Here is a 144,179-nt window from a genome sequence, read left to right on the forward strand (position 1 = left end):
AGCAGAAAAAAGTGTAGTGTATATAAAGACTCAGCGGGACAAAAGTCAAGGTGGACCATGTCATCAACATTTTGCCCACCATTTAAGGATGAGGTAGACACAGATGTCCTGTACAATATGAAAACCCATTTTTCTCTGTTTTAGTCAATTGGCAACAGGACATTTTACTCTGTAGAGGCTGTTGGAACAGAATGGAACAGAGGTGTGTGCCTCAAATGATGTGTTATGCGAATATTATGCAAGTCTTTTTTACTTTTATTTAACAATAAAAAAATGTTACTTGAATAGATTAAGAGGTCTTACATCAACATGATATAAAAAGCAGTTCCATGGTGTTAACATACTGTAGATTTTTTTCTGCAATTTTTGATGAGAAAAAACAAGATTAGAAACTGCAAGCGGCAAACCATGCCATTATATATGCTGCCATTTTCCTTAACACTCAGAGGCAACTCACTTCATCTCTTGAGCTACAAATCTCTGGAATTTCCCCTGCCAGAGATGTGGCAGGACTGCATATCAGAGTGCCAGCGATGTGGTGTCAGAGTGTGGAGAAGGGCCCAGTGGCTCCCACGCAGACCTGCTGACGTGCTATCAAATCACTCCTAAAGACGGCTCAGCAGCAGTCCATCAGAAACCTCAAGCCTGACCCATGTATCTCTACCAAGCCCCCTCCACTTCTGCAGAGTGCTCCACACCCGTCAGGGCAATCTGTCATCTTAATGTTGGTGTAGCCTTCTGCCAGAGCCCAAGAAGCATCAAGCCAAAGGTTCTGAGCCATCGATTTTCCAGCTCAATTTTTATTCTTTTCCAATGTCAGCTAATAAGGGGTTACGTCTCTTGGCTTTGGAAGGTGGACGTGAAGGTCGAGTAGAAGGAAGAGTCTTGCCGGAGGTTTAGGAATGTCCTAGACACAGCGACTTGTTCCTGGCTTTTTTAAGAAGGTGGAAGACCTTGCTGGAAGACTGGAAAAATAGCTCCTTGCTGGAGCTATTCTTAACTGGCAGAGGGAGTATATTAAGGAGTAATTCAGGCAGCATTTGCAAGCCTTCAAACTAAGATGTGGCCAGGAAAAAGGAAAACTGCAAAGCGCCTTAATGAATTACTGGGCCACCTTTTACAGCTTCTCATTTTCCTTTCATGAGCATGAGGCTCTGGTAAGACCCAGGACAGCTTAATTGGACGTTCCAGCTACAATCATATTTAATCAGCCTCAACCCCACTCACCAGTGTCCCCACACATTAACATTTGTGCCAAAAGAACAAAAGTGTCATTCCCAAGATATTTTCAATGCTCAAAAATAATCCCTAGTAGAGTTTGACTGCGTGTGGCACAGAAACAGGGAATATCAACAAATGACCGAGGGCCAACTCATTGTGAAATGGTCACATTTAATGAACAACCTCTTGTTTTATATACATCTATAAAAAGAACCCAGATACAGGTTACAAGAATCTAAAGCTAATACATACATTATTAAATAATAAAGTTTTTTTTTTTCATGTTAAAGATACATATTGTAGTTTACAAAATATGATCATGGAGAATTAAGCAATTGTGAATGTTTGAGAAAAAGAAACTAAAATGCTATATGTATAATTTGTTTAATAAACAAATAAAAACATAAATCACAATATGTAAATCACAAGGAACAATATTCCTTGAATAAAGTAACATTAAATTGTGACATTGGCTATTAAAGGTGTTGAAAGGCAAATGATTTTGAAATGTGATAAAAGTGGTTCTATGCAGAACTTAAGCATAATGAACAGTTTAATACACCTTTTGTTTTTCCCAACTTGGTTTTCCATTTAAAAATGCAGTCCAGTACACTACCATGGAGTTAAACCGTCTGTTTATGTGTGTCTCTGTGTGTGTATTTTAGTCTCTTGATATCAAGGGTCAAATACAAGAGAAAATAAAATAAAATAAAAAGTAAATGGTGAAAAAAGCATAATCAAATGATGACCTTCATTGTAAGTTAGTCCTCAGTCTTTGAAGTTCCTGTTTGCTGGATGGACATTTTTGCACTGCAGCTTTCGGTCCCTTGCACAGACACGCTCAGGGAGGCAAGGGATCATGGGAAGGAAAACTCTCAGAGTCTTTGGCATGATGAGTTAGCTGTATGTTGCTGAAATGAATGACCCACAAGGTGAGCGCATCCAACCATCTCCAGTGTGTGGGAACGATAAAAAAGCTTGGATTCATTCATAAAAAACAAAACAAACCCCTCCCTCAAATAAACAAACAAACAAAAAAACTACTTCAAAGGGGTGGAGGACAGTCAGTTCGCCGATGTGCTGCGGCGAGATAGATGCCTTCTGAGTCGTGTGTCCCCATATGTTTTGCTTCCCTGGGGTTCACTGTCCCGTGTCTGTGCTCCAGGTGCACTGCCATAGCTGCATTTCATTTCTTTCTTCCCTTCCTTTTGTAAATGTCATCATCATTAATCTTCTTGTTTTTTCTTTGTTTTTGTGAAAAAAACTTGAATTAAATTATCAATGCACGATATCCATTAACATGTGCAAAATAGAACTAGAAGACTTTCCACAGGAATGAATCATAAACATCTGCAAAAGGAAAAAATGAATAGGTGCTTCAGTATCAGGGACATGAATAGAGATACATTATTTATAAAACAGCAGTGTTCCAGTGTTCCAGGCTTTGTTCACTGTGTCATACTCACAACTCTTTCAGAGGCAGTGTATGTGTCTGACAAAATTCAGAAGATATACAAAAAAAAAACCTTTAAAAATACCTAGTGCTTGATCTTACAAATTGTCTGGCTCTATCTGGTACTTGTTCTTGGGAAGCGCATGGTGTCAAATTTAAGTTGACTGGATTCAGGCATTTGGGATCACCTGGTTGCTTCCACTAATAAACTCTATTGGCTTGAGCTAAGTGGCAAGCTTTTGAGCTTTAATTGTACCTGTCTGCACGATGTGCCCAACAGTCCAACTGTCACACTGCTTTTCTTCAGTGAAGGTATGGCACACGTCAAGGCTGAGACTAGTAGAGGCAGACTTTTAGAACACGAACCCCAGCCCACCCCCACAGCTTCCAAACAGAAATACATCTGCCTAAACTTAAGATAATGCAAGTGCTGCCCTGCTTCACTGGACAATAAAGCACGTTGTGGAGATTCTAAAACACTGCAGAAACTCTCCCTTAAGTTTCCATATGGCACATGTCAGAGGACTCTTTTATAAACTTCAAAGACAGGATTTGACCTTACAAGCCTTAATGACCTAAACATCACCAACTCAACAACTCCCCAATGACAGCAGTGCTGTGATCCACAGCACTGGTATCCTTGGCGCTCTAGGAGCCAACTTGAGCCAACTGCAGTTAAGGAGGAGGAATGGGTCAGCTGTGATGTCTGTGATGCCCATGTGGGCTTCCCCCAGACCAGTGCTGACCAGCCAGTTAAACTGTCCTCTAGTAGCTCAGTCATTGAGTGAGGGATGCAGGCGACCTCCCTGGAGGCAAACAAACTGTCTGGCCCCGAGCTCTGGCTGTTCACTGGTGGTCAGTCACTACCACATGCTTCCATGAGCTAATAGATGCCCCATTCAATCATGCTGGCCCGTGGCTGTAAGCTGGCCTGCTGAACCCCTGCTGGGGCAGGAGTGTCATGGTTACGTTTGCACACCATGCTGTCTCAGTTCTCCAACTTGCTTTAATTAGAGCTTGCTTCATTATGACACATGCAAGGTTCTGACAGGATGACAGTGCTGTGTGCACAAATAACGCATCTTCTGCTAGGTACCCGGCTTGCCACATTAGCCCTGCTGCTCGATCAGAATTAGTGGCCTTAAAATCTCTGGAGTGAGTCTTCTTCCCGAGGTTCTTTGTAAAAGTTGTAAAAGTTGCAATGAGGCCTCGTAAAAAGTCTGTAAAGACCAGTCTTATTGTCTGAATTCTAATTCTTATGATCTCAGCAGGGTTTTTAGATGAGAGAGTGGAATGTGGGAGATAGTTCTGCCTTATGACCAGGCATCTTAATATGACACAGCTATATATTTGCTTAGTGTGTTGTTGTACATGATGCCTCAAGGTCAATGGGTAATGTAGTTCAGACATAGGACTCATCACATACCACATGATGGACAGCAGGATGCATGCCAGGAGGACATGGGATGAGCAGAGTAGGGCGGAGCAACCACCCATGGCACCACCCACCCTTGGCTTGGCTGAGGGTGGGGCAGAAGAGGGTGTGGTCTCTGCAGAAAGGAAGATCATTTTTAGAGCAGGCACGGTTTGGAACCCCTGGATCTACAGCTAATTAATTGTGTATGGAAGAAATTAAAGTATGTGAAAAAATAGACTACACACAGATCATTTTAATTCAATTCTCTGGTTGGTCTTGAAGAAAAAAAAATGCTGTGTAACCTCATGACAGCTGTCCAGCTGTGAAATAATACAGAGCAATAATTAGAAAAATGACAATAAAAATAAAATAAAAATATTCACAGCCGTTGTTTCAAAAGTGTTTTCCTGTATGTGACCGGGATACCAAACTGCTCTTTCAGGAAAATCTAATATAGGATGGAAGTGCCATGTGATGACTGTAATCCTCCTAGTATGGGCAATGATGAAGAAACATTCTAAAAGTTTTCTCTGTAATGGACTCAAGAAAGGGCCCAGTGAAGTGAAAAACAAAATAAAACAAAGCAATGCAATGGCAAAACTAAACTAAACTACCCTAAACAACAACAACAACAACAAAAAAACACCTCTCAAACTAATCTGAACACTCTGTCACATTATTAACAATGGCACGATGGCTGCTCCACTCATGTGGTAAGCTTGTTTATGTTGTTTGGCTGTAAAACTGATTAATCTTGCAGGTGCAAGCAGGAATTAGTTCTTATTTCAATTATTATTGCTTGTTTATTGTGTTATTCGCCTGGTGTGATGATGTGTGAAATGACTCAGGGGATAATGTTTTCTCAGATCAAATAGAAGGTCTTCCCTCACAGTGGAGCAAAGTCAATCTCCTTATTAAACAAATTAAAATGTGTGCAAACCACATGAAGCATTAATCCAGATTAATTCTGAACTGCATGTTCCTTTCAGCAAGTGGGAGAGGGCAGCTGCGGTGCTTGCAGGGGAATGCCTCTGACCGAGGATCTAGCATGCTAGCGTGGTAACAGCAATCGCAAACACAAGGTTCTGCTGACTTTCTGGTTCTCTCTGACTGTCTAAAGATAGCTCGATTTTCAGTGATATTCAATACTGTCTGCTAGATCAAAACGATCTGAGTAGTAGCCACCAGATATTATCATCAACAGATTGTCATCAGCTTGTCGATTCTATTTATAAAATGTGCAGAGTAGAGCCATTGAGTCTCCCAGAATTCCCTCACGTACAAGAGGACAAGGCCACTGATACTGTGTGAACCTTGGAACAAGCTAACATCTAAAAAAAGAGTGTCCTAAATTCCTTGTTACAGTTGATTTCTGAAAGTCCCTATTTTGAGAAGCTTCACACATTTCTAACATGTAAGTATCAATTCTACATCCATTTAACAATTCTACACATTGCATTCTTGGTAACAGACATGAAAATAAATTATAATATTTTCTGTGAGAATTGAGTTTGACACCATCTGGCTCTAGTATAGAGTGCGGGTTGAGCCACACATATAGCACACATGTTCAGACACTGACTGTTTTTTAATCAAAAACCACTGATCTTTTAAATAGCTCCTTACATTTAACCATGAAAGCTAAGTTGATGATTCCCTTGCTAACTTTAACATTCCGATTTCCTTCTGATCTTCCTTTTATTACTAGGACACCAGAGACTGGCATGTTCCGAAAATTTGTTCATAAAAATCCTAAGTGCTACAAAGGGAAGCGCAACAAAGGAGAAATGGAAGGGCATAGGGAGCGTCTGTTCCTGGGAGCGCCATGTTCGTGCTCCGCATCCGCCTACTATTGTCTCATTCCTTCAGCAAAGTCCCAGCTGCGCAGCACCAGCACATCTGAGGTGCACCAGCCCCAGTGTCCAGGAGGAGGCAGTCTGACTTTGCAATGCAGACTCTCCAGTTCTTAATGTGGTTCGAAAAAGGTGGCAGGAGGGAGTTTAGGAGGGTGAACAACAGGGCTCACCTACGAGGACGTTCACCTCCGTGGTGGTCATAGGTTTGGGCTCCTCTGTCCAGGGTGTGGCATGCACAGCAACGCTCCAGTCGCTCCATGTGCCGATCTCCATGTCCTTGGCGGCCAGCTGGATGATGTACTCCTTCCCTACGTAGGCATCTGTGATGGTGTGAGAGGTGCTGTCTGAGAGCTCCACCTGCCATTCAAGAGAGTGAAGCCAGTCAGGGCCTTTGGGACAGGGGAAAGCTGTTAGGGATTAGATGATGTGTTATGATGTGATCGAGTGTCCATAAGTGAACTTGTGCTGAGGTGGATGACTGACCACCTGAATCACAAATGCATGAGTGAATGAAAGGGTGAGTAATTGAGTAAATGAGTGAGCGAATAAGCACATGAATGAATAAAAACACATTCAGAACAAAATGAATGAATGAATGAATGAATGAATGAAAACTCAGTCAGAAAATATGACACTCGAAACCGCTTCTGAAGCAGGTGAGAACCTGGCCAGCAGGAGCCATCTCTGCTTTTCAAGACTGTTTTGAGCAGATGACTTGGATCACGTTCAAGGAGGCTGCTACTGACTGTGGCACTGTTAACCTGGAAGCGTATACAGCATCAGTGACTGGCTACATCAGCAAGTGCCTTGGTGATGTTACTGTCTCCAAGACCATCACCACACGCCCCAACCAGAAGCCATGGATGACTGCTGAGGTGCGCATGCTACTGAGGACCCGTGACTCAGCCTTCAGAACAGGTGACAGAGAGGCTCTCAGGAAAACAAGAGTCAAACTGTCATGTGCGATCAGGGAAGCAAAGCGTGCACACACACAGAGGATCCATGGACACTTCAAAGACACTGGTGACACACGGCGCATGTGGGAGGGCATTCAGGCCATTACTAACTACAGGAAAACATCACCTTCCTGTGACAGTGATGCCATCCTCCCAGATGCACTGAATGACTTCTATGTACGGTTTGAAGCGCAGAACAACGTTGCAGCAGAAAAGTCTATCCCTCCGCAAAATGACCAGGTGCTGTGCCTGACGGCGGCTGATGTGAGGCGTACTCTGCCTGGAGTTAACCCACGGAAAGCTGCTGGACCAGACAACATCAACACCATTGTTCCTCAGCATCTGATTGGAAAGTTGAGCTTACTGGGCTTGAACACCTTCCTCTGCAACTGGATCCTGGATTTCTTGACTGGTAGACCTCAGTCAGTCCGGATTGGGAGCAGCACTTCCAACACCACCACACTGAGTACTGGTGCCCCCCAGGGCAGCGTACTCAGCCCCCTGCTGTTCACACTGCTGACTCATGACTGTGCAGCGATGCACAGTTCGAATCACATCATCAAGTTCGCTGATGACACGACCGAGGTGGGTCTCATCAACAAAGACAACGAGTCAGCATACAGAGAGGAGGTGTGAGAACTGGTGAGCTGGTGTAAGGTCAACAACCTGTATCCGAATGTTGACAAGACAAAAGAAATGGTTGTTGACTTCTGTAGAGCAAGGCGAGATCACTCCCCGCTTGCCATCAATGGCTCCTCAGTGGAGATCGTCAAGAACATCAAGTTCCTTGGTGTTCACATAGCGGAGAACCTCACCTGGACCCTGAACACCAGTTCCATCACTAAGAGAGCCCAGCAACGTCTTTACTTCCTTCGGAAGCTGAGGGAAGCCCAGCTCCCATCACCCATCCTCACTACCTTCTACAGAGGTACTGTAGAGAGCATCCTGAGCAGCTGCATCATTACCTGGTTTGGGAACTGCACCACCTTTGTCCGCAACACCCTCCAGAGACTAGTGAGAACAGCTGAGAAGATCATTGGGGTCTCTCTTCCCTCCATCATGAACATCTACATAACACGCTGCATCCGGAAAGCCACCAACATTGTGAAAGACCCCACACACCCCTCACATGAACTGTTCACCCTTTTGCCATCTGGAAGAAGGTACCGCAGCATCCAGTCCCGCACCTCCAGACTGTGCAACAGCTTCTTCCCAGAAGCCATTATACTCCTGAACTCTGGCTAACTCCAATTCCAATTCAGATTCTAAAATGGGCACTTTTATACATGCTTACACACAGTCACACACACACACACACACACACACACATACATACGCATGTATATATGTACCTACATACGTACGTACATACATACATATACACACACTCACACATTGTTTTGCATCGGACTAGTGCTGAAGTCAAACCACACACAAATAAACTATGCACTCCTGTTGCAGACTTGCACATTATCCTACTTGCTGCTAGAGTACTGTACTAAACCAGCACTGTACTTTGAACTGTTCTGGCTGCTACCGGTGACTGCTATGTTCAGGGTAGGATGTCACTGATTCCTATGCACAACTCGCTTTACATATGCCCAGTACTGTGTACTGGACTAAATAATTGCACTGTCTACTCATTTTGTATTTGTCCTGTCCTGTATTTATTATTGTTTATTTAATGAAATTTTTGCACTATATTGGACTGTTTGCATTTATGTAGCATGTTGTCTGTTGCACTGTTGTTTTGTGTTGCACCATGGTCCTGGAGGAACATTGTCTCATTTTTGTTGTGTACTTGTATATAGCTGAAATGACAATAAAGCCTCTTTGAACTTTGAACTTTGAACTATTTGCATACAGTAACAACACAAACTTTATAACTTCTTTTACATATAAATACAGGGAAAATATGTGTGAAACCTAAAAGAGCAATTTTCCACTATTTCCCCCTACTCTGCTCCTCTAGGAGGTCGTATAACTGTAATGTTTGGGTGCCCTTACACCTGACAGCCACGAATGAGCTTACTAGTGCTTGCTGCTGATGAGGTTGTGGGTTCACCTCCTAGCATCAGGCCAAGATGTTCACCCACCCCTGCTCACAGGAGCCAGGAAGGCCCATGAATGTTTGAAGGCCTCTGGTCCAGCACGAGGGGTATTTGGCTAATGCCCTGTAGCTGAGACATGAGGAAAGTACGATGGCGGAGATATAACCCAGAATCTGTGAGTCATCCCAGCTATTCATCACCTCTATGTTCCATGTCAAACCTCAAATCTCCCTCCCTCCCTTCCTGTCCTCTCTCAGTGCCACCACAGCTAAGCAGTCAACAAGAATATGTCTGCTTAGTACCAGGGAGTCAGGTGCTGGAGCACAAATATTTGCCCCCCCCAAACACACACACGCGCGCGATCTGAGACAATATACATCTGTGACACCCAAGTGCTCCTTAACATTAAAAAGTCAAAACAGCCCTTGTTGTTGATGTGAGTTTCTGAAGCCACTGTCTGAATGGCCCTCCATCACAGACATGCAGGAAAACAGCCACAGAAACAACTCCATCACTCCCCCCAGCACCAATATCATTTAGTCCCCACATTTACATTTTAATTGAACATTTTCCTTTATAATTGGAGGAGAGTGGTCTGCATTTCCCCTGTGCTTCCTCAAAAACCCACTGAACAATGGCTAAATCCTTTCATTTAGATTAAGCCATGTTCAGTGCTGTTTAGGCCTGGCCTCCCTTCACTCCTGTTCCCTTGTTACTGCAGTGCGTGCCCTTGTTCGACTGTAATGGCATTTCGCGACGTACTCCAAACCCATAAGGTCAACCAATTCAAAGCGTATGGTCTCGTCAGCCTCTTGCTATTTCAGCCCTTTCATTCAAGGGGTCACTCCAGAACTAAGCAGATGGTTGAACTTTGCCAGCTGTGAGCTGGCAATCTGTGCAAGCTGCTGTTGACTGGCACCCGGAACCACAAAGTGCTGCTCCACTTTCATATCTGGGGCTGGAACACAGGGTTCTCTTCGATGGTTTGTTCCACTCCCTTAGCCACAAGCCTTCTCCCAATTACTGGGGCCCTCAGAGGCACCTCAGTGCCAATGCTGCAAACAGGAGCGAAGGTTAAATTAAAGTGGACTATGGCAACCCTGAAATCCTGAGATATACATCCACAGAAGCTTCAACCTGCACTCACACAGTCACGTGCACTCACTCATACACTCACTCACTCACGCTCTTGCTCTCTCTCTCTCTCTCTCTCTCTCTCTCTCTCTCTCTCTCTCTCTCTCTCTCTCTCTCTCTCTCTCTCTCTCTCAAACACATACACACATTCCACAATCACATCAAGCGTACTAAGGTCAGCAGACAGTGGCGAACCTCAGTGGGGAACAAGGTCAAACCTGAACATCTAAGGGATTAGAGTGTGGCCAGCCTTTGAGGATGTGGAAATGGCAGTGAGAGCTGCACAACATAGGCAAAATCAATGCACAAGCAGGAAACTACTATGTATGATTATGTACATAATGACAGCTTGCCTCTGCCTGGCTCTTATGTTATTTTGATATGAGTCATAAGTTACAGAATGCATTTATGTATTCAGTAACCTGGATGGCTCCTGAGCTCCTGGCTCAGATGCAGACAAAATCTGATCCAGAGAGACACAGACAGTTGAGGGAGTGAGAGAGTGCAAGAGAATATGTGAATGAGGCAGTGAGAGGACATCCATGTCCTGCCTGAGATGGTTGGAGACAGCTATTTATGCAGCCATATCATTATGGCCCACACATGACTTGACCTGCACAACACCACCACACCCTTCCTACCCCAATCAGCTGTCTGCTACCTCACCCTTCTCTGAGTAAAGCCGAAATCCCACAATAAAGAAATGAATGAAGTATAAATGAACTGGATCTCCATGCCTTTAAAGAATATTTTGTCTGTGAAGCCTTCGGTAACATAATAATGAAATTACAGCAGTGAGAAAATCTTCTGTTAATAGATCCATGATGTGTGCAGTAGGGAACACTTTAAACACAAACGCACGCCAAACACAGTCCTGCTCACAGCCATGCGGGAGACTGGGGGACTGCAGCATGATGCCTGCCTCACTGACCCAAAGCTTGCGTCTCTGTGAAGCTCCCAGCGGAAAAGGAGACTCACGCACTCGCTCAGTTCTGGCCAAGTCAGCGTCAGTCCTGTGAATAATGTATAAGACACGCTACATTAGCCGCTGCTGTACGCACATGCTCCCATGTAGCAGCTCCTCTTCACTCAGGGGGTCCTTTTTTGCCTTTTCTTTAACTGGCTGTGCTGTGAGTTTTTTCATCTTTATGAAAAGGTCTTGTTTTCATGTTTTTTTTGTTTTTTTTTTGGTGAAATGGCTGATGTTCTGCTTTGAGCCCCAGTGAAGTTCTTACTAACTGCACCCTCATACCACACCACACTTCAAGGAAAGTAGGAGAGCCACTCCCCCTTGTCAAGAGAAAACATTTCTTTGTCCCCTGTTATGTTCAGAAATAGTAAGGCTCCCTGCCCGGTGAAACAAGGCTTCATCTGGATGCTCAAGCATCTCATCTGCAGGTCAAATTTCTGTGGCGGCATGCAGTAATGACCCCCTCTGTTCCAACATCCACTGTCCGGGAGTTGGTGCACCAGTACCAGCTGGTTACTCTAACTGTTTATATCCAGCACCACAGGCCACTGGCAGCTAATTCCAGCAGGCCACTTACAGCAACTGTACACATCTCCTGCCTTGTTCCCCATGTCAGCAAGTGAGCAAACAAACAACCACAAACAGACTCCGAGTCTGTGGCTGACCAAGCTTGTGCGTTAACTTGGAGAGTCTGGATCTCTTGTCGGGGGATATGTGATCATTGGCAAAAGCACAAGCAGATGCATCTTGCGCTCAACAAGGACAGATGGGTGAGAGACAATCCAAATAATTCCCTTAATACTGTAAAATACCACTGTTCCGAAAAGGGTTTTGTGCGGCTGGTCACACTCTGTTGACGAGGAAAAGCAAAAGAAAGGGAAACAAGCTCTCTGCTGGCCTACCGACAAAATGTAAAGAAGCGGGGACAGGCCGTGGTGAGACAAAGACCAGTGTCAGTGGCCAGTGCTGATGGGGATGGGGAGCACCACAATGGCACAGCTAATGTGTACAGGGTGTTGAGACCTATTCTGCCTAATCCCTAAGCAAACAGGCGTTCATCCCCCCAAGAGCCAGGTCCATGGTGTGAATACGTGGAAGCCAGGCGGAGGGGTGAGGCCATTCTCTCGTTGAGAGCCGAATCTCTATGCCTCTCCACTCCTATTCAACTGGACTGAGGGTGCTTATAAAATATGCACACGGTATGTGAATAGCGTCTCGATAAATAAATAATTCATATTCTCCAGTGAACAGGGAGACGGAGAAATAGGCAGTCTAAATAGAAGCTTGGTTTCATTCAGTGGCTCCTAATACCTGTTTACTTTGTGTTGGGTGTTTGATGATTTTGTGCAGGAAGACCTTCATTAAGATTTCAGTTCAGTGTCATTTGATCTGGAACAGGATAAGTGCAAAGGGGAGATCATGACTGTCAGAGCTGGACTGCAATTACGTTCCACTTCCCACATTCATAGCTGACTTTCCAGTGATTTTCTAGAACATTCTAAAACCCGCACACTTGGGATGAAGGGAAGAAATGCTGACAGTCTGTAGTCAGCTGTGTCTGGAAATATATTCTGTGCACCAGCTTTATGGAATGTGTCTACAATTTGACTAGTCTTGATTCCTTTTTATTCCTTGGAGCATAAAATCTGTTCTATTAATTGCGAGTGATGCCTCCATCTTTTGGGAGAGGCCCTTGTTATTGAAAACTACACAAGAGCCCCTTCATCCATTCGGCAGTATCAATGGGGCCATTATAAATTCATGCCACTTCTCTAAGGTGTGAGAGAGGGCTCGGAGCGCACAGTTCTGTGATCAGCCGCTCATTGTGTATTATCCACGGGCTGTACTTTAATCTGTATATCTGAGGCGGCTGTTGAGAACAGCTTACCCATACAGTCTGGGGGGTGGGAGGATGAGAAAGGGGAGATTTGTACATTCTTGGCAGATTACAAAAGAGAAGGGCAGTGACCCTTGTCCCCCATCACTATCCTGTCCAATTTAACTCTAACACCCTGTCCTGACTTTGGGCTTTTGGTATGGAAATCGAGGCTTTGAGGGATGTGAATTCTTTTATCTGGGACCGAAATTCTTGAGCTTCTCGCTTGCTGTCGTGTATCCAAGGCCGATTGAGTTTCGGGCCTCCAGCGAGCACGCTAGTACGTTCGCTACGACACATTCCACTTATTGTTTCCTTGGACAGGCGGGCGCATTACGCCCAGCGAATCCTTAGACAGCCGGACACAGATGGAGGAGCTCGAGGGCTTTAGCAGATCTCGGTAAACCCAACCATTGGAGTTAACCTCAGCTTGCCCCCTTCATTTCCTGGGAAATAATTTTTGACACGCTGGCCATGCATGACAGTGTTTAATTGGCTCGATTCCCCAAATGTGAACCAAAAAAACCCCAGCATTGTAACGCCTCATTTGAGAGTGTGGAGCCTCACTTTCTGTAGCCCCCTATGCCACCCCCCACCCCCCACCCCCACCCTCCCGTCAAAGAATGTAAATACGATTGGCGGCCAAGCCAGGAGAGGGTGTCTGTTGTCATGGAAATAAAAAGCAATTATGTGCCACTTCCAACATTCACATCTGACTTTCCAGCGATGGGATAAAAGTGGTCGGGCAAAACAGGGCCTGTCACTCAAGCTAATGAGAGCAATTCCCTCATCCCCCATCCACTGCCTTACTGCAGCACACCAACAGGTTTAATGGATAATTGTCCATCCTGCTAGCCTCCCTTTGATGCCAAGCTGGCGACGGTGCAATTAATATCAAAGAAAGTGGAAACACCTTTCCAATTATCACAGAGAAATGTATCTCCTGGAACTCCTTGATCAACGACAGTTTGAGTTCATTAAACATTTTCGGCTATGTGAAGGCATATCATGCAAAATAAGTATTTGCTAATGAGATGTATCTTGCTGTTCTGCTGAAGTAAACAAAGGAAGTGAGCTAGACTTAGCCAGAATACTCACATACATTCGTATGCACCCCCCCCCCCCACACACACACACACATACACTTTCTTCTATCTTTTAGATGCATACACACTTTCTTCTCTTTTAGACAAACACACACACAAGGTACAAGTACAGTATACCCCATGATAGATATTGGACAGCTGGAGTGTGCTGTGAGCTGAGACACAGAGTGAAGCTTGGGAAGACACAAACCTTTATGTGCTCACATTTCACACAAGAAAGACAGTGGATGCCAGGTCACATTTGTCACCTGTCCTATCAGGCCATCCGAATCATGTCACCACAGAAAAATGACCCCAACACTCCTTGGACAACCTGCTTAATCATTCTGCAGGTGGTCGCTGAATTAAATATTAATGTCCAGCATCAAGGCATGTACTGGCCCAGGACCATGAAGACTAGTAGAGCTCTAGAGGCATACAGCTGCCACTTCTCCTGAATGCTCATGATGTTTTGAGCTGTGACTATGACACATAGTTTTCCAATGACAGTTTCCAGCACAGGCAAAGTCAAGGGATGCTTAGATTTTAAAACCGTATTGTACACCAGTATTATTAAAATTCTGCTGTAAAGCACATGTGTGAATTCATTGCATGTTGTTTTTTCAGCAGGCAGCAATACCACACAGTGTGCAGGTCTGAGTCTTTTTTGCTCTGCATGCTGGAGCCCACTGGGGTGGAAAGAGGTGTGGAGGTAGGTGGTGCAGGTGGAGGGGTGTGAAAGGCTGAACAAATGTGCAACAGAAAGAGACAGGGAGAAACTGTTTACATTTCTGTAGCCACCAGGCTTCAATTGGAGGTTTGCTCATGGCAGAATAAGGCTTTCTGCGCAAAGGATGCTATGCTAGTAGTCTAAGAGAGGTCAGAATGTCACTGCAAGAGTGAGAGAGGGAGGCAGAGAGGGAGGGGGGGAGGGAAGGAGCGATAGAGAGAGGGACAGAGAGAGTGAGAGGAAAAGAGAGTGAGAGGCTAGCAGCATGCATTCTCCTGTAGCCATCTGCAGGACTGGCTGATCAGTCTGATGAAGGATAATGACAAATAATATCCACACGCTTCAGCCTATATTTTAAGTGTGGCCCTAGTGATGGCAGCAGCATGGTGCAATTATATCTTTTAGGCAGAGTCATTGTTTAACAAAGCCTTGTGTGGGGGGCTGTATTTGTAAGTGTGTGAGTGCATGTGTGTGCCTGTGTATGTGTGTCTGTGTGTTGTTTTAAGATAAAGAAGCAGACAGAAGAAAAAAGTGATGGCAACCTACACACTAAGAAAGGCAGATAACTGCACTAATGTGCATCTGTGTATTTGCCTGTATCAAATAAGAGGTGGACGGGGCCAGGCGGAGTCGACTTTCATTAGCTGGATGTCAGAGCAGGCCGGCCCTCTTTCTGCCTCTAATTTCCTTTGCCATGCTAATGGTGCTGCAATGCTGGGGACTATTGATTAATGTAAGTGCTGGTTGGAGGATGAGAGTGACTTTTGGCAGAAGCACAAAAGCCCATTAAAAGGAGAGCAGAAGCAGAGGAGATGGTCATTGGAGGAGGAAGGAAAACTCAGCTCAGGAAGTAAAGGAAGGGGATTGTGGGGAGAAAATAAAGGAGAGTGAAATGCAGGGAGAAGGAGACAGAGGTGCGTGTAAACACGGTGAGCCCCAGCTCGGCTCCCAGGAGCACTTTAACAGGAGACAGAGCCTCCATGCGGGATCGGTGGTGGCTACTGCAGGACATGGTCCCTGATTAACTCCACACGTATGTGTGGTGGTGGTGGTGGTGGGGTCATTTACAAGCATGTACTTGCACTAAAGAGAAGACAGATTACAAGGTGGCAGTTCGGAATGTGTACATGCGTGTGTGTGTGTGTGTGTGTGTGTGTGTGTGTGTGTGTGTGTGTGTGTGTGTGTGTGTGTGTGTGTGTGTGTGTGTGTGTGTGTGAATGGAACGGCATAAGGAACACACCCTGGAGCCACAGATGCTGCATTCTGATGAGATCAATAAATAAGGAGGGGAACATAGGCTGTGGCCCAAGGGCCAGCAGTGTAGGACTGGGCCTGATACCATCCCAACTGTTGTTTCCTCAACAAACAGCCAGCAGCTGGGGGGCTGGGCAACTGCGTGACAGAGCATGGGCCTAAGAGACTTATACCTCTCAGTCTCTCCCCCACTAAAGGTACACACACACATACCCATATGTCTTATTATTCTTGCAAACCCACATAAGCTAGCAGACACACACACACACACCGTGTGATAGAAAGAGAAAGAGGGGGAGAGAGGAAGCAAGAGAGGGAGGGACAGAGATAGAGAGGTTAACAGAGAGAGAGAGAGAGAGAGAGAACAGGAGCACAATTCCCAATGCTCACAGCATGACTCATTGACAGAATCAGTGCCAAAGATGGATGGTGACTGAAAAGTGATATCACAGCTGTGACTGGCTGACATCACAGTCTAATGGCTAATGCTGGCCATGAAACATAGTCAGATAGTCAATACGTTTCTGTGAGTGTGTTGATATTTGACTCTGTGCACCTACATGTTCCTTCTTACTAAAAAAAGTCATTCTTAGCACAGTGCTATAAAAGAAAAACATATTTTGCTTTTATAAAAGAAAAAATAAATGTTGAAGATACCTATAGTAATCATCAATGGAAGTGAAGCTACAATTCGGGCATTTTAGATGTTTAATAAATTTAATAAATAAACGCTAATGTTTTTATAGTTTTATGTTATTAATGTCAATATTTTTAGCAAAGTTTTATTGGAAATGAAACACTAATATCATAAACAGCTTGTGCATATAAGACATATAAGACATCGTGGTCCAAAAGTAAAAATATATGTGAAAAACCTTTATATACATAGCAGTCTGAACAGCCTAAAAATCTATTTCTAATATGCACTGGCTGTAGCTTTAGCCAGAGGCCCACTATAACCCTGAGAGAATTTTTTTTTTTTTTTTTTTGTACAACCATGAAATATTCAAAATCCATGTGAATTCTCCAACTCTCCTTGAGCTGAATTTTGCCTTTTTCTCTGGTACCAGACTAAAAACTTAGCCTAAATAAATAAATAAATAAATACATACATACATACATACATACACGCCTATATACCTACCTAGCTACATACATGTATACCAGGCAGCTAAATACTTAACTGTCAATCAGCCCTGCTCCCCTTAAATGAAACAAACATTTGGGAAGATGACCAAGAAGCTCAAGCCTTATTATAGGACTCATTTGCCTTGCTGTCTACAGACAATCCCAGAAGCCTCTGCTAGCCAAGTTCTTCCTGTCCAGGGCAGGCGGCAGCACTGCATTGACTTATATCCAGATTGTAATTGCATCATTTATGGAAATGAAAGGAACTGAAAGACAAATGGCATGCTGTGTGTTTGTGGTGACCCTCCCCTCACCTGTCCAATCACTATGTCCCTCCTCCAACCTACTGCTTTTATTTGGCAAAAGATCAAAACCATGAAACATATGCAAGTAAGTCCCTGCTGTCTATCTTACACCTCCTACCCCAACACTCTTCATCCCTTACTCGCTCACTCATCTTCTCCCTTTCTGACCCAGAAGAAAAGAAAATGCTTTCAGTTCACACATTTCAACTAAACGATGCATGGATTTTCATGTGCCAATAACTCACATCCTTTCAACAGTAATAAAACCTGCAATACTATAAACCTAATAATCCAGTCATCAGTAGCTACATTTATTTGGATTGAAGTGTAAGCCATGTGCCGAGGTCAGTCAGTGAACAGAAAGGGTGGTCTGTCCTTTCTTAAACGGCCCAGCTATCTTTAGAGCCTTGACTAACATTCCACTGCTTCTCAAGCATCTTCAGCTGGAGATTTCTCCCTATTCTTGCCTCCAGACAATCAATGGCAATTGAGCCAGAACACGGACCTATTGAGTTTCTCCCCAGCAGCCGATCATCTGAACGGTGGTAGCAAACAAAAAAAAAAGACATGTCCACTCAAAGATTATATGAATGCCAATGCACCAGTCAGCATGAAGCAGCCATTCAGGGCCATATTCCATCTTGCTGGTGTTTTTTGAGAACTGAGCTTGGAGATCTGGAGCCAAAAACCCCAAAACACTTGCACAAGATAACAAGCAGGTCCATTCCTGATAGCGGTTGTGAGGTGTGGCTGCCAGCACCTTTTCAGGCCCAGCGCAGCCCAATCTGATCAAAATATCAACATACCCGAAACAGTGTACCCGGCAGAGCACGGCGCAGGCTTGCTGACCATATCCAAGCTGCTGGTCATACGCAGCAAATGGCTGCAAGTTTTCCTACTTTTGGAACAGCACTGGACAGTCCATCCATCAGCAGCGCCTCTGTCATCGTCGAGCCAGCCACCCCATGTCTCTGCAGAATGGATGGTTTCCTACACTCCACACTGGCCCTTTCATCTCTCCAAAGCCCTCATAGAATGATACAGTGAACGTTTGCACATGTGAGGCACAGCTGAGGCCTGCGTGCCAACAAAAAACAGTCCAGACGTCCAGTTTAAATGCAGGGGCTGCATATCAGCTGTCTATGAGCTGATAAGCTGCCCTGCTCAGGATCACAGCTGTATACATCAGCATCAGCTTGAAATATGAACTTGTAGAATTGAAATATGAACTTGTAGAATTGTTGAATAAAGAAAGCCAGTGGAATCGTACATCATATTTTCTGTGGCAACTGTTAATGTTTGCAGGTCAACTTTTTTGTTTCACTGCTACCGAATTTTTGCTTTCAGCAAGATTCTATATTGAATCTGGTTGGTTGAGAAATCATGCGTTGTATGGAATGCCTTAAGGAAAAAATCATAAAATAAACACATCTCAAAAGAAAAATTATTTAAAAAGCTGATGTTTGATGTTGTTAGTTTAGGATTTGGAAGGAAAGCAATTACCAGTCACAAGGAAGAAACTTGAAAGATTATAGTGAAAGCAGGTGCACAATCCAGATTGTATAACCTCACATCACCCATGGGGGGCAGTGCATTTCAAAATCTCTGATGTAATCCTACCAATTTCAGTTTTGTTTACTGTTGAATCCTGTACACCACTGGTGTGATCCTCCAGGCAGAATACAGAGTATGCTGGAAAACTGGAGTCTGCAGAAAAGCACTTTCTTACAAATAAACTTATCATACAAATCCTCTGAACCCATCAGATCTCTTCTATTCACTGTACTTTCATTCCAGTCAGGAGGCAGAAAGCACCAGCTGAGACAGCTACTGTAAAGCCCACAGGCTCTGATTGGTTGATGCTCTTTGACTAATTTCTAGATAGGCCAATCAATTATTAAGTTTCTGAAGCAGAGATTATATTGATCATGTGACCACAAGACATAGCCATAATTCCTTGACCACTCGGTGAACTCAGGACCAGTGCAAAAGCACCAACGAAAGCAAATATAAACAAAATTATTGCATGTGAAAAATGCATATTCAGCAATTCAATGGAATAAGAGACTCAACCACCACCACCACCAACACCAACAAAAATGTATGTTAAACACAGAAGAAAAGTGCCATTACATGTTGCCACTGGTCTCTGATTAGCGGCCGGTAGCGCAAGAAGTACTTCAGGGGGAAGGACTCAATATCAGGCCACGTGGACGGGCTGCTCCAGGTCACCTCCAGGCGGCGTACGTGGTTGGGAATCGGCCTCGCTACCACCTTCTCAGGGGGGTCCGGTTTCACTGAGGATCAGAAGGAGGCAGGGTTGAGATCAGAGCTCGCATGGTGAAAGCACCTTAACGCTGGGCACTTGATCAACAGGGGATTACTGCAAACAAATAGCAATAAAAAGGCACTTTATTAGAAAAAGGGGAAATGTCACAGAGACAATGGGGTCCAGGCATCCCTTTCTCCACAGAGGAGAAAATCTGTTCAACATAACACACACACAATTTTGTGGGAAACCGCACTGCAACACGTTTTGAGAAGTCTTTAGTGCAAAAACATCTCGTGAATATGAGGGGAGTCTTTCTGGGTCGCTCCACTGAGCTGAGGTTTATGGGAAATGGGCAGAGTGCAACAGAGTGGTCTTTCTCCTTCTCTCTCCCTGTGATGGCTGAGGATCAGTGTGTTTGCTCTGCGGTTTAGCTTCGCACACACAGGCGCGCACACACACACACACACACACACACACACACACACACACACACACACACACACACTGGGACAAAGAGAAGCCCTGAGCACTGGGGGTAAGTTCCATCAAGCCCTCCTCCCTCTCCTGCATCTTAACTATTCATAGTAGACACAGTTGGCTTAGATTTATATGTGGAGGCCTGACCTGGCATGGGTGAAACACTCTTTACGACTCTCAAACACTGCGTGGATGTTGTTTAAAACCTACTTCGGCACAAATACATGACTAGTCTTCTCTCAGCCACCCTAAAGCTTTAATGTGTTGAGGGAGGCACCGCTGGCCCCTGTACACAAAAGAACAGTAAACGCATGACTGACCGAGAGAGCACGCAAACTGAAGGGCCAAACACAGACAGGGCATGGCTGTGCTCGAGGCAGCCAGTCAGACGTGGCCTGATGAGCATTGGCCCAGGCGCTGGTTCCAGTGGCCCCAGCAGCCAGCAGCCATGCTGGTTGGTTTTATTCTCCCTTTGCCGTGCTTGTAATTCAGAGCAATGCTTTTACCCCCCAGTCTCAGTGCATGCCATTTCATTAATGCGTTGCCTAATTGTCTCTGAAATGTACGCTAATCATAACTCACTTTTCCAGTCAAATCAAATTTCACTCCCAAGCCCACTTAAAAAAGGAGCTTCCTCTCCCGCACCATAAATCATCCTTATCACTCGGAGGCAAATATTTCTGCAGTTAATCCAGTAATCCAGATGGCATTAGCATTTTTATTACCATCAAGCATACATGTAGCCATGCATGTAAACACTTCATTAAGTTGCCGGGAGTCTCACCATTCTTCTTCCTCATTGGATTTCACTTTTTTTCCTGCCCACAAAAGAGCAGATTTTCCCTTCATTCCCAGCATCAAGCGGTTGGGTGGTGGCTCCTGGCTGGATGGTTTCTCTTGGCTCAGCAAGAGGAACTTTACAGCGGTTCCCAGATGTCTGGGGGCCTGACAATAGTAGCCAGATGTTTTGGGCACTTACACTCTCTTGCCACACCCCCTACCCCCCGGCAAGTGATTACTGGACTATTCTCAGACTGAGCATGAAATGCAGCCCAGGATGCCAAACATGATTCGAGTGATTCACATTGCTGGCTGCAGATAGTGATGCTCTTTCACCAGCAGCCAGTTAAGTATGTTTAAACAGGAGTTTTTTATGTTGATGTCTACAGGGGAACACATGGTCAAGCCCAAACATCCAACATCATCTTGGTTTTACACTGTATTTTTCAAGATATAGCGATTTATAAATCCCTCACAAAGCACCTTTTTTGTGTCACATTTGAATGTGCTTAATGGGAATGCTCAAAGGAGTTCTATTTTTGAGTCCTTATGCATGTGATGCAGGTGAACCTGAACCAAATGATCTGTGGAGCTGCAGAACTGAAATAAAAAAGAAAAGTCAAATGAAATCTGTGAGGAGGAACTGCTGTATAGAAGCACTGCAATAACCTAACATGACAGACATGGGGAGTAAAACTGCATGGGGAAAGGAAAGGAGGAGAGAGGATGAACAGGTATAATACCCATGGATGACTCCTCGTAGCTGGTGGCTGTGGATGCTCTTCCCAGTGCGTTGATCGCTGTGACATTGACCCGGTAAGAAAAACTCGAGAACAGTTCTGGAAACTTCACATGGCACCGGTTCTTATGGATCTCATCCCTCTTCACCTCCAGGGACTTCTGGTTGTGTCTGGATTAGGAATGGATGAAAATAAAGAACAACAACCACAAAAAAAGAGGTTTTTCAACTCCCCTTTTCTGAACAATATTTTTAAAATAAAGCCAGATAATATCACTAATAGTTCAGAATAGTTGTAACTGACTTTAAGCAAGCTTTACTGCAAGAACATGGATTTTCTATTACCAACACCTTCATTTAAACACATATATATTTACCAGAGCTCTTTAACAAGATCTGATTGTAGAAAGGGCACAATGGTGTTTTGTCAGTTGCTGTTCAGAATTTTAAACATATTTCCTATTAAAACATCCTTAGCATTCTTCCACACTGGGCCACTTAATTAAACCTCAGTTCATTTCACACCAAAGGAACACTTTGCTCACAGCGGAAAGGACAGGAATAGATTTGCTGAGTTAGAGTCTGCTGGGAGCTAACCCCCAGGGTGCCAGAAGTCTGGGTGCCCAGGGTGTTTTTTACAGTTCTTTGGATATCAGTTCTGAGCCCTAGAGCTAAAGGACTAGCTAAATGTTCAGTCCCCAAGAGCAAATGACAGGCCGAGTCTTCATCACCTTACTGCAACAGTCCTGTATGCATTATGAACCTTCAATTTGTTCTAACCGTTATTTAAAGTGAGCTCCATTGCATGGATAGTTATCTATGTATGGATAGTGATACAGATCTAGAATAAGGCAACCTATGCTCTGTACAATTTCTAATGGCTTAAAATACTTTTTTGTTTGTTGATGGCAAGGGTTAATAAAAAATTATTTTACATAATTAAGGCACGTTTTTAAGTTTAAAGTCATACCAGGATGTTCAGTGAGGGAATGCAAGTACTGGAACGATATTTCAAATGTGACATATTGGTCATGAAATGAATGAGGAACCTCCTGTTGTGAAATTATATGTTGACATTTCTGATCTGGCTGATCTTTTAAAGAGCAACCCAAAAAAAAACAGCTCTCAGCACAATGGCAGTCTGTGACATCCAGGATGCCTCTTACACTGAATTATATTGGTTGTAGTAATTAAGAGAACGTTTGTCCTCTTTCTTCACTTTATATTTTCTTCCAGCTGCTGAGAAATGTACAAAAGGAGGGAGAGAGAGGGAATGAGAAAGAGCAGAAGAAAGAGAGAGAGAATCCTCTAGTTTGTTGTGGAGCATTCCATGGGGGCTTTAGGTGGAGGGTCCACCCCTGCTGCCCTGAGTTCCCACATTCCCAGTCAGACAGGCGTAATCAGCTCTCACCAGAGAGAGCCTGACTGCATAGATCACTGACTCAGGCAGGCCCATGGCATCTCAGGCATTTGTCTTACAGGAGGGTGTGTAACACATGACAGAGGGAAGGAGACATAGAAACCGAGAGTTTGTGAGAGGGAGAAGGGAGAAAAAAAGGGAATATGGAAACAGAATGGGAAAAACAAGGAAAAAGGATGTACAAAATAGAGGCAAAGAGGGTGAGGGAGAGGCAAAGAGAAAAGGACAGACAGAAAAGGAGAGAAAGAGAAACAGAAACAGACACAGGAAAGTATGTATAGAAAAAAGTGACAAAATGCCTTACTGGACGTCAACGTCGAATTCCGTGGGGATGTAAGTGGGATACTGGAGGTGCCAGCTGCAATAGAAGCCCTTGGGGTAGGTGTTTGAGCGGCATGTCACCTGGGGTTCCTTTGGAGGCACTGTCAAAAGGGAAGGTTGGAGGTTGGGTGGTAAACAGAAAGTGAGAAGAAAATAAGCCCTTTGTAAACCCCACCATCACCACCCCCCTCCCCCAAACTGCTTGCATGTAACTTGCTTGTTTGTCCCACCTCACTTGGAGAAGGATGAAGCAGGAGAGGAGAAGAGGAGAAGAGAAGAGGAGTGGAGGATGAGGTGGGGTATATAATAACCACCCCAACCCTCCTTCCAGATTAGGGCTCTTTCTTGCACCACCACTGGACCGTGCCCTCGCCACCGAAATCAAAACCGATGACTTGGGCTAGTTGCCAGGGTGACACATAGCATTAGCCCTCCCTTTTTCCACCCCAGACATAGGGTGAGATGCAGCAGGGGTGGGGTGGAGCTAAGACACAGTGCCTGCTGAAGCACTTTCCTTTCCCAAAGCCGTACCCCCACCCCTGGCAAAGTGGCGGCCATGAGAGACCTCCTTTACAGATCACCTTTTAGCTCACTCCCTTTGAGCTTTGATTAAACTAAATGCAACAAAGTGGCCAGCCTCCGCGACCCTGCCCACACAGTCACGCTTTTAAACACCGTGCCAACAGGGAAAGACATAAAACTTGACGGTGCTGTGATGCTGCCCAGCATTTGAAGTTAATCAGCGCTTATGATGTCACACTGACTCAAGAGGTCAGACTCATGTTTGAATAGTCTAGGAAGATATTTGTTAGTCTTTTGTGTTTGACAGTTGTTTGCTACATAATAGCACTCAAAACACATTGGTTTAGTGCTATATGGATACCAGGTAAACAACCATTAAGCATGTCAACCCCCAAATTACATGAAGTATCATGTATGGCTATTGTTTGATAACTGACTGTAGTATAGTCCACCGTCATATTGGAAAACTGAGCTTTGATGGTCTGAACACTCTCCGGCAACTATAGTTTTTTAAGTGGAGAAAGGAGACACAAACCTTATGTGGAGGAATAAAGGGGGTGAAAGGGAGTGTATAAGGGCAGTGAACATTGAGGGGGGCTGGGGTCGTCAGAGAGTACGACGGCCCTGACCCCAGCGTTCCTGCCGTGAGCTTGTCGTTCTGTGGCTTTGGAGTCTCCACAGGATGCACATTCCGGCCCAGTCTCCCCACCACAGGGGGCCTTCCTCACCCCGGGACCAAACAGGCACTCTGATGGCTCACGGACCCTCGTGCACAGTCACTACACACACCGGAACACCCCCACCACCACCAAACACACATACACATACACAGACACGGTCCACCTCAAAAGAAAGCAGACAGACATCCACACAGAGGAGCATCTCAAAGACGCATTCTCCAAAGAGGCGAAAGCCGCAAAACAAAACAAGATTGCTTTTCGAGAAGCGTTCGCAGCCTAGCAACGTTGCCATTGTTCCCTTTATGTTTCTTTTACCCCCTTTTTGGAGGGCAGAGCGTTCTTGAAGTGACAACAAAGAAATATATCAGCATTCTTCCCTTTTGGGATTTACTGTGATTTTATCTAAAGCTCTTTTTGCCACAGCAACAACATTAGGTAAATGCTAACAAAATCATTACTGATGTGTTTATGCTTGTCATGTTGGAAACAGTGGAGAAATTTTAAATGCGAAAAAATATATATATTATTAGACACATAGGCATGCTTTTAGCTTCATTGGCTTTGTAGTAAGACACTGCAACTCACACCACTTATTCAACTACTGATCACACCTTCAAATGCATGAAATGTTCAAAGACAAGAACGAGCCTGGAAAACAGTTCAAAGAGAAAAATTCCTTAGTCTCCATAGTGAAACACAAAAAATGATTCTGGTACCATTGTTCAGAAGTGAATGTGGATGGATTGGCTGATCTGAATGGGAAGGCTGATCGTGTGCATGTCTGCATGGACTTTTGTCCAGCATTTCTCAGGCCTCTCCTTTGTACTCTTTTCAATGCAGGAATGTGGATGAAGAAATCAGGCAGGGCTTCTGGAGGCCTTTCCCATCCCCAGTGACCACAGAAAACCAGAGCCACTTGTGCCTGTGCTTTAATAAGCCTCCAACGCAGTGTCACATCATATGCAGAGCAGGTAAGTGATACCCTCCGAACACGTTGGAATCCGTCTGTAGAAGCACAAAAGGAGTTAAGGACTATTTGTAATAAAAAACCGATAATTGTGTGAATCAACAGAGAGCACCGATTTTGCTGTCAGAGAAAAGGTAATCATGCTGGTGAGAAGGTCCTGTTTTAGCCTCCAGAGTCTTTTGCGAATATTGACTCAATTTAAATTAAACATATGAAAACATTTGGCTTTGACCCTTGCTGCACACTCCATAACCCCACTTCACCTTCAAACACAAGCTGTATCTCAAAGTGCTGACAACATCATTTGAGATTCTTCCCAAGCCCATATCCTATGGCACATTGAATAAGCACCTCTGGATGCTATTTGTTATTGATTCCACCTGGACACTGAAATACACCAGGGAAAAATTCTTGCCAAAATGAAGGACCAAACTGAGCCCTCCCTCTGCATTGCTTCCTGAATCTGAGGTCATTGCAACGAAAGACACAGTTACAGGGGTCAGCTGACAGATGTCAAGCTGCCAGCCAACATGAAAGGTGGGCAAGGGGCTCCCAGACGACTCACCCATCATCGCCAAACGCTGATCTGTCAGAGCCAGCATTGACCTCCCACTATTTCTGACAGGTTTGGAATGCCAGCTATGCACCCAACGATAGGAAGCAGAGGCCAGTGGTGCTGGTGAGAAGAGAGGGCTTGAAAAAGGTGCGGTTGAGTGTTGCAGTGAGTTGGTGCTTGTGGCAGGGTTGGGGAAGGGGGTGTTTGGGTCAAGGGGCAGGGGACCATTTAGTCAACCCAGTTCCGAAAGCCACAGAAGCCAATATCTGCTCTAACATGGACAAAGTCTCCACAACCTAATCTCTAAGATTTGTGGGAGGTTTAGCCCAACTCTCCCCATTACTTCAGACTGGAAAATAGGCTGATTTTACAAATTCAAGATTTTGCAACAAATTCTTCATGATGAACACTAAGATTCAGTACATCATACAAAGCACTGGTTCACAGTTTTATGTACTTTACACACTCAGTTCCTACAGCATCTGCATTGACTACATGCTGTCAATACATTTGAATCTAATCGGCTCCCTCTTGGGCATATCTATGTAAACATCCACATCAGGGGACAGAGGGCCGGAGGAATTAAAATGGTAAAACCCATCATCGTAAATTATCCACAATACATGTTCAGTGGTTAAAGTGCCTGGCTGGCATCTCTTGAAGGGATGAATCGTTCAGCTCCGCCGACGCATGCACGTGAACTCATCTCATGCCTCTGGTACTAATCGAAAGTCTAATATAAAGAGAGCCTCATAAATCGTGGGCCAAGGTGCCTATCTGGAATGAGAGTGGGCCTGGCCTATGGGAGACTGCAGCTCCACACCGAGCTAAATTAAATGTTCCCTTCACAAGTCCCAATAAATCCTCCGTCCCCACCAGCAAAGCATACATGGAGGCCTAGGCATGAGGGAGAGGACCACTGGCCTGATGATCCAGACCTTGGACCCCCTACCTGCCCTTTTGCAGGCAGAGTGCGGTGTTGTTCTGCTTGCCACACTCTGCCGCTCGGACATATCCCCCTCGGCGCTGTTCATCTTTATAGACCAGACAGACAGATGGAGTGAAAAGACAAAAAGAAGAAGGAAAAACAGAGTCAACAGTGTCTTATGTGCTAAAAAACCACTATAGCCTCTGTAAATCGCTGGGTAATATACTGTGTTGTTAACAATCCATTTAACAGCAAAGGCCCAAGAAAAACACAGCATATGCACCTCTCTGCCTGCCTACATCCAATCGGTGTAGTATAAATAGCTTTGAAATGGTATGAGGCACTATTGTTTTCACTCAGTCTGCCTTTGGGCGTGGTGGTGTGGTTATACAAACCAGCTCTCAACAGCTTCACCCATAAATCATTAGAAGCCACATGAGAGTTTCATCCTTGTGAACTTAAGGACATTTTAACATATGCCAAACCAAAGAAAATTTAGGATCAGTTATAGCCTAATTTCATTAAATACCACAATGCATTACATTAAGGTTGCTTTACTAGTAATAAAAAAAAAGTTGCTGCATAATTGCAGAAAATAAATTTTAAGGAATGCCACAGTGTAAATGAATGACAAAAGCTAATTTGCAGCACTTCATTTTGCTTCCACATCCTAGACATTCATCCCTAAGCCCACTTGTTAAAAGCTCAGGGCTTGGCATTGTGGCAGCTTACACTTGATTGACACCACTGAGACTACCAAAAAAACAAAAAAGGCAGCCAGTTTCCCCAGACCAATCAGCAGACTCCCAGCAAGCCCTCAGCCTCGCATTAGGCCTTAAGTCCACATCACTACTCTTCAAGCCTTTCAGTCCATCTTGACTGGAGCTATGAGGCCGGAATCACATCTCTGCCACTTCCAAAGTGGGGGAAAAAAGAAGAAAAAGCTCAACTCTTAGGAGGAAGGTTAACAGCTTGCCGAACACTAGCATGATACAACAAGCAGATCGGAGCCTATCTGTACAGGGGCAGACTGCACCAATAAAACTGAGATTTTTAACCTCCAGGCTGTAATCTTATATCAAAGCCATTAGAGAGCAGTGGGTGGGAGGGGATGTAGCAGTTGTGTTTCCACAGACCTTTCATACACTGTCCTCTAACCATCAGCATTACCATAGAGACAAAGGGCCGTTTGAGGCAGTTTGAGGATGCAAGGAGTTCCTAGCATTCCGGGGGGAATTCCCTTGATAGGTTCTGGTTCCCTGACCTGGATCTTCAGTGAAAGCAGTTCCTGTCACGTTTGGGAAGAGGACGCTCCTCAGAGGTCTCTGGATTTGTTTAACGAAACCAAATACTCTGCAAAGCACTTTCAAACGATATACTTTATCAGATAATTACAAACACAGTCAATTTTATGAGCTATAATTACAGACCTGAAGGGATACATTCATAATGACTATATTCATGTGTTACTGTATGCTCAGCAGATACTACCTACCATTTTTCTCTGATGAATTCTTGAAAGGAAATAAAGTGTAAGTGAAAACAGTGAGGAAATAAAGGGAACTGTGTGTGAGCCTGGTGCATGCAGGTGTGAGCTTCATTCACAGTCTTGAGTGGATTCAACAGAAGGACTCGGTCATCTGGAGAATTAGTGAGATGGAATTCCCACATCAGCACTAATAAACCTGTTAACTGAACAAGCAGAAGGCGAGCAGCGATCCTGCTAATCTAAGGTGTGCTGCTCAACACTCGAGGTGTTGTCAGTGGATTTGTTCTGAATAGGAACCAGGACATTATTTATACATGATTTATTCCTGCAATTTTACAGGTCAAAAGAAAGAGGGAAGTCAGAATTGCATTTGTAGGCCATGTGATGGCCCTAATGTTATACACAGAAAGTACTGAAAATCACCTGGGCAGTTCTTTCAATCAGTGCAATCTCAGCTGCTCATAGAGGGCTGGAGGGCAGCAGAGCCATGACTTCTCTATGTGTCTCATTCACTCCCCATTGTGCACACTTGCACTGTTCCACCTATCTGATGCAAGCGGACCAAACATCGGCAGACAGATATCTGATGGGGGGGTGGGGGGTGCCATCCCTGGGAAAAAAATAACCACTTTGAAGTAGGGCCATCGTGAGGGGATAATTTGATGGGAACACAAGGAAGAAGATCGATGGTCGCAGGGCATGTGGTGGTACAACGAAAGAAGTAGAGTGAGAGGGAATGGTGGATGAGAGTTTGGAGCCCAATCTGAAAATAGGGTCCTGGCCTGACCAACTAGGGGTGGTTCTAGTTCCAGAGTCACTTCACCACATGAATTTTTTTTTTCTGTTTGGGAGCTGTGTTCATCTACTCCTTGGTAATAATGCTCTTAGTGGCATGGCGACTAAATGCTGGATCAAAGGGTGTATGAGGAAATAATCTGAGAAGTAGAAGCAGGAGGGTATGTGTGAATGTGTGCATGTGCACATATGTAAGGGTGCTTTAGAGTTCAAGCTTTCATTAACATGCATGCCTTGCTCAAAAACAAAAGTGCATCTGTGTTGAATGGATCTGTCTGGACAGAAGTGTCATTAATCGACGACACCAGACCAAGTGTCCGTAGTTTACAGGGATATAGCCAAGATCCAAACTCTCAAACTCTGTCAGCATATAGTAGATCATTCTCTTTTACAGAAATAACTATCATTTGAATATATGAAAAAGAAAACCAACATCAATTGGACTTGTAATATTTTCCACCAGTGTAGTTTTAGGACCTCTTCATATTTAGTGTGAATGTACAGTCATAAAAATATAGCAGGTGAATTTAATAAAGTCCCAGTTATCTCCAGAGGACAGGCCAAACCAAAAAAAAACCCACACATGCATCAAGTTTCAGCTCTTAGACCATGTCATTTCTGAGGCCTCAAAGCTTTTCAATTAATATAGGATTACCTAGCTGTGTGGTGGGGGTTCTAAAACATTAATCCATAATTACTGCTCAGCCTTTGCTTCCCTATTCCTCCCCTGCACACCAGAAACACCCAGACCTGTTCTCTGAAGCAGTGTGTTAGCAGCCCACACTCTGAAAGCAGCGTGAATGCAGGTTGGAGTCCAGCCCTGGGAGGTTCCTTGCCCAGCCTCCAGTGCAGTGGTGCTTAAGGCTGGGACTCTAATATTACACAGCATGGCAGGGGGGATAAATGGTAGCCTTTGTGTTGAAGCGGAGCTCCCTGTCATTCCACAGTCATGCTAATGGTTCTAATCTGACAGTGGACTCCAGCTGCTGGCTCTATACTCAGTAACCACCCCACCCCACTCACACACACATACCCACCCCTCCATCCTACCCTGGGCAGCATTCCTGTCCCCCGTGTCATCGGCAAGGAACGGAGGCATTACATGGCTGTTTGTTCCCTTTGTCACATAGGCTTCCCAGCTATTAGAGCTCAGAAGAGGAGGGGCACTTGAGGGGAGGGGGCAAGGTTTCAGAAGCCTGAGCAAGGAATGCTTTATGGGGATTTTTCCACCTTTGCTGACCACTGAACTCAAGTGACAGCGAAACTCCTCCTCCTCACTCGCTGTCTTGTCTCTATTGTTTCCAATTATCCCAGAATTTGCTCCTACTAGACCGTGGCCACCTTAAAAAATAAACAAAACAGAAGAACTAGAAGAGGAAGAAGAAGAATACAGCTAAAAGCCTGCACTTAGTTGCGGTCCCCGGAGACCAATGGCACAGAGCCTCCACGTCACAGGTGGGCCAACAGGGTCCTCATTCTGCAGGTCCTTGGTCCCTGGTGAGTTCAGTTGCAGGTTCATGCAGATGTGAACAGTGGTACTGCTGCTCTCTTATAATGCTAGCAGCAGGAGTAATTGAGCTGAAAATGGAAAGGCTCATGTAGTCTCAAACCATGGGGTGCAGTGGGTAGGAGAGTATAAAACATCTTAAGAAAATACTAAGGGAATCCAGCCTAGCGATCTTGAAATGCAATTGCAATTTAGTGCCGCATGGGCTCTTCAAAGACAGTGTATCTTTGGATTGTTTCCGGCCTGATGGGTTCCATCAGTGGAAGGAACAATAAAAGCAGTTTGCAAGTGCTTAGGACACACCGTCTTTCAGGTTAGTGCTCAAATAAGAGCTTCAGATGAGGGCATGAAAAGAAAGGTCCATTTGCAAAACATGTTCTCATCTCAAAGACTGTAAAGCGATATTTGCTACTACTAAATCCATGGTTGAAGCTGGAAACAATTCATAATGGTCAGATGGTCAGTTTTTAATTAGAGCCTGATAAAAACTTTTGGGTTTAAACTAAGGATTGGAATTCTGGACAAGGGGATTAGGACAAAATACCAGTCTAGATTTTGATTTTGACATTGTAGCCAAGGGCGTAAGTACAATTAGATTCCTTTAGCAAAGAAGTTGATGCACAAAGATGTTTCAACGAGCAGGCCATGGTCGGTCAGCTCCAGTGAATGAATGGCCCCAGAGTCAGGTGCTAGGTGCATGAACGGGGTGCTGTGCAAGTGAATTTCTTACACATATTGCATGACAGCTTCATTTGAACTGATGGAAGTGTCTCCTGCAGTCAGAATTTCAACTGGCCTGAACATGGCCGTTTAACCTGTGAGATCTAGCTTCTATTACTTCAGCAGGTTCCCAGAGGCAGCCTCAAAACTGACAACTGCCTTAAATGTCAGGCTGTTTCTCCCCTCTTAAATGGAGTTACCAGTTGAAAGCTGATACAAGGGTGACTGAAGTATGTGAATGGTGAATCAGAACACATTGGAAGCAAATGGGAGGAAATAGTTCTTTTGCAGAAAAGGGAGCTCAAAGTGCTCTCTAATTTCAGTCTAATTTTCTCAGAGAGGAAAATAACAGGTTAAGTTGAGTGGTTTCCTACATAGTATGTGCCATTTCACCAACATTTTCCTTTCTGAAAATATCAAGCAGATTACCATTTCTGATTGGTAAGCCAAAGGTCCCTGCAGGAGATACTCTTGGGGCTTGATTTCTGCCAACCAATGGCAATACAGACTTAGATATCAGGGTTCTGCCACAAGTTTAGAACCATTTCAAAATGAGTAAAAATTATTCACAGTTAAAACAAATCTCTGTATTTTTCTTAGCTTTATTATACCATTAGCGATATAGTTATCATCATCATTATGCTTGAAATATTGTTCACTTTGTGGGTTAGGGTGCTGTATCCAATTTGGACTGACACTCGCACCGTCTAGGGAATATTAGAAATATATTCTTCACAACATAAACAGCTCCAGTGGTTGAGCTGTACTCACTGCCCATTTAGCCATCTTCTACTTTTGCATCTGTACAGAACCACTGTTGGCTGCTTATTTTTGGATGGCAAGCCCCTTTCAACCCAACAGTGACACAGCATTGAATATAAAACTCCAGCAAGACTGCTGTGCCTGACATATGTTTAACAGCACAACACTCACGACAGCTGTGTTGAGAACTATCTGCTGGCCAAATAAAATCCAGTCAGCAGTGGTCCTGTGTGGTCAGAAATAGTTCAGTAACAAATGGGGTAGAAGGTGGTTGACAAACTGTGCTGGTAGCATATGGGTAAGTCTATAACAGCACACCTATAAAGTAAGATTTTAAGGTGGCCAGTGGCCAATGGCCAGTGAATATAGGTGGTATGTCTTTCAAATAAACTGGGTGGCAAGTGTAAATCTTTACTAAAATGACATCTTGCTTGGGACCATCACTTTACCTGGAACACTTTACCTGGAACTTTACATAATGCAGGAATAAAGAAGACCTGTGTGCAGATGGGATACTGGTTAAAACAAACAGGTAAGGAGAGGAACTGGCTCCAAAATGCAGGCTGATACTTCACACCTCTTTTTCCAACATATGGCTACAAACTGTCAGCAGCAATCAAATAAAAAAAGCGAATCCTGAAGGGGCGGAATAAAAGTCAATTTGAACGCTAGGAGAGGGTGAATTGGGACAGACTGCCTCCAGCACAGTGACATGCAGCAGCTGTCACTGCATATTGAATTTAGGGATCTGGGTAAGGAGGGGAGAGGGGAACCGATTATGGCACGCTCAAGCCACAGTCCTCTCCACAAACATGGTGGCTCTTTAAGGATGTAATCAGTGGCCAAGGGTCACGTCTGTTGCCGGAAGGCGTAAGTGCCCACAGGATTATCATGCTTGTCCTCATCTCCCTGGCCTGCAGTCTAGAAAAGGAGGGAGGTGTCCTCATATGGAGCACCAATTTTCCTTAAGACTAAGGAAGTGTGGTATGGGCATGCAAGCAAACACACCCTTTGTGGCCAGACGAGGTACAGGGCATGAATATTTCAGTCATGTGTGTTGTAGACTACCATTCTGAACTACCACACCATTCCATGGAAACCACAGTATCAATCTCCATTACAGTAATGACACTATAAGTATATATGATACAAGTTGTAATTCAGCAAAAAGATGTCAAGAGGTATATTACTTAAGTTGTCAGTGAGAATGTTTGGTTTGGGACAAGCTGTGGAAACATGCAAACTTCCGAGTATTTCAAGGACTAGCTATTCTTAAGAGCTGGCCATGTTGGCCCAGACCACCAGAGACAAACAGGCAGGCACAAACACTGACCTCAGTGGACATCTCAGCTGAACTTCTCATTATCTCCACACACACTCTGTACCATTCTTCAGCACACAAACCACACCCTGCCCCACCCAACCTCATCCTGCCTCGACCTGCACTCAGCAGTGGCTGCGGGCCATGGTGCAGCCAGCATTCATGCAAAATATGCAATTTCGCATTAGGGTCTGAGTTATGGGCCGGCCAGATGCCCAGTCCTCCGTCTCGATTAATGCCAACGAAGTCCACAATGAGAACAAATCACCTGGCCTCTACAGACAGCTTGCTTCCATCTCTGGAGAATCACACAGATTCACTCCCAGACATCTGGTCCATTTACAAATTGGAAAACACAATTTCAGAAGCAAAAAAAAGAAAAAGAAAGAGAGAGAGAAAGCCTGCTCTGCACAGATGTAGTTTTTTGCAGAAATGAAACCAGATTCCTTCTCCAGCCTCTAATTAATATTGTTTACCAGCAGGCAGAGAGCCACTGAGAGACAGTGTGGTTTTAATACTAAGCTGCCTTACTGATGTTTTTTTTTTCTGCATTAATTTCTTTTTGACTAAATGTTGTATTTTCATCTCAAGTGCTTGTATCCCATACACATCTCTAATAAATAATGCATCATCATTTTTGAAAAATGCTCTACATGATATAGGTAGGCATGCACTTTTCTTTGTAAAAATGGCTAAATAAAATAAAAATAAAAAGATTTTTAAAAAATAGTGTGAAGGCAGAGCTCTGCTGATCTTCCTACCAGTCATCTTCCTAAAAGGATTGAGGCTTTCCCAAGGATTATGTCTTTCTCCATAATCACTATATGTAATAATTAATGGGATTAGGAGATTACACAGTGACTGTTCCAATCTGCGCCCAAGGCTAGACCACCCCGTGCCATCTCCACACTTATCTGATGGCACGAACTTGCCTCCACATGCAGGCAGAGTATTAGTGGGCCTTATGGAGAGAAGCCTGCATGAGCAGAAGCATGTGCTGATCTGATCTGATGGGGTGCGAAACACGGGAAGATCATTAGTCTTCCAAAACACTGGTCTGTGGTCCTTTGACCATCAGCATCCACAAAGGCATGGCTTCCACTGAGAAGTAAAAGGCAATTAGTGTCTTCTACACCAGCACTGACTGTGCCAAGTCCAATACTTGTATGTTATGCAAAGAAACAAACAAAAGATCCTGTATAAATAGAATGTGTGTAAGACAAGATTTCTGATGCTCCTTCTTCAGTTGCTGATACTTAATGTAGTTAAGGTTTCCAAAGGAAACGCAATTATTAACTGGTCCGTTGACCTGAGAAACACAGTCTCTATAGCACATGCTATAGAATAAATAATAAATTCCACATTCTCTCTGAGAATTTTTTACTGTAATAGGCCATGCACATTAATCCAACTATCTTTCTGTGTAAACATTGTTTAAATTTAGTTCTGCTTACTAATGACCTCTTAAATGACAGATTATCCCTCAGTGGAAGTTTAGATGCTTTAAACATTGAGAGACCTCAAAGAATGGAAAGTAACAGATAAAAGACACAAGCTTAAAATTTAAAAAAGGCTTTCAGTGAGCATGAACATGTTGACTAAATCAAATTATGAAGACTGTCTCACATCAGCTGTAGGCCTACAGGCAAGTTAATGGTTTTGCATTAATGACTACTCCCTTACATGATAAACCCTTCAGTTGTAAGCCTCCCAAATAACATTTGCCTGATATTTTCATCCAAAGCAATTTACAATTATGACTGAGTACAACTTGAGAGTTAAGAGCCTTGCTTAGCAGTGGGGCGGCTTGAACCAGCAACCTTCCAGCTTCAAGTCAAGTACCTTAACCACTGAGCTACCACTTCCACAAAGAGAGCAAGCACCACAACTATGACAAAAATAAACAAAACAGCAAACACATATGAGTGATGCTAACACGCTAGCATGCTAATAGGTAAAATGACATTTCATTTGAAAACCTGATGTAGCTGGACATTTCCTCAAATAGCTATCAGGATCAAATGAACACTCACAAATGCAAAACACCAAGTTCAAAAATGGGATGTTAATGCTGGGGCCATATTTTTTATTCATTGATTAAAGAAACAATTCTTGTGATTGTAAAATTACAAAGTGTGTAAATGTTCCATGTGAAATGTCTTTTCATTGACAGTGCAGCCTGCCCTAGAATTATGGTTGCCTGCCCTAGCTTTCTTTCTTGGCAAGCTTTTTTCATATCATTTCACTGAGTGCTGTGTAAAAGTACAATTCCTGCAGGATTTTGCAGCCAATTTAAAATTTTAGCAAAAGATAGATCGGCAAAAACAGAGAACTTGTGACACACAGAGAGAGATAAAGTAGATGTGTATGTTGGTGGGAAGAGGTCAGAGTCATACATGGTGCACAGGTGATATTGCTCTAGACAAATAGTGGTCTTCCACACTAAGGCTCCTTGCCTCCCCTTCCTGGCAAAGCAGACCATAGCCAGTGACTCACCCTCTGACCCACCACTTCTTGGGCATCATCAACACCACTGAACATGCCTACAATCAGAGGTCAAAAATATTTAGACATATAGTAAAGAACATTAAATAAATAAATATATATATATATATATATATATATATATGAGCGAAAAGATAATGTGCACAGACGCAGGAATGTAATGTCCTCAAATTCCTAGGCCACAGCGCAGGAGCTTTACACCAAAAAAGTGAAAATATTGGCCTTTCTGGTCTTTCCCACATATGTTAAATAAACCAAGTCCAGTGTTTTTATGCAATTCTAGTTCTGAAGGTTCAGTATAATCTACAGTAAAAAGCAGTAAAACCCTTTGGGAGAAGCCTTTGGCTGCACATTGTTCATACTCCTTGTTGTGGTCTTGCAGTGAAAAATAGGCAACCTGCTGCCATTCAGAGCAGTTACTGTGAGTGTGTGTAAGGAGATAAAAATCTACACAGCCCACATCCTTGCACATAAAATATGCAGCTGCCTGATATTAAATTTATATGTATATATGTTCACATGTATATATAACTAGTTGCAATGCATCAAAATAATGCATGTGCAGAATGACTAAATGATGGAATTACAGTGGCCAAGGCCCCATTTACACCAGCCATTAAAACATTGGTTGGGGGCCCTGAGGAAAGACAGCAACATGGAGCAGGTTGGCAGGTAGTAAAGCACTGCACAAGACTGGGAAGCCCCATGGCCATGTCCAGAGTGAGTGTAAACACATCCTGCTCAAAAATAGGGTTTGAAAGGTTCAAGTAAGGACAAGCCTGGGGGGAAATCCGGATGCACAGCAGACAGCTGGCTATATCCAGAGCCCATTTGATGCCAGGTGTGAACACACAAGAGATTTCTGGACAACTGCTGGATAATGACTGGTCTAATATGGATTTAGTTTCACATTTTTAACTCCAGGCACAAACACCCCCCTCACCCCCCCCCCCCCTACCTGTAATACATAGAGGGCATATTTAGAACAGCCAAATGCTTGTTTCACGCACTATTTATAGTAGGTACTCACCACTTTGTGTCACTATTTGACAGCATTTAATATGCTTTCCATGGCCTTTCAGTAGGGATATTTATTAACAGACTTGTGGGTAATGCACATATGTGATCCATTTCAGCAGTGGTCCTCGGACTGAGTGCTCCTCATTTTCATGCCTCTCATTGAGAGCCAAACTGTCATTGTTATAATTGCTGGAGGCATGAAAGACCACATGAGCAAACTTTCTGTCCACAATATTCATCTCTAAGAGCATATTCATGTCAATAAAAAGTTGGCAGGAAACAAAGCATTCAGAATAATAAAGTCAGTTAAAGATTGGGCAGAGTAATCAGCTCTATAATTAGGTTGGAAGTGAGAGATGTTCAAATATTAAATGGACATCCATTTTTCTACATGGAATAAATAACTAGCATCTTTGATAAGCTACTCACTGGTCCCCAAACATACTGCACAAAATGTATTAAGACATACAAGCAGTTCTGTATGCACAATAATAAAATAGTGGAACTGAAGAATGTCCTTTGTGTGTAGTCTTACCGAGTGTAAGCCCTTACCGAGTGTAAGTCTTACCGAGGAGCCTCTGGCCAAGGCCTTATCCACACACATGCAAACTGTTCATTAATCTTTGGCCTCTGTAATGACAACTAAGATGCTAGAATATCCTAAAGACTCTTCTAAACACAATTAGATGAGGTCCAGACTTACACTTTACAGTCAGCCACTGGTGTGGCCTTTCAGAGTTCCACTTGACTTCCTGTTTTCTTTCTGTTGCTCAGCCTCAGTCATTGCCCATTAAATTCTTACGTCAGTTGCACCTAGCACTTTATAAGTGCTAAGAACTCAAGCAATGCTATTTTAAAACTTGCCATGAACTCTTAAAAAGTCACAACACCAGTTTATACTTCCAGATGGGAAATTGAAAAGTGAAGCAAATGTTAAACACAAAGCCTTCAGCTAACCAACTTTATCAGTTTATCAACATTTATCAAAAATTCCTCAGCATACTTCGGAAAAGGAGGGTCAGAGAGCACTTCCCCATCAGCAGTTTGGCATTATGATTATAGAACTCTTTTAGCTTAAATTCTAATAGCTTGACAGATGAGGTTTTATAGATGAGGTTTGTGCTGCGATGTAAAATGTGCTCATTTTACAGATGCGGTTTGTGCTGCGATGCTTCAGGGAAGCTCAGGCATGCTGTGTGCCATTCGATGGCTGGGTTAAAGCTGACGGATGCTGGTACCAGTCCAACATATAGAAACTTACCCTGCAGCTGATGCCAAAAGTGCCCATCTCTCAGTCTGTCAAAGTTCACATATGATCAAGAATGCTCTAGCTTCTGGGTCAAAAATCAAACCAGCTTTTTACTGATTAACAAACTTAATCAGATGCTGTGAACAGACTGCAAAGTCTCCAGTATATTTACAGTCAAACTAAAGTCTTACTCTTGGTAAACTCAGCAGTGCCTTTGGGGCAAAGGGAAAAACCTATGTCTAAAGTAGAATAATAGAAAATCTTCTACTGTTAAGAAATAGAAAAAATCCTGAGCTTCACTATAAAATGTCTTTATCTTTGGCACTATCGTGTTTCAGAGTATTGTGCCTTTGAAGGGTTCTGGGCTTTTTTATATTTTAACATGGTATAAATTCTACAAAAGAACTGTATGCATTTTTCCATTGTGTTGAAGGGAAAGTTTTTGCATTGTGGCCAATTAATAGTGTCAGTCATTTATGATAAAGGACAGAAGGATTATTTCTTAGCTATGCTCAGCACTTTAAATAGTAGAGCAGCATTACCATTTGATGCTAAACTCAAATTTAAAATGTGAATATTCTCAGTTAATAGCATATTTGATGGTACAAGTAAACAAAGCCTCAATTTCAGGATCTCAGCTTCATAATTATATTCATAATGAACATTCATGTTGTGAATATTCATGAGGTGTGACAGTGCTGTCTTTGTCTCCTGGTTCCAGGGTCACTAATTGAATTGCTCTATGGATTAGCTACAGTACACTGTACTGACTGCATAGAATTGACAACCAAACATACCATATCCAGAGGATATTGTACTGTACTTGGAAGGAACCAACAGATATTCACACATTTACATTTCAACCCCACCACCACACACACACACACACACACATACACACACATATATACACATTATTCCGATGAGCTGAACTTCTACACTCATACATACTGATTCTTTTAATGATATTCATTAGTCAAAAGTGTATTGCTTTGAACATTAGGGGAGGGAGAGGGATATCGATAATCTTTATAATGATGAAATGCACCAGAGAAAATGAGATGTCTTATCAGCTCAAAGCATGCATCAGGGCTGGTCACAGAAATGCCCACGTCTACAATAGTGACTGAGACTAACCAGGACAATGGTAATCAAGATTTCCATCTGGAAACATTAGAGGCCATGTCTTTTGTCTGGGTATTGCAACAACAACAAAAAAAAAAGTGACTTACAATTGTTCAGTTTCACGAAGAAACATTAGATTAAACATTAGGTAAATTCTAAGGTAGAATCATCTGAGTTACCTGGTCAATTTAATCAAGAATATAATCCCCAACAAAATCAATGAATAATAACAATTATTATAATTATTGACCAAATGCTCAGTTCTTTTTCTTTAAGGTTTTCCAAACAAAATAATTTTTGCAGTAAATACAGTGAAACAAATTTGCACAAATGTTTGTTACAGTCATGCTAAACTGTTTAATCATCTTTTACCAATGGAGGCCTCTATAGGCTGAACTATGCAAAATGGCCTGAGACCTGCACAGTGTGCTTACTCTGAGCATGCACTGGGGATTTTCCAGGTGCCTGTTGTGCACCGCGATTCAAGAGAGCTCACACATGGGCTCAGTCATGTGTTCTTCTGCATCCACTATCCATTGATAAGGCCTGCCCCCTGCACAACCATGCTGGTTGGGGCTTTGAATTACAGGTGAGGACATAAGGGAAGCTCATTTCTACTGGTTTACAGTAAACAAATGAATTTAGAAAGAGAGAAATAGGGATGTTGTTTTTCTTAACAGCTCTTTAAGGTGACCATACATCATTGTACTTAAAGGGTTCTTGTTTTGAAGAATCTTGACTTTGATGGTTAGTCCTGAAATTCTCTCAATCCAAAAATCAATAATGCCCTGTTAAAGTAATTGCCTCGTTCCAATCATGAAACAGCGGTGATGTAGTCATTCTTAATGACCTCTCTCTGCGTCCTGTTCAAGCTGTTGTCAGTGCATGTATGTGTGTATGTAAGAGCGTGAGGAGAGAGAGAAAGAGAGACAGTATCTGCTTGTTTGGTAAAGTAAATATCATTTCCTTTGGTACTTTTGTGTTATAGTATACTAACTGTCTCCAGACATTTCAGTCTCTTATAGTATAATAGAGTCTCCTGATGCTTCTCTGTGTAGCAATTGCTGCATCTCTAATGGATTTTCCCATAGTTGTTTAGCAGTAGCTGATGAACAGGAAGAAAAGGCAGGTTGCTCGTGAACCTTGGTGAGAAGTGCATTGAAATGATCTGAGCTAAATGGAAATGCAGACCTAAAACCTGCTTTTAGTAGAGCAAACTCCATATTACATGACTTAAACTCCATCGTTGGAGGCAAGCACTAATGTAACTTGTGTTATTAGCCTTTCCACTGCATGCAGTGTAATTTTTGTAATTGCACTGCTTTTTAATAATTCATAGCATGGACCTGACTTTGCCCTCATTACAGCTGAGGTGAAAGAACCCTGTGGGGAGTAAAGATAGGCTCCAGTATTTACTCTACATCATTTATATCCTTGGCTGAGATCCATAATGAACATCATTTATTTTTCATCTTAAACCAAAGAGTCCTGCATCCAGTGAAAAATCAGGATAGCCTTGCTAGAGTCCAGCTTGCCTTCCTTTGATGACAAGTGATTGTAGTTTGGTTAAGATACCATGATCCTCTAATTGGAATTGCAGGATTTAATTTACCCATTTAGAACATCTTAGCATTCAGTCCCTTCCTTAATTTCCAAAATGTGTATCTGAGGTGTTGAATGGAAAGGCACTGAAGCGTGAAACTGGTCCTATTATTTTACATATCTGTGATGAGCCAATGAACTGTATTCTGAGAGATTCCGAATAGGAGCTAGTCTGAAATAATTTATCTTCCTTTTTTGAAGGTGATAAAACTAATCTCGGAGTCTACCACACCTGTTAGTTAGGGAGTGAAGTTTTTTTTTTATCCCTTATTTATGTATTGACTTATTTTTCAAGGAGTCTCTGCGCTACCACCGGTAATTGAATTATTTATCATTTAACCCAGCTGTTCTCCATATTCACTGGCTGGAAAAAAACAATTTCACTGCCTTCTAGCAAAAAGAAGGCCCATGACTGAGACTCTAAAGACTCCCAAAGATGTTTTTCCACTAAGTAAATGGGGGGAAAACATGCATAGTAAATATATAGTAAAAAAAAAATTAATAAATACCAGCGTGTAGCTTGTTATCACTGAGAACGACTTTAAACCTTTTTACATGTTGTTAGAATTGGATGGATTTGCAATTTTCTAAAGACTACATGTGTGAATGCCAGTGAAAAGAGAGCACTGTGCGATAGGGGGCTGGAAAGGCAAGCTGCCATTTCTGTCTGACCGCTGGTTTACTGTGGTGTGCTCTCCCTATGAAGAGCCGTCTCCATTGCTAGTCCACACAGATTTAAACACAGGTGCTTCAGAACTTTGGTTAAGATGTTAATTAGGAAGACCAGTGACGGCAGCTACCCACAACTGTCCACAGTACACCAGCACACTTCTGAGGTGGTCCTGGACAGGAGCTTTGAATTAACCATAGTACTCCTACAGGGTTTTGTATGACATGCTGAGAAAACATATGTCTGAGACTATATTTAAATTTGATCTGATTGAGTTATAGGCTTTAATAACAGGAAAGAATAAGTAGGCTACATCTTCAATGACCTGTATACTGTACATCAAAATACTGTCATAATCTGACATTAACTTTACATGAGGTTTTAGGCTCCTTTGGAGGAAACAGTCCCTGAATACCATTAAAAATTATTTCACTTCCTAGACTTCCTCAAGGTTATTCAGAGCAGGACTATCATGGCAGCCATGCACTGCACTGATAGAGCTTAGACCTGTGGACTATTAATCTGCTAAATGTTCAGCGGTGACACTGATCGGTAAGAGTTTAGAAGTCTAGCAAAATACGTTCCGCCCTAAGGGAACTGATGGATGAGTATGTATGTATGTGTGTGTGGGGGGGGGGGGGGGTGGAAGACTATGTATCTTTTGAAGTTAAGTTGAAGTTAAGCCACCCCAGCTAAACAGCTTCGTATGGCTTATATCAGGTTAAGCTAACTTTGCATCCAGCAATGACATACCTCATGTGGGTGGAGGGGGAACAGCCCACCACTCAGAATTCTAATCAACCCAAGATCGATAGCTATGGATTATTAGGCAACAAAAAAAGACAAACTTCATCCCAAAGATGTTTTGCTGCATTTGGCTTCCTTTCTTTTAACTCAAGCCTGAGTTGGAATCCAACATTTTTTGCCACTTCTCTCCCTTCCAGTGTTTGAGTGCTTGTTTATATTAAAATGTAAAGGTATTACATCCTGTGAAGGCCTTGTGAATACCTCCCACTGTTTGTCTGTTAATGTCTCAAGATTAAGTGGCTACTCATAAAAACGTTTATAATTCTCGCATGGCCCATTTTGATAGCACATAAAGAGAAAGTTAGATAATGTTTAAAACTTAGCTACTGTTTATTAGATTTCAGATGAAATATTCAGATGGTCTGAGTTAATGCAGATGTTCTATTTGTGTGTGTGTGTGTGTTTTGGGGTGCTGCAGATGTTTTTCACTCAAGCCACATTAGTGGGAGCCACACGGAATTCCACATGATGTCATTTGGAATCTAAACTCATTCTCAAGGTCCGTCTCCCTTGTTAACATTTCATTGATCAAAAATCTTATTTTAGATTGAGACTGAAATGTTTTCATTTTCAGACAGATATGTTTGGTCTGGCATTGAACGGATACCATCATCATCTATCCAGGAATAACAATACTGTTATGCCATTGTGAAATGAACCACAAAAAAATGTAAATTACTTATCGATCCCTTTGCCTTGCCGTATGACATCTATCTTAAAGATGGGGACATGTTTGACAATACCCATATTCATTTTCATTAGGTGTCAGCACTTCATTTGAATTTACTGATGCAGGGCCTGGTGGGTTTTAGAGAAATGAGCCCCTATTCACTACTTCTTTTATTCTTTCACCCCACCTCTCTTTCTACCTCATCCCTTTTGCTCTCTATGCCTCTCCCTTCATGAGAACTCGCACAAGATAGATGAAATGGAGAAAATTTGATTAGAGAGGAAATCCTGGAGGAACAGTCTTGTAAATTACAGCTAAAGTTCAGCATCGCCGCTTCCCAAAGGATGAGACAAACCAGCAAAGTGGTATAAATCTGTAGTGAAAAAAAGGGCACTGCTGTCATGTCTATATATTTCTTTCCCCATTCCCCATACGCAAAAAGCTCCCTCCAAAAAATATCAGCAGAGGGATAAAATGTTTCCAATTGGCCCAGGAAATTCCCCTCACTTGAAAAGATGCCAAATCCATCAAAAACGCTAAGTTTGATTCACTAGCATTAGCACACAGAGCAATTGAACTATCTGCTTCCTGACAAAACAGCATTCATGTTTTAATAGAGTCAGGTAGATTTGATGAGATGAAGAAAGATGTTAGGTATTCTATATGTTTCAGCTAACTTACAGTCTTCTTTATAATGCTAGTTCCAATGTCTCAGAACTAATTTCAGTAGTGTGTGAGACTTAAATCTCATAAATCTTGTTATCAGCAGTTGTCTGGATGTTTTAAATAATTAATCAATGCTTTAGGTCAAAGCAAAGAAATCCTCATGAAAACCCATCTCTGGCTCTTCCTCTCAGGGTGACTTTCCCTGGCCTTTGTTATCCAGAGCTGATGGAATTAGTGTACGCAACGTTTGTCAAACTCATTCTCTGAAATCCCAAAGGATCTGAACAGTAAACAAAATATCAATCATGCTCAAAGAAGCTGGCAGTGTGGTGAACCTGTCCTTAACAAAATACAAACAAGGGCTTAGTTTGTCTCTAGCAGCAATACAATACAAACCATATTTGTTATAAAATGATTTTAAAACAAAACTCATTTAAAAATATAATGGATGTCTGTCCTGTTGGAGATTGGGGTGAATAACTACTTTTGTTTTTGTTGTAATAGCCAATATGTTCCAGAGTTGGCTACAGTGCAAGAGCAGCATTTCCCAGTCCAGTGCTTGGTGATCTGCAGGCAGGCCACCTTTGTGCTCCCAGCACAACTATACTAGACATTCAGTGATCCCAAGATCTTGGTTCAAGCATGATGAAAGGTGGGATATAACAAAAAGTTGGACCATCTAAGGGTTCCCAAAATTATTGGAAAACATAAAGCTAGAAGATCACTCATGATGTGGAAGAGAGGGGATTGCCAATGGCCAAAGTAGACTGAAAGATTTTCTGAACAGCATTAATTTAACAACAAATCTAGATTCCACATTTGTGGTTTATCAGTTGAAACCATGACAACAGTGGGCTTATCATCAGTGCACATCACTGATGAAGATGTGCCACTGAAGATATATTTTTAAATTGAATGCTTATACAAAAGGAAAAAAATAGCACAACTCCAATCCGCTAACCCACCCTCAAGGCCCTTGGGAAGCCTACTCTCTCACTTGAGATTATGCTCAGTATATTGTATTGTTGCTGTTGTATGAAGATGTATTCGTGGTGTTGCTGTACAGTCATATGTTTTTCCTTCTTAAGGCAAAAATAATAAAGTTTGATAGTCCGGAACATTTACAAGCATACCAAACAAGCATAACATGGCCCTCTGCAACCACGGCAGAAGACTCTCCGCCTCAACCCAACTCTCTTCCTTAACAAACACAGTAGATGACTCCAACACTGGCACTCGACGTTGGCATGGCCGGCTTCCCCATAGCAGGTTCTCAGTAGTGACCACAGGCAAAGTCTTCCACTCCTCATCTCCTCTGCTTGTACAGCGCATCTCTGTGCGGTGGCTGGAACATGCAGTCATAAGTGTTTTCTCTCTTAGCGGAGCAGAGATGAGCCACAGCACGGGGGGTGACAGGAACTTTACAAAAGTCAACTTGTTCCCCTTCTTTCAGTCTACATGCATCAGCTTTACATGCATTATTCTAGGACTGATACCACAGTCTGGCAACCGAATGAGAATTGGGCTGCTTGATAACTGAATTTTTCTTTCAATCACTTCTTTCAATTGTAAAGCTCTGGATGGAGTGGTTTGGGAATAAAAAGGCATGCTGGAGCAGGAGGATTACAGCTACCAGAGGGCAGAGCATAACTACAATATCTGGAGAATATTGAGGTGGGTGAGATGCTGGCAGTGTGGAGCTTGTAGGGATGGTTTGTCATTGAAAGAGTGGATGTGTAGAAGGAAATCCGGAGACTTCAAATGGAACAATCGCAGACCCAAAGAATGCAAAAGCATAAGGTGTGTCAGGGTCTGTGCCTAAAGAATCAAACACCACAGTCTCACTGCACAAAGCCCAGCAACCTTTCTCAAGTTATCACATTTATTGCCTGTTCCAGAACCTTCACACAGTTTCTAAACAGGAACACTGATGGAAGATACCACAGTTTCAAAATTGGTAACAACCCAAGCCAGTGGTCACTTGTGGTTGCCTACAGTCTTAGGCATTGTAATTACAGGGTAAAAAATAGCCTGCCTCCAGGCTTACAATGGAAGCTGAGTTACAATCTGATCTGAGGATTCCTGCTGGCCAGGCCAACGTCATCCATGTCCCCAGGGTCCCTGGTGGGTGGTCCTGTGGTTGCGAGCGACTGATGTATCTTTCTGGCTGCGAGACTGGAGTGTGCCATGCTCACTCGACCAATCAGCTTCAACACTTATCAGGCATGTTGCAAGTAGCTGCTCGCCCTGCTGTTCACATGGGATGCACCAAAAAGAAAGCAGCAGGCATGGCCGCAGTGTTGGGGTGGGGTGGATGGGCGGTGGGTGGGGGGAGTGTGGAGGTTGCTGGATAGAAAAAATGGCCTTTAGCAAAAGCTGCAGGCCGCCACTCTGTCAGAGCACAGAGGAAAAGACTCGAGACACTAAACACGTAAATCTGCACTGTCACTTGCCAAATTAAATAAACCATGCTCTTTTGAGTAAGACATTATTAATGTACGCCCTGGCTGACAAAGAAACACATCGTGTGGAGTGTTAGAACCCATTAATCATGTGAGTTCACTGATATTCCACAGTGGCATTCTCAAAGGCCCAGTAAGCACATACACAGCTGAGGAAGCATATTCCTCTTGTAGTCATAAGCAAGCTCATCTCCTCTTTTGGTCTTCCAATTTCTCTAATTTAATTAGTGCATTTAACTGCTGTCAGAGACAGTTATGGCAAGCATCTAGTCACCATTATTGATTAGAGGTACATGGCACAGTGTAGCTCTCTATAATAATTTGCTTCTAGATGTTCAGAACTGGGGAGAAACTGTTCCCTTGAGACACACCAAATTCCTCCTTCAAACCACCTGCATTCGTCACAGTCGCAAGCTGCGAGACCTTAATGACCTGGCCTATGTGCTTCTTTCAGCCAAATGAGATAACAGTCCATTAAACTGTGTACACATTCCAGTGAGGATCACTCTGTGTTTGCAGTTGGAGATGGAGCTGGCCGCTCCTTGTCTGTCAGTGAAATGGGGCACAGGACCATCCTGAGCGGCACAGCTCCGTCAGATGTCCGGCAACCTGCCCCCGACTCCACCGCTAATCAAAGCTGTGGCGCCATAAATCACCACGGCTTAACAGACATGACACGGTGCTCGGCCCCTTCTGACTCCCACACAGAGAGAGAGGCGGCAGGGTGTGGAGGTGAGGGGGATTTTTAGGGGTGGATGAGGGTTGGATATTCGGGAAGGGAGGCTGTGAGATGTTGATGCTTGTGGTTATTAATGGGGCTCTTCTGAGGCACGGTGGGGGTTTCCAAACACAAGCTTTTTGGCCACTCTGTCAGGGCAGGCTGGTCAAACACATAAGCAAGCAGAGGCTTGTTTAGTTGTGAAAGCAGCACAGTAAACAGTACACTGGGTCAAACTAAGGGCCAGGATGAATCTGGGGGCGGGGGGGAGACCAGAGAATCCACTCCAAAGAATGAAGAGTAGAGGGAAGCATTAAAAAAAAATACAATCAACATTAGCAGGGCAACAGGGACACTCACAGCCAACACGGAGCGTGATCTGGTCGCGCCGTTGCCCATCTGGGTTTTGGTTCTGGAAGCAACTGTACAGGCCATTGCTGCTCATGTCCACCTCCATGAGGGTGAGCTGCGGGCCCTTCTCTCGCCGCTGCGCCTTCACGTCCGTCCCATTCACCTTCCACGTGACTGAGGCATCGTTGTCCAGGGAGCCGCACTGCATGGTCACGTCGTTGCCGATCCGCGCATACTGGATCCGGGCTCCTGTACACAGAGTAGACCACAGTCAAAGGTGCATCACGCCCTCTCCACTCACCTCATCTCAGTGCACATGAGCTAGAGCGAACTTAGAGCAGCCAGAGGTGCCGGGCAGAAGTCATTTGCTGCTTTAGGTGGATTGTGTTAAGACTATATGAGGAAATATAGACCTTTCCCCCACTGTATTTGTTTCCATTACAGAATGCAAAAGCTATCACACTTTTTCAGCCTTGCAATACATTTAAATACCTCATTTGTTTTACAATAAAAGGTTGATTATTTAATAAATGTTTGAATATTCATTATCCTACATTGTTTAGTCACACGCCACTAAATGAGGATTTGTGGCCTACTCCCTTCAAAGTCAAGAAATCTTATTCCGCTTCTTCATACATAAAGTTATAAGAAGCAAGTCGGTGAAATACAAGCACAGTACACAAATGTACAATAGACACACATGCATTACAAAAGTAACCCTTTTATGTTTTATGCACAATAAATCAGGAAAAAAAAACCTTAGCTCTAAGGCTTTCATTCTAGGCCTGTCCTTCCACAACCTGAGCAAGCTTAACATCCCCAGATGCTCCGACACCACCTTGTGTAATTAGGCCCTGCAGACTAGTCAACATGGTTTTATCTTCTGGACACTATGATTTTTCCCATGCTATTGGAGTCTCATGTTTCAGCACTGTAGAAGAGAATCAGAAATGAAAGCGCTGCACTTTGGAGACATAAACATTCCTGCTACCTGCTCTGGATCAGATCCTGGCATGGAATCACCCCCTCAGGGTCCAAAGACAAGCTGCCATGAAAAATATCCCTAAGGAAGCCTTTTGAGATTCTCTTGGGAGGTTTCTCCTTCCCCTTACTCAAGTGGACCAGAATTCCCCAAACTGATGATGGCATGTTTGTATTTTGATTTGTTTATCCATAGCACCGGTATCTCAAGAATGGCTAGCAGCGTTTTGGCTATAAGGGGCATTTGTGCTGTGGAGCAGAAAGCCCACCCCAGTGTCCTGTCTGTGCCTGTCTCTGTCTCTCTCTGTCTCTGTCTGTCTCTGTCTGACTTATGAACATCTACAAGGCCTTGAAGGTTCATTTATAACTTAACACTTTTTTTTTTAGCTGTGGTGTGAAATATCAGAAACATGCTGTTTGTAACTGGTAGCTTTCAGTGACAAAGTCATTTTAGCACCCAGCTCAAAGCATAATTGAATTTCTTTATATTACCCCCATGACTTTTCCAGCTACACAGAAGAGATGACAATTCTCCAAAAATATTTACCACCCAAAACAAAATATTCACCCAGAGGATTAAAGACCTCACAGAGCTTGAAGCACTCTGAAGTCCTTTTAAGATCTTTCTACACCCTCATAACTGACCTCTCAACAAAGTGAGTACAACAAAACAGAGAAATGTCTTCCCTCCAGAACATCATCGTGGGAGTCATTGGTTTACCCTTCGTCTTCCGCCCATTCAGTTCTAATTAAGGGCTTGTCTTTCAATGCTCTTGCACGTTGCGCTGATTTTGGCAATCTGGCAGCATGTGAATACATTTATATATTTCCTGCTACCTACCCACTTATCTGCAGCCACTTGGAGCTGGCAACGATAGGGCACAAATCGCTGGCCCCTCGGGATGGGAAAACAAAACTCAGACACAAAAAGTCATATCTGCTGCTTTTTGATAGCCTCGAATGTTTAATCCTTATTATGCTATTTTAACAGGTGTGTCTGTCACGGCCTTATCTGATGCACGATGACTAGATGTATTCCAGCCCAATTCATGCACACGCACACATATACACACACAGAGGCAAAAAGCTTGTGTGTTTGTCTGTGGAGTAATGCATATTATCATCAAGCACACAGACGTGCCCTCATACAAGCCAGACAAACCACTGCTGACTTCCTGTGAGGTTTGTAGCCATTCCACTCCATTGCACAGCTTCAAGGACAATGGCTGTGTGCCTTTTCAGGAGAGGGTGAAAAAAAACACACACACATCCACACAAATCCGCACATTTGTACAAATTTGAGATTGAAAGCAGTCAATTAAATTGGCACTTCACATTGCTAGATGTCAGCTGGTCACAGACCTTAGTGAAGCCTCGCCGGGGTGGGGTGGGGGGGGTGACGGACTCCACCCCCACATGGAGTGGCTGGAGTTTCACAAACCAGAGATGTGCAGGCCTAGCCAAGGAGTGCTTGGGGATTCTGCCATGGCTGGTGGAGGGGCCAAAAGCTGGATCTCCTGTCCAGATGAAGAACAGCTGTGTCCATGTTCGATAAACAGGCAGCCAAAACTGTAGTGCACGATTAACCAGAAGCTGCCTCTATGAACAAGAAGCTGCCTCTATGACTCTATGAACTGGATGTACTTTGTTTTTTGGTTTTGGGTTTTTTTGGGGGGGGGGGGGGGGGGTGTTTGGTTTGTTTTTTGTAGGGTAGAGGAACAGGTAGAGGCAATTTGAAGCGAATTAATTTGTCTTTCCTTAAGAGAGCACAGCACATGTGGCATGTGGGGATCAGCTAGGGTTAACATCAAGGAGGAACAGGGGGAAAACTGTAACTGCATGTGTAAAATGTAAAAAAAATAAAAATAAACAAGAGGGAGCAAAAAACCTTTTGGATCTCCATTACAATAAGAAGGCATTTAGAAACATCTTATTGTATGGTCATAAGACCATACATTTTGCAAAGCTGCATCATCTCTTGTTGCCATGATGTCTAACGACCCCCCTCCCCCCCACAATGGACTACCGGCTTTGGGACACTCAGTAGCTGTAGTATGCAGAACTCTCTTCCACTCCCTCTGATATTGCTACACGGTGGGATTGGTGCCCAAATGAAGGTCACGCCAAGCTGCATGCAGCAGAAAGGTCAGTGGGATTAGGAGGCTTTGGAATTGACACGGTACAGATCAGGAGCCTCCATCCGGCCCCTGCAGCTCTTATGGCTTAACTGCTCCAGCCAGGGAATGTGGGCTTGGTCACACCGTTTATTTTTTCACTCTGGCCCAAGTGGAGAAAGCTTGCTAACCCCTAGCTTCCAGTGCTCTATTGCACTCTCTCTCTCACCCCCCCACCCTTTCCCACCAGACCTCCCATGATGTACAGCATGCTTCTCTGGGATGGAGTGGTTGGTATATTTGCGCTTGGACATCACCCTTCTCCTCTGGCTGTGACTTAGCAAAATAACTGAAAGGGAAACAAACTAAACATCTGCAAGCCACCGAGGTTGGATACTTCTTAAAGGTCTTTGGTCCAAAAACAAAAATATTATGGTGAATTGGTCAAGCTTTATCTAACCTGTTCAACAGGTACATATGCACTGCCATGACACCTCTTGTAGTGAATGGTGAGTGTGGAGAATGTCACTGTTACTGTCAAGCCAGTTAGTTGGTATTTTCATCTGAAGTGACTTACACTATGCCAGCTGCAGGGAAAGAGCCAGATTGGTGTCAAACACCTTGCTCAAGGCTGTAACTGTAGTTGCATTTTATTAGTTAGGATTACACTTTTGCCCCCTCTGGGTTTTAGTCTGCAAACAATTTCTGACACTTTATTGGTTATATTATTGCTTATAACATTGGATGGCCATGTGACATCATAAATTGTGGCTTCTGTTTGTGCATGAATGTAGAAGCACAGACATGCTTTGTTTTGGTGGAAAAGCAGCAAAGTGGAAGCATCCATCTCCACTAACAAGAGGGAACATAGGACCATTTCTGATCTGTGGCATAGCCAGCTCAAGTGCCCAGTCACATGTGTGGTGAATATGCTAATGTGCCAAGACAGCTCTCTATGAACCAGATCGTAGTTCTAACAGAGTGATGACTCCCACTCCAAATTGGCATGACAACACCTTCGCTATCTCTAATACCCAGTGCATGAGTTCCCAGTCACTACTCACAGGTGCTAAAGAAAGCCTGGATTCTGTTGGAATGGGGTAAGGTTGGAGTTTTCGGCCTTGGTTTGGAAATATCAGACATGTAATCAGGTGGATTGGCTGAGTATCATAGGCTCCCTGCCACAGTACACCAAGCACTCTTCATAGTGTGTGACTTTCAACTTATCTGCTTGATGCTGATGCTGGCAGCATCTGTCCTACACTGCCATTGCAGTAAATGTTACTGTGGCAGCAGTAATGGTATGATTATAGTGATTGCGATGATGTTATGATTATAGTGGACTGCTGAAACAGGCTTTTCTGTCTTCGTTCTTGTAGACTGCCAGAGGAGCCTCACAGGGAAAAACACACACTGTTCCCAGAGAGGGAACATGCGTACATGATTAGGAACGCGTGCCTTGCTCTCGGCCAGTCTGCTGAAGTGTGCACTACACTGACCTGCCTTCCGCATCCTTGAGGCAATCTGAAAGACCTGGACTCGACGCACACACTCCACTCAAAAGGACAACAGCAACAATGAGAAAAGTAAAGTTTGGACTTCACCAGGATACTTTATCCATATTCAAAGAAGTTCCTTAAGTCAGAAGACTGGAGAGCGAGTGCAAAGTGAAATGTGTTTGGGGAAGGTGGTTCAGCATGGAGATCACAGATAACAAGCAAGATCAGCAGCCTTGCTAGTGTCTTACCTTAGAGTTGACTTGACCCAGAGTCTGGACACCCATAAGCAGTGGAGAACAACTCCATCTTTACATGAGAGCCTTGAGACAGACAGAGCTTCAGAAACAGGAGTAAGTTTGGGCCACAGTGCCATCCGCTAGGCAGCGTGTGAGCACGTGACGTGCCTGCAGCCATCTACGGCCTCCTGTCTGCACCATGCACCTGCTCTGCTGCAGGTGGGGCCCAGCAGACAGCAGAGAAAACACAGCTCCGACCCCTGATTGTTTTCACATTCATCTGTCGGCCCCACACAGCAGAATGAGGAAAACAAGCAGCCTGCCAGTGGAATGTAAACAGCCCCCAGCTTCTCTGTGCTGGCTACCCAACCTGCACTCATCTCTGGGGAAGAATCTAGCCTGCCATGCCCTGCTCTCCCCAACAGCCTTTGCCTCTCAAACCATGCTCCATCCACTTCCACCACTGAACACAAACACCACTGAACACAAATAAAGGAAACATACCTGGATATCATTATGGCACTCCAATAGTTTACCTCATGTACATCGAGGCCTGAAACAAGCAACGGCTGTGCACACATGATGGCATGGAAGAGGGACACACACCCTGACGGAGGTCAGGGAGGAGCCCAGATCTCTCTCGGAGCAGCAACAAAGCGAACCATAATTTGTCTCCATTTGCCTGCCCATTGTTATTGTTTCCACTAATCAATCCTGTTATTCAAAAAAGGCCCTTTAAGGGTTTTTGCACAGTTTACTTCTGAGGGGAAACTCTTACATGAGATGGATTTGATGACTCCATGCGATGAATACTTTCACATCCCCCAATTTAGAGATGTTTTTCTGCTCAGGGGCTCTTAGTGTTGAAGGGATCTTGGTGATTTGAAGAACACGAAACATCTACTCATACATCATTTATCATGTTGAAAAGGGACTGTTGAAAAAAGCACTTGATGTCACTTTGGCCAGTTCTGATAAAGTCTCTGGAGAAAAGGGGAATGCACTGGTAACTTTTGAATTCATTAATATAATGTAATCAAATTGTTCCCACAAATCTTCATAAATGGATTATGAATTATGACAGGGAAATAGAAATGCTTCTCCTGGCTTGGCCCTTTTAAGTGGCAAAAAGAGATAGGAAGCATAGGAAGGCATCTGACCATAGAATTGTTATTTGCTGTGCATATATTGTACACTGCTCTTCCATAAAGTTGGATCTTTATACAAAACCACAAGATCTGCTCTCTCAGGCTTCTTTGATGTTCTCTACTATGTGACATGGAGGTACCACTTGAGGTTCACCTTTTCAGGCAGCATCTCTCTGCACTGTAAGAGCACTGTTATCGCTGAATGAGACAAGCTATGTCCTTCCAGACATTTTTACTTTGCTATTTGAGGTCTAATTGAGGACTAAGGGGATGTTCTCAGTCATGCTCATACAATGCAAAGCCATTAGAAGTATTGATCCCAAATGCTCCTCTGGCCTTTATCAACACTTTACCTTGAGCCCGCTGCATCACCTCTATCAATAACCCTAGCCGAGGGCAGCTAATTGCAAAGAGGCATTGAAACATTAGACATGGAAGCCAAAAGCCAAGGCCTGACACAATGCTGGGAGTCCCCTGCTGGCCTCTGTAGGACACACTCATTTTTAAAGGGTGAATGCTATGGGAAGGCAACAGGAGAACTGCCCCACATAACCCCACATACCACTACACAAACTAACATTACATTTCACTTCTCTAGCTTGTCTCTCTATTATCTCATCTCCTTTGCCACCTCTATTCCCCTTGTACTTGTGTCTTTGTCTCTGTTTCCTGCTCCCAACCACCTCTATTCTCCTCTCCTCACCTCAGCTCCCTGTATCATTTCCTTTCTCCTCCTCTTCTTTGCCATCCTTCCTTCAGCCAGGGTCACTTGGGGTGGTTCGTGGGGCAGCAGGTAGCTGATACAGCCCAGCCAGAAATCTTTGGAATCCCAGCGTAGTTCACCTGCTTAGGCCCGAGGTCTGTAGCCACATAATTGACGTACCAACAGTGCAAGTACCCAATGCACACATTGCTTTCCCTGCCTCTAGACAGGAAGCAACTGGGTCTCATCACTGCAAGACCAGGTCCCCACGAGGAAACCAGTCACAGTCGGGGAGGGGGTGGGGGGAGTAGTCAGTCTGATGGCAAACATTTTCACTGATGGTGGGTGTAATGTTACATAGAATGATAGCTGAGCTGGATTATGCTGATCTGTCATCTTTCTAATAGATGACATCATGGTCATCTGTGCTACTGGGCCCATACTCATGCCTCAAAATGTCACATTTGTTCCTCTTCAAGCTTCTGTACTACATGCTTCAAAATATCAACATCATGATCTTGAACTGGACAGCAACCTGTGTTAGAATGATATATTTGGAAAAACTATATATCATGGTGATTGATGTGTATGTTTGATATATGCAGTACCAGTCAAAAGTTTGGAAATACCTGACTGATTATGTTTTTCATAGTCTTTTAATCTAATGATTTAAATTCTAATGGTTTAAATAATGGCTTAAATTCATGTTTAAGACAAATATAAATGAAAAAAGAAATTATATATATATATATATATATATATATATGTGAAATTATATATATATGAAATGCCTCCTCCTTGAAATGCCTCCTCTGCAAATAGTTCAGAACTACTCCCTCACCATACAAGTGCTCAGCATATGTGAGAAGTTCTGATGGAAAAACATCATATGTGGTTACCTCCTGAAGCTGGCAAAGGGAACACCAACAGTGTGAAAAGCTGTCATCAGTGAAAATGGTATCGAGTAATATAACAATATTTGTTTAAAACAACATCACATAAGTGTTATTTTGCTGTTCTGATAGGTTCACTATTTCTCTAAAATGCAGAAAATAGTAAAATTAAACAAAGAGTTGGCATGTCCAAATTTTTGGCTGGTTGCAAATGTTATCCATGACAAAATATTCTCTACCCAGCATGTCATATAGATTTAAAACAATGATATGGTGTCATCCATTAGAATTGTAATATGAATCTACACTATTGCCATAGTGACTTTGGAATGTGGGAAGCCAATACACACAAGAGCAAGACATTCTGCTGATGTGCATGTCTATCTATTTGTGGTCTTGCTTCTCTGATGGAGTTATGTCTATGGCTACTATATGACTGTGCGGGAGTAGGGAGCCTTCAACTGAGTAATTGTGCCAGGTATGTGACTATGTGGGGAAGAGAGGCAGAAGGAGTGTGGAACTATTATTAACTCCCCAGTGGCCTCTGTTAGGAGGACTCCCTGCACTTGACTCACACTGTGAACAATCCCCCACTCCCCCAGTTTCCGATTGGACATTAGAGCCACAACTTATAGAGCATACTGCAAAAATCTCCCCTTTCTCTGCTCAAGGAACCAAATGATAACATTACAGAAGGTGGATAGGTACCGAATAGGGTGTCAAGCCATCATCATACCTGCTTGGTCTACCTTAGACGGTGTGCTGTGGTGGGGTTGGAAAAGATGGGGGGAGGGGCTAGAAGCCAGCAAATTTAAGAACTTGCATCGTCTTTAAACATACCGTGTTCTGCATTTCTGCTTCGGTGAATCTTTTGCAAATGATCAATGCAAACAAGGATCAGCAGCCTAATTATTGAACAATAAGGAAAACTGGCAAACCTCTGTTTTTGGAAGCCACAACTTGACCACCAGCCTGCACAGGAAATTAAATCAAGGAGCAGGCATTAGTCAGCCGAGACAAACATTCGGTCTGTCACTCATATCTCTCCAGCCACAGCATGAGTACGCATATTGTACGCATATCTCTGGATTAGTCTCAGTGGAAGCCCATTTGGTAGATATACTGGCACTGCCAAACATGCAAAAAGAGGTATTTGATCATGTACAGTAATTGCTCTGATGTTATAACTCCATATATATTCATGACATTTATAGTGATATTAAAATATAATTATCTTTACTTAATGTATCTGGAGATATGCTTTATTTTCATAGTAAATTATGTTTCAAGTGCAGGTTCACCAAACAATGTTGAGTTTAATCTGTGCAAGGACATAATTTATGCAACAGAAAAATCTCTGCAGTGGCAGAACCTAAGCAGTTTTCAACAAATGCAATAATACTCACAAATGCAACAACAAAAAAGGTATTAATACGCTCTTGACACAGAATGTGACCTTCAGTGCTCATTTTGGAGCTGCTAATTGTGTCTTGTGGGTTCCCATCCTGATGAATGACTCAGCTTTTATTTTCCCCTCAGTCAGGGCAGTAGCTAGTGACCTCTGATGTGTTGGTGCTCACGTCCAGTGAGAGGCCAAACTGTAAATTGGAAGTAACAGAATGATAATAGCTTTGTTATAACTCTGTGCACTACTGCAGAGTTTATTCACAGAAAAGCTAAATGCTCTCATTACATGGATGTGTGAGAGGAAACAGTTAGTGAAGGTTAGCGTGCAAGGTTAATACCAAAAATGGTGGATTTAGTGACCTCCATAATGCCGCTGTGTGCATGTGTGTCCACACGAAGGTGTGAGGATTAATGTTGCGCGGGTTTCAGTCCGGTGGTTCTGGGCCCTCTGTTATGTGGCAAGCACGCACACATGCAAGTACACCCACCCACACGCACATAGTTCAGACCAGGCCTTACACACAATGCAAGCGTCACTTTGATGAATTAGCATGGCAGAGTTGGGAATGAAAAACATGGCATTCATCATGGCGAGTAAAGTGATTGCTCTTTAGCACTTCCACAGCTGCCGGTGCCTGGGAACGTGAGTGAGGGTGCATTATCTAACCATCAACACTAGCTCCATAATGCCAGGGGCTGTGAGGCGTGGAACAGGACACATCAAACAGAGTTGGAGACAGATTAGGACTGGGTCGTCAGTGTCCAGGGGGCAGCTGGTTCACACAGGATGCTGGAGGGATTCTGGAATGCTGAACATGCTGCTACTCTGAGGTGAACTTCAGTAGACTTGTTTTTCTATGTTTCTTTTCCTTGCTGTGTGCATCCAGACTCACATAAGGTATTTCATATATTTCAGGACACCTGTGTAGACTTCTGCTTACTTCATGCATGCATGAGCCTCGCGTTGCCAAGCTACGCTCCAAATCCGCAGGTAGCTTCCTCCTCTCCCGGGTAGCATTTTGCTCCATAATGCATTGGAAAACATGGCGGAATCCAGGAGCTTTTTTTTATCAGGGCTCGGCATCAGATTGCGGCTGTCGCGCATAGCTAATTCTGCACCACACTCGGGGGATGGGGATATGGCGACAGGAGCCTTTCAGGAGCCGTTTGTGTTCCCGTCGCCATCCCTCCCTGGATTAATGAAGCTCCGAAATAGAAACTATCACTTGCCAAATCACAACCTGTTCTGCTTAATGTGTTTGGCTTAATGAGCTCAGGGAGAGACAACAGCAGCCAGAGAGCACAAGAGAGAAAGAGGGAGGAAGAGACAATGAGAGAGGAAGACAACACATGCTATGCTTTCAGTCTAATACAAATTTTGTTTACTGGCTTTCTGTGTTACCTCCAGAGGCAACAGCTATGGAGGTATTTGAGGGTTAGGAACATGTTGCTATCCTTTTCACCTGTGAATATTTGAGTCTGCTTGACTAACCTTTAGTATTTAATGAAAGGCCTGTCAAGTTGTGTCCAGTGTCTTTGTGGAATCCGCAGAAATTCAATGTTTCTTAGCATGTTTCTTAGAAATTACAACAGGCCAGCAATGACAACAGAAAGAAAAACAAGAAAAAGAAAAAAAGAGAGAGAGAATGGGAGGGGAATAAATGCAGGTCTAGAATGTTCCAGGCCCTCAGCATCTCCCTCAAAGAGCTGAGAAGATCGATATGCTTCAGAAGATAAGCAGCAGACTTGCCTGTACTGTTTCAGCTAATAAATCCCTATCACCTGAAATCAAATCCTGAACTGGAGCACTTCCAGCCAGGCAGGCCTTTCACAAGACAGTACAGAACTCACAGGTACTCATGCCTCTGAATGACGTCAATGGACAGGTCTTATCAGTTTGTTATACACTCCTAGAGTGTATCTGTGTTTCTGTGTGTGCGCCCATATGAACTCAGATGGCCAGCTCAATAGCCAAAGGCACAAGTTACTTTGCTTTCCTTATCAGAGAGATAATAAAGCAATATGACAATAATACACTGTAATCTGCTGTTGAGTCATGCTGCCTCACAAATATTATATATAAAATACATCTGAACACATTCTGATTTGCTCTCGTTTAACCCCCCATCCACCAACCCACACTCCCTCCACTCTAACTGCATCTACACTGAGCTCACACTGTTTTGTTTTGTTTTTTTTGTTTTTTTGAGACACAGTATCCACTACTTCCTTCCTCTATCTGCTCCTGTCTAAGCTGGTCGAGACTCTCCAGCCACGAGCCCGTTTGCGAAGCAGTGAAAATCCATCCAGGCCCGTCGTACTTAGGCAATCCAATTCCCGCGCGCTTTAAACCAATTTCCCAGCCTGGAATCACTTACGTTGGTTTGGTAGAAAAGGTCACACAGGCAAAACAAAGCTGTGTGTATTTCTCCTCACACAAGGGGGAAATCTGCCTCATGCATCAGGGTTAGCATTGCTATTCATTATGATTTATAGTTTATTGCTGTAAATTGTGACTTTTTTACATATACTATATTACAAGGATTACAGTAGATTGAATGCCTCTTCATATTGCCTGTTACTTAGTCCACACATTTCACCCAACATGGAGTTGACTGTGGGGAGGGCCAGTAGAGCAGGATCGCTACACCATCACTACACACACAGCGGGATAGTGGAAAGTTAATCACACAATTACAAAAAAGGCCAAGGAAAGGTCGACACAGCCAGAGGTTGGCAAAATTCCGGGTGAGATTATCCCAGGCGCGAGGAATTAAATTCCAGAAAATCCCTCTGTAAATCCCAAATCACCATCGCGGTGCCGGCTTGCCCCACGAAGCTGTGCATGTGTGCATGAGTATATGCATACTGTGCAAGCAAGAGTATAAGAGTATAATAGCAGAAGACCAGAGCAGGTCTGCTGAGAGGAAGCAGCACGTTTCATTTAAGCCTTGGATACATCCCATTAGGCCCCTTGCCTTGGCCTGCTATGTATTAATTAGGTATTTCTTGCAAGGCTAAATGCAAAAATACATACTAGGTCTGTAGGAAGGTGCATCGCAGGAGAACACAGCCACAGCCACAGCCACACACACACACACACACACACACACACACACACACGCACACACACACACACACACAAATGCACACACATACATAAACATATGACAAATGTTTTAAGACTGACACTTTTTTTTTTACTTCTTATTGACAAATACATCCAGTTTAAGCAAAGGCTTAATATTTACAGTGTTGGCCATTCCTTTTTAAGACTTCTGCAATTTGCTTTGGCATGCTGAATATCAGTTTCTGGGCAAAATTTTGACTGATGGCAATCCATTCTTGCCTGGTCAGTGCTTGGAGTTGATCACAATTTCTGTGTTTTTGTTTGTTTACCCTCTTTTTGAGGATTGACCACAGTTTCTCAAAGGGATTGAGATCTGGGGAGTTTCCTGCCCATGGACCCAAAATTTCAATGTTTTGTTCACCAAGCCACTTAGTTATAATTTTTTTTCTTGTGACAAAGTACTCCATCATGCTGGAAAAAGCATTGTTCATCACCAAATTGCTCCTGGATTGTTGGGAGAAGTTGCTCTTTTTGGATCTTTTGATACCATTTCTTATTCATGACATTGTTCTTTGAGCAAAAATTTGAGCAAACCCATTCCCTTGGATGAGAAGCATCCCCACTGATGAATGGTCTCAAGATGCCTCACTGTTGGCATGACACAGGCCTCAGGTAGAGCTCACTTTTTCTTCTCCAGACAATCATTTGTCCAGATGTCCCAAGCAGTCTGAAGGGGGCTGCATCAGAGAAAATAACTTTTAACTCCAGTCCTCTGCAGTCCAATCACTATACTTCCTGCAGAATGTCAGTCTGTCCTTTATGTTTTTCTTGTTGAGAAGTGGCTTCTTTGCTGCCCTTATTGACACCAAGCCATCTTCCAAAAGCCTGCACCTCACTGTGCGTGCAGACGCACTCACACCTGCCTTCTGCCATTCCTGAGCAAGCTCTCATCCAAGGGAGTGAGTTTGTCTTAAAACTTTTGGCCACAACTGTACAACTGTGTGTTTTTACACAAAATGATCAAGGAGAATCAGTTTATTAACTTTCCAGCACATCTCTTTGACCCCCACCCCCTAAACACACACACACACACACACACACACACACACACACACACGACTCAATGTGAAAACAATAAACAGCTGCCCACACTCCATTCCACAAACAGTCAGGCCAAGGCCAGATTCAGTCTATATTTACTAACAAGCAAGAGAGAGACAGAGGGGGGTACTGCATGTGTGTGTGTGTGTGTGTGTCTGTGTGTGCCTGCATGCATGTGTGTGTGTGTGTGTGTGTGTGTGTGTGTAACCATCCTGTGTGTGTGTGCATTTGTGCATATGCGATCAAACAGATATCTGAGGCTGTCTGGACACTGTGAAGTTGCCCGGGGCGATACACTTAAGTGTTGATATAAAGCTTGGTTAAGCCAAGACTGCAAAAGACTTTCGCAGGGTAGAGTGATGCAGGCCGCGATGCAGAGTCACTCGAGGCAGATGGCTGTCAGCCGCTGCCAAGAGTCCCGTGCCCACTCCATCAGTCCAAAGTACATTCAAATTCATCCCTACAACTGAAGGCCGTATCTGGTAACGGTTGTATGCCATGCCCTGCAGTAGCCTGGATGCCTTGGCTGGCCGAATGCAAAATTCATTCTGAACATAAAGTGTTCTGACACTAGTTTATCATCATCACTGCAAGACTTTGAAGTATGATGGATTTCAAGGTTCACTTGATGTTTTAGTGATGTATCCTATAGTTGAGCACAACAAATGCTTCATATGTACAAAAGCACAATGGATGTTCTGTCAGTGCACCTATCATTTAAAATTCAGGTGCTCATGATTACAGGTCATGCCTGTAACCTAACAAATATGACTGTTGTCAGTAATGTCCACCCTTGGCTAAGATATACAGAGCTCATTAAAACATGCAGAGGGGGGGCTTCTACACATACTCCACAGGTTCAGAAAAATTCTGCAAACCACCTCATTAAACTATACAAAGCTGATTTTTGATCTCACTGCTATGGCTTAAGGGAGGAGTAACCTTGTCATACAGAACAATATCAAAAACATGACCATGAAAAATTCATCATCTTACAGTGATTAAATCCCATGATTAAACTACATATTCCCAGGATCTTTTATGAAACAAGTCATAATCCAGTCGCAGATCACAATTCATTCCATCAATTCCATTCATTCTATTACTAAGTAACCAACTTAGTGCTTAGTTCTAGATACACAAATATGCTTTCACATATGACCCCTGATTTTCTTGCTAAACTGTGCCACTGCAGGATTGCCGTTTCATCAGCTGTCCTCACACTGCAAATCATGTATGAACAAAGTCAAAAACTCATCCAACAGAGTGCACCCAAGATTACAGCTGCCCTGCCAGTTAAATGACTTTGTAGATGTACTAATATAATTCAACTGTGGTGCATTGTGTAACTGTTAAGATGATCCCAGAGCGCACACAAGCTGACATCAGAGGCTGTGCTGACCTCTAGGAGTAAACATTGCCTTGCCTGTTTGGGGCTCACTTGGCCATGTCATTTGGCCAATTGGCAGGAAGAAGAAACAGATATATTTCACAGTAAAGCTTTTGTGAAGGACTCATCTTGTCATTCAATTTATTAGACCTCATGCAGGCTCACAGGAAGATTCAGAGCAGATGGATCCTTTAAAAGAGCAACATCATGTTGCACACAGCTCAACACAATAACATCTATCAGTGCTGCAGCCCAGGGACCACTGTCCTCCCTTCTCTAGAGAATCCACAGTGGAGACAGCAAGATCAGAATCATGGCGCGAGAGGACCCATGATTTGTAAAATGAGGCTCCAGAGGTCCATTTGTGGTGCGATGCTATCTGAGAGACAGAGGAAGCAGGAGCCACACTTCCAATTAAGAAACAATCACATTTTCGGACAATAAAGGGACTTGGGCCGTTTTTCTTCAACCAACCTCCATCCACCAATACTCCACCACCACAAGCACAAGCACGACAAGCATCATGTCTCATTGTCCACCACTCAGTAAACACCAGGAAGAAGCATTTGAACATCTGATATTAACTCATTTGCTCTGATGAGTTAGCACCAATCAAAAAATCTGGGAGTACACACATCCTAAACTCTCTCTGTGTCAATAAACATTTAAACAAATGAAAGCAAAATATGTTCAGTAATATAAAAAAAGAAAGGTTTGCGATGCTGAGCTGTTGCTGTAGAGAACATTTGTAATGTTAATTCCCACCAAAGAAAACATTGTTATCGATGTGCATGAGGCTGAATGATTTATGTGCTGTTTGTGATTCGTTTATTTGCCAACAGACGGAAACGGTCTTACATTGGTTGGGTGAGGAGGGTCTCAAGGCACATTCTATTGTAGTTTGTTACAGAATGTAATAAGTGCTTGGTGTGAATCTCTAAAGTGGCACTGGAGCAGCTTCAGAGAGTTAGGGAAGATTATTTGTGTGCGTTTGCGCCTCGTAGGAGCCTGCTGACAGAAACATAATTTCATGTGTATGATTCATTTCATGGTGTTTTTTTTTGTTTTTTATGCCGGCCAGGGCTGTGAACCTGTCGGGTAGAATGCCCACCCACCCTTTTTCTCCCCCTTCCCTCTGTCTCTCCTCCTTCTGATGAGAGCTCTAAAGATATATGACAGCTCACTCCTGCTCTCTTTCGCACTGCCATGGCAGGAGGAGTGTGGCAGGTGACAGCTCCCCTCAGCATCCATGTTTGGGACGATGTGTTAGAACGCCCGGGCTAGGAAGCCATACACTCAGCCACACCTCAAGCTCACAGCTTGCCCCATTGTGGAAAAATTCACACCCACAGCCCATCTCAGACACTGGTCCTATTTTTGGGAAGATGTGATAAAGCTCTTGCTTTAAAACAGCTGAGAGGTGTCTGGGTAACAATATAGGTTAGTTCAGCACCGATGCCAAACAACAGCCCTAATTTGAATATTGAGACATGCCCAGTCCTGCATTCCATCTTTGCAATCCAAAAAGCCAACGTGAGGTGCGTGTCGTCATCATGGCCATGAAGAGTCAATCCATACTGCTCTACCAAATCCACACTTGACAAGGGTAGTGGAGCACTTTTCAACAGGGTAGCGGAGAATCAAGGACCTTATAGGCTTTGGGTGCCAAAATAAACAGTGGATTAAGAGCAGTACCATTGCCACACTCTGCAGAACGGCTGGTGGGTGGAACAGACAATGCCCAGATACATTCTGTCTCATTTGCACTTAGGAGCTCATGAATAATTAAAATGTCAGTGATGGGCTTGTCTGGACTTCTAGCTCAATGATTGATGGAATGAAAAGAGGCTTTGTCTGCTTGTTCCTGATGGAGGGGAGGGAGGGGGAGGGTGGTGATATTCTTGGCAAAAAAAGATAGGATTAGCACTGAATTAGCATGGAGACTTTGAAATGTGCCATCCTATTTTATTCCTTAATTTCAGCTAATTCTGTACCAAATCCAATGCTCTTAAAATAACATTTATTAAATTTCTGTCCTATGAATTCTAATAGTGCTTAATTAGAAAAAGGGGATCTTTTCAAATGTGAGTGAATGACTATGAGGAACATTAGGGTAATTACTCCCCAGACTGGCTAGTAAACAAGAATTTTAGCCAAATATATCACATATGGCAATGCAAAGAACGTGCTTGGTGTAATATGTTGTGGAGTGCACATAAGTCAGATTGTGTAACGCAAGGCTCAGTAATTGTCATTTCCAAAGTGGACTTTTTACTATCTATTAGGTTTTGTGAAGGACTCCATCTTCACATGTGCATTTATACAAGCATCATTTAACTGAGGTCATCATCTAAACTGATTGAACATTAGTAATATGTCTCTCTAGTGAAATTAATACATTTACTCATTGTCCCATGAGCAGGGGCCCAGCTAGCAACTATCTTGCAGCATACATCAGCCCCAGCCAAACGTCCCATTATGTCGCATCAACACAAATCTAATTGTCTACACAATCACACACTCACATGAGAGCAATCGCTCCACACACTCGAAACAGAGTGATGAACACTTTGATGCTTCATCACCAGATGAATAGAACTAGACAGCTGCTGTAAGCATTCAAGCCTCTAATGAACAAACACGGATTGTCACTTGTGTCTAGGTCTCCATGCTTACAAGTCTGAGAAAGTGAGACAGAGAGCAAACGATGTGTGTATGCATCACTTGCTTTATTTACCTTTTTAGCAAACTGATGAGTAGTGCTGAAAGTTTAATGACGATGTTCTGTGCTCTAGAAGCATGCACAAAATGACTCAGCCAGAAATATTTTTCATTCATTTACAGCTGGGTTTTTCATGCTGTGTCCAACTGGAATTGTATTTGACATTATTTATTTATATATACCTTCCTCAAGTATGCTAGCGTAATACCTCAGCTAGGCGGCTGAGAAACGTTCAAAATATTGTATATTTTGTGTGTGTGGGGGGGTGGGTGGCAGTAAAGAAAGCTTGTTAACTGCCATGTGGAGTTAAAATCAAGCTGAGAGCCCCACATTAGTGCATGAAGGAAGATGAGGGATGCTGACGATGTCATGACAAAGTGATTGGGTCATCAAACAGTGACATCACCACTCCAGTCAAGCTGCCGTGGAAACCCAGAGCTTTGGCAAGGCACAGTGGTGATGTAATTAGAACCGCAGGAGATTATGACCTGTTCTTTTAGCAGGAAGAGAGCCCAAGGCTCATGACAAGCTGAGTGTATTGAGCAGTTCTAAGCAAAATGATTGCCTGGGAACATTTAAGCTGCCCTAATTGATTTATTTGTGTATCTAGAACTAATTAGTCCAGGACATGCAAATAAATGAAGATAGAGGCAACAGAAATCAATTTCCTTAACACTGGGACAAGTATCTCCAGTTCTGTTAGGAAATATCTCATATGAAACACAACTAGTTATAACAGGGTTTTTGGTAGACACTCACATTTATGTCTTAATTAATCTTTTTATAATTAATTTTTATCATTCTGTAACTTTATAAGATAAGAGACAAATTAAAATGCTTGTGCTGTTCTGATAAATAAAATAGTAATTGCTTAGGTACTGTTATATGGATTTTCATCACCATATTATGTGTATGTCCAAGCTCTGCTCTTCTACTTCCATAGATCATTTATTCAATTTGAAGTGTCATCAGTTCTCCACGAAAAAGCAACTCACTGGTTTTTCATGCAATCATGTGAGATGCTGTCACAGACAACATGATCTTTTTCTCTCTCTCTCTCTCTCTCTCTCTCTCTCTCTTACACACACACACACACACACACACACACACACGCGCACACACACACACACACACACACACACACACACACACACACAGAGGAAGAGGGAGAGGGAGACAGAGTCTAGTGTTACTGTTTTCATGGGGCATTTCCACTGACATGTAAATAACATAATTTCTACACCTAAACCTAACCTTAACCTTAACCTCAATAACCAAAAGATCTGTTATTTTTCTAATAAAAGCTACATTTAGGTATCTAAAATCCATATGGGGACCATTGAATTGCCCCTAAAACCTCAGAATGTTCATGTTTTCTCACTATCGTGGGTATACTTCACTATATAGCACCCCCTCACCCCCATCATGAACTTGGTGCACATTGGTCTGGTGCACTAAGTTTAAACCTTTGATTGGCTATCTCTCTACAACCCATATACACTCTGCCCTACAGTTAGATAATATCAGACTGACCATAGCTCACACTGTAACACCTCTGTTTTTGCCAGAAGAATGCAGCGAGAGGGGCATAGTGGAAGAAAGGGAGAAATAGAGAGAGAAAGAACACAAAGAGTCATGGTAAAAGAGAGGACATGACATCAGAGCAAAAAGCAAAACAGTGTTACTGCCTTGAGCAGGAGGAAGTAAGTGCGAGAAGTAGTATGTGTCGAGTGGAAGTAGAGTGGGGGGTGGGGCTTACCTTGCTGGCTGCGTCGCTGGGCATACACCACTACCACAGCTGCAAGCACCACACAGCAAAACGACGTCACAATGTTGGCCATCTGCAGACACACACACAGAGGGGCAATGGTAAGTTTCCGGCCAGCTCAGAGAAAAACACAGCAGCAATGATGCCAAATGAACAGGAGTTTCCTCTCTCCGTCCTGCTCTCTCTCTTCATCTCATGCTCTCCTCCTTGCACTGTGTGTGAGAGTCTCCTCGTCCCCCGCCCTCCTCTGTTCTTCCTCCTTTCCTTTCTCTCTGTTTCTCCCTTCTTCTCCCCTTTTCCCTTATCTATCTATCTATCTATCTATCTATCTATCTATCTATCTATCTATCTATCTATCTATCTATCTATCTATCTATCTATCTATCTATCTATCTATCTATCTATCTATCTATCTATCTATCTATCTATCTATCTATCATCTTACAGCAGCTGATCTGGAGAATCAGTGGCTGCTGGGAGCACTGACTCCATACACACTCAAATGCACTCGTGCACGCACACACACGCAAACACGTGGCTTTAAAGGGCCAACAGAGACAAAAAGTGACCTGCCATTAGCCTCCTCTTCTCTGGCCTTAGGGTACAGAGACAGAGAGACAGGCAGCCAGACAGACCGCAACAGTGAAGGCCGTAGACAATGCCAGCCTCTGTGCATGGATACTTCTGGGCAGTACTACAGACAAGAGGTCCATTCCTGCTCAGACAGCTTCACTTCCTCCAAATCCTGAAGCCCCTCTCACAATGCCCCTGACTCTCTCTGTCTCCCTCTCCCTATTTCTCCCTTTTACTCTGTCTATCTTTTGCTACTTTCTTCCCATATAGTTCCATGCCCCTCCCCATCGCCTTACTGTAGATCTGTTCCTTGCAAGCATTTGAAGCCCAGACCAAAAACAACCCTTCCCAGAGACCCTATATCAATTCATCTCCCTGATTATCTCCAGCATCTCAGACATTAAAAGGATCCTACAGTTAAAACAACACACAGATGAACCTTTTCTGTTCATAAGCAGACATATAATGCAATATATGAGGCAAGAAAAACGTTTTTCCCCAGTTAAAAAACACAAAGTAAGCCATGGGAGGGAATGTAAGCAGAAGACTAATATACTTTTTGCACTGGTTTAATTGTCTCCCTTGAACCCAGTGGTAGTTATTCATTAAACAGGAAATTATAATGCAGTAATGCATTAAAGTCTAACATGCTGAGGGTATTTGAGTAGGAATCTTATCACAACATTGGCTCGCTAATTTCAAAGAGCCTTTCACTTCACATGTTTTTTTTTTTTTCTTTTTGCGAAAAAGAAAAAAACTCTTTTGGCTTAGAATTGAAAAAAAAGTGAGTGTGACAAACATAATATTTGTCTGGTGCTTTTATGTGTCCACACAGTTAATATGGAGGATGTTTAGCTTTTGGTCAGCAACTTATCAGACCTGAATTTGTGTCTGCTTGTGCTCAATTTATGTGTTTGTCTTTTAGCACCAAGCTGGATTCAGCCCTGATTTATCATTCCGTATTCATTAAACACATGGTGTACATATAGTCTTCGTCTATAGACTTATTTAGTTTGAAATATGGTATATTAAAATAGATGAAATGTCATATCTCTGTAATCTTTTTTAAGGTCGATATAAGTAAGTTTGTCAGTGGTATTTCTTTATACTTGTGTAAGATGATAAAATACATTTTTATAGTTTGTCTCTGGTGCTCTGGTAGAGATTGGTATGACTGACCAATCTCAAAATAGCCTATTTTTAAGGATTAAAAACACTACATGCGGCTTTCCTTGATATTTTCAATTTACCACCATAGCTCACATTCTCTTTATGTTGTCCAGAAAGTTTCAAGCCTATCATTTTGCAAAGTACGTAAGGATAGCCATTGATTGACACTTCGTGCCCATTCCTGCTTGGCAGACAAGAGATGCACTGACAGCAGTGACATTCAAATTGCACCCCGTCACTGCTTTAGAATTCCATCCCTTCTCCTCGTCTGTAAGTAGCATTTAGCCTATTAAACTCTAGAACAATAAGTTTGATATCTGACAGCTTGGAATCTGTTTTTCCTAATGACACCCTATGGCAATGTGGAAGTTATAATAATATCAGCCAATTGAGAACCATTTCTCTCCCCTTTATCTACTTCCATATTTATTTATTCATTTTTTATTTATGGCTTCAGTGTTGAATATGCGTTTCACTCTGTGGTTAATTAAAATATATAATTCATTGGAGCTGTGGAATGAATTTCTCTCTCTCTTCTCAGGTTCTTTGTGATGTCCTGTACAATTTGCATTTAAATTGGAAATTCAAGGAGGAATCTTGCCAAGAGAGGGTATGAAGTATCACAAAAAAGAATCCCACCTCGATCAGGACCCATCATGCCACTGATGGACACACCTGCAGAAATCCTAAAAGCCTCACTTACTCCCCCCCCCACTTTTCCTTAAGAGTGTTTCAAAATGTGCTAAAGCATTATCCATTATGAATCCATCTGCTTTAAAGGATATGAAGTTTAAGGTTTAATGTGCATGGCCTAATAGCAGTCATGTATTAAGGGTGGGGTGCAGTGGGAGGGTATGGTAGTGGACCTGTTGTTTAGTCTCACAGCTGAGTAGAGGCCACCTCCTGCCACGGGTTACAAGGCAAAAGCTTTGATTAGGAATTCTTCTGAAGAGTTTCCTCAGCAATCCCACCTGAGGTGCTATAAAATACACAGCTTAAACTGGAACTTCATGTGACTTTAAAAACAGCCCTTCTGAGTCCCCTGGGGGTTTGAAATGAGTCAATTAATGTGACACTCTATGACACAATGCTATCACCAAGCCACAGTTATTCATCTTTCTTGTTGTAAATCAGCATATACGAATAAATGATTCAAAGTAAAATACTGGAGGCCTTATGAACAAAGCTCTTGATAATTGCATTGAGGAACAAGACCACGATAAGTGTTTGTGTCCTCAGCCTAAAAATCTTCTTACATAATTAGGTTTTATGTGAGCAGAAAACAGAGATCCAAAGCTATAATTTTAATCAATTTTCAGCCAAAGCTCAAATTGTCCACAACACACACCCCCGAAACCCCCCCCCCCCCACACACACACACACATACACGTGCGTATGCACGCATGCACAGAAGCCCATCTCCTGTAATTAAAGTTTGCTTCCTGGACTCCTCCTGACACTAATTCTCCCCATCATTCGCATCCTATCAGCGATGTCTCAGATTAGCAGCAGAGTGACAAAGGCACACTGTGAAGTGGCCCTATATGCAGTGCATTCAAACAGACAGCCTGAGTGCTGTCAAGACCTGCCTGCCATGCAACCACTGTGGTCAAACTACTCAGCACAGGTCTGCGGGAGAACAAAGAGCTCCAATCAATGAAGCAGTAGTTCTCTGACTCCAGGGGTCTCTTTCAACACCTGTCTGTGGCACGCGTGTGTATGTCACTGTGCTCTTTCACATGTGAGCCTGTGGGTACGTGAGCATGCATGCGTGGCTGCTTTGAGCTCTGCTGGGAAAGGGGGAGGTTTCCAGCCATCTGGATTCTGTAGGCAGGAGTGGACCTGTTCCACACCCTAGCCAAACATGGGTCATGTCTCCAGAGCTGACCTCTCGACCTTCCTGAGTGTATCAAACCAAAGCAAACAGAGCAAGTCTGCAGGCGGTCCAGGCCCCTTTAGTACAGATATGCTCTGTTCCCCTAAAGCATGCTGGGAACAGGACCAGAGAAAGTCTCCTGGCCTTGTCTAGCCCATGCCTCTAGTTTAGGTTTAATGCCATCAATGCAACCAGTTCCAGGAGCACACAGAGCCAACTTAACCAGAAACAATCAAGCATGAGCTGTCAGTTAATACCTCTTTTATTTCTTTCCTATTCACTTCCCTGTAATCAATTAGCCTAAGCTTTAAAACAGGATTTAGTAACTCTGCACAGACCCTTTTGATAAATATGTAAAACACTTTGTGACTAAAACACTATCAACTGTACATTGATATGAGTAATGGATATTCTTGCAGCAATAAAGGGCACAGTAATTATTTTAAGGAAAACAATTTAGAGCCCTTCAACAGATGAATTAGCTGATGACTGACCCATCACCTACATGTCAATTCCATCTTAACCGGCTCATCTAACTCATCTATTTGGCCAACTCATGTAACCTATCAACCTCCCATAATGAGCCTCATTTACCCCATTGAACCTGTTGAATGCGGGTGGCCTGTGAGTCGCCCCCCAGCCCCTCATGTTTATCCACACTCTGCAGCCTCTCTAAATGAGTTACTGAGGGGGCATCTGTCCAGCCACGAACCACAATCTGTAAAGGAGCTCAGGGCTCACAGTTCAGAGTCACATCTATTTACTCAGTCTGCACAAGGCCCTTAAAATACAGCCTCTATTAACGGGTTCTTGAATTCTCCAAGGGCGGGATCCTGCCTGGCTACCCTGCATGCTGAAAGACCAGTCCAGCCTGTCCCAACATTACTGGAAGGCTAAATAAGCATGCATCCCACAGCAAGATGCACACAGGATGCTTTTTGCCCTCTATAAGCAGCCTATGTGGGTGGATATGCATGTGTGTGTGTGTGTGTGTGTGCGTGTGCGTGTGCGTGTGTGTGTGTGTGTGTGTGTGTGTGTGTGTGTGTGTGTGTGTGTGTGTGTGTGTAATCACAGTGGTGTTTACATTCATTCACTATAATAAAATGACTGTGAAGTTGAAAATAGCAATGTAAATGCAAGAGTTTTTTGGGTCAGGGAGGCAGTGAATCAAGCTGTCTGTTGATAAACAGAATGCAGACCGGACAGTCTGCCTGTACCACTGGACCCAAGCCCAGATTTATGCATCCACTGCGCAACTGGGAGAAATATAGTTCCAAACGGCATGGTGGATATGCCAGTGTTGTCTAATGTTGATGAATTCTGTCCTTCTGTTGGAATGCCCATATGATCACACACTGGGGGGGCACACCCAATCGGGAGTGGAGGGATGTTTGATCAGGTTGCTGGGAGGAACACGTGGAGGGCAACAGTGCTTATGATTGTTAGGGTCCTCTTCAATGTGTCTGCACCTCAATGCTGGTAGACCTCCTCACCCTCAGCAGACACAGGGAGGAATCGTGGGAGGCAGTCCCTCTGATCTATGACTTAATAAAATATAATTATCTATTTCTTCATCAGCTCCGTATCCCTGGGTGGACATCTGCCATGAGGAACTGGATCTAGGACTGCCTAATTTCTCTCTCTCTCTCTCTCTCTCTCTCTCTCTCTCTCTCTCTCTCTCTCTCTCTTCATCTCCTGCTCTGTATCTCTCTCTCCCTCCCCCTTCTCTCTATGTCTCTTCCTCTCTCTCTCTGGTTTCAGACTTGACAACAGTTCGTTCGGTTTTCAGATGCTTCTCCAAACACATAGATCCACTGCCGTCTCACTGTTTCCACGGGTGGGTGGAGCTATGCCAACAGCCCTCCCTAATGTACCATCATATTGTTGTGATTGTCCACTTGCTAAACCATATCAACGAAATGGCCATGACCTACAGGAGGGGTGAGACTTGTTTACGAGTGTGTTTGTCTGTAGGGCATCATCTATAAATACAGCTAAGCATGAAAGCATGGGTAACAGCTGGGTGGTTGTGCCCGGCGGTGGACTGGGCTGAGCTCCAGAAGCGTGGCTCCTGAACACGGCCAGACTTCGTGCCCTGTGACATGCGCACTAAATATGTCTGTGGCTGCAAACTCTGCAGGAAGACAACAGCTGTTGTTTTGATGAACCAATGAGCATGGACCTATAAATCACAGGCAGTGCGGAAGCAGCATGGTGCATGAGCAAAATTCAAAACAAAACAAAAAAGAAAACAAAAATCTAACCAAACAAAGCGTATTGCAAATTTGTATAGAATTACAGAGAACAGTAGAACTAAGATAGAATAATGGAAGGAGAGTGGCAGATAGATAGACACACAGACAGACAGAAAGAATAAAAGAGCAGCCCTGCCCTGAAAGTTAAAATGTGCACATGTAAAGAAATTCTCTCACCTCGGAGGATTCCCTGATGCAGAGCAATGCTGACACTTAACTCGCAGACTTCTTTCTGTGTATGTTTCTGGGTGCTGTCTCCAGTACAGCCTGTGTGAGTGTACACCTTTACCCTTCCCACAACTGGCTCCTCTCACCTCCACTGCCTGTAATCAGGGATCGTCCACGAGACCCCCACTGGTGAACAACCTAAGTCTGAGCTCACAGCCTACATTCCTTCTTATGCCTTTCCCTGTACCATGCGTACTGACAGCCAGTGTGTGAGTGTGTGTCCACTGAATTTCATCTCTGTGCATGGGCAAGTTTACATGAGTATCTCAACTGGTGTGTGCTGCTTGGCGGGTGACTAACTGGAAAGGTCCAGTTAGCTTACAGTCCACCTGGCGGTGGGTGGAGGAGAGACCCAGGGGTGGTGTTGGCAGCAGAGACGGGCCTGGGTGAGCATGTGCCTTGGTCACAGGGCTGACAGAGTTGTTAAGGCTCTATTCCCAGTTGCCCGCTCCTTTCATTGCACATTAGCAGTGCAATCCATTACAGGCAGGCCACGTTCATGGCTTCCTCCTCGCAAGCTCCCGGACTACACACAGGGGGGAAATATTCCATCAGCACAGGCAGTCATGCTCTCTCTCTGCCTCTAAAGAGATGGCTAAAACTCTGAGAAAAAGCAACAGGAGATAACAGGACAGTATAGACAGCAATACCAAAGAACCTTCTAGACACAGAGCATGCTGAGTTACAGAAAGAGTGTGACACCTGTTGATATTTCTACTTCTGCTCAATGTTCAGATGCTATGTTAACAAATGTACCATGAAGCAATGTTGATGTTGGAGTTAGATTTATGATTACAAGAATAACTTTTCTATGAAAATATGGCTTTTGCTTAATTAAATGGGTCATTATTAAAGTTACACATCGTCATCAACACAAGCCGAGAAGCGTGGAGCAAATGAAGCCATGCGTATGCACCTTTTCTGCCAATCAGGATCCTAAGGAACTAGCTCCCTCCCACCCATCAAGCAATGCTACTTTTCACAGGAGCCTCTCCAAGTTCAATTTCAGATTTCATTTGGCAGAACCGCGGGATAAGCAGCGGTGTCCCGAGGCCCAGCGGATCAGTGCGATCACCAGTGCGGGGCTAGAAATCGTCAAGTCTGCACCCCTCTCCCTGACAGAGCTCATCGATTTGTGCTGCCGGCGGGTGAGAGGGACAGCAAGTGAGAGAAAGAGTGAGAGACAGAGAGAAGAGAGAAAGCTATGAGAGAGAGAAAGTTCCAAGAACGAGAGAGAGGGAGAGAGAGAGGGGAGAGGATGAGACAGTTTTCTGTGAAGTGGAACCTCGGAGCAGGACACCTGGGCAAACAGTGCTGAGATTATCAATGGCTGGTCTTAGGTGCTATGCTCCAGCAAAAGCCGCATGCTAGAGAGAAGCACAAGGCTGGCCTGCTGTGGCTAATGCCTGGAGCACGGCAACAGAATGCACTGAAGAGAGTGAAACCCTGTTTTGATAAGGGAAAAGACAATTAAACAAAAAACTGAAAGCCTTGCAATAGAAGAACCAAGGACCATTGTCAGGGGGAACTCTGGAATCTGGCCTAGAAAAATGTAGTGTACTGAAGAGGCTGAACTGCACAACCCAAAAAGAGTTTAACAGAATTCAAGTGAAGCTCAAATAAAGGCAAAACCTTTTTTTTCATTCTGGAAAGCAGAAATGTATCTGGCTATCCAGCAATCCTCACTCCTCATTTCTCCCTGTATACAGAGCGCACTGGCGTACTACAGACCACTGAAGGCCTGTCCATATGGTAGCTGCACAGCCTAAGATTGCCCGCTCCAGAAAAAAGAAAGAAAAAGAAAAAAACCTTAGCCCTTAGCAGCACACAACAGTGCAATTGACAATTATATTTTGCACCAGCTGGAGAATGCCTGTCTCAAGAATGCCTTAGAATTAGATTATTGATTTGTTTATATCTTTTAGTCATTGCAAGTCAAGACAATGCCAGCTTTTTTCTCCATCTTATCTAGAAAGTCTAGACAGCTGGTAACCTCTAAGAGCAAGTGATAACAGTTCCATTTTCAGCTGCACCGAACTAAAAGTATGGTAATAGTGGAATTCCTTATTTGTAAGGTACTATTAACTTTCTCGTTTTCAATAATATTCTGCATTTTGATTGCACCGCGACAAAGCACCTAACATGTTTGCTGCCCTTCTTACGAATGCAACTCAGCAGAAAGTAAAAGCACTAATAGCATGCTAATAGGGACCGCTAATGGAGTTTATTTTCGGGCACTTCTTTTGTGTGTCTATCGACTTGGATCCAGCAGGGATAAGAGGGCATGCTATTCTTTACACCTCCTAGTCCCAATTGCCTTCAACTTGTAAGCTAATATATTTTGAGCTTCACTGATCTATTGATCCCCACTGCTACTCAAAAAAAAAAGTCTTTTTTAGCAGGAGGAAAATTAGATTAAAAAACCTTGGCCTTTCAAGGAGAAAGACTATATTAGCATTTTGATAGTTTGAAGGTTGGGATTAGGTAGAGATGTGGCAACGTGGTGTCCTGTTTAAAGATCGGGCTGTGTATTACTAGCAAGATTTTAATCAAGCATGCAGCGTGGAAGGGTTACAAGCCCACCATTTTGAAGTAATTTATCGGCAGGAGGGAAAAATCCCAAGTTGCAGTTATCTCGAGCACATCAACGAGAGAACTAAAGCCCATATCTCTGGTTATTGAAGATGCACAAAGAGGCGATCCTGGGTTGTTTATACCCCTCTTTCCACAACGCTCCTCCCAGCTGGACACGCGCATTCGACTGACTCCCCCCTCCCTTCTCGAACCTTTCATTGCGATGGTGTATAATAAACACTCTGCACGGCCATGTCTGCTGCCGCCACAGCGAGCAGCATCAGCGGCAAATGCATTAGTCGCTCTATCGGAGAGCGTATTGATCTCCTTCTGAACATGGTTTACAGCTACAAGAAAAAAGAAAAAAAGAGTCTGCAAAAGGCGGGATGCGGGAGTGGAGCATACATTTTATTACAAGGCCTGGCTCACAGCCAACGCTCCATAGCTACATTACATAATTACAAAATGGCTCTGAGGGAACGCCGTGACTGAAGGGAGTCCTAGATATCAGTTTATGAAATGGGCTGGAAATGTAAATAGGGGCAGACCATGGTACTTATTTTAAGCCACTTTTGGTTTATCACACAGAATCAAATGTGCCACGAACACTGAAGAATTGAATCACAGAATCACCAATTCGCTTCATAGCCTTACAGTTGAATGCAGTTTTTCATGGGCAGCTGTGCAGGATTGTTGTCTCATACTTTATGAAACCAGCTATGCATATTCCGTTAATCCTAGGCTAAATGTGTAAAGTAGGCCTACACATCCACCTAATGCAGTTGTGGTAAGTAGCAATTGAAACCACTTGGCTTGCTTGATATGCCAGAACAAACACACAAGCCTTTGTCCATATTGTTGAGGTGCACTCCACTGCAGAGTTACAGGCCAAGCCATAACATAGGTGCCATTCATACATCATCTTCATTTATTCTCCTTATTTGGTTTTCACTTGGCATTGGCATCAAAGCCAATGGAGGAAAAAAATCCCACCTTAGCTCCAATCACTCTCCTGAGTTTCAGGAGTACTTATACCCTTGACTACTAAAGCAAGCAAGCTGGTCGAAAGCAGAGTAATTGTAATTGTCAGGCTGAGGGAGTCCACGTTCTCATCAGGGACAGTGGAGGGGGGTTCCTCTAACCCACCCCAATCAAAACCTGGAACATGAGGCTCGCCTCCTCAGCTCCAGCAGAGATGGAGGCAGCAGCCAGGCGGAGGCAGCGGCAGAGCAGATGCGTGAGAGCCACGGATAGGCGCTCCCCACGGCGCTCTTCAAAGTGTCCCACCTCACTTACCGGAGGTTCACCCAACGTCTGCAGGCGAGCTGAGCCAGACTGATACAGCGCTGTTACCCATCCTCTGGTGGGCCTTTTGATCGAGGTTGAAATGGAGGGAAAATTACTGTGCATGATTTGAACAAAGAAAATCTGGAGATGGGTTTCCACCCCCCACTCACACCTCCTTGTTTCCGGTCTCGCTCTATATCGGGCAGACGTTGCTGTGAAAAAAGCATTACAGTCATGCAGTTCTTCTTTAATGAAAGCAGAGTTAATACTGGTGATTTCCTCAGATCCGGTCTTTCTTTCTCTCAGTTTGTGTAAGGTCCTTCTCTGGTAAGCTTGATTTGATGAAGTTGGAAGCATAAGTGGTAATGCTAGAATTTTTTGAGCTCTGATCTATAGAATCAGTCTGGCAGAGTCAGCTCCCCACAAAGGGAGGTGAAGTTGCTCCTGGATCGCTTCATTCTGTGTTGTAAGCACAACACAAGCACATCATAGTGAATAAGTTTAAAGCATCAATAAAGAAGTGTTCATTTAGAAAACAAATCCATGCACTTACACTTGTTAACAATGTAAAACAATCATTAAAAAGGGTAAGGATGTTATCATTCATCTGTAAAAAACGAGGGAAATGAGTCATTGCGTTTTGAAGTCATAACACTATTTCTGATTTAGGATTCTGCTGCATCCTAATAGATAAAGAGGATTTGTCACAATGACATGAATGACCATAAGGACAATTATAATACAGGTATGCACTATGCACAAGGTAATCAAACATCACACATACTGCCGATTAAATCAATTTGGAATAAGGTAATGAGATGCTGCATAATGAATAATTTAAATTAGATTTTAATCAACACAAGATTAATTTTCCCTTGTCCTATTTACAGACTGAAATTCTAAAACACTCAACTGAACATTTGCATGCTATTCATTAGCATTCAGGGGGAAAAAACGAAAGCCAGAAAAATCTTTTCAATCTGCAGCTTGCCAATACAACTATCACCCAGTTATTAACTTTGTTATGCTGTGCAGTAGTATCTGTGTCCTTGGTTGTTATTCTTTGAATAATATTTGATGAATGACAAGAGGAAAGGGAGAAATCCCCATCCGTGGGATCAGAGTGGATTAAAAGCTGGAACACTCAACCCCACACCCCCTTTACAATCGAGGCAGGCATGGAGAGGCGAGGCAGCAGATTTCATGGCAGCTTTTAAAGGATTAGGAGACGAGCCTGTGCCTTTTGCATCCCCCTGCCTCCAACATCTACCCCCACCTCACCCCCTGTCGTTCTGAGATCATCACCCAAGGCATTTTTCATTCTCCTGAGAAAAAAAATGCATAAGTACGCTCCCCTCAAGAGCTCTCCATTTTGTTGAGGAGAAAATGAGAAGAAAGAGGAATGGAGATGACTCGTGTTCAGTGTACTAAATTAATCTTCCCTAAGCTGAATATATGTCAGTCCAAGACTAGCAAATTTTGACGGTGAGTCTGGTGAAGAATTTTCTTCACTCAGATGGTTTAGTTAAACGTGTTACAACTGCAGATATGTCGGTGTAAATGATGCTCATGCGCAAAGGATTTGGTTTGTTTATAAGGAGTCTTTTGTTTAGTCATGTTGCAGGTTGATTTATTGGTCAGTGTTCTGGCACATCTAGTGATGATAAAATATTACAAACATGGCTCTGAGAGTGAACCGCTAAATCTAAATCATACACGCACACACACACTCACGCACATGCTCACATACAAGTCCTCTGGCTGACCATTACCCATGCTCTCTCCTTTAAACTGCTCTCTGGTAAAAATGCATATTGGCTCTTTGCTGCACTATTAAAGCCCTCTTTGAATCATGATTTAGTGCACAGGTAGCAGGGGAATTGGGGGGGCTTGGTTTAAACACAGACATATCTGAGAGCGGCCGCTGGCCATGTGACACCCCACAAGCACGTCCCATGCCATCAACAAAGACAGCAAGGGACGCTGCCAGCGCAGCACTCAGACCAGCCCTGCCCAAATCCGGTTTCAAGTTATCACAGATGAAAGGGAATCCTCCTTTAAATGGGAGCGAGATGGATCCTCTGGCTCGAAGGACCACTTGGGACCTGAGACAAGAGAGCAGCCCCAGGTTTTACAGCACCAGTGTTTTGCAAGTCATCTCGGGCCACTGTGTGGGACGGGGAAGAGCGGGTGGATCCCATAGGCAGGGCGGGTGGATCCCATAGGCAGGGTCAGCCTGCGAAGGCGGAGACGCCAGCAGAGGCACTGGGGGCCAAGCAGGTGGCAGTGCCGTGGCTGAGCTTGCCATTTCCAGCCCCGTGCCAAACACCACGGCAACAGCCCCAGAATTAAACAGATTTATGCAGCCGAGCACCGTGAGACGCAGCGGATTAAGGAGATGGAGGAGTTCCATTAATTTAAAAAAGCGAACCGCCTGCAAACCCCAGCCAGGTCTAGTGGTCTGGAACAGTAACAGTGAGGGATTAGCAGTGAGAAAGGCCTGGGAAGGAAGCTGTTTGGCCAAACTAATTAACGGAACTGCAAGCGAAAATAAAAGGCAGGGAGTGAGAGAAAGAGAGAGAGAGAGAGAGAGAGAGAGAGAGAGAGAGAGAGAGACAGACAGAGAGAGAGAGAGAGAGAGAGAGAGAGAGAGAGAGAGAGAGATTCAGTTGAGCAATGTGCCTTCGAGACAGCCAGGAACAGGCTGGAATTCAGAACCAAATGAAAAGTGAGGAGGACAAAAAGAGGAAGCGAACAGGCATGGTAAAATCATAGCCCTGAATATGAGCCTGGGAGAAGAAAGACAGACAGAGCACTGGTGGAGGCAGGGGCTGATGCTCTGTGTTAATGGCACCCAGGCAAATCCCCCCGAGGCCGATCATGTTGCCACGGTGGAGAGTGGGGGTGGGGTGGGGTGGAGTGGGGGTTTTGGGAGAAAAGAGGAAGGATAATAACTTGCCAGAGACATGTAAGATTATCCGGGATGCCACACCTACACTTAAACAATGTTGCATGATTAGCATAAGAATAGCCAAGTACTGTCCACAGCCCCCTTTATATGTGTGCATAGGATATAAACGTGTATTGTGCAGATTTTGAAATGCTGCTCTCATAGTCAACATGGCATTTTCCAGATCCTGATACCATAAAGGCAGCTGTTGATCCTATAGAACCTGAAAAAACATATTTCATACATGTTCCAAACACTGAAACATCTGTTCATTAAGCCTGACTTTTACACTTCTGATCAACTTTTATAAAATGATCCATATAGGTGCCTTTCAAGAGCTATTTCAGAAGTAGGTTAAAATCAGATTAAATTCATTGGAAATTAGAACAACTTGTGTGCAGATTTTTTCATTATGCCTCACCCCCCACTGGGGCTTATAGTGTGAGTCACATCACTTGTACGCTCATAATACAATCACTGCTAAAAGAATACTGCAAAGTCACATGCTATTTTTAGCCCATTGCTCCAGTCCAAAATCTGACTGCACTTAAGTGATGTAAGGAAGTACTGTTGAATCCCAAACATGCATATTCGATGGCCTTTCCAAAATCAACTCCTGTACTTGAGATCTTGTACAGTTTCCCTTTTGCCTATGTTCTTTTGTTCCACTGAAGGCTATGGGAAAGTTAGACTGACATTTTAGCCCATGCTGAGCCCAGATGTTTTTTTTAATGTATTATTTCTGGCGACCAGAGGACATGCTCTCTGTTTTCAGCAGAGGTCATCTGAGAAATCACTGCAGAAAAAGAGAAATTAAACGCTCTCAGCTTTGTCAAATTAGAGAGAGCAGTCAGCAGTATAAATGATTTTTTCCTAGAGCGTCGACATTAAGTTCAGAGCCAGAGAGACAAAGCAAAGCAAAACTCACTCGAGCATGCTCACTGATGGCTATTCGGGTTCTAGATAATTAGTTGAGTTACTACAGATGTAAATTTGCACCAGAGAATATAGCACATGAAGTTTAATACCCATGTTGCTTCTTTACTGAAGGCTTTGTTCATTAGTCTAAATGCAAATGTTAATGTACCTTTGAGGCTTGCAGAGCTTGCTTTCAAATACAGGTTGATGGGGAATCATAACCAAAGAACAGGTCTGCATTACCATTGGAGAAGAAGTTTTAATTTGCATCATATCTATAAAATCTTTTGCAAGGTCCACTAATTGCACTGCACCAGATTTCCTACACTTCCAATTACATTTACCATCCCTAAAAACACATTTATTAATGGCAGAAAAAAGTTAATTTATCAAGAATGACAACATCTTGCAGCCTTATCTCATTTGTGGTGCACACTAAATTGATCTCATGCATCTGGCTTGGCCATCATATCAATTGGCAGACTTTCACGTGCCACGTAGTCGCCATCTGGTGTGCTCACCCAATTTAAGCTGACGGGCAGTAATGGGAAGGAAGTAATGTCACAGAGCAGGCCCTGGAAAAGCAAGCCACACAACCAGTGGCAGAGGCACATGTGGCAGGGTGCAGGCCAGCGCCAGTCCACCCACCCGTGCCAGAATAGTCCATAAACTGCCCATCTGGCTACAGGCTTCCTGGTGATGATCAGCCCTCAGCAAACGTACACGGCCAGGGCACTCAGTAGGCCAGCACCCGCTCAAAGCGCTCCAGGCCCATGCCAACAGCGTTAAACTGCAGCACGGCTGTTATGGAGGTCATCCCTTGCAAATGTTGAAGATGAATTGCAAATGTGGAGGCCAGTCTCACCATGTGCTGCATGATCAATTGCATATTAACCCTGAATTTTGTATTAGAATACAATAGACTGGTCAGAAAGTCTTCTGAAGGAAGACTTCCTCTATTAAAAAGGAATAAAAAACAACAAAAGCCAAACACAATGTACTGTATTTAAGAGGATGACTGATAGTATACAAGTTAAAACAAGCCTACTCCACTTTTTCCCCTAATAAATGAGAAAGATAGATAGTAGTTACTCTTCTTGGCTCCTTTCCCTTTGAACCTAATGACACCAAGCTACTCCACTTATGTTCAAAACACACCAAAACACCCTCTCATGCATCTGTCTTGTCTCAAAGCACCTTTGAAGACTGATGTACTTTGTATAATAAGCCAAACAGAGATGCAAATGCAGTGTTCACACACACATATGAAAAAAAAAACCTCTCCCCACCTCCACCCAAAACTAAAGCATTGTCTTCAGAGAATAAACCCCTCCTCTGAGGGAGTCACCCATTATTTCCTCTGCAAGAGAGCCTTTGGCTTTGAAATAATTCTGATTTCCATTGTCCACCGTTAGTCAAAGTGGGGGAGAGGCTGCCACTATTTGATGGCAGTAGCAAACCAGTTGTTTTGTTTGTGATAATGTGGTTTTAATTACCGTCCCTGAGGTGTGATGGCTTAAATTGAGTTCTGCTTTTTTCCCTTAATTTTACAGTTGAGCAGGCGAGCTGTAAATCTCAGCCTAAATAACCTGTCACATAGTCAGTCCATCAAGGATACAAAAAACTGATTTTTTTTTTCTTTTTTTTACTACTGAGACCAGCCAAACTGAGTTGAGAGGGATATGTCATTGTTGGCTGTGTTCCAATATCCCAACCCTTCTCACGAGGGAGTTGAGAACATGCCCAGGCATCCAAGACACCCTCATCAAGATGCCCCTGATCTATGCCTCCTTCTTACTCTTTTGACTTAATGCTGTGGCACCTGAAGAGATAAGAATGTGAGGAGTGGGGTGTGGCAACACCTCTGTGGCTCTGAGCATGTTTACACTCATGGCAATATACGAGGCAAGGTTTTCCATTCACTTCTGGAAGCGAGTATGTGCCAGATACAACCTTTTACTCATTTTACATTTACATGTGATCCTTTGGCAGACTTTCAAAAAATATATACAACAAAAAGATGGCAAAGTGATACTAAAGTACACAGACCATGTGATTATTTCCCTGTATAATGACATTTTAAAAACTTTCTGCCACTTTTTGGGGTGCTATGTGCACTGAAACTGTGTATTTTGGAATTCCAACATCCATCCATTTGCAACAGCCATCCATCCATTTGCATCACCACAGCTGTCCAACACAAATCACCTTAACCTTGCTTCAGATGGCTGCAGAATATCCAAAATCCCCTTTTTGGTGTCCTGAAGTGACCTGTAGTTGTTAGCCATACACCAGCTTGCACCTCATTTCCAACAGTCCTGAACAACAAGTGCTGGAGCATAAACACACAGAAGAAACTGCTTCTACCACATTACCAAACTGGCAGACATTACCAATAGGTTGGTGAAGTTTGTGTCAAAGCCCTAGCAACAATGTAACTGCTGGATGATGAAGTGCAGGGACAGGGCTTTGAGGTGATCCTGACACATGCAGCTCTTCAGCAAACTACATGCTCTACCCTGGTCTCTCCACTACTTCAGCATTTTTGTACAAAGGAATCATTCATGATCTAACCGCCAGATATCTCAATGTTCTATAATGCAAGATTGAAAATACTCTAGCTCTCTCCTCATCTATGCAAAAACAAGTGCCGCAGTACCTAAATCTGATTTCTACCTATCTCAGGTCTTTGCTCCGTAGGTAATACTCAGTGGTATTTACAAGGATGGTGGTGTCAGACAGATGCCGCATAAAGTACTGCACACAAGCCAAGAGACGCTCTCCTCATTGTTGTTTTCATTCATTTCACCACCCTTGGTCGTAAAATAAATAAATTAAAAACTGACAAGTGCAGGAGTTGATTTTTATCTGGCAAGCACCCAACATTACCTTATTGTTAGTGACCTGTGTAGCTAGCAGACTGGTGAGTTCTGGCGAAGGGCAGGCAGGATGTGAAACAGGCTGTGTCACACCACACCACACACAGCACAGTCCATTAAACGCCAGTACACAACGTAATAACAAAACATATTGCACGATAGTGGACACACCATGACTGATGCTAGATATAGCTCCTTAAAAAAATAGACCTAATAAAAACAAGTACATTTTGTCTCAGGAAATGCAATATGTTTTCTGGAACAGACAATCAAAAAGAAGGACATTTAATGGAAAACCAGTATGGGTGGTGACCCAAGGTGTTCTTATCAGAGCACAGCCAAAGGTTTTGTTTCAGCCTAGTGGGGGTAGGGGTCATTTCTGGTACCTCCCAACCTGTTATAATATTATAGTTTTTCACAATAGATTGCTACATATGTAGTAGGCAGGAAACATCTAGGCTGCAACTTTGATACCAAAATTGAATACAGTACTACAGTTAAACTACATAAATTAATTCAAAATGTTTTGACATACACGATCTATAATAATTTATAAGTCTTTATTCCCTTAACTAGTATTCTGTTGATTGCCTATCACAAACATGACTTTTAATCACAGTCTAATTCTAAATTCACACATAGATAGCTTGTTAAAGTTAGCAAGAAAATATATTGTTAACTAAAAAGTTGCTTTGGCTATACAAGCTCACCTTATACACAAGTGTGAAAACATGCTTATAACAGCATATTATTATATTATCAAGCAGTAGTACTTCTAATTTATTTTCCTTGTTAATCACATTAATATTATTATAGACCCTTACTGGACATCTAATGGATATGTTGTGTCATCATCACAGAGATATTTATAATGTTAATGTTCATTTGAGTCAATCACAAAATTGTGTTTAAAAATGGGGTGATGGAATGTTTCACTATTAACAAAGAAAACAGAATAGATGTATTTGAAAATAAATACATAAATAATGAAAGGGTAAGAAGGCAGGAACAATTAACTAATTTCCAAATACTGGCAACATATGAACCCACCCATTCTCCAATCCCCTGTGAAAACTGCGAGATCACTGCCCATAGTGGAGGTAAAGGTTGAGGATGTGTCCCTTTACTCTCTGCTGTCTCAGCAGCGCATTGGACCCTTGCCGAAGACCTTTAGCACAAATGGATTCCGCCAAAGGGCCCTGCAACCTTTCACACTGGAGCGAGCAGCAAGACATCCAGCCAGGCATTTGGCACAAAGGGTACAGCAGGCAAATGGCGAGTGCATGCGTTTACATAGAAACACTTAAGATCACTCTGTGGACTGACATTTATGGAGGAAACAATGGGTAAGCCATCTCATCGATAAAATGGGACTCTTCATTTTGGTGAGAAGTTGCTGCTTCGCTCTCCTATTTTTAGTGGTTTAGTTCGAACTAACTCTCAAGGGCAATTTGCCCGGTGTGGCTGACAGAAAGTGGTCTGCACAGCTAATTGAGAGAGGAAGAGTTATTCTAAAGACTAAAAGACCTAATTGATTTCAAATTTTGTTGTTTGCTTTCAGCCAATAGGGAATTTAGGCATTTTAAAAATGGGCGGGTAGAGGAAATACAATTATGACACTTCTAAGTCATCAGTGATGCCTCATTTCACTCATCTCTGCCCTTCCTCCTAGGTTAGGCATTTGTGCACAGTTAGCTCCTTAGCACAGCTGTTGCAGTGAACCCCTGGCTTAACCCCATCACCATGGTTAACTCTCAGCTAATAATACACACTGTACGACATACAATTCCATTAAGTAAGAAAGTAGGAAGCTGAAACTCATGACGAGACAAGAAGTAGTGCAAAGCATTTTTCACAGACTAGCTCTCCGGAGGTCCAGCCAGGGAGAGAGGCTGTCATCCTCCATTGGTTTGATGGACATGGGGAGGGGGCTTGTTTATGGGCCGGGTAGCAGAGCTGTCCTTGCAGCTGACGCTTTGCTGAGACAGGCAGCCAGTGTCTGCAGTCCACGCCAGAGACAGCTTAATCGAGCGGGCACACACGAGCTCGGGGAAAAACTGGAGATTCATCTGCATTTGGAAAGATGGGCTGTTTATTTACTACTTCTTTTTCCTGTTTATTTCTGTTCCAAAAACAAATTTGTATGACTACTTTCTGAATTTGCCTACTAATCTCCTAAACCTGCTAGTAACAAGCTGGGGTCCAAAATTAATTTAATAGTAACTGTTTCAGTCTCAAAGTCAAAGTCATAAATGATCGTTTGAGATAGCAGGTTTCTATTTTTGAGCACCTTGAAATGGAACACTTTTTCCATAACCTCACTTGACACGTGAGAGCAGCATCAGGAGGTGGGGAGATAAAGGAGCTGGTCACTGCTTTTCCCCCTTCGATCCACACCGAGACATCCCTTATCCGATTCCCCTCAAAGTGAAACAGTTCGGCAACAAATCAAAACCCAACATCTCACTCTGTTCTCTTAAAGATAGAGGTGTGAAGCGCTTGTTTATCTGACTGGGAGTCAATTCCTCTAAAACAGCACAAAGTTAAAAAAAAGTGCAGGAATGAGGGATGAAAAGAGACAAAGTGAGAGAGAGGGAATGAAACAGAGTGCAAGGGGAAGGAAAAACACACACAGAGAGAGAGAGAGAGAGAGAGAGAGAGAGAGAGAGAGAGAGAGAGTGAGAGAGAGAGAGAGAGAGAGAGAGAGAGAGAGTAGGGTAGCACAGTGAGGGGAAAGCAAGAAAGAGAGAAAAAGCTATAGCCAGCCAGGGAGTTTTGTTTGCTGGTCTTGCTCTCCTGCATTAGAATTAAGGCAGATGGCGAAGCAGACAGACGGGGCCGGTCTTGGGAGGAGGGGGCTCCTGGTTTTGGTTGGATTATGACTCGGAGGTGTATGTCATAAAGAGTGCGGCGAGCCAAACCTGGAACGGACTCAGACAGGACTGGTTCGGAGGGGTAACTGTGGGCTGCAGGGATGAAGAAGCACAATGAGGCTGTAGGGAGAAGAGCTGGAGTGCTGCAAGCGGGGCCATCACACTGGAATTTACGCCCCGGGAACAATAGTTTACACACCCCAGCTAGCTAACAAAAGTGCGTTTTACAAGTTAGTTGCTGGGCTGGCTAACTTCGTGCTAACAGCTGAACTGAATTAAATTCCTGTGCTTCGTTATTCACTTGTTCTTTTATAAATTACCGCAAATGTAGCTAAGATAGGTTAGTTGTTTAGCTAGCTAGACGCTAGTTACCATATTTATAGTTTGGTACAGTTCAGGCTCACCCGTTTTTCTGAAAGAAATGAGTCAGAAGATGCCTGCCATTTTTTTTTTGTTTTCTCTCTCCCTCTCTTCCCACTCCTTTCCATTCTGAAAGCCTGATTTTAGTTTCAGTTAACTAAGTCTAAATTGCTGTCTGCTCTCCAGTCAACAACATGGAAATTACACAACAAATCTACATACAAGAGGATCAACCACTTTTGCTTTTGAGGTGGGGGTTGGTGATTAAAGGAAACAGCACTCAGATAAAAAGGACATATCATGGAAGACACGGTCTGAGGTTATTTATCTTTATTATAACAAAGAGTATAAAAAATTAGAAACCAAAATCAATTTGTTTCCAAGGCTATTGAACGCATGGCCCGAGTAGTCAGGTCTACTCAGCCCCTGTCCAATTTCCCTGCCTGCGAGCATTGCTATACTGCAGAATACAGAGGATTACAGAGGAAGGGCAAGGGGAATGGTGTCTGGGGCATGTGAAGGTCATTAATAAAGCTTAAGACATCAGTGAAAGTGAGCAACGGAGGTGAAATGTGAACAGGAGCTTCCTACCAACGTACAGTTGTTCATAAAACCATCAGACAGTTGAAAGGGTGAAATCCGTCCGTTCCCATGATAGTTCCCAGAACCATTGCCTTTTACATATTAGCCTGTTATTCCAAAGGAGTAAAAATAATAATAAGAAGAAAATAAGAAAAATAAAAATAAATGAAAAATGAAAACCTGTCAAAACAACACTGAGTGGAGTGTGGAGTGTTTTATGGACGAAGCCCTAATGACGTGAATTAAATCGAGCTTTCAGCACGTATTCAACCATGCATCTTCTCTCAATGTCTTACACACACACAGCCCCACACTCCATCCAGGTACAGAACCGAGCCCTGGCGTCTGCTGCCACGTGCTACCTACATGCGCCATGCCAAGGGCAAGTGGGCACGGTTCAGCAGTCTCCTGTCCGACCAGCAGAGACCTCCATCAACCCTTGGGGGAAAAAAGAGACCTGGGAGAATCAACACTGTCCTCTCTCCTTCCTTTTTCTCAGAGAAAACTCCACTCACACTCACAGTCCTCCAGCCCTGCTTAAACTGCAGAATGAAGCATTATTGCTTGCTTTAATATACATGCATAAAGGGCACAGTTAATATTTAAAACGTTCTATTCTACTATGCCTTATTTACAACATCTTTCAAAAAGAATGTGTGACTCTGCTATGTACCACGTGCAAGGACTGCATTTGTGTCTGCACACATAAAGGACTGCTGCACTGTGCCCTCTCTGATTGCAAAGCTGTCATTTCAATAATTTATTTTAAAAGGCCTAATTTGTCTTATGTAAATGGAACTCTCAGAAGGCCTTAATCACAGGGCAAGCTGTAGAGTACAGCCTTCCCAAAGGGGAGCTATGGGGTATTTCAGGAACCACATGACAGCTTCTTTCTCAGTGATGCAGCTGCCCTAGATTGTTGGGTGCAAACGCTGACCAGATACAGGACGGTCCAAACTTACCGCATTCAGTTATCAAAGCATGCCCGTTCATCTGCATAATGAGCTCTTTGATTGGTTAACATGACAAAATGCATGATTATTTCCCAGGCTCTTCTGTCTGTGCACAGTCAAAGGAAACAGCAGGTGTTTATGTTGCTCATTAAACGTCTTTCATCACAGCATCCTTACGCGGGCTCTTAACTGGGCACCTCCAATTCTGCTGCCTTCAGCATGATTATGTGCTCATGAGCAGAATGGCTGAAACTGACTGATGAGAGGTGAGTGCTATTTCCTAGCCTTTTCATTCTGAGTGTCCCCTCTGCATCCTAACACAGGCAGACACACAAATGAATGTAATCAGTGAAGTGGTCGATAAGTCAAAATAATCCAGTCTCCTAGTTTAGCCACACGTGCACAGACACATATACCAAACATGGCAAGGTTGTGGACTGGTTTCGCTGTAGAACATGGGTAGAAACCAGGTGCCAACAATCTAAACTATCAACAGCACAAATCGGTGAGACATCTGGGCACAGCAGAGCTGAGAGATTGGTGTTTCTTGGAGGGGAGGTAGCTGGGGGAAGTGGGCAGAAACCAAAACAAATGGGGAGAGTGTGCGGCCCCCTGGAGGAGAAGCATTTAAGTAATTAATGTTTGAAATCTCTGGACTTCAGCTGGCAGCCTCCCCTGAGAGCAGGTGTCAGTTTCCCATTCTCTCTCTCTCTCTCTCTCTCTCTCTCTCTCTCTCTCTCTCTCTCTCTCTCTCACACACACACACACACACACACACACACATGCACACATGCATACACCAAACACAGATAATATAGTGAGGACATGAAGTGGTATGTGCCCAAATTTGGTTTTCAAAACATTTTTATGCATTTGGATTATAAATTAAATCACCTTTTTAAATATTTGCTTATACTGAATCAACAAAATCAAATCTTTAAAGTTTTACTCTGTTTAAAAATAATTCAACATTTTTATTGTTTCAGTCAGTGGGTAAAACAGAAGCCTTGAAAACTCAAAGGACTAATTTGTTGCAGTCTTTTGTTATCAATTTAGCCAGACCCCTTAGCCAGAAGCTGGCATGCATGAAGGTTCTGCTCCACACGTTCTGTCGACCTCCTGCCAGCCTTCGCTCCTTACTTGAAGAGGCTCTGAGGGGGCACTTCAAACTGTCATCCATAAAAACCTGAATCCTGCGTCTCCCGTGTTACTTCACTTTCCCTTTAATAGATCACTTTCTCGTCCTCTGCTTAAATCATTCACACTCAAGCCAAGACTATGGGCAGCTGGCTGATCAGCAGCTTGGCTTTGAGTGCAGATCCCACCTGAGGCATCTTCTCTCCCTGCTCAGATACTCATGGAGGTGGAGCGGCACCTGGCCCCTGGCCCTTGGCCTCGCTGCCCTCTTCATTGGCCTGCTGGTGCATAGAGGCACCCAGGCTGGCCTCCTGCAGGGGTCCACACAGGCATTTAGGCACAAAACACACAGCACCAAAGGAATAAGAGAAACTACAGGAGGGTTGGCAATGCCGGAGGATTAGCATGGCGAGCGTAAGACCGTACTGCATACATAGTGGAGGTCAACCTCGGGTACGTGTAAAGACGCAGGGAATCATCTAAAAGTGAACTGACCCACATAAATCCAGCATACTGGAAATATAATTAATTCCAGAAAATTGTAATATATATCAACATAATACCATATATTTTATTTTCATATGAAGAAAATAGAAAGAAAAGGAAGAAAAAGAGAAATATGCAGCCTAGTTTTGGAATAAATTGCATTCAGAGGTGACTGTCCATAGAACTGTCCGTGCTTTTCAGTCTGCACTGAAGCTCATTCTATTTCCAGAAAATTGTCTATTTACAGTGTCCAGCCAATATGGCCAGATTAAAATTTATAATTTTCAAATCATTTATTCAAGCAGCCGCTTCTGAATAACAGGCCAATGTGAACAAATCATTTGTGTGTGCACAAATTCCCAGCTCTTGGCCTCCAGCTTCTTCCTGAATGAAAGCAGCAGAGGTGAGAAGAGCCTTCAGCTTGCTTCCTCACTGTGTTATGCATGGAAGTGTCAGACATATGCTCAACTGAGAGCGAGAGCAGACGGTGGGCTGAGAAACATGAGGACTGGAATCATCCGAGACGCCCGTTAGACATGGGCAAGGTAGAAACGGTCAGGCTCAGACCTGCACAGTAAATGACTTCCTTGTGCTCTTTCTCCTCTCCGGTATGTGACGGTGTTTTTATTGAATAATATGGAGGATCACATCGCTGCTCCTCACGCTATATCAGCAGCAGTGTTTGCACTGATGAGAGGAGAGGAGAGGAGAGGAGAGTGAACATCAGAGGAGATCAGGAAGAGAGGCTGATAGTGTGGCATTTCCTCCTACACACAACCCAGAGACTAAGATAGAAAGACAGAGAGAGAGAGAAGAAAGGATGTGGAAAATGAGAGCTTGTATGGGTGGGGACAATGATCGTGCTTGCTTTCTTTGTCAGAATGATTAACATTATATAATTGTGTCTCTGCTTATGTTCTATGTTGTCACAAATTTATTCATATGTAGTCACAACAGTTTGATAAAACAAGCATTATGTATGCACTCTGAACTCACAGCTAAAATGGTATTTTTTCTCCTCAAGCATTCTACCACTTTGATCATCAGCTTCCACTGCAGTCAGGTCTTGATTCAATATTGCCCTTCAATTATTTGCTTAAATACGAACACTGCAAAAGACGGTATATCTTTGTGCTCCATTAGAGTCACTGGCCAGGGAGAATGGGAGCAAGCCAAGCCCAGGACCGATCGATAGCAGTCAGCCTGTGAACCCACTGGACACTGGAGACAAAGTCATGCTCGGGTGGGTGAGTGTTCTAAGCAGAAATCAGCCTGATGGCTGAGACAGGCAGGTCAGCATGGAATGAGACCTGGGTCTGGCATACACAGATGAGGGGCAGCCCCACCTAATGATCCCCAAGGTACAGAGGGTTCGTTCGGACAAAGCGGAGCATTGCAAGAGTGAGAAGTGCCCTGTGACTGGAGCCAGACTGCAGAGGGAGATTGACTCTTTGACTGGAGGTGGGACTGCAAGGATGGGTGCTGTTATTGCAGGTGGTGCTTTAGAGCTTATCATTCAGAGTTGATAGAAATTAACTGAAAGGGTTACATAAGGGAGGAGTATATGCTCCTATTGCATATTATAGACAATGTGGCAGTATATAATAAACTTGCATATGCATGTGCACACATTACCCTGTATGAGTGCCTGAATAAATTCTAGTAAATAGGAGGAGTCAAACAAAAACCAAACAAACCAAAAAAAGTAAATAAATAAAACCCACTACTCATTTATATGCCAACACTGATTTACACTGGAGCATTGTTGGGTTAGAAAAACATAAATTACAAATGTTTGATCCAGTCCTCTGCTTCTAAATTGGTTCATTCTCCCAGTCATTCCAGGAGCTTAAATAAAACAACATCTTCGCACAGTAAGCTCTGCAATATTAGATGACCTCCTTGGGTGTATAGACCTGCCGTGGCAGTTTAAACTCACTCCAGGAACTGAGCTGCTTCAAATCAGCTCTGAAAGCACTGCAGGTTTTATGCTGGAGCCCATAGAGTCCAAAAATCGCCAATTTTATCACCCACGTTCAACATTTAGAACGTTTATTCTGCTGTACTGCAGGGAGAATACATAAACTCCTCTAGTTTTAATCAGAGTGGTGCGAAGATGAAAAACACTCAAGCGGAAGTTTACAGACATGAAGCACTGCTTTAAAATGCATAATCAATTATTCATAAAAGCCACAACAGCAGTAACTTATCTGCATTTAAATATTTATTCAGGGGCATGAGGTTGAGTTCGTTAGATACACACGATTGCCTTCTACCCCTTATTTTTATTTTTTTTTCCAAAGCTACATTTTCCACAGTGTTGTTATATTTTTTATAGCAACATTAACAAAATGAGACACTTGGAAAATGAGGCACATGCTGAGAGCTCCCTAAAAAGGGCAGATTAAAGAGAGGGAAAGGAAGCTGGACTGATATATTGAAGTTAATATAACAAATTCACTTCGTATGGAAATGCACTTAGACCCAATGCATGTTGCATTAGTGGTCCCACTCATTTAGATAGCCTTGACTCTAGTTCTAAACAGCCCACACAGAGCAGGCCTGCTCCTCCAAATCAGTGGCTCTCCACTGCATAGTGACTTGGTGTGCAGAATAAGAATAAAGCTCGCTCTCCCACAGTACACACCCATTTGATATGACCTTCAGGTCCAGATTGCGTAAGCTTCGGGTCCACTTGCATATAAACCTGAAGCAGCACTCAACAGCTAAGGGAAGGCTCTTTTCCTCTTTTCAGCAGGCAGAAGCACAACAGTGCCATGCAGGCAAGCAGCAGCTGGCAGAGACGCCGGGAGAGAGTGCCTCTAAACAAGCTTGCCACCCATGGAATTATTAACACTCTGGAGAAGCCGGTGGTGCAGTAGAGCTCCACTCCTTGCCAAGGCCTCCGTGGGGGACAGGAGATGCAGTCGTCATGGGAGCAACATCTGTATAGCTGAGTGTGGAAGAGTGTGGAAGCAATTAGACAGCTAATGGAGACGGGTGTACGTGCACTCTTGCTCTTTCATCCTGCCACTCATGCAGGCATTCTGATACTGTCTCTAATTCTGTTTTTCTTTGTGTGTATGTTTCTCTCTTGCTCTCCTGTTTGTCTGTCTGTCTCTGTTTCTCTCTCTGTCTTTCTGGTTGTCTGTCTATCTCTGTCTGTTTCTCTCTCTGTCTTTCTGGTTGTCTGTCTATCTGTCTGACTGTCTATCTCTGACTGTCTGTTTGTCTCTTTCTCTCTCTCTCTGTCTGTTTGTTTGGCTGGTGCCTGATTGCATTTCTCCTTCAGAGAGCAGACCCATTGGCATCACCTGTATTGATTGCAGAGCATTGGTGACAAAATAAACAAAGCCATGCTGTCATGGGTGGGGCTGGGATAGAGAGGTGGGGGGTTGGACTAGCGAAAAAACTAGTGAGTGAGAAACTGAAGCCGATCGCTCTGAGACCCCGACCACCATTACTTTGGCTTTAGTCTCGAAAAACACCCCAAAACAATATTAATCATGCTGCATGCCTACCCAGAGGACCAAGACCTGTCCCTGCTCACACATGAGGAACACAGACAAACGAACCCTCTCTCCTGCTAGTTCTAATTGCAATCAATTAAGGAACTCCAGAGGCACGGAAAAGAGCAGTGACACAGGCCATCATCCGAGGAGGATGAGGACAGGCCGAGGGGGCTGGCGAGCTTGGATTAAGATCGATATCCGCAAGTAGACTTGGCCTGCTTGCAAATAAACCTGACCTTGGGCACCCATAAAAATAACCCACAGGAGGAACAGTGAGAAGAGCACCTGGGCTTTATGGAAACAGATAAACCGTGCAAAGGGGAAGGGGACTGCGTTATTTTTCCCCTTTTCTAAAAAATGACTTCAGCTCAGCTGCTGTTGGCATTACGCTGCTGCTCCCCTGCTGGCCTTAGTGTGCTAGTCTCCTCCTGACAGCCTGGCAATCAGAGGGTAAAAATTGGTACCATTTTCTTCCCTATTTCCATGATGACCGTGGCTGGTGTATACACAGGTCATAGAATAATAATAATAACAGGCTCAGAATGGGCTGAGATAGCTGCCTAACCGGGGTGCTTCTTTCCCTTATCTGCTGAAAGGAGGGGAAAAAAAGCACAAGGCACAAGAGCGGGACTTCCATGTGATGCTTTACTGCGTGTAGCCTGCCTGGCTGTGCTAGGCTGGTCAGTGCTAGAACCATCATACTGGCTGGATCTTTTCAATTATAAAACATGTATGAGAGCTTACTAATTGATTTATCTGAAATTATAAGTCAAAAAGTCAAATACTTATTAAATAACGCTCAAAGTAAGTCTTAAAAATGATCTTTAAAAAAATTTTGAGATTCATGTCACTGATGATTCAGTCTTTATAAGAGCATGATATACAGTGTGTTCTATTTCATAGTTATAATATATGCCATCTAGGCCTACCTCTAGATATGTGTGAATACCTGTAGTAACAGTTTGTAAATTGGACTCAAAGTCACAGCAATTAATGAGGCTGCTATTTCTGAAAGGTTAATGGCTCATATCTAGTCCAAAAGAGAATTAGAGTGCCAGTGGTGATTTTGTCTGTGCTGTGAACAGAACACTCTTCCTTTCAGCAGATGGTTGAAATACTTTGTCTCTTTCAATTACTGAATTCATGCACAATTGGTGCTCTCTAACTTCATTAAAGAGTCCACACCTGTATGTGCAGTGCTGATGCCAGCTCTCGGTGGGCTATCCTTATATAAACTTTTATAACAATGATGACATACAAAAATGACTAAAAATAGCAAAGGTCTAAAAACACTGCGGCTAAATTACCTAGCTACATTTCATGGTCACAAAAAGTAGGATAATAACCAATGATTCAGGAGAAAATGAAAAAGTAGATGTTTCTTGGCATTGTGTGTGTGTGTAAGTTTTTTTTTTGTGGGAGTGGTGCAGAAGGACTACTTATATTGCAATCCACCTAGATGAGGTCAGATATATGAGAAATACACTCCTGGTTGGGTTGTGATTGATACATGTCAATTTTCCATGCATTTGAAATCAACACAAGACGTTTTCTGCCATAGATGCTTCGTGGGTTGTATATGTTTGTGCTTGGTGAGTGGGGAGGAGTATTTAGATCTATAGGTAGATGTTTGTGCTTAATATCAATGCTATTGTGTATCTATGGGCAAGACACAACAAATTCAGGTGCACCATGTTAATGCTGCTTTAATAACATACATCTCTCTTTTTCTCTCTCTCCCTGTGTCACACACTCTCTCGCTTTCTCTCACACACATGCACACAGACCATACCACACACTTATGTGTACTATTTTGGCACAGAGAAACATGTTCATGAGAATCCAGCCATGGTAGAAAACAAACCTAGCTTTTTTGGAAGTGCTGGCAAGAGTGTGTTTGGGCACATGACAAGCCAAGAGGATAAAAACTAACAAGTTTGGCTTCACACACCTCCACAGCCCCAGTCGTGCAGCTGAGGGGTTGGTGGGGGTAGGGAGGTGGGCTTATGGGAAGGATGCCTGCTGCACCTGTCAGCGTGATGACCCAGCACACCCCGTCATCTCCCTGAACACCCATGCCAAAGCGAGATAGGACAGGCCAACTCTGCTCCTGGACGACATAGTCCGATTACAGACCTGCTCAGAAATATCTGTTCCAACTCATCACTTGATTACTGTGTTGATTAGAGGATGCAGATAGCCATGCTGTGATGAACTGTGATCCCACACCACAGGTGGGGCTCCCCGGGCTTATAGCTAGCTGGGATCCCAGCTAGAGAAGTTCAGGGAGTGGCATTGTGTGCTACATACACTGAAAGCCCACTAAGCTTGATGTGGTTGAGAAGGCCCTACCCATTTAAAAAACAGCCCTGTGTCCAGCTGCCTACCCTTATTTCATAGGCTGGTGCTGCAAGAATGCAGTGCTGTCCTTCAGGCCAACCCATCCCCCCGTCCCCCATCCACCACCAGCTCTGTTTCTGCTCAGATGTCAAGAAATGCAATCCTCCACTCCGGCACTTTCATCTTACACCACAGCGACAGACATAGCAACATGGCCAAACAAATACTGCTATGACATCACACACCATCCTGTCTCACAGGCGGCTGCGTGTCAGCGGTATCCCTCCTGCCACCACCCTCAGCGAGAGCCACATCCTGCCACCCGTGGAGCACCCGCAGCTCAGAGCGCTCCTCAGATCCAGACAGGCTAGACACCCTGCCCTGAGCACTGGATGTCAGTCAAGCCCTAAAACATTTTAAAAAACCTGTCTGGCGTTTCCCCAACCTGGTTACTGCTAGCTTCTAAAGTCCGTCTGCTCTGAGCGAGGTGTGGAGAACACATTTTCTTCACCTGGTTAAGAGCTGTCTCGAGCAGGTAGGGTGATTACACACTTTTCCTGCCCTTTTTACCAGCTCAGGGGCATGAAACACAGATTGGCAGCATTAAGGAAGCCATACAACACTTATTATGCAAAGTCCCCCTGTGTGAATGAAATGGTCTCAAGTCATCAAGGGGAAAATCCTCTCTACTAGGCCCTAATCAAATGGCATTTGTTTCTGAAGGGTTCAAACAGTTCTGATTAATGAACGGTTTGAATTACAGGAATCAAAAATAAGAACATAAACATTCAAACAAATAAAAGCTCATGTTCTGTGCTCAAGCCCCCCACCCCAAGCCTTTTTTTTTTGGTTATGAAATCTGTTAACCATTTTTATTAGTTTCTTTTGTATCATATGTACATTTCTGGTAGATATATTTATCTCTGTTTTCACTGAGGAAAAATGACCTTGTTGCTCTGTCTGGGCATGGTGACTTGATGTTCGACACTGAGCCCAACTCATTTAAACGAACTCAAATAGCAGCAAGGTGGGTAAAAAGTGCTTATCGCAGAGCAGAGGCTGGGCGAGAGAAACGCTGAGGCGGCCAGCTTTCTGGAACACTCAGCTCTCCGTCGATGAGGCTCGCCGCACCCCTGCCGCCAGCTGCACTTTTCTGCCCGATCGGTCTTGCAAGTATTTCAAGGCTGGGTTGTATTTTTTTTTTCCCAGAGGGAGGGCTACAAACCCAGAGACAAAAGCAAAGCAGGCAGACAGAGCTCTCACCTGACCCGAAACAGATGGAGCAGCTGGTAAACACTTGCGAATGACTTTTTGAGGGAGTTCTTTAATGCAAAGTGTGAGCATCTTGATGCATGTGAATCTGCAAATGTGTTCAGATGTTTGGAATGCTACAGTTGTAATAAGCAATAACCTTTTTTTTTTACCCTCAGTCATGAAAACCTGTCAGCCACCAAAATAAATAAGCAAATAAACAAAGATAATCTATTACAGACTGGTAACACATGCAACTGCATAAATAAATGAGATGCTTATTCGATTCACACATAGTGTGACTCACAATTTCGACATTCCCTCATGCTAATCACCACAGTCAGCACAGTGCCCACTGTTTATAGGTCAGCTGCTTATGACTCCACAGAATCCCTCCATGTCTCAAGGGGCCATAAAAACCTGTGGCATTTTGGGTAGTGTATGCATCACCATTCAAGGCCACGCCAGCAATAATGGGAGTCCACTGCCCTCAATTGTCTTCTCCCATGCCTGACATATGCAGGGGTCATCTCGGGCAGCTCCATAAATCCCCCATTCACTTAAACAGGGAGTTCTGGGTAGAGGCTAAGCACCAAGGGCAGATCTTATTATGGCTGTTGGAAGAGGCGAGTGGGCCTGCAGTCCTTCTGCTTCCTGGCGGTTGGGGACAGGGGGTGGGGCTTGTTGCCTTGCTTATTTTTGCCCACATGATTGATATCCCGGGTTAGCAGGACCATTCCGGTCATGGCCATACAGTGAGTTCACAAGAGTGCATGGTTGTCCTTGCCATTGCGCAAGGTCGCCCGGGTTGGAATCACTGTGGAGAGCAGTGGTGGGAATCAATTTATGGTGGCACACGTCTGTGCCAAGTCTGTAATTCATGGAGATTCCTCAGTAGCAATGGGATAGGGCAATGAACAACATCGGCACAATAAGAGGCTCAAGGACGAGCAGGCATCCTGGTCAATCTGTTTCTAACTTAATAACATTTTAGAATCAGGCTGCAGCTGTGAGATCTTGAAAGAGGTAGGTTGATTTTTCGGTAGGATAATTGCCAAACAGGATTGCTTTTGATGCTGAATGGCAGAAGCTGTTTGGAAGGCTTATTTGATCTTGGAGTCTCTGAAGTGTCCGTCATCAAGATGATGTCTCATATCAAATCACTGTTACTTTGATGATTGCCACAAACAACAAAGACCTTTGTATATGGCAATTTATTTTGACATTTTAGTCTGAACCTGGAAATTATACGAAAGAGGGGTAGACCACATTCTTCTTACAAGAGAACAATGAAATTCTTTGCATGGTTAATTTATTGCCAGAGTGTGTATTTAGTGTTTTATTATACATGTTTACATACAGGCCCTTCTAACTATCTATCAGAGGAAACATAACTCCAAACTTATGAGTACTGTGAATGGCCCTTCTAAATACAGTCACTCATAATGTCAAATAGGCAAATAAGCTTTGGTCACACAGCATTTTATGAGTAGACCTTTCATCCATCACAAAGAGCTAATAGTTACTGATTAAGGTGCCTGGACTAAGGACTAAGACATCTGCAAAACATTTATATGGAAATGATGCCTTTTAATGGCTTTAGGAGAGTAATTAGCTGATGTTGTCAATCAGCGTTCCCTCAAGTGTCAGACCATCTAGCCAGTCCACTTTGTTTTCTCTCCCCATTTCTCTTGGTCATTAACTTTTCTGTCCTTCTCACTACAAACTAAATAATTACTCGACTCCTCCTGCACTCGATTCCACCTGCACTTAGTGGCTCCATCTTAAAATTTAATTGCTCTCAATGAAATAGGGGTGAAATGTGAATGTCAAAGACATAATTGGATGGAGAAGGATAACTGTCTAAACTGCTCTGAAAATTGGGACACTACTTACCTTTTTCAAAATTTTGGCCAGTGTAACACATAACATTTTTATTTACATAGCTGCTTCTAATGAACAAGGTAGTGTGTGTGTGAGACAACTGCAATAACATCAACAAAAACAACAACAAAAAACAGCAACAATAATAATACACTCTAATTCTCCAGCTATATCGCTGAAGGTCAGTTTATAGTGCAGCAGTAAATAAATATTTGCCCTAATGTACTCTAACAGCTGCAGACATATCAGTGTTCACAAGGACGGGACAAATTGCAGGCTGGCAGCAGTGTCCTCTCGTGCCAAACACGCCCTGGGCTTCCAGTGCAGGAACAAACCTTTCCAAGGTCGGCACCCAGGACACTCGGAGCCAGCAGAATGTACTAACTGTCCATGAGCATGACCAAAAGCTATGGTCTATTGGCCACCTGGAGTCGACTGATGATGTCATCATGATATGCTGGCCATTAGGTCAGAGTGTGCCCACACTCTCCTTGGTGTGGAATGAGGCAGATGTTTTAGCACATGGCGTGACCAGACCTGCCTTCCTCTGAGGGCACTGAGAATTACATTTACAGACAGGCTCCACTGGGGCAATTCAGTCTTCCTGGTGTAGATGTAAGGAATGGGTAACTGTGCTTCACCCAATGGTAAGTATTTGCAGTCAAGTCAACTGACACAGCACGATTGTTCCAGTCATGGCGAGGGACGGGCTATTACAATACTGTCACTCCTCTCATCTGGAGATAAGCACAAGGACAATGACACACAAAGATGGAGAAAACATGCTGTTCTTTTCTGTTGATCTGTTTAATAATTAGGCTTCCAGTGGAAAGTTATCAGGGCTTTTATCAAACCCTGGAACTCTGTTTCATGTCCTTGATTTGTAATGTTATAAGTGCAGGTGCAAAGCCCTCTGATTGTCCCTTCACTCCAAAGAACAGCCATTTGCACAGTATTTTACTGAAGCATTTTAATGCAATCTTAGTTGAACTAGCTGAACTAGGGCTATAAGCTCATGAATATATCTTGCAAAATACTTTGCTGCTTGAATAAAATATAAGAATTTTGAATTTTTCATTCACAGTGGAACATATATTGCTCAAGGGAAAAAGAGTTTACACACTTCATGGTTGGCTGTGACTGCAACTGCATAAGAAGAAAGGATATCATCCTGTATAAGCGCTAAATATCCACATTCCAAGGCATTTAGGAACAGTGTTTGTAATTGACACCATTCGAAAGATCACACGAATGCTTGCCAGAATCTTTTATCTGAGACTTATGTCTAGACTGATCACACCAAGTTTAAATCCTCAGTTCCAGCTAAGTGTGGGTTCTCTTGCCCTCTAGCAGATAAATTACTGCATAGTATATTTTCCATAACACTGGCACGTAAACTGTCAGTGTGCTTAAGTGTTTAATGCACTCTTGTCAAATGTAATATTTTCAGACGCCATTAGCACATTTGCTCACTTCTATCTCTTCCACTTGCTCCTTTGCCAATTAATCAGAGCACTTCGTTATTTTAGGAGACATCAAAAGGAATGAGAGCAGTTTTTGGGGGACAGCTATAAATTTCCTCCAACTGTGGCATGTACTTGTGCTTGGGAACATTTGTCAAAAACCTCTCATTTTAGCAACAGGAAATTAGGAAGAGAAAGTGGGGAAACTATTTACAGTTTGAAAGCTAACATTTGTACAGTAATTAATGACGGTCTTATGAAAAGCGCTCCCCTGGGTGTTAGAGAAGGAATACTTATAACTTGGTAGGCTGGATATGGGTGGAGGTCAGCCCATTTATCTTGCTGCATATAGCAACACCTAATTCCACTCCACTGCTTCATCATGACTATTAATTGTAAAACCAACCACAAATATTTATTTCTTTATTTACTACTTACTTACATAGCTGGAAGTGTTTGACAGCTGTGGATTGCTGCAATGTCACTAGCAACACCAGTTTCAGTGATGTTATAACAAGTTATAACTGAGGTACATGCAACACATAACATTTACAAACAGACTGATGAATTCATTACCATCTATGCCGTATTTTCCAGAATTTGCTCAACAGTAAACAGATGTCTTGTCTTAGTATTTATTTATTTTTACCCAGAACTGAGATGTCCAAAAAGTGCCTTTCCAATGAGCTAAATATTTAATGAAGCCCTAAAATATGTGGCTTTTGGCTTTTCATTTGAGTCAGTGTAGCTTCTTGGTGTGGATAAGTACAAACATTACTGAGGGACATTTCACAGGGGAGGAATGGGGAGCTCCTCTCTACATTCATCTGACTGTACATGGGTTGACCTCATTCAGAAACACTGGATGTCTATTACTTACACACAGACTCAACCCCAAACACAAACACACACACACACACACACACACACACACACAGACAGAGTCTTACATATAGGACTACAGGATAAGTGAATTATATATATGTAACTCCCAATATATAATAAGAATGTTGTAAGCTTAATTCTAAAACTAAATCTAACTTTAAAAAGTACATTACTTTGGCAGGATTATTTTCTGGTTCTGACAGGTAAATTAGGATACCTCTTTTTCCACAAGCATACACACAGAATATATAAATGCTAATTTTATATACACTCAAACATGGAAAGAATAGATTTGTAATGGATAAGTCAGAATTTAAAAATGTTATTTAATAAAATTTGTATCCTAAAGGCACAGTGTTTAGGCTTAATGGGGTCCCCTGCCAGCACCAGCTTCTGACAACTTGCATAACACCTGAAAGCAGCAGAGGATGAGGGCATATGGCACACACAACAAGCAGAAAACACTGCGTAAGTATAGTTTAGTGTCAGACAAGCGTGTGGAGTGAAGTGACTACTGTCACTTAACCTGCAGTGTCATCTCACAGGCTCAAGCCTCAAGCCAGCATATGTGCAGTCTTTTTACAGCCAACGATGTGGCAATTCTTTTAAACGTAGGTGCAAATGTAAAATGGAGGAAGTGTAGAAGTGAGAGAAGTATATACTAGTGGTTTTAATTTAGTTCATGAGCTAAATATCAAACTATTGAATCTTGCATGAGGGGAGAAAATGTTAAAATGTGCAGGGCAGGGGTGCCCAGCACTGGAACTTCAAGCTGCTATGCACAACTGATGGGAATATGCTTCTGGCAAAAAAAACAAAAGACATTCAGGGCATTAAGGAATCAGCACACTTATGACTCTAGTGCTTCAGTAAGTTTAAAATACAGTTGAAGAAACAGGAAAAACTGAATCTGTACAAGTAATACCTTGTGCTGCCATGGAACTGTTATCGACGCAGTCCTCTCTCTAAGCAGAGTCAGGCCACCAAACATCACCTTAACAAGCCACTTACATGACTGGAGGTGTCTGTAGGCAGCCCATGTTAGCCTGCTTGACAGACCCTCATAATATAATTACCACATCCAATTATTATTAAAATCCGCTGTCTGTGAGCTCACACATAGCAATGGCACATTCTGAAATGTTTTATTTGAATTCAACATCATTCCACATTCAGAACTCCTCATTAGTTAATGAAATATAGTCATTTGAAGCTTATTATGATAAGTAGGCAATCTAGCCAATTGGACTTCAAGCATGTTGACATATGTCAAGCCTTGATGACTTCCATATGTTTTCCACCATATTATTAAGAATTGTTAGGACTCAATGTATTGGTAAGGATGGCCCAGAGATCACCAGGCAAGCATAAAGTGTCTGGCAAAATTCATCCCTCTTTAAGAGATAATGACTTTTTTGATCATTTTAATCTAAATAAATTAATAAATTCAAAGAAGTGCTACAACTGATATTAAAGAAAATATTTAATTAATTTTCATTGCTCAATTACACTTCAAATAAACTGCTGCAAATGAGAAAATTATGACATATTTTGTTTGAAATAATCTCCATGTGATTTAATCACCTTTGAGAATAGATTACTGGGACAGATTAAGCATAGCATTGGGCAAAATTAGTCTCTTCATGGTAGTTCTTTATCAAAAATCATACACAGCTCAGGACTCAGGCTTAATTCCCTTTGCAAATTTGTTCGATTTAATGCCTTTCCATCTTTTGCATCCCAAAAGCCTCTTCCTAATCAGGCAAATTCACTGAATCCATGCAAATGCTCAAAGCATGCTCGGCTATTAAGCCATGTTAATGAGCTGAAGGTCTCTCCCTTAAAGCATTCAGCTGCCAGGCCCAGACAATGGCAGCAGCATGGGGTGGAGAATGTGGTTAATGCCATGTGATTAGAGAAAACAATCTTATCACGGTCAGTAATACAGGACAAACTTAGGCCCACCTCAAGAGATTCACTGCGGTGCTAATAAAATCACACTTTTTAAATTAGGTGCACTTTGAAGCAGGCAAGCAAAAGACTGAGTGGGCAAGGAGGGAGCTTACCCCAGCGAGATCTCGACAACATCTGACCGCGCTGATGAAACTAGACACAGCATGGAGAGGGAGCAACATTGCACAATGTTGGAGTGGTATGCAAGACAGACGGAGTCGAACACTCTCAAATTGTTCTAATGTCACATGTTGCTAATGTTGCTAACACTTAATGGCACTGCTTTCTTTGTACTTTTTGTAATTTAAAAACACAGTCAAGAGCCGTGTTCGGTGAAACAATATCTGATCGACATTAATCTGCCACGTTTCGTCCCTCTCCCCTTTCCCTGAGGCAATAAAATCCATAACATCAAGGACCCTGTTTAAAAAAGCTTTGGTATTTATGTGGGCTTGTCAATACAGTGTTATTTAAGATCTAGAGTGTAGAGTGTCACTGTGCCAATCTGTGCTCCCTCAGGCCACACCCAGTAACTGAAATTCACTCTGACCCAGTGCATTCACTCAGAAAATGCAAATGCAACTAATTAGGCTATTGCTTCCCAGCCAGTGCTTAGCGTCTTTATCCCTGTCTAAACCTCCCCAGTCCCTTTTACTGAGCACGCCTGCTATCAAATGCAGCATCATGAAGAATGGCGCCACTCCATTAGGGGAGGGAAGGGAGGAAGAGAGATTGGGTGTATAAGGGGCGATGCAGTGCCCTAACGTGATTTGCGACACCAGTACTCCGGAGCAAGGGACCACACTGAGAAGGCTTTCAGAGCAGAGGGGGCCGTCCACTCGGACAGCACGCTTTATTTATTCATTTACCTCTCCACTTTAATGGAAATATAAAAGGCCACATTGATTAGAGCTTAAGGATCAGCAGTTAATAGATTAAAAGCCCATGCGAGAGCCAGAGAGGGACATCCAGTACGTTCTGGGACTGACATCTGCTTTGAGTGGGGTACAGTCACTTGGTGTTATGCCTTGGGTTCTCCAGTGTCTGGTGAAAGTTGCCATCTAGTGCTGTTCCAGCGACCGGCTTCAAAAGGCAACAAGAAAACAAATCATAATTACAGGAGCCTTGAAACCGATCTGAGATCAGTAAAGGACAATGCCTACCAACACCCTGATGCACGGAGGCAGCAACAGCCTAGCGAATGAAGAGCATGCCTGCAGCTTGAGTGCCACTGCTGGACTCCTTTTCCCAACACTGCCCAGCTGAGCGAGCCTCTGGAGGTACGCAGCCCTGGTGCGTGTGCATTGGGCCAGCTGGGCTTTGCTTCCCTGGGCTAATCAGTCACTTTAAAGAGGAACACAAAACAATGTGTTTCGCTTGGAAACACAGATCTAATGCACAGGCCATGACATTGCCGCACTTTCGGGATGAACGGCCTCACTGGAATTCAGGCTGTGAAGTGATATGACAGAGCTAACACACAGGTCTTTGTGTTTTAAAGGCAGAATAATAGATTCCCTGCAGCCCAGGGAATAATTTCCTGAAGCAGGGCGGGGCAATCTGCAGCTCTAGTTCGTGGGTGGAGTTAAGGCCTTGCATATTCATAAAAGCAGTCTGGCTTTGATCCCCCGGTTGGTGTCTGGTGGTCACAGAAGGTGGAGCTGAGCACACCATGTAGACAGATGCACTACACTGCACTTGCAAGAGGGCTGTGTAAGATTTCCATATGAATATGAAAGTTTAGTGTGATGCAACCAGCACATAACCAGAGTTTAGTGAGGACACACAATTTACACTATACCTAAACTACTGCTGTGACAAAAGCTCATGAATAATAAAAAGTGCCCTTATTTCGTCCACGTGGGAACATTGATAACAGTGTGGTGCTGCATAATCTGCTTTTCTTTAAACTATTCAGTGCTGTATATTGCAATTTATGGCAACAGAGGAATAAAAAACAATGCGTTTCACTGACGAAATGAGGCAACAGCACATTATGTAGTTCAGTGAAGGGCTAAATTGTAAGAGACAAGAGAAGAACACAACCCCTTATTTACCCCATGAAGGGAGAAAAATGGGAGATAAAACCATGATAAAGGGAATGTAACAAGGGAACACAAGGGAGGCAGCCACAGACCGGAAAAAAGCACACCAGAGTATATAAAACTGAAGATCAGCGAATGTGAAATCAGGAGCTAGAGGTGAGAGAAGTATTGTTACAGTTTCTAATTTGTGGAATTTATGTATGTAAGAGAAGGGCGCATGAGCAACTCCCTCCCCACGCCCCCCCGCTGCCTGTGATCGCTCTCTGTTCTGACATCTGGTTAAGGATGTTTGTCTAAGGGGTAAGTATGTTAAGGGAAATATTATGCTAGTGTTATTTTACTTTTCTTCTGTTTGAATCGTAAACACAGCAGCCTGGCAGTGTGGAGAGATTAGGGAGCGGACGGCGATCACGCCGGAGGGGGCCTGTGCTCTCACCCGGCGTGAGAAAACGGTGCTGGGAGCAAGCAGCATGACTCCAAAGGTGGGTGGAGACCAGGAGGAGGAGAAAAGTAGGAAGGCCTTCGCAGTGTGGAGCAGAAGCAGCTTCTTGTAACCTGCATGAGTGTGTGAGTCCAGGCTTCTCAGTAGCAGCCCGCAGCCTGGCTCTGTGCTGCTTTATTCGCATCCTTTTCGGAGACATGCACATCGACCCATTTGGTACAGGAGTATGGTTGTTGGGGATGTGGGGTGCAGCGGAACAGTCCAGACACCACCGGCGCCCTGAACAGCAGATCTGTTAAACACCTCTGGTGGACGTTTACAAACAGCTAGGTCACCCAGAGAAAGGGGAGAGCCTTATTTAGGGCAAAATATTTATCCTGCCCCCTTTTAGGCATTACTGTCAGCATGGAATAAAATAAGGATTTGTTGTAACACTGTCAGCTTAGGCAGCTTCACAGGTGCCTTACTCAGAGCCTTAGAATAGGAAGCCAGAGCACTTAAACCCTGAAAGAAAGAGGGGGGAGAAGGAGAGAATTTCACCTCCAGTGGGGTGAGTGCATAAATGGCACATGCAGGGATCTCCCTTCTTTTACAGTGAAAGACTTCAGAACCGCAAAAGAATAACCACATATCCCAAAGACCCAGCGAGAGTGAAAGAATCTACAGAGAGAGAAGAGGGAAAGAGAGAACAGAGAGATAAACTAGAGAGACAGGGTAAAGGCTCATGGAGAGAGTACAGGCTGAGAGAAAGAAAGACACAGAGTCCTGTCACACAGAGTCCACATGAGCCCTCTCTAAACGAAACGCCGGATAGGTAGGCCGGCTAAAGAATAAACCCAGCAGTGCAGGAGAGAGAAGGCAGGGTGGTGCGCCAAGGAAGGGATTTCCGCTAAAACTAATCAATCAGGGCTTGATAATGGCCCCTGCGCACAAGTGTTGACACGAGGTCAGTTCTTCCCCTGACCTGCGCCTTTGGGGCAGCAGCAGCAGAAAAGGCACAGATAACAGAAGCCGGGCTAATTGTCTGCCCAGTGTCAGAGCTTTTCAATGCCCCTGCCACTTTCACCCTAATTCCTTCTCCCTTACTCTCTCCCTCTCTGGGTCTTTTCAGCCTTTCTTTTTCTCTATTTCTCCCCCACCACTCAGTTTCTTGCTCCTTGTATTCCTCCACAAACTGGCCCTGCTGTTGTCCCCTGCCTCTCCCGACAAACTCCTTCCCGTCCCCCACCCACATTCCCCGGAGTGGAGACGCATGGCTCTTGTTCGTCCGGATGGCGCCAGCCGGCTCACTACGCTCGCATCTCCATCGGTACCCCTGCCACGGCCGTGCGCAAGCATGCAAGTATGCACACTCACACGCAAGTATGCACACTCACACGCAAGCCTCAACCAGGGTGCCGCCGGCAGACATCCAGGGATGAGACACTGCCGAAATAATCCATCAGGAGCTGGGTGAGGAAATCACTTGTCAGTGGCACACAGCCTCTACCATCCTTCCTGTCACAAGCAAGAGCCCGAACCCACAGGATCCACCTCTCCATATCGACAGCCTCCACCACAACACCATCCAGCGTGAGGCACCTCGATGTGGCTGGCAGCCTCCCCCAACACCCAAACACAGACAGAGCAGAAGTGTGGTACTCACTTAGATGCTTTCTCTCGCTCCTCTCTCTCTCCCTCTCGTCTGCGCTGTGACACTCCGCAGCCCCAGCTGTGCGTCTGAGCGCACACGAGCGCGCACGTATGTGTGTTTAAGCCGGTTCGTATGTCAGAGAAGCTCCAGGCGCAGAAAGTTGCTCTGCTGCAGGCACAAGCAAGCTGTGTGTGTGTCTACGGTCGTGCGTGCACGTGTGTGGACGTGTGTATGTGTGTGTGTGTGTGTTAACCAGCGGCTCGCACTGCTCTGTGTGAAGGGGAGCTAAAGCACTTTTAAACTCGGTCAGCCTCCCCATGTGACCAGCTCCCAACAGCCAGGCACGAATACATTAGCTTTTCTTCCTCTAGCCATAGTGCGCCCCCTAGCTACTGTTTCAGGAAGTGCATTCTGCGAGAAAACCCCCCCCCACACACACACACACACACAGCCACATGCAAATATTCTCTCAAATGCTATAAACACTGTATTTAACATTTAAAAAAGAGATGTTGGTCTATGAGGAGATTGTCAAGTGAACTGTGCAGCATTCTGCTTTTAAACAGCTGACTTCTCCCATTTCATCAGTGTTCCCCAAGTTTGTTTTTTAAATTATTGTTTATTTATCTGAGTGAACATAAAAAATCAACCATAAGTAAAAAGATAAAGCTGAAAACTGTATATAAGAAACAAAACAAGAACATTTGTCTATCTTTTTCAACTAAATATGAATAAAAAGGAGGAAGATGTTTTGTTCATACAGAGCTCTCCAAGCACAAACACCAGCACAACCCCATTCCATCCTCCTCTTCTGTGCCCGTGGCACTCCTCAGATGGCCACTCCTCATGCCGTTCCTCCCTCTGCCATCTTTTCCTCCCTTTGTCTCTCAATCCTCCTTTTCTCCTGCTTCTCCTGCATTTTTCAACAGAAGAGTATGTGAAACCGCATCCAAAGGGTGGGTCACCACCAGTTCCAGGCTCCGCCCCCTGCCGCACATAACCCTATGCAAATATGGCAGCTGAAACAAGGGCAGGAATCAAGCCCTGATGAACACACATGGTGTGCATTTACAAATCAATACCCAGAACCCAGCAGGGTTGTGAACTAAAGCCAAGCAGTTTGATGACCAACCAGAGCTGGGGTTGGAGCTATGGCCCGCCCAGTCACAGCAGACACACAGAAAGAGAGAGAGAGGGAATATATTTGTATACTGGGTATGCTATACATTTTTAGACATAGAAAGCTGCAGATAAAAAATTTTTAAACATTTAAAAATGATTTCTTATCACCATAGAATTTTCACTATATAAATAAATCTTTGCCAGAAGATTGTCAGAAGTCTCTTTCTCTTTAAAGTGCTGTTTTCCAATTTGTTCACTTTAAAACACAGCTTGGAATTAGAGTCATAGAACAACTTGTGTGGAAACAGCCATTTTTCCTGAAGGACTTTCTTAGGTTTTTAGGGGAATCACAGCCACACAGGGACGTAAGTGAAAGGCCAGCACGTGGATTCAGAGAAGGATTTGTGTGCTTGTGGTAAATGGCTCCCCGGTGCACATCTTACAGCTAGTTGGCCGTAAGACAACCACAGCATGGGCCATTCCAGATGGGTCAAGTCTTTACCATAGCTCATTGGTAAACACAACAAGAACACCATGTCTAGAAATCACCAACCTTAAATGAAGGTGGTATATATACTGAGCTAAAATTTATCTGACATACCATGGAAAAGCCAGACAGAGTTTGATATCTATCCCTGATAAGAAAAATATTTGACTATCCATCTTTGCTTCATTGAGGGTCGGGGCAGTTAGAATGGTTAGACAGGACTTTTCTGACATACAAGTCATGCGAGCCATCACAACCCAACTGTAAAGCACTACATTCAACATCAAAGCAGTTTTCAGGTAACCAGACACATTCTTGCAGAACTCCAAGCATCGATCACTGAGACCAAAACCCTTAAACCACTATGAATGGCTGGGTGCAAATATTCTCTTTGCTATTAAATATTCTCTAAACCATATATCAACATATATAACAGGAACGCTTTTTTACCTCACTTGTGCATAGCTCATCACAGCTATCTGTGTGAAGGCGTTCTGTTCATCAGTACTCAAACCAGTCCCTTTAACTACTATTCAGAGGATTATCACATTATCTATGATCTGGCAGTGGTAATGTAAACTCAAACATATAAACACTATAAGCACACAGGAGTCATCATCAGTGTGTGTGGAAAAAAGTTCAAAGACATTTCTATTTGTGATTTGAGTCTGCACAACCAATCAGATTTTTTCAATAACCTTTTTCAATGATTACAACTCCTCATTTTTCTGAACAGCTTCTCCTGTACTTTTGAAGTGTCCAGCTCCACTAGATGCAGGGTTTTTTGTTGCTCAGTGAACTGAGACGGAAAGGCACAAGCTGAAGTGGATGATGAAACTGCCATTTTGACATAAGACACTTGTCTGTACATTGATAAATACTTTGAACTTTTCCCTTTGGAGGCACATGAAATCACAGAGAACATATCCCTCCATGTTTGGATGCATGTTATTAGTTAGGCATGACAAAAAAATTATGGCAGAAGTGTACATTTGGCACATGGCTCCACACAACACTCCTGGATACGCAGACTTGCACAGCTGGTTTCAGCCACATTGCATCATGGTAAACTTTCACTACAAGAGAAAACTCAGTTGTTGCGTATAGAGAGAGTACATTTCTCTGCAGACAACAGTGTGGCCTGGTTATTTAGTTTTTTAAAAAGGGGAGCACAGCCTACAATCTTTTAAATTCTGAAATACAAGGAAATTACACTTTTGCTATTACACTGCACAAAGAGGAGAGTGTGGTCAACAGTAAATTCTGAAATGCGGCAACAGTACATTTACATGTACAGTACAGAACATAAATGACCAATTCTCACTTATGAGTAACCTATGAATAAGTATGAAAATGCTGCATCAATCCTTAAAGGATAGATTCTTATATTTTCAACCAAGTCTTAATAAACTTTAAATGAACTTTAAATGCACGTCTGAAAAAAGAAATTTAGATCCAGACACAGGAAGTGTACAAACATGATTTTAATGTAATTCAACATTGCATAAACATTGAAGTTTTACATTTTTAAAGAGCAATTGTCCCACTGGACTGTAACATCATGAGGAATGGTAAATGTTTCAATACTGAGGCTATCAGAGATGTGGTGCTATTTTAGGATTATAAATTATGGGGGAAATTATTTTAATAAGGTCTGTTTTAAAAAGCTGCAAACATATTTTATATTTTATGATTTAAGGAATGGAAGCAACATGTGTGCTCCTGACACTGTGTATAAGGCTTAATAAACAGACAAAAGAGCCTGTCTGGACATGTCTGGACATGAGAGCACAGGGGTGGAGCTCTCGTCACCACATAGTGCTGTAATGAATGCTGTCTGACTGATATTCTATCAACATATTTCACCACTTGATTGATGTGGTCCAATAAAGTTATTTGCATTGCATGTTTTGTATGAAAATATTTCAGTAAATATATTTGTGTTGCATGTTTTGTATGAAAAAATTTCAGTAAAGATATTTGTATTGCATGTACAAAAATAGCTATGAAATAGCTTTTCATTAACATAAGATTGGAACAGAACTTTAATTCTTTTGTTAATGGATGGAGATGATATGATATCTATATTAAATGCCTTATCACAGCCTGCCTAATTTTAATTTCTGCTAATGTTTTCACTGCATACCACATATGATAAGACATGTTTGTTGAATGAACAAGTTGGGAGCAAGGTGAGTGTGAGATGTAGAGGAACACAGGGCCCAGTGCCACTGAAATCATAAAAATGTGGAACTGTTAGATAAATTGTTAGATAGTGCCAAATAAAAGGCAAGTCACCTGAGTGCTTTCTGTCACTGTCAGATGTTCCACTGTTGTTAATCCCAGGGAGGGACATGCCATGAATAAACAAGGGGGGAAAGTTAATTTTACAACAAGGATGATTCATCCATCAGAAATCATTTGAGTTGCTGTTTATGTATTTGGTCCCAGATTGATGACAAAGAGATTACTTATTTATTAAACAACTCCACTGACTACTTTGCTCCATTGACTAATAGTATTTGCTGTGTGAAGGATAATGCTTCTCATCTTTGTGTTCAGACAATGGTAAATGCAGCAAACCTATTGTTATACTACCCATAAAACTTATTGTTCTACTACCCATAAAATTGATATCTGTCAATAAAGCTGTTTTTCCATCTCTAGATGTAGCTAATGCCACTGACGATGTCCATTGATTAGAATTGTTTGTGACAGTATGATTCTCAAGCTTGATTCAAGTATTGGATGTGTACATACACTCCTCGCTCATATTGTCCTGAATTATTTTTACAATGGTCGGAGTTTTTTTTCCCTATATTCGAAGAGGATCCAGGCTGTATTATTCAAAGGATAGTCTATTATGTAGGAGCCAGCACCTGTTTCATCTTCTATACTCCTGAAACTCAATCTTAACATATAGGAGTGTGTGCTCTTTGAAGTCTATTTTCAAATTTCTTTGAAAGCACAGTTACATGCAATACTAAAGGACCCAGACTCACAAATGCTCTGGGAAAGTCGTCTGTATTGCATATGTTGCACATCCTGTCTACTGTACTCTATAATTCATTCCCATGCATGCACAGACTTATTCAGAAATGTGACACATTTTGACAGGAGTCATCAGTTTATAAAGCCCTTGAGGAGAGCCTGAGAGTCTGATGTCAGCAAATGCGAGTGTGTTGGATCCTCAAGCTGTCTTGAGGGCTGAGCCCCATTCTTTTGACAAATGGCAATATCTGATGCCAGCTTTGAAGGGAATTAATCAAATGTCAGCCCACTTTGTAAAAAGCAATAACCACATCCTCTGGAAACTAATGAAGATCAAATTCTTATTAGAGCTTACAATAGACATATTGTTGCACGAGGCTGCTAGTGACCAGCAATCATCAGTTTCCACATTCTGCATTGTGCTGAAGCAGTGACTTTGTTCTTATACCTACTGCTGTGTCGATTCAAATTCCAATTAGAACAGGGAAAACAATTAACTGCATATGCTGACATTCTTATACGATGGTAAACATTTGGCAGTTTTGTCAGAAAATGGAGCTGAGAGGGTGGTCTAAAATGAGGTGACATTTTAAAAGGCATAAGTGCAGGATGAAAGAAATCGGCCACAGCGCCATGAAGCAGGATTTACATGAAATATACGGGCGGGGGGAGGGTTTGGGGCACACCGGGGGGCACACCACTGCTGATGAATCAGTTGTGAAACCAGCTTTCCCATAGGAGCATAGGAATGTTTTAGTAGGAAGGGGGCTCAGGAATATCAACCCTCAAACCCTCTCTGGTGTTCCCATAATGTTTTGCATATGTCCTTTAAAAGGAACGTGGATGGAGTGTGGCACAGATTTTGCTTTTTACAAGGGGGCATCACCTCACATATGCCATGCTTTTCTGCAACTCTTTTTCATGGTCAGAAAGTGGTAAAGTGATTGCAGTAATTTCAGGTTACAGGTTACCTTCCAAGCGCAAAAGCTGGAGGACTGGCTCAACTCGGCACACTCTCCAAGCTTCCCTTATGCTCCTCGGAACCTCCATCCTGTCACTATGGTCACTATGTCCCTGAAGAATGAGGCTGCACTTCAACTGCACTCCTGTCTTAATTGTTTCCTTCCACTTCGGATAGTGTTACAATGAGAAGCTTCTGCTCCCTACTTCCTGCCACCAGGATAAAGAGTGTGTGGCCTTGATGCTTGGTTTGTTTGAAATGAATGGAATACCTTAGGTGGGATTATTCTGTTAGGAGAAGACACAGCCAGTAGGCATTTCAGATCCTCCTCCAGGATGAGTCAGATCCAAGAGGCTTGTGAGCCATATTAACACAACAAATGACATTGGATGACGGTAGAATACAAATATAAAGCCAGCCAAGCTGGTGGACAGGTGAGCGCACTAGCAGGCAGGTGGACAGGCAGGTGTCTTGGTGCGTGTGTGTGTGTGTGTGTGTGTGTGTGTGTGTTGAGGGGGGACTAACCACAACTTATGAGCTTCACAATGAGCTTCACACATTCTGTGGCACAGTCTCAAAATGTGGAGGTGGAGTGAGAGGGTGGGTGGGCGTGGGGGGTAAAGGATAGTGAGAGAGGGGGATGTCTGGAGGATTCGCATGGAGTTCAGACTACAGATCTGTGAAGAAGTTGCAACACAGGCTACTTTTTATTAGAAGGTTGCATTTCTACCCTGTGTCTTACGAGCCATATGAACCCAATCTTGGTTTCCTCTGACATACAATTGACTAATAAATGTCAATATTTGGGTTACTATAATTCCTCTGCATAAAGGTTTTCTTAATTCTTCTGTCTGGTGTGAGCTGTTGCATGGATATGAATATAGTCTCAAAGGTGCCTTGGGGGAGGGGAATCAAGTGGCACAGGAGATGATCCTCCAGTTTCCCAAATACACCATTTGAAACACCACACTATACCTTCAGTCTAGAGCTCATTTAGGTGTGATTCTGTGCTAAACATGCTTTATGACATTAGCAGCATGTGTTCATAAAAGGGGATTCATTTGGGGTACATACTGGAAAATGACTTGGATGTGTTCAAAGTGTATACTCTATTATTTCCCAGTTTAGTAAAGTTTAAGGTCAGAGTTTATATGAGTGATTTCGAATGGGAAAGTAAGTGGTGGATCCTGCTTGGGTTTGCTGTGGTCACAGCTGTGGTAAGTCATGTGGTATTAATTGAAGCAGAACTGTTGAGTTTTTCAGCACTTTAAAATATTGTGGTTGACTGGTGAAATCCATCTTCATATACACTACACACAAAGTCAGTCAAATGCTCAATTTGGTGTGTCACATCTCTGCAGAAAACCTTTTAACCATTACCTCAGTTTTGAAGGTCTTTAATAAAATTCTGTCAAAGTCTGGATTGAGGTTGGACTAAGTGACAATGGAGAGAAAGAACATTTCATGTATATCTGAATGCTCTTTATTTAAAAATAAATGTATTTAAAATAAATATCAAAAAATAAGGTAGAGTTCAAATAAAATGTCCAATATCATGTAGCATTTTAATAAATGCAGTTGTGTGACCTAGAAAAAGAGTCTCAGGGGCTGGAATTCATGAAATGCAAGAGTAATTGCCATTAAAAATATTAGTTAAAAGTGTAGATGAGAAATGTGTGTATTTTCTCACTGTAATCAGACTCCACAATGGCACATATATGTTATAGTTGATGAAACAGATAAAGAGGTGCAACATCTTTATTAAAAAATAGTATAACAATACATTAACAATGTATAATAAAAACATCACGAAAGTAAAATAATTTCAGTGTGGGCGCAGTGCCATAGACTTGAGAGTGACATATAAAGGAGTCCTATTAATGCTGACACGTGGAATTGATGTTGAGCTGGAAAAATTGCAACAATCTGGTAAGCCTAAATTTGTGCAATTTTCAGTCATTTTCAAATATTTCAAAAAGCTTCATATTTTATAAGTGTCACAAACAAATCTATGACGACATGTAATAATTCCTGTGTCTCATATAATGTGAATAGTCTCTTCATCCCTTCAGTCTGGGAGGAGTAACCTCCACTGTGCAATCACAATGTGTCCTTTCATCCGGAAATGCAATTCAAGGAAAAGTTCTCTGTTCCATTACCATGCTTATTCTTGATAACGATGCAATGTTTATGTGTTGGTGGCAACTGTAAACATTTTCTAGCTAGCAGCTAATTATTAATCTAGTAGTTTGACCAAATATACCCTATAGTAATGTTTAGGGGGTAGAGCACTACTACTATTAAAACTACTATTTTAATTGTTATTGTGTTTGTTGTTGTTGTTGTTGTTATTGTTTATCGTTATTATCACTACTACTTTTTTTCTGGTTCTTTTTTTCTTCATCAATTGAAAACTAAGCAACAGTTCTGTGATTGCAGAGAAAATACACGACTCTCGACTCTACTCTACAGGCAGAAATTGGTGTTGCCTGCTGTTTAGTGACAAATCATTAGTTGACACTTAGTGCTGGCACATTGATGTTGAATTGATGTTGAGGTGGAAACATCACAACAATTTTCAAAAATTAAATATGTGCAATTTCTAGTCATTTTCAAATATTTCAGAAATATTCACATTTTCGAATGCTTTTCAGAACAGAAAGCAGTTAGAACAGTTAGACTTTGTATCTATAAAATTATTCAGTCAGACTGGTAGGGACTTCAGACTATCATCATATCAAAATGATAATCAATCATTGGCAAGATTCCATCAGAACAAGATCATTCTGAGCAGCTGGGCCTCACTGGAGTCAGGTTAGGTGCGGCAGGAATCTTTTCCGGGCCATTTTCCCTGGCTATAAAAAACAGGCATATAGCCCTCTGCAAAGCTCAGCAGTTCATTCTGTCTGGCCACACTGCAGACATGCATCCCCATCATGACCCACCACTCGAACAGGAGGCAGCCAGCAGACTATAGACTGCCATTCTGACCAGAGTGTGCTGTGGAGACCAGAGCCAGTGTCTGTCTGAGAGAGTTAGTGCTGATGCAATCTTGGCTACAGGTATGCTGGGACATGCTGTAGGTGGAGGCAGTGCATAGGTGTGATGGATGAGGGCACCGTGCTGTCCCGCTCCTTAAAGGCTCTCTATAGCTGCCCTGCCCTCCACAGGAGAGACCTCCATCTCAGCAGGTGGGGCCAGCAGTGTGATATCTTTGTGCTTTAGATACTTACTTAGGACATCCTTCATCACTGTTCAGTCCTTAAAAAACAACAACACATTTAGTTTTCAACAAGTGAACCACAGCTCTGTTTTGAAGTTGTGTGTTTGGTGGTTTGTTGTCATAGCCAATTTAAGATTCACTGAAATGAAAAAAAAAAAAAAAAAGAACTATGAACTGTAGGACCAATCAAATAATAACTGATGATTGTGTTCTTTGCTGTTAACCAATAAGAAACCAAGTTTCAATACATAACACAGGCAACATCTCAGTGGCTAACCTGACAAATAATTTCTTGTCCAAAGATTTACCTGATGCTTATCCAAAGCAACTTACAATTATGACTGAGTACAACTTGAGCAATTGAGGGTCTTGCTCAGGGGCCCAACAGTGGCAACTTGGCAGTGGTGGGGCTTAATCTTCCGATTAAGTATCTTAACCTCTGAGCTATCACAGCCCAAAAAACGGCACTTAATAACAATTACAATTATATAATATAATTATATCATATACAATTATTGTGTAAATAAGAAATAAATTATTGTTCCAAAAATGTACATTGGTGCAAGCTTAAAAATAAATTTATGTAAAACATGATTTCCTCATACTTCACTGTAAATGTAATTAGAAATTACATTTTTTCATACCAATTTCATAACAAATCTACATATTCAAGTACAGCACTTGGCATAAACCTAAAAGCTGAAACCTGCCACAAAGTATTCATTTGTGCATATCATTACCCTGTATGTGGGTCTGCCTGGGATTAAGGAGTCTTTTCTGAGGAGTTGTCTGAGACATTGGTTTTGTTGGTCTTTGAAAAACAGGTCTCTCTGTATTTAAGATGCTGTTTTTAACTTTTTAACATTTGGCTTTATTCCTTATGGAGAACTTATTGCGTAAGAAAACAACACCACTGAATCATGCCACAGATTTCTCTTGGAATATATTTGACACACTTTTATTCTTAATATAAAAAATAAAGAATGGTTCTTCACATGCACCCGAGAGACTAAACTGCATCTGAATACAGGTATGTTGATACTTCTCTATATGTACACTGAGGATAAATCTACTCATGGTAAATGTGCTAACTTTGGAATTATAAAGAGCTTTGGAATTTACAGCACTCTGTGAATCATTCAGGCTAGATGAAAATAAATATACTGCAGTAAATCTTCTAGGTCTGTTTTATTTCTACTGATGTACAGCACTCAATTTATGTAAATACATATCACTGTTTTGGTTTTAGCTGGGTTATATAAGACTAAAGGTGTGTGTGGCACTGACAAAGTCACAGATTTAAACCACAGTCTGGAGCTTGTCGTGTTTACCCCAGCATCTATGCCATGTAAACAGTCCAGTCCAGGTAAACATTCATAGCACAGCTCCTGATTGTGCTGAACCACACTCTACAAACAGCCAACACAAACAAGACTGCGTTTTTACCGTAAAAGGCTAGGTGGCTGATGGTGGCTTTAGGGCAGTCTAAGGTCCAGCGATTTGCATTCTACAACCATGCAACCCAGTCTCCAGAAGCTCTCCACTACTGCAGCTGGAGTCCCACTTCTGGCCCAAACTGAATGCATGCCCAGCCTTAATTTCTTAGCACTCTAACTGTGTCTACTTTAATCTAATTTTATTCAGCATTACAAAGTAAGCCTTCAAATAGTTTCTTCATCTACTGCACCAAAAATACAAAACTTGGCAACAGTGATACTGTTCTCCTGTCTCGAAGATGTTACAGATGATATTTCATTTGCATGTATAATTCAATATGCTGGCATATTCTCTTCAAAGATTTCCATTTATAAGACAGAATGATTCTGTCTGTGTTTGAGAAGCATATCAGTCTGTCTGTCCCTGAACCTCAGCCATTTCACTGGAATGAAGGAACAAGACCATAGGGTTCTCCTCTCAGGGTTCTCTACCGCAAGATATAACTTTCAGATTCACTGCGCTGCATGAAGTGTTTAGGAAACAGTTAGTTCCCTCACAGTTCAAACAAATAATTAAATAATGCAACTAATAAATAAACCAACAAAGCAACAAAGTGACCCTGAATTAACCTATGTAATTGCATGGCTGAATGTCCAGTCATTAGATTTGTTAATTACCAATATATGAAGCATGGAAATGATCTGTACTTTGCCACTCCACTAAAAGGTAATGTTCACTGCATTATCGTAGAATTAAGATGCAACAGTGGTACTAATCAACTGAAATGGTTTTGCTGGAGGCACCACTTGAGCTAGCAGTAATGGTGTAAGAATCTGTGTTGTTTGGATGTTTGACTTTGAGAACTCAACTAAGATGTGCTTGAGTTTTTAAAGTGGATAAAGGGTCAAAGCATCTGCTACATGAATGAGTGAAAATGCAAGACTGCCTACTCTGCATATGCACTTAAACAATAAAAATGCATTTTATAAAGTGAAAAATTACCTTCGTGATAATAGATCTCCAAAAGATTTTAAAAAATGACCATAATATAGATAGTAAACATTAAAAAAAAACTTGAAAATATGTCACCAAATTTTCTGTTTACTTCGTGGGGCAAACATAACTGCTGCAGCCTTGTCATGTGCTTGAACGATATGCCCTCGGGAATGAATCGATGGAAATACAAACATTTTCAAAGACTGGAATAATACAGTACAGTATGTGCTACTGTACATACACGAACACACAGACACACACAGACATGCACATACACACACACATACACACATACACACAAAGTGCTTCTGAAATTCTTTGAGTTTCCTAATTTTATTGCTGCCATAGCAATAACTGGCACTACAAACAGATATGTAAGTAATGCAAGATTCATTAGCACTAAAATGCCTTGTCACTGGAAAGAACAAATCCTTAATTCTGAAGGTCATAATGTGTTCAGTAAAATGATCAGTAAGCCTTCTCTTGATTTCTTCAATATGCAAGTAATATAACAGTCAACTCCTGCAGTAATGCATGAGGAGGACTGGGTGATAACATTTGATCCTTTCATGCCAGTTATTTTAGTGGTTGTGTTAATAAATTTGCATGTAGCATATCTAGAGTCTTTGTAGGCTACAGTAAAGGTTATTATGAATGGTCATTTATCTCACTCTTGACGAATATGTCTTTGATGTTTTTGTCTCAACTGTGGAGTGGAGGATCGTTAATAAGGCAAGCCGTCTCTACATAATCCTGAAGGATTCTGAAGTGTTTAAGTATAATATTAGCCAGTTTTATTAGTAAGATGATAAGTAAATAACAAAGGAATTCTTGTTATTTTAACAGTAGATTGCTAATAGGGCAGTGCATTCATTTTCTGAATAGGTAAACTACAAGCAAAGTTATTATTTATAACTTCCTTAGGAAACCCACAGTTATGAAAATACTCACACATGTCCATACTCTCCTATAGAAAATCTTCATTATCACTGTAAATGCATTTAAGTTTTAGTAGCTTTGAGAAGGATGAAGTTTTTGTAGGCCTTAGAATGTGAAGAGTTGTACTGCAAATAAGAATGAGAGTCTGTAGGTTTATAATCGATGGTGGTATTTAAATTAGAATTTCCAGACTTAACTGAAACATCCACAAAGGTTATGTAGTGCCCAACACATTGTTTCAGTTAATAGTTGCATTACACTGGGAGATTAAGAGGACTGCGAAACCTCTTCCCCTTAAATATCAGGAAAGTTGTGCAAGAGCTTGGCAGCACACTCACTTCTTTGATTATCATTTTAATTAATCTTGCTTTCTTTATGTAACTGAAACATTGAAAGCTTTTGCTCAGTTACTCATCTGATTTAATTAACATCAGATGTTGTGACACACCTGTCCCAGAGCTAATTAACAGTGAGTGAATATCTTAGTTGACTGTTTATGTTTTGTGTGTTATTAGAGTAACTAGAGTAACTGTGTGGTACATAACACAAGGACAAGATATTTAATGTACTGTTCTTCTCATTGTGTTTTTTTTTTTCATTTTAAAATTTGAGAATAAAAATGGTCCATTATGATCATGATTCATCATGGTGATGTTGTTGTTGTTGTTGTTGTCATTGTTGATGATGATGATGATGATGATGATGATGATGATGGTGATAGTGATGATGGTGATGATGATGATGATGATGATGATGATTATTATTATTATTATTATTAATAATAATAATAATAATAATAGTAGTAATATTAGTTGATATTGTAGTACTGATTGATTTATTTGTTTTCTGTATATCTGTTCATGTTGCTATTCTACTGATTCTTTCATTCTTTAAGTACTTTTAGAAGCAGTGGTCTTTCTCTGCTTACCAGTCCTTTTCTGCACCATGTGGATTAGACATTGTGCACCATGCAGATTAGATATTGTTCACAATGCAGATTGGACATTGACATTGACTTGGTCAGTTAAAATCATTCCGCATTTGAAGGGCTGGCCTGGTGCAGGTTAAAGGGCTTTCCCTTGAGTTGGGGGTATTGAAGCATAGGAGATGTTCCTATGCATTTCAGAAGTCATTCAGCTGCTGTTTTTCTGTAGTCACATCATAAAAATGGCAGGTAAGACAAATGCACTGGCAGCTTTTCAAGCCCATGCCACTGCTTTCCACACATGAGGTAATGTCCACTTTCCACTCTTCATCACTCTGGTAAGTTTTCTGGTAAGTTAATCTTCTGCTTTACAGTTTTGTATGTGCTTTGTCTGTGCTGTAACCTACATAGCCTGTTCCTGAGGATGACCAGTGGTGTGAAGCTTGGGGTAAACCCCATCACTGTTGGTGTATATCTCTCCTTATAGTTGTGCTTAACACATCTGTGACAACAACATAAACAGTATTCATGATTATTGTCTGGCCTGTGGTCTGCCTGGTTATTTGTGATTGTGATTCACTAAAACATTCTTGGTTGTTACCAATTTATAAAACCACTGAATTTAATATACATAATGTTTTGGCTATATGACCAAATTATTCATTATGATTTTCCAGTCCCACGATTCCCTGCTTTACTGGCTTTTGTCCTTATGTTCAGAGACAACAGGAACAGACCACAGATGCAAATGTCACTTTTAGAGTTGACATCAGACCTTTTGTTAGCTCTCGGGTGCATGAACTAATGATGCAATTACACACAATTGGCCAACAACTAACTGAGCAGCCAATTAAAACTGAAAGTCTGCACTTTAACTTCATGGATATGTTTTCATTTTAAATTAATTGTGCTAGAGTACTGAGCCAAACAACAAAACTGTGTTCCAGACCAATTGCCTGCAAACTGTATCTCAGCCAACTGACATTATTTGTTAAAATATATATTTATAACAGAATAATAAACTTGTTTTAAATTATTCTAATGTGTGTATAGAAGATCAGGCGATGTGTTGTAACTGAACTTTGCATGGCACTGAAAGCTAATGAGCACAGTGTCTTAGCTACAACTTCTATGTATATGCCCTGTGAGTGTCAGTCCAGAAGTGGAATCATGCTTTTACACAGATCTCTTACCAAAGCCATATTCTGATGAGCAATTATCCCTGGACAAGGCATAGGGGCAGAGTCCAACCTGGATAAACATTTTTTGACATATCAGCAGGTGAGCTCTGCCAGGTGAAACACATAAAGTCAGCTATCTGAATTCTGCAGTGCCTTTATGGTTGATGTCCCTGACAGTTGAACCTCAGTATATGTAAATTTTGTATATATGGTATAATAATGGAAAATATGACTGATGGAAAAATGTAAAGAGTACTTCACATGTGGTGTGTTTCCGTGTGGCTGACAGCGTTGTAGGTTTGTGGGGTACAGACAGACACTCGACAGCTCCTGGCTAGCCGGTATTGGTGGGAGACTATCACCAATGGCGTACACAGGTATGTTTTTTCCTGTACTGCAGCCACAGTAAAGCCCCTAAGACCCTACCTGCAGGAAAACTCATGCCACTCACCATTCCTGAAAGACCCTGGTCCCATATAGCCATTGATTTCATCACTGACATATCCTGTTCAAATGGCAATACTACTATACTTATGGTGGTAGACCGGTTCTCCCGGGGCATACGATTCATTGCCTTTCCAGGATTGCCAACAGATCTTCAGACTGCAGAGGCCCTGTTCAACCAGGTGTTCCACATATTCGATATCCCAGAAGACATTTTGTCTGACAGGGGACCTCAATTCACGTCCCGTGTGTGGTAAGCTTTTTTCAAACACATAGGATTTGCCATTAGCCTTACATCCGGTTATCACCCACAGTCCAACAGCTAATGCAAATGAACTAATCAAGAACTAAGCAAGTTCCTGTGCTGTTTTTGTTTGCATAATCCTTGGGCAGAAATTGCCCAAAACTTGCTCATGAGTTCCTCCACTGGCATAACGCCTTTTGAGTGTTTCCTAGGTTACCAGCCCCCAATGACCCCGTGGACCTCGGTCACAACCAATATCCCCACTGTGGATGAATGGATGCAACGCAGCGAGAAGTATGGGAGGAGAAGCACCAGCGGATTGAACACACACTTCGTCGATATAAGGAACTAGCGAATAGGCATAGAGGAAATACTCCTGCATATCAGCCAGGAGACTGGGTATGGCTCTCTATGCAGCATTACCATAAACCGGGTTCATGTCGCAAACTGGGTCCTAAGTATATTGGTCCCTTTGAAGTACGCAAATGCATTAATGACGTGACTTACCAACTCAATCTGCCCGCACATTACCGGATCTCTAGGTCATTCCATGTCTCGCTTCTCAAACCTGTCGTTCCAGGTCCTTTGGATGAGGTGTCTCCTGACGACACTCCACCTCAACCGGTTGACTATGACGGCACCCCAGTGTATGCGGTACATCGCATGCCGGTCTCCCGGAGAAGGGGGAATTCAATCCAGTACCTGGTTGATTGGGAGGGGTTTGGTCCTGAGGAACAGAGCTGGATCCCTTATTGCGATGTCCTGGATCCTGGTCTCCTTTCGGATTTTCACATGCAGTTTCCAGACAGGCTTGCTCCTCATCACCATCCTTCTGGGGGTTCTCGGGTTGGATCAACATTTTCTGCCCTGGTCGTTGGTTGTCATGGGCACCCTAATGCCTCAGCTGTCCCGGACTCTTTGGGGGGGGTGGGGGGGTACTGTCACGTCGACCGAACCCCAAGCAAACTACAACACCCAACATATTGTGCATCAGCTAAATACTCATCCAATAATACACATTCATTCAGATCCTCATCACCAGAATATTGACATCACCTGTTTCTCTACATCTCAACTGTATATAAACCTGCTTAGACCTTACCAATATTGCGCAGTATTGCCACTAGTTTCGAGTGTGTTTATCAAGCGTTCTCTCCCTTGTTTCAATTGTGTTTTTTGCTCTCCAGACTTCTGATTTTTGCCTGCCCCCTTTTTGGTATAGTTTGCCTGGTTTGTTATTGCTCTTTGGTTTTTGGACTCGGACTGTTTACCTTTATGATTTGGATTGCCCCTGTCTTGGCTTTCCTGGTTGTGACCCTGGCTTGTTCACCCATCACGAAGTTGGAATATAATAAATCTATTTCTCTACATCAGCGAGCATCTGGCCTTGCTTGTCTCATCACAGATTGTTCCATGTTAACATATGGTATCGTGCTAAGTTGTGTACTAGAAGTACATAGCTAGGGGGATAGAGTTCTGTTGGGGAAAAGTTCCGTTCTATTCCGTGTTTTGAGTGGATTAGACTATTTAGGACCGTGTCTGATGGAGAGAGGGAGATATTTCGTTGGGTTTTCACAGGTTGGACGCGAGTACTGTAGAGTAGCGCTGTGCACAGGCAGCAGAGTGAGAGCTACCACAGATGCGAGTGATACCTTTATCAAGCGTCAGTGACAACACAGTACTAGGGTTGTTTTTATTTTGTTTACAGGTTCCTGACTTAAGATCACCAGAGAGGTGAATGCTTAATTTTTGATGTCCCATGTTTATGAATCCCCTGTAATAGACCGACTCAATTTGTTTTCTTTTATCATGTTATTTTCTTCTTATAATCTTATTCAAAATCCCACTCAGTTGGATCTGTTGGAATAAAGACCTGAAAGTGTTTGTAAGACATCGTTGTAGTTTCTTTCCCCAGTGACTATATTTCCATTGAATATGCTGTGGAGAAATAGACTGTAATATAAGGTTTGTTATTTGTATGCAAATAAGAAATTCGCGATGCTAGTAAACCCTTCAAGTCACCTATCAGTCAATCAGTTATTATAGTGAGCATGCATAGATTAGACAATGTATAAATATGATTTATTTATTGGTTGTACAAATACAGGACAACTCACAGAACACACTGAATTGTTAAATAGTTATGGGGCTTTGCTATATTTCATGGTTACTTCCTCATTAGTTAACAGTTCGCAAAAGTGAGAAACTACTGCTATATATATAAATTCATTAAATATATGCATAATTTAAATAATAAATAAATACATACATTTAAAAAAACCTTTTAATAAGGTCATACTGGTGTAAGTCATGGCCCTGCAGCACACTCAGCTCAGTTATTTCAAATACAAAAGAATTAACACTTGAGGATGAATGCTGGGTAACATTATTACACCTGCACTGCACTATGATGTTAAGACTTTTTTAATTTCATCTAAGAAACTACACATCTAAGAAGCTGCACAAACTAAACAGCTTTCAACTTTATCCGTGTGTCTACTACATATGCCCCCTAGATAAACGTCTGTGAGAGTCAAGTGAGAGTCACGTGGAATGTCAGTCATGCCTCCTTGGCATAAATGCAGTTAATTACAGGAAAGGAAGGCAACACTTGGAGTTTGTGGGTAAGCAGTGCAGTGTATCATTACCACTACAAAGACAACAGGAATTAACAGGACCCCAAACCCCTATACAATACAATACACTACACACCACACACACTATATGCAACATCTAGTCGAGATGCCACTGTTTGACAGAGCATGCTACTCTACAGTTACCCTGCAATGACCCCACGTTCCCCTCAGCTATTTTGATTTATTATGTTCAAGACATATATTACCTTGGAAAGGCTGACATTTATTTTTGTTGGAAATCTCTGGAAATAGCTTGCATAGAGGTCTTTTCAAATTCAACATTCACTCAATAAACTAAAAGTTTGTTATTAAGACTTTTTTGTTTGATTGGAAACCTTAAAATGTTGGCATGTTCAAAATATTATTCTATTAAAGTGTTTTTAAAGTCAGTCCTTCCATCACTAACAGTAACACAGACCCACTTTTCCAGTGAACAGAAACTGCACACGATAGACTTTACTGACTTTCCATATAAAATATTGCAGTTTCAAACTTCAAGCTTCAACATTTCAAACTTTTGCCAAAATCCTTCTAAAATCAGGACAATTTACTGGACAATTTACCTGTTCTCAGGTAAAGCATTTATCATAATTCTTAATGTGCATTCTAAGTCAGTAGGCTGGGCATTACTTTACTGTATATCATAAATAAGTGTTTATATGACCAATATCAATATTAAAATATGCATACTCTGCTACTGCAGCATATCATATCTATTTATAATGAGGTCTCTAAAAATGAAAACTAGATGATGGTGAGACATTTTTCCAAGTGTGAATTTTTGTGATTGAAAATATTGTTTTGATAGGTGACCACTTGAGAGTAATACTGATGGTCTATTCCACATTCTGGTTCAGACCAAGGACCTTATCAACTATTCCATGCTGTTGATTCCAACGTGCCACATCATAGCCTGTAACGGGTGCACTGCTATACAAATCCAATATTCCATTCAGCCATGTACTGCTTTAATGGAAATGGCCACATTCCCAGTAACACAAAACTGTTCCACTCTAAAAAGCTGAGTATCTGTTTGTTTCTAAATAATGGAGAAAAGGTCACCCTGACAATAATTGCAGACTGCAAGGTATTCAGCCATCCAGAATTCTGCCTGGATTATTAATTTTTGTGTTATGTTCATGCAGAAAACAGGAGCATGAGGTGGTGGTGTATATTACCATAAATCACAAAATATGGTCTATTAAAGCAATATCATTGCATTATGCTTATCTGTTCAGCACTGACATTAAGTTGTACATCAGCATTTACATGAAAGCAGGATTAAACACTTTATGTGAAGATAAAAGTTGTTTAAAAAATGATTTAAAAAAAAGTTTATACTTTCAGGACTAGTGTGTAAAAAAAAAATTTATATATATATATATATATATATATATATATATAGAGAGAGAGAGAGAGAGAGAGAGAGAGAGAGAAAGAGAGATTCAAGCAGTGAAGTATACAAGGCTTCAGAGAAACAGGACGTTTCAGACAGCAGTCCTTCATCAGCTGTGCAAAGCATATATAGGATGATTCTTATAATAATAAGTCATTTGATCAATGTATTCACTTGGATAAGTATTTTAGCATAAGCTAGTTATTTATTTAATTTTAGTAATTCTGTGGCTATCATGACTTTGCAGGTTAATAATTGATATAATCACAGGTGTGCTGTCCATGGTTCTGAAATTATATATATATATATATATATATATATATATATATATATATATATATATATATATATATATATAGCTCTCTCTATATATATACACCAGCTCTATATCAGATCAAATCATATCAAAAATATTCCAAAGTTTTTCATGTACACTAAAGATCAGGAGGCATGATGTGCAGGATGGCCTCAGCTTCCCCTCACTCACATAACAAAAATAAACTTGTCTCACTTTCAGCATCTCATGTTCCCCCTTTGTCTTTTCTCCCTCTTTGTCTTTTCTCTCTTTTCAGCCTATTATGAACTTCAGTGGTGTTGCCATGCCAACTGTGCTAGTCAGTCTGAACCTTTCTGAACGGACTCCAAACCAAACTCTTATTCAATCAACTGTATTCTCTAAGACTGGAAAAGGTCAAACAGAGATCTAATATCCAAGTGCTGTCTTAAAAAGTAAAATATACATTTTATAAACAACACAAACTCATCACTAAACTACTTTTTCAGTTTAGCCTCCAGAGATTCTTCTTTTGTTTGAGCATGCTAAGGAATGTATGTATCAGGTGTCAAACAATCTGATATTAGGTTAGATAGGTTACACACTACCACTACCACTACATCTTCAGAACTGTTTCATTAAACAATGTGTCCTGTTTATATTAGCTGCCTACTGCTACTGTTGAGCAATTGAACAAAGCAGAAAATAAGAGATGGATATAGAGACATTTATTGATCACTGAGGGAAATTGCTTTGTCACAGCAGCATATGAGGCTCATCAAGAAGACAATGCAAATACCACAGACAATACAAACACCAGATCTATAGTTGTCAGATAATAAGTAATAAGCAGCTAAATAGTCAGAAATCTAAGGGTGACATGTCAAGTGATTATACTAAAGTGTCATTGACCAGAATAGAACAAAGTGATAGTAAAAAAGTATTGATCAGTAGAAGCCAGTAGAATGGTGAAATAAATAGATAATTAAAGTAAGGTAAATAAAGTAAGGAATGTAGAAGTGTATCACGTGATTAAACATTGTCCTGGGAATTGTTCTAGGATCATATCTTATACAGGGTAAAAAGAATCTAAAAGCAGTGGGCATGGATGACCTGTGTCACTTCATATTGCAGTGCGACTGGATCAGTCTGCAGCAGAAGGTCCTGTCTCCAGGGAGTCCAAGTTGGTCCAAATGACCTATCCAGCCTTTAAAACTAGTTTATCCAATCTACTGAAATCTCCTTAATACCCACAATCTGAGGTCTGTTAGCAAACCCACAATCTGAGGTCTATTAGTCAGGTTGTCAGTGGTCCAGGTGAAAGTTATGGTATCCACCTGCTTTTCTTTCTTTCTCACCAATGCTGAATGGTGTTAAAACTAATGGAGAAGTCAATGAACATTGCTCGCTGTGCTGCCAGCTTGGCAAACAAATGATCTGTTGCATCTCAGTGTTGATTTGGCTTGTTATAATGGAGAATGTAAAATGATTTACTTTATGAGTTAATCTTGGTACAAAAAGAAGCAATGATAAAAGCACTTACTCTGATGTATAGGATTTACAGCCCTAAGAAACATTAATTAAAAGGTTTGGAATCTGTGAAGCAACTTGTCATTTACCACAATTGAGGCATAATGTTGTTTGTCTTAGACATATATTTTATTTGCTGTTCTGTAGTGAGTAATTTATCACAACAGTGAATTTTTCCCCTACACAGGAAGCTAGCTGTAACAATTCTGCTGAGTGCCAAAGGGCGTGGAGCAGCACGCACAGACTCCCTCGATAAAGTGATACATTTATTAACATAGCATATGAATAATGGTGGCACTCACACACAACATTAATGACAGACATAATGCACATATTTAACTAAACAGAAACTACAATAACATTTAACAATGACTACATACGTGTGTTAACATACAGCAGCAGACTAACAATAACCAACACAATGCACACACTAACAGAGGTTTAAATAGACAAAGAAACACAAGATGTTAAACCCCGTGCATGTGCGTGCAATTATGGAGGGCGTGGTTACAAATGGGGTGAAACCCCCTGCATGCGGCAAGCCGTACCACGTGACTTGTGGGGGGGAGCGTCCTGTGATACTGGCGAGCTAATTTGTATGGTCTTACTTATACCACTGTTTACCTGGTTACACATCATCAATATCAGACATTAATTAGATGATAGAGGTACAGTTTATATATTTTCTCAGCTTCTGATATAAACTACACTGACATTGTAGAAGAAGTTACTTGATTTTTTAAATACTGCTGGTTCTTATAAAGATCACATGGAAAAGGGCTAACTAGCTAAACCACCATTACCATAGTACTAACCAGACAAATAATTTTAAGTATCTCTTTAAAGCTTTCTGTTAAGTCTTTAATGTGTTATTGCATAGGTGTAGTTATGTTTTGTTTTGTTTTGTTTTGTTTTCATTTCATCCCAAAGATGAAATGAAATCTATGACACTGTGTTAGGCACAAAATAGGTTTCTGTTTTTAGTGTAGGTGAAGACTCTCAATCCTCATTGTAACATTGTAACTATAGTAGTTACAGTGTAGTTACTGCTTAATGTGATTTTTAACATTAATAACTAAACAATAAACATTTTTAAACAGTTAATTGGTAAAAAGTAAAATATATCTGCACATCATCAAATGTCAAAGAAAATACCTTAGGATCTCATTAGAACAAGAGAAATTAATTTTCCTGAATAGGATAATAGGCAAGCTGGTGAGATGGCAAATATCCTTTCTACTGCAGGAGGTTTAATTCACTCTCACTTACCTCCTCTCTCCCCATGACAGCTAAATTGGATTTAATGAGCTTTTTAGAGAAACTTGTCCTTTTTGGGAAAAAAAAAAGGTGCCTGGAGCATTTAATTTTGCTTAAGTACATCACACCTCTTAGCTTCACCAGTCTGTTTAAAACGACGAGTCTATGTTTGCATTCCTCGCCAAACCTGGGGTTCTAGACTTGAAATATCTGTGTATTTGTTTGTGCAAATCCAACAATGTTTTGCACTTAATACATGCACCGTGCTGTCTAGACACCAAAAAACAAGCAGCATTGTGGAGGATTTGTGAAGAATTGGCAACCACTGCATGCTGGCAGGAGTTTACCACAGTGGAGCAGAACATCCTGAATCAGCACTTTTTAAAGAACTCATGGGTCTAGATTTCTAGGATCAGTTCAGGCTAAGTGACTCAAAGCTAAGCTTAACCTGTAGCTATGAAATGAGCCATTTTAAAAGTGATGTGCATAAAATGAATAAACTTTAAAACTGTATTCGCCATGTTCGAGGATTTAAATCAGCAATATCCACATCTACCATTGTTAAGCATGATGTAATAAAGGCTGCATTCTTCACTTTTATTGAACTTTCTCTGAATTTGTAAACATTTTCCTGAAAACAGATATTTAAATGAAAATTAACTCACAAAGGTTCTGCACATTTATGTCACCTCTCCAAGGATGTTAACAAAACCTGTTTAAAAGTGGAAATATTAATTACCATTTTAACAGCATGGGACCAGCATGATTTGTCAGTATTGTTTGAGGTTTGTCAGCCAGCAAATTCAATCAGCATCACCCCAATCTGCTTGTTGTGTTATAAAAATCTCTTTGATTCCCATCATATGCACACATACCCACACTCACACACTCACCAACACAGGAATACACACACACACACACACACACATACACACGCACAATAAGGCAGTAAGCAGGGTTAGGATGGAAAAACACAAAACCTAGCTTTGTGCTGGATCTGCAGGAGCTTACTTGAACAGTATGCATGTGTTGCTTGTACTGGTGTAGACTAGATTCATTTCTAGCAAGCTGAGCAGAGCCTCTAGCCACTATTCAAAGGTCTTTCATGTAGATGTTCACAAAATAGAATATGTATAGAATAGAATAGTAGAATACCACAGACATGCAAAGTCACACAGTGTACACTCTACACTAATTTAACACTCTTCATTTCATTGTTAAATTATTTATTTAGTAGGTTTAAATTTAATGATGCTGAATTAACAACTGTCTAAAACAAGTTTTAGAGCAAGTCAAGTTTGCCAAAGAGGTCCATAAGAGAGTTCCTAGGCTTAGTAAATATGGGCTATATTAAAATAAGTTCTCATAATTTCTCTCCAGTTCCAGTTTTCAAATGAGTTTTCAGTATCATTATGCAGCTTAAATCACTGGTGCAATGCTAATATGGGTAATGCCTCTTCTTCAATATGAGTGCATAAAGGGAAATAGTTTTACTGAGGGGAAAGCACCCAAAGGTCTTTGGCAAACAAATAAAGTACACACACACACACACACACACACACACACACACACATATCCCCCTTAATAATCTATGTGGTTCAAGCATCAAGCCAACAAATCACTCCAAACCCCAATGTGGTTCAAAACCCAAAGGCATTCTAAAGATGTTACAGAGCAGAGAGAGAGAGAGAGGCTGCATGTGTTTATGCCAGAGAACCTACCTCTGTGATTCTGAGCCAGCATCTGTTTGTAAATAAGTCTCTTATTTCCCATAACTCGCCCCTTTCCATCCATGCAGTGTGTGAAACTGCAGAAGAACTCATTTTTTGTTGGCATGTCCTAATAATAAAACAACATCAATGCTGAATCTCAACACTTCTTTCCTCTGCAATGACACATGACACAGGAAATCATAATTTTTACTAGTACAATCTGTGTAAAACTGCACTTCACTCTAGAGTTACTCTGGACTGCAGTGTATGCTGCACATACTAATAAGATTAACGGTAAACTGCTTTCACTGTAAACCTTGCACTCTGCAACATCACCAGGTGCAGACACTGCTGAGCATCTAATTCTTGTATATGTAGGAAAGTGGGACTGGGTCTCCCAATTTGTAAATGGTAGAAATCTAAATCAATAATGTGTGACAAGACTCCGTTTCCTCATCCGCTTCCCCAGGCAGCAGAAAGCACATCTGACAAAAGGGAAATGAAAGATGCTGCACTGGGTCAATTAGGTCTGCAGGCTTCAAGCAGACACATTCCCGCAACTGTCTCCCCTCCCGGTCCTAATAACAGCAGGATGGGAAATCGCTTAAGCCACTTGCACGCAATTTCACAGCTATGTTAATGCATTGCAGCTCAGTAACGGTGACTGCTTGGCTCTCCACTCCTAGCTACGCCACATCCATTTGGGCTGGGCTCACATCCTATGAACAATTTCAAACCCCAATTACTCCAATTATAATAACACAGTAAAACCATGGCTGCTAAACTGTTGCGTACAACGGGGCCGATGTACACATGGGACTACGTGCTGTATGTGGTTATGTGTCTAAGCTGTTATGGCCGCCTGGTGCCCGAGTTTTGGCTAAGGCACACATCACAAGAGCATGCTGAGAAAAAAGTCTCTTCTGAGCATTCCACACAGGTAGTCAGTTCTCACACAGAAAATCAAAAACAAACAAAAACCCTCCACTGACTGGGCAAATTTCTGCTATTTTTTGCCACTCTTTTGTAAAGAACATACCCAGGTGTGCTGACAGGGGCATGAAACAGCCAGCAGGAGGGAGATGATACGCAAGGTAATCACATTTCCTTCTATATCTCAGTTAGGGTCTTTTTGCTAGGGCCACAAAATGAGAATGAGATGGTCTGCTAACGAAGGTGAATCGCAGGTCAAATGTCTTCTTACATCATCTCCTGGAATTAATTATATTATATTTTTTGAGAGTGTGTCATATGCCTTACATAGGAAGAAAAAGTGCTAGAATGAGTATTATATTTAATTTTTGAAGGTGTGCAGCATTTAACAGAAAGGTGTCGCATTTATTTTTGTTAAAAGCTGTTTTAAAAGTCCTTGATATTTGCTATGTGCCTTGATCATAACTCTTCAGGGTGATCTCCTCAGGATGATCTCCTCAGGGTGAAAGAGTCCATGAAGCATTCAAGGCCTCTGAGCACCTGCACAGGGCTAGGATTGATCTTGTCCAGTAGATTAATGATGATTAATTAGCCCAGCCAAAAGTGATATATACTTTATATACTGTATTTGACGAAATGCTTCAGCTGTGGATACATGTGTACATGTTTGACTATAGCTCTAAAAGACATGTACAAAACATTAGAACAGTCTCCGGATGGCAGTCAAAGAGAGATGTCACATGATGTCATATCATAAGATGCCATAATCCTATTTTACATTGTTTCCACCATAATGTATCTTGTACAAGAGAATCTTACTGTCGATATTAAATCAGCAAAAGGCAAACCATTTTTCCTCCAAATGCTCGCTTTGGCTTCCCCCTGGTCCCAATTCCCCATCTTTTGTATGGAAAAATGAAGCAACAACCACAATATTTCCTTTTTAATGTGATGTCTCAGGGATGTGCCACAATACTGAGAGCTGTGTGGGTGCTTTGATCTTGCCTTAACTATTTTCTGAAGAGCTGAAAGCAGATAAATGTGAGGGCATAGATAGATTTTCTCTTTTGCACACTTACATTCTTTCTCTCTCTCTTTCTTGCTTTCTCTCTTTCTCACTCCAAAGTGTGCTGTTATGCTAATTTCAAGCATGTTTGCTCTCACTATAAAAACTCTCCTATTAGGGCTGAAAAGTAGGAGTTACAGCTCTGGCTGATTGAGACCCATCTCCCTGTGGCAGATCCATGCACACTGGGCAGGGGACATGCTGACACCCCAGAGGGTATGTGCAGCAAGTCCTGGTTGTGAGCCTATGACAGGCACCCACAACAGGGGACATGGCAGCAGCTCCGGCCAGTGACACCGGTGCAGGTGCTTACTCCATGGCTGGCTGCAGATGCTTGTTGCACTGAAGAGAGAGAAAATATGTAGAAAGGATGGAATAAGTTTCGGATGCTTTAGCCACTGTTCTTTTTTTAAAACAGCAAGGGTGTTTTGGAGTGCTTTCTTTCTTTCCAAAAAGACTAAACAAATCAAGAGCAGACATCAGCCAAAAGGGACACACATTGCTATTTCATTGTGTTTGGCAAGTGTCATCCAGCCTATTACCCCTATAGCAAATTGGATTCCTTATAGCCTGAGCTACAGCGCTGAGGAGAGCTGGATCTGAGCCCCAGCTTCATAATGCACTCTCCGATTCATTTTCGGTTCTCCAGTGCCTGGGCCATGTGTGTGCAAATGCGGGTGGATATGTGTGCATGTGTGTGCATGCATGTATGTGAGCACACAGTGGTAAACTATGATGGAAGAGAGCAAATGTTTGCTGTTGTGTGTAAAATTAATTCCTGTGTACTCCTGCCTACAGCCTAATCACATTTACATTTACATTTACTGCATTTAGCAGGCGCTCTTATCTAAAGTGCTTTGTCATTTACTCATAGAATATATCCAAGTACAGTATAGTAGGTTAGAATTAAACATACCAATGAACTAGAATACTGTAGAATACAGGGATGAATGCTGATACCTAGAAGTGCAAAATACATAAGGTCTAGCTTAAACAATGATAAGTGCTATAAACAATAAGTGCTAGAGTTTGTTAAAAAGCATAAATAGTGCCCTACAATAAGTACCAAATTAGTCAGTCAATAAGGGAGAAGTGTCAGTTGTCCTTTAAATATTTTGAAAATAGATGGGTCTTCAGTCTGCGTTTGAAGACTGCAAGGGACTCTGCTGTCTGGACAGCAAGCAGGAGTTCATTCCGCCATCTTGGAGCCAGGACAGAAAATAGGACAGTCTCGATGCTTGTTGTCCATGAGACTGAAGCAAAGTATTTCAAGCCAAGCCGTCCTCGATATTTGAAGTACTCAAGGTACAGATCGGGCTTTGACCATTGACCTCATGTGTGAAGGGGCTGGTCCATTTTTGGATTGGTAGGCCAGCATAAAGGTTTTAAATCTGATGCATGCAGCTACAGGGAGCCAATGAAGGGAGCGTAGCAGTGGAGTAATGTGTGAACTTCGGAAGATAGAAGACCAGTCATGCTGCTGCATTCTGGACAAGTTGTAGAGGTTTGATGGCTCTTAGAGGAAGACCAGCAAGTAGCAAGCTGCACAAGAGACTGCACAAGCACCTGGGTAGCTTCCTGCAAAAGAAAGGGTCAAATCCTTCATATGTTACAAAGGAGGAATCTGCAAGACCGGGTTAGATTAGAAACTTGAGTTGAGAACGACAACTGGTTGCCCAAAGTTACGCCCAGGCTATGGGCAGCTTTGGTTGGTGATACCAGGGAGTTCTCAAAGGAAACAGTGAGGTCATGGTAAGGGTTGGGAGTACCTGGGATAAACAAAAGCTTAGTTTTGCTGGGGTTGAGCTTCAAGTGGTGGGCTGTCATCCATGACGCAATGTCAGTCAAGCATGCCGAGATACATCTGGAGACCTGCGTGTCAGAGGGTGGAAAAGAAAGAAATAATTGAGTGTCATCGGCATAGCAGTGGTAGGAGAAACCATGAGAAGATATTACATCACCAAGAGAACGAGTATACAAAGTGAAGAGAAGGGGGCCCAATACTAAGCCTTGTGGAACACCAGTGGAGAGTCTACACGGTTTGGATGTGGATCCTCTCCATGTCACCTGATAGGACCGTCCATCCAGATAGGACTGAAACCATCTCCAAGCAGAGCCAGTCACACCAAACCTGGAAAGAACAGAGAGAAGAATGTTGTGGTTCACTGTGTCAAAGGCTGCTGAAAGGTCTAGAAGAATCAAAACAGATGACTGTTTGGTAGCTTTAGCGGCATGAAGTTTCTTAGTCACCACTATGAGGACCGTTTCTGTAGAATGTGCTGGTTTGTAGCCAAACTGATTGGGATCATGCCGCTGGTTCTGGGTGAGAAAAAGAGACAATTGATTATAAACTGCTCATCCAAGGGCTTTTGAGAGGAAACAGGCACATATCCAGAAGATAAGGAGTTGTTGATGATGACAGAGATGAAAGGAAGCAGATATCTTGCGATTGTCTGGAACAGAGCAGAAGGAATTGGATCCAGCGGACATGTAGTCAGATTGCTGGAAGTCAGGAGTTGAAGAATTTCATCTGAGGAGAGAGGAGAAAAAGAAGTCAGAGAGTTGGATGCTAGGGAATGCACACTGGTTGAAAGAGTGGGAACAGAGGAAAGGGACTGGTGGATTGCTGCAACCTTCTCCTCAAAGAAGGTGGTGAAATCCTCTGGAGTAAGAGATGAGGAAGGAAGGGGAGGGGGAGGATTAAGGAGAGAAGAAAAAATCATGAAGAGCTTGCGTGGATCAGATGATGATTCTTCGAATTTCTCTCTGTAGTAGGATGACTGTGCAGATGTTACTTCCAGTGAGCACTTGGAAAGGAGAGACTTGTATGAGCTAAGGTCTGAATCTATGCGAGATTTCCTCCTCCGCCTCTCTGCAGTCCTTAGTTCTCTCCTGTGGCAGCAAAGTGTTTCTGTTAGCCAGGGGGCAGGTGGGGAGGACTTAGTGGGTCAAGAGGAGAGAGGGCACAGAAGATTCATTGATGAGGAGAGTGTAGAAATGAAAGTATTTGTAACTGTATCCAAAGAGAGTGAGGATAGAGAGTCAGGGTGAGGATGGGTGGACAAAATAGTAGAAGTAAGGGAAGAGGGAGTTATGGAGTGCAGATTGCAACGGAGGAAGGAGGAACATGTTGGAGAGGACTGGATGGAAAGAGAAGGAAGGGAGAGAGAGAAGGATAGAAAGTGATAGGGGGGTGACTGCAATGTCCGATGTTGTGGTGGTACAGGTGAAGATCAGGTCCAGAACATTGCCCGCTTTGTGAGTTGGAGGAGAGTGGTTGTCAACAGCAGAAGGATGCAGGAGGAATGCAGCTTGTCTGATGGAAGGTTGAAGTCACCAAGGAGAATGAATTTCCTTGAATGGGGAAATGACTCAGAAGGATGTCGAGCTCATCAATGAAGTGATCTAGGGAACCTGGAGGGCGGTAGATGACAATGATAAGAAGTTTGGTGGGGAATGTCACTGTAATGAAATGAATGAAATTCAAAAGGAGATGGAAAGTGTAGACAAGGAAAGTGGAGTGAAACGTCACTCTCAAGACATTAGTAAACCTGTGCCACCACCCCTGCCAGGACGCCTTGGAGAATGCGTAAATGAAAAGGCAGAGGACAGGGCAGCCAGAGTTGCCAGGTTCCCAGGGGTGATCCATGTTTCTGTCAGAGCCAGGAAGTGTAGGAAGTGGAGGGATCCTACTGCTGAGATGAAGTCAGCCTTCTGGAGAGCAGATTGGCAGTTCCAGAGCCCTCCTGCCACCACGATCTGTGATGGTGTGAAGCGATGTAAGTCAGTGAGGTTGCTGAGATTGTGACGTCTATGATTGTGTCGAGGAGATCTGTCGGCTATGTGAACAGGAATTGTGAAGCACATTTCAGATGCTTGATTTGTGGATGTATGAGATAAAGGATTGAAATAATATGAGAAGATACTTAGCTGGGTTTGTGAAGTCCTGTAGGTGAGATGTAGATGAACTGATTGAGAACACCACCAAACCTCCTCCAGATGTTGATTACCGCTACAGACACAGTCGTCCCAATTTAACTCAATTCAATAAGTGCTGAGCCCGCCCCTCAATTCACATCTAAGGTCAGGGCAAAACTACACCTGTAGTGAGTAATTACCGCTACCAAGCAACTAACAACTAGGTTTAGACAACAAGCCTTGAATTTCACAGAATCTAAGACAAAAGTAAGTGAACTCAGAGCCTACCTTAACCAACCAGATGATAATCCAATGAGACAAACCAAAGCACACTGAATCTGATGTCAGAGTTGTCCTAATTTAACTCAGTTCAATAAGTGACAAACCAAAGCAAGGCTAATCACATAGCCTATTACTGCTCATCTCTATAATTTGAATGTAAAAATAAAAACAGAATTGTTACCCTGACAATAAGGAAATGACAGGATGGCTGTGTGCTAATGGCTTTCTGGCCTATAAGAAATAAAATTCTTGATGTGCATGGATATTTTTAGTACATTTTTTTGTGAATTGAGTCTTACCTATTCACAAACCATGAGTTTTCTTTGTTTATTTTAATTATGTTTGTTTTCTTTTGATTTATTATGCTATGTTAGACATTTATATTCCAGTGTTGTGATGTACACAGTGAAAAGTGAAAGTGAAAGTGTGATGTGCAGTTGACGATATGAGTAGCAAACACCTGCTGAAACAAAGATAACACTTTAAGTCTCAAATGTCTCCAAAACAAGACATAATCTAACAAACTTGTAAGTATTATAGGAAATTTTACTACATAACAGCAAGGACAATAAATGTGATACTCTGAAACAAATTACAAGAACTGTAACATTTGTTAAATATTCAGCAGTTTTGTGAGGGAAAATATGTGAGGGAAAACTTCAACAATCTGGCGCTTCTGTGCTGCTTTCTCTTTACTTTTCATAGTGAATGGCTCAATATGTTTTCACTCTTTCAAATGGAGCTATAAAAATAAAAGTATATAATCTGCATAATCAACTGTGTGATTAATTTAATGGGTAATTTATTTTCAAGGTGATATTTCTCCATTATGGACAGAGTTCAATTAAGCTACATGGCATAGGCAGAAAGGTGGTTAAGTAACAGAAAATTCTGCAGTTTAAATAATGAATTTCCACAATGTGTATTTATTGAAGGTACTAGACAGATCTTCAGAAAGGTTGAAATGCTAATGTCTTATTAAACTTTAAGCAGCAAATATTGTTCAGACCAATGATTATAGTCACTATGTGAAAAATATCAATTGTGCCTCTGTTTGCTTTTAGACAAATTCAAATATTCTTTTGGTTCCATGCCCTAGTTTCTTTTTTCTCCACCCCTCGTTTGGTTTTCCACACCTGTTCCTCATTTCTAGTCTAGTTAAAGTAATGTATTTAAACCCATTCTTATGCCCTGTGTCTTTGCTGTTCATTGGATGTATGGAAGTCTAGTGTATGTATGGATGTATGTCAGTAGGTTCATTGTTTATCGAAGTCTAACCACTATGTAATCCATGTATGTAAGTTGTGTTATTTATCCTATATTGTATGATAATTCTAGTCTCCGATTGTTTCATTCTAGCCACTGTTTGTGTTTATTAGTTGTTTGTGTACCCTAGCCCTTGTTCTTATCATGTATCCTCATACTCTCCATATCGGTAAATTCACCCTGGACTACTCTGGCGACTATGACTCTGGAATTGCCCCCACATGCGTACGCCTCCTTACCGCTCACCATTACTATATATATATACATGCTACCATTCTAATGGTGTTTACATTTGAAATGGAAATTGTGGCATACCTAATTGAAAAGCCTTTATCAAACTTTCAATAACAACTGTTCCCACTGTGAAAATGGTCATGGAGATTAACTGTTAACAACTCGGTAATGGTAACTGTTTTCCCAGCATGATTTAATCTGTTATGAGGAGTTTTGTCATAATTTTCCTTAGAAAAGCAAAAAGTCCAAGTACTGATAAATATTTTTAAAAATTATGAAATGTTAACTATACTCCAGAGCTTTCTTTAGGTTTTTTCTTTAGATATTAAGGTTGCCTAATACACATATACCCTAGGCTAGCTATTTTCTGTTTTGATTATGAGCTTAGATTGCATGATATAGCAAGAATACTTAATTTTGTTACTGTGGCTGGTGTGTAATGTGGTAATGTGAGGGGTGGGGGGGGCCATACAAAAGGGCTATTTGCTTATATGGACTGCACGCCATTATGTGTGTGTGTACATATATATATATATATATATATATATATATATATATATATATATATATATATATATATATATATATATATATATATATATATATATATTGTGTGTGTGTGTGTGTGTGTGTGTGTGTGTGTGTGTGTGACTGAGCAAGAATCCTGCATACACAGAAAAACACAAGAGGTGGCTTACAAAATTTCTTAGATGGCCCTATCTTTCCTTTGCAAAGAGAACCAAATTCCCAGAAATCCAAAGTCTCAATGGTAGGTTTCCTTTTCCTGAGAATATGGTTTAACTCCCACAGAATGTTCATGTTAAAAAAAATCCAATAAAGCTCCCTAAATGCTGTAATTTCCCCCCTCTGAAATGTTGTGATTTAAGCCACAGAAACTGTTTTCCCTTTTTTATACTGCCAAAAGAAAAGGAAGCAAGCTGATTTTATGAAAATCTGTTTCCTGTAGCTCAGGCATAAGGCATGTCCTCAGAACCACATGCCACTTGAGCTTTCTGCAAAAGGAAATCTCCCAAACCCAACACCCCAGTTTCCCTCTAATAGAACTCCGGTGCAGAAGAGTAAATGGTGGTTTGGACAGACTGTGCCCAGATGATGATAGACACTTACCTTTCCTGAATAGGACATTTTTTGGTGCTGCTTAGCCAAAGTTGTTCAAATCATGTAGAGAGATAAGCTATATGAAGACTATTCTTAGCACTTCTTTGAACATACCCCTTTACTGTTATTTTGAAATTCAACAACTCTCCAAGAAAATAAGATAATGCTGTGGTTAATACCCTACCCACCTCACTAACACAATTTAAATTCAAATAGCTTTGAAAGTAGCTGTCTGCCTATATAATTTCAATACTTTCTAAATAGATGGACATTGTGTAACAGTTTGATCAAAGAAGGAGTGAGTAAAAATGACTACATGTGGTCCAGATAATATTCTTGAAGATTCTGGAACATTCTGTATTTAAACAGTCTTTCCGTATTGTTTTCCTTATTAAGTTTTTTTTTGTTTGTTTGGGTTTTTTTTTTTTGCTGTAGACAGGTCTCTTGGAGTGCTATAACGTTTTGGATTTAAACACATTGTTTTTCTTACCAAAGAACAGACCTGTAGTTTTTATGGAGGCTCCCATCTGAATGGACTTTTCACATCTGAGAGGAGGAATATTGTTGTGTCAGGCACAGATGCATAAAGCACAGATTGGACGTTCTGATTTTAGAGACTGTAGGCCTTGGTAGCCCCAGGCTTTACTGTTGGGAATTACTGACAGACCTCATTATGGAACCCACTTTGATACACAAGCTAATAAGTATCAGTCACAAACATCTACAGTAAACATGATCAATAGTTGTCCAAAATAATTGGGTGACCAGTAAAACCATATAAGGTCTATATAATTACAACATATAAAGTCTACAGAAGGGTATTTTGATAAGCCATTTAGAGCAACTATGCATCTGAAAATGACTGTACTTTATAAACTGAGGTTAGGATTGACACAAAAAAATGTGGCTGTTCTTGAAATACTGGCAGGTATTTTATCCAACCTTTATTTCTAGTGCTGATTGATCTTACATTTGCATTAAGTAAAACTCAGATTCTTGTTAGTTCTCAGGTTTGCTTGTTAGATAAATGCCTATATCTGACTTAGCATTAACTAATTCAACCTCTGATTCACTGTACTCCAAATACCTTTTTAGTTAGGGATTTTTTAAATTTTTGATCTTCTGAGCTAAATTTCCTCTCTTTTTTTGCAGTTTTTTGTATATGTATTTTAAGCCTCACAAAATGTAAATATTTGCTGCTGAATGTTTTGCAGTAATCAAATTAATGAATACAAATCATTTTTACACGCATTAATCTTTAAAAATTAATATCTCCACTGTTTTAATTTTTGTTTTTTTCTGTAAAGTATTGATATAGTTCTATCTGATCTAAAAGTTACTTGTTGCTGCATAAAGAATTAAGTGCTACAGATCTTGCTAAATATAACTTCAGAGCTGAAAACACCACTTTTTAGATTTTGATTGTACATTTTCCCCAAGAATGAATTCATTGTTCTTTAAATGTTTTTATGGGAATGTGTTCATATGCATTGAAATTTAAAACATGTTAAATTGCTCCTTCAGCATTGCTCCTCCTTTGATAATAATCTGTATACAAGCATTTATTACATTTGTAACAGTGGAGAAAGACAGATGAACATGAAACATTAATTATTACAATATTTCACCAAAGTACTTCTGGTGATGCAAATAAACAGGGGTATCATCTGTCAAGTCAGAACAACCAATTTTCAAATTCAACAGTTCCTTGTCAGTTCCCAACTCATCCAAACTTGAAAGATTTTCCATTGGTACAGGCTGTCTTGTGACCCTCGTCTTGTAGGCTTTTAGGACTGAGCAAGACTCCAGTATCTCACTATTACATCAAAGTGCTTAATGATCAAATTAATTTGGATTGCAGGCTTTCATATTTTTCTGGGTAACACACATCATCACCTAGTAGTGTTTAGCTGTACTAATTTACATACAAGCTATAACTTGTTAATTTCTTGACCCTAATGAAAAACAGGCTCAGTGGGTATCGCACAGAGATAGAAAACTTTGATGTCAACAAAGTACAAATAGTACCTAAGAATTAAAACCACAGAATATGTGACATCTCAGTTCAGGAGTGGGGTACGACTGGAGGGAGCTTACTGAAAAACATACAAGGTGTCCTGAGCTGCTGAAGGAATTAAACAAAAGAAAACAACTAAAGGCAGACATAAAAGCAAGTAGGAAATGCTACTGGCTTGTTAAGCAGGCTTGACAAAGTTCATAACGGAGGGTTAGGAACCATCAGTGCAAAACATTGGACTTGCTCAACTGTGAGGTTTAAATAGGAAGAAAAAAACAAGACCCAGGTGAAGGGAGTAACTAATAAAGGGTGCTTGGGACAAGGGAAGTGGATGTGTGTCATGACAAGTGCATGTGGCTTGAGAGGGCTGCTGGGTCATGACAGAATGTAATATTACAGCCAGAGAAAATTATGAAATCTATTTTACATAAAATGTTGAAGAAGTAATAAAACTCTGTCTTGATGTGCACTTATCCAGGAGAGTCTCATAGCTAAATATATAATACATTATTTCTTCAATTTAAATAATAATAAAGACTAGCCTAAAATAATCAAAACTAGCCTCAGTTGCATATGTCATAGATTATTCTATGATGACATGGCCCAGAATGCCTAAGGCCTTGAACAAGATACTATGTTTTACGTTAACACAGATTTCATGACATTGATGGTTTAAAAACAAACACAGATGTTTTGATTTACCATTGGAAGCACTGATGCGCAGCATAACAGAAGCTTTTTTTTTTGTCACAAGACACACATCAGACTTCAAAGAGCCTGATTCCTAAAGCAGTGGGCTTGTACACACCTATCTTCAATCCAGCTCTCGTAATCTGCTTGTCTGCATCTCAAGAACCTGTGCACCTGCATGAGCATCCATTTCCAACAAAGCAAAGAGGGTGAATTGATATCACAAGGCTGAGCATGGCCCAAGGAAATGAGCACTTCCCATGATTTGCGGATTATCTCCTCCACTATGACAGCCCAATGTATAAATGCCTCTCTCCTCTATAGGAGCAGAGCACGATACATGGTGGAGAGTGCACATGACTCAGTACTGTGGCACTGCATGGAATTAGAGGGTACATAACTTCTCTATGACTATCTCTTGATAGATCTGATACATGTGATAGTACATCAATTTCCATCTAGCCTTAGCCTACATCCTTGATTTCTGTCTTTATTTAATATTTTTTAAAGCTTAATGTCTACTACAGTAGCATAAAAACAGTTTTATACTATAGTCTAGCTAAATGTATATTGTAGCCTGTGAGAAATGTAGTGGGCATGTCATTTTACTAGAGCATGAATTGCAGTGTAGAGGTTTTTGACCTGGCAAACAGCAACATATGTTAAGCCTATCAATCAAATGTGGAATGATGCCATGTCAACATTATTTTCCATGGTACAAGCATTAAATGATGCATAACACATTAAAGGCCCTTTTTTCTTTTTTCTTTTTTTCTTTTTTTTTGCTGACAAGCTGTTAGACACAGGTCATTAATCAGATTACATTAGCGAATCATTTTAACACAATGAGATCATTTTAACACCATATCACAAAGTGATGCAGTATACATATAAGCAGTCTGGAGAGGCTAAGTAGGTGTTGTCACTCTTAAGACCAATAAAGAAAGCATTCATACAAGCATACAGAGATGCAGAATGTAGACATTCTGTAGGTTAATTATGTAGTTCTGGTTGCATAGTTTGTCATAGTATCAGGTTGCAATATGCATAGTAAAGCTGATGCAACAAGACCTGACTAGTGCATTGCTGTAGGACATTCCATGTCTATTAATCAATAATGGATGCTTCAACCATACAGCGCTAATGTTGCAGCCAGCAACTCCAAAATCTAGCATTCATTCTGTCCAATAATATTCTGCCTGTTCAATAATATTCCATTTTGACCTGCAAGGACACACCCTTTCACAGCACTGCTCAGCAGTGCAGAGGTGCATTTAATACCTGGCATTGAGTTTCTGGTCCAATCTGTGTTACAGTCCCAGAAGGTGCAGCTGTTCCCCTTCTCACTTCTGTGGGTCTGTTAGTATGCAGAGTAACATTACCAAGCAGTCAGGCAGAAGCAAGGTTGCATGGTGGGGTACTTAGAATTCTTCTCTGAGCATTTGGAAGGTCTCAATGATGCTACATGACTAGTAGTTTAAAAAATGTCAGTTAGGTTGCCCACATGCAGGAGGAGAGTAAAAGAACTATATCTGAGCCTTTATGCTTCCAAACTGGAAGTCATGAGGACTTTTAGTAGTAGAGGTTAAATTGATATTGGGAAAAAAATAGGAGAATGTAACTTAAGAAAGAAGAAAATTAGGAGAATTTAACTTAAAAAAAAAACAGAAAGTAAAATGGACAAGCCTGGCTCTAACTCTTTTCCAACTTTTCCACATGTCCATTCCTACGGAGTTTACTTCACACCCTATTCAACAAAACCATTGTCATCAAAAGAACCTGAATAGCTGAAATGGGTGTGTTAACGTGGGTGTGAATGGG

At 42.2% G+C, this 144,179-nt stretch overlaps 1 protein-coding gene and 1 long non-coding RNA gene across 5 annotated transcripts; one reads left to right on the forward strand and one right to left on the reverse strand.

The window, feature by feature from the left end:
* Positions 1–1,361: 1,361 nt before the first annotated feature.
* Positions 1,362–107,357, reverse strand: cntfr (ciliary neurotrophic factor receptor). 4 transcript variants are annotated; one of them, XM_081702534.1, is made up of 10 exons: positions 107,091–107,357; positions 66,561–66,642; positions 66,335–66,356; positions 47,547–47,786; positions 23,429–23,546; positions 21,709–21,875; positions 19,570–19,733; positions 6,118–6,304; positions 4,101–4,224; positions 1,362–2,571 (listed from the first exon to the last, which is right to left on the reverse strand). In XM_081702534.1, coding segments are annotated over exons 2-10 (1,047 nt in total). In that variant the 5' UTR covers positions 66,585–66,642; positions 107,091–107,357; the 3' UTR covers positions 1,362–2,570. The 4 variants fall into 4 exon arrangements, with proteins under 4 accessions (XP_081558660.1, XP_081558661.1, XP_026866176.1 ...); XM_081702535.1 differs by lacking the exon at positions 107,091–107,357 and adding an exon at positions 72,621–72,859; XM_027010375.3 differs by lacking the exon at positions 66,335–66,356.
* A 14,662-nt stretch (positions 107,358–122,019) lies between these two features.
* Positions 122,020–122,684, forward strand: LOC118242817 (uncharacterized). Its single transcript, XR_004777056.2, has 3 exons — positions 122,020–122,037; positions 122,241–122,427; positions 122,609–122,684. It is a non-coding gene; the product is annotated as an uncharacterized LOC118242817 (long non-coding RNA).
* The last annotated feature ends 21,495 nt before the right edge of the window (positions 122,685–144,179 follow it).

The sequence above is a fragment of the Electrophorus electricus genome, chromosome 19, assembly GCF_041902795.1.
Source record: "Electrophorus electricus isolate QZ-2024a chromosome 19, ASM4190279v1, whole genome shotgun sequence".
NCBI lineage: Eukaryota > Metazoa > Chordata > Actinopteri > Gymnotiformes > Gymnotidae > Electrophorus > Electrophorus electricus.

Excerpts from the sequence above, each read along its gene's own strand:
- cntfr (XM_027010375.3), bottom strand. The coding sequence starts at position 66,642 with ATGGCCAACATTGTGACGTCGTTTTGCTGTGTGGTGCTTGCAGCTGTG. Across the intron at positions 21,876-23,428 it reads GAATTCGACGTTGACGTCCA|ACACAACCAGAAGTCCCTGG; the intron begins GTAAGGCATTTT and ends TTCCTAATCCAG. Across the intron at positions 19,734-21,708 it reads CTACGAGGAGTCATCCATGG|TGAAACCGGACCCCCCTGAG; the intron begins GTATTATACCTG and ends TCTGATCCTCAG.